Below are 114056 nucleotides of genomic sequence, written 5' to 3' on the forward strand. Positions count from 1 at the left end.
TAAGTATAGCAAATAAAAGATGGGACTTTGTTGTGGCTTCAGCGTATCACATTGCTGTTCTCGGGAACAGAAAACTCACCTGAGTTCTTAAATCCATGTCAAGCTACATTACGGGTGTGAATACAAAAATTTTACTTGGCTTAGGCCTTGACGCTAAATTTAAACTATTTGAAATGCTTTTTGGCATGATTTTCCTTTCCTTCAAGAAAAAAAAGCATTAATTTTGGACCCTGAAAAGCACCATGTTCCTTGTAAGATCTTACATACCAGTTCTGTCAAAGGCCAGATGCTAAGTGCTGTGCTTTGCTAGGCCCAGAATGCTTGTTTTTACAGTGGTTGGCACAATAAAACCTCAGGTAAAGATATTGTTATTTTTCAATTATACTGGAGTGCAAGCTGATACAATTCTAAACAGCAAAAGTTGTAATTTGCCAAGTAATGTAATGATCTTTTCTGCCTCTGATGAAGACATATAAGGTAGGTGTCTTTGTAATGATGGTCAACACAATATGCAAAACAAAATACCTGTGCAAAACAAAATACCTATCCAAAACACTTCAGTTACAAGTTGCACCTTCCTTTGTTCATTGTTTAGCATAAAGATCGATGTTGTTAGGAGAAATGATAATGAGTGACCCCATCTAGTCCTTTCTTGTTTTGATGCAACTACTTGTTTGCCTTGCAATGCTGGAGTCTTAAAAATGGTGGTAGTTTAGTATCTGTATATTCAATGTAAAACTCTCCCTTCAACTTGGTAGTTGCATTTCCATTTAGGTAGTCTCGGGACACATTACCTTCTGTCACTAAAGAGATAAGCAGCCCCTGAAGTCCTTGTGCTTGGCTGTTTGGTGCCTAAGTCATAGAATTGTTGAATATGCTGAGTTGGAAGGGACCCATCAGGATCATCGAGTCCGACTCCTGGCACTGCACAGGAGCATCCCCAAGAGTCAGACCATGTGCCTGAGAGCATTGTCCAAATGCTTCTTGACCTCTGTCAGGCTTGGTGCTGTGACCACTTCCCTGGGGAGCCTGTTCTAGTGCCCAACCACCCTCTGGGGGAAGAACCTGTTCCTAATATCCAACCTCAACCTCCCTTGACTCAGCTTCATGCTGTTCTCTTGGGTTCTGTCACTGGTTCACAAGAGTTAAGACATCAGTACTTGCCCCTCCTCTTCCCCTCACAAGGAAGTTGTAGACTGCAATGAGGTCTCCCCTCAGTCTCCTCCAGGCTGAATAGACCAAGTGCCCTCATACGACTTCCCCTCAAGGCCCTTCACCATCTTCATTGCCCTCTTCTGGACACTCTCCAGTAGCTTTCTTATGTTGTGCCTAAAACTGCACACAGTATTGAAGGTGAGACTGCCCCAGTGCAGAGCAGAGCAGGACAATCCTGTTAGAGACTGAAATAGTTAATGGCTTAAACTTTGTAAGATCACCAAAAGACTTTTGCCCACTGTAGCAAACTGAAAAGAAACAGCTGCTCACCCAGCAAAGCCCACCCCTCCCTGAATATGCCCACTGTGAAAGGACCTTCAGATCAGATACCTGGGTGCCATTGTCCAGCTATCCCAGATGCAGGAGAGTATGCATACCTGAAGTTACAAACTGGGTTTCCAGGTAAGGGAAGAGGCTAAGAAGAGGTAAATCCTGCAAGGTGCGATAATCCTTCTTATCATGCCAGTATCCTCCCTTACCATGACTCTGCTGTGAAAACCCCTCTGGGGAGCAGGAGCATCAACTCATGACATGTCAGGTGACAGATCCATTGTAAAACTCCCTGCCCCAGGGGAGGTACAAGGCATTCCCACCTGAGCTTGAAGTGTTTAATAATAACAACTCATGAAATCTTTGAGTGTTGCGGGGAACTTCCCCCAGCCCCGATAGATCAAGACCATCACTTTGACAGGACTTTGACCACCACTTTAATCAACAGGCAAGGAAACTGCAATTCTCAAGTTTCATTGCTGGATCCAGTGGGCAGTGACTATATATATCTTTCCACTTTTATCCTTTCTTCCTTTCCTTATGCATTTCCTAAAGTGTTATTTTTCTTTAATATTGCTGTATTACTATGGGTGATAACACCCAAAATGGCAACATAACTGTTTACCTCTGAAACAAAACTGTTCTAAAATAAACCCTACCTATATATGTTTACAAACACCAATTATTCAGTGTTGTTTCACCCTAATCCACCTCAAGGAATTTATTAATAAGAACCTGGGTTACCCTCCCCTTTTGGGGTGACTCATAGCAAATCCTCTCCCTCAGCCAGCTGACAGTGCTTTGCCTGATGCCCCCCAGGACACGGCCCTCCTAGCTGCCAGGGCACTGCTGAGTCATAATCAATTTGCCACTGACCAGGAGCCCAGGTCTCTTTCCACAGTCATTCTCTCTATTCCAGGACTGCTGTGTCCCAGGTGCAGAATCTGGCACTTTCTCATGTTAAGCTTCATCTGGTTGGTGATTACCCATCTCTCTAACTTGTAGAGGTCTCTCTGCAGGGTCTCCCTGCCTTCCAGGGAGTCAACAGCTCCTCCCAATTTAGTGGTGTTGGCAAACTTAGTATTCCTTCCAGTCCTGTGTCCAAGTCATTTGTGAAGATGTTGAATAGCACAAGGCCCAAGATGGAGCCCTGTGGAACCCCACTAGTGACAGGTCACCAGTCTGATGTCACCCCATTCGTTATTACCCTCTGTGCTCGACCTGTGAGCCAATTGCTCACCCACCACATGATGTGTTCACCCAGCTGTGCTGGACACTTCGTCCAGAAGGATACGTGAGAGGCAGCGTTACTGAAATCCAAATAGATTATACCAACTGGTTTCCCTTGATCAGCTGGGTGGATTACCTCGTCATAGAAGGAAATCAGGTTTGATAAGCAGGACTTTCCCCTCATGAAGCTGTGCTGGCTGTGACCAATGACAATGTTGTCTCTCAGGTGTTTTTCAATACTTCCCAGAATAATCTTCTCCATAATTTTACCAAGCACTGAACTGAAACCTCTCTGGATTCCTATGATCACTCAAAAATCATTGAGAAAGGATTCTGGGATGATTCCCATCAGGCCCCATAGACCTGTAGGGATCCAGCTGGAGCATTAGATCCCGCACAGTTTTGGGGTTGACTGGGAGTTGATCATTCTCACAGTCATGGTCCTCCAGCTCAGGGCACTGAGACCCCCTTGCTCCATCATCCCTGTTGAAGGCAGAGGCAAAGACTGCATTAAACACCTCTGCCTTTTCCCTGTCTCTATTTGTGAGGTGACCATCCTCATCCTGTAACAGGCTGACGATATTTCTACGCTGCCAATTGCCATTAATGTATTTGAAAAAACTCTTTTTATTGTCCTCCCCATTTCTGGCCAGCTTCAGCTCCAATTGAGCTTTGGACACATGAATTTTCTCCCTACAGTGACAAGCAGCGTCTCTGAATTCTTTCCATGTCCCCTGACCTTGTTTCCACTGGGCATATACCTTCCTTTTTTACCTTATTTCCGAGAGAAGATCCCTGCTTATCCAAACCAGCCTTCTGCCTCATCTGCTTAACTTCCAGCATTTGGGAATGTGTGCCCTTAGGAGGTGATGTTTGAAAAGCAACCAGCATTGATGGATCCCAGCACCTGCAAAAACATTTTCCCAGGGGACCTTACTTACCAGTTCCCTGAGCAGCCCAAAGTCTGCTCTGCTCATGTCCAGAGTTCAGGTTTTCCTGGCACTTTCTCTCCTCTCAACAGAGATTTTAGACTTGATCACTTGGTGGTCGCTGTGGCCATGACGGCCACCAATCTCCACTTTGCTCACAATATCCACTCTGTTGACAAGCAGCAGATCCAGGATGGCAACTTTCTGAGGTGGCTCCCCTAGGACCTATTCCATGAAGTTGTCACACAAGTTTTCTAGGAATCTTCTGGCCTCAGTCGTACCAGCTGTGTGATGCTCCCAGTTAATTTCAGGTAAGTTGAAGTCCCCCATAAGGACGAGAGCAGTTGACTTGGAAGTGCCCCTTAGTTCCTCAAAGAATAATTTGTCAGTGTCATTGTCCTGGCTGGGAGGTCTATAGCAGACTCCCACAACATCTTCATTATTTGGTTGCCCCTTGATCCTTGCCCAGAGGCTCTCAGCTGTGCCACTGCCGACTGTGAGCTCCAGACATTCTAACCCTTCCACTACATTACAACACCCCTCCACCTCTTCTGCTCTGTCTATCCCTCCTGAAGAGCCTGTAACCATCCAACAGGGCACTCCAGTCACAGGATTCATCCCACCAGGTTTCACTTGTGCCAATGATGTCAAACCTCTGGACCAGGCCAAAGCTTTGAGCTCCTCTTGTTTGTTCCTCTTGCAGCGTGCATTGGTGTAGAAACATTTCAGGTGTGGTACACTGTAGCCAACACCTCTTGAGGCAGACTGAGGGATCCTCTTAAGTGCTGGTTTTCTCAAATTTTGGCACACCATCACATCACTCATCACTGACCAGCCTGGTTTTGTCCCTTTCCCCCTTCCAAGCGACTCTAAAGCTCTGTCAACGAGCCCTGACAGCTCCTGTGCTAGAACTCTTTTTCCCCTCTGAGAAAGGTGTGTTCCAGCAGGCATGAGCAGACCAGGCATTAAGCAGATTATCCCACGGTCAAAAAACCACAACATTTTTCCGATTATACCAACCTTGGAGCCACTCAGGAGCCACCTGAGGGATCTGCCTGTTGTTATCAATATTACTCCTTGTTACCAGAAGGATTGAGGAAATCACTACCTGTGCTCCTGATCCCTTTACCAATCACCCCAGGGCCCTGAAGTCTCTTTTGATTGCCCTCTGATTTCTCTTTGTTATTTTGTCACAGCTGGTTTGAACAACCAATACTGGACAGTAATCAGAGGGCATTACTAGGCTGGAGAGTTTTCCAGTAATGTCCCTTATCTGAGCCCCTGGGAGGCAGCAGACTTCCCTGTGGATGGGGTCTGGTCTGCATATCAGGCTCTCTGTTCCCCTTAGAAGGGAGTCTCCTGTTACAACTACCCTTCTTTTTCTCTTGACAGAGGAGGTTGTGATGCAGGGTACAGTTTGGTGTTGCCTTAGGAAGCTCCTCTATGCCTTAGGAAGCTCCTCTTCGTTCACCTCATCAGTTGTGTGGCCTTCTAGAGCCTCATACCTGTTGTAGAAGGTACCAGTCCTACTTATTCAGTTTCCAGGAGGAAGAACCTTCCTCCTGGTATGTGCAGTGACCTCCTTCCAGCCTTCATCTTCAACAGATCCTTGACTATTTACATTTCAGGGTTCTGAGTCCACCTGCTTCTCCACTACAATGGAGATTTGGATTTCCTGAGAGTCTTGAGACTGTAGTGCCTCTGAAAATAATGGGTCAGTCTCTTGCATGTTCACTCAAATACCAAGTAGCCCTGTTCACTTCTTCCTGTAGCTCCTTCCCCTGGTGACACAGCTCTTCAACCATGGCACAGCTGCAAAAGAACTGTTCCTCTGTCACAGCCTCACAAAGAGGCAGCAGGTGCTCCTGGCAACCTGTGACCTGGAGAGCTGCATCTGCCATCAGCAGGTCTGACTGGAGGCCTCTGACATAGCTGGGAGTTCAGTGACTCCCACAGCTCCAAGGGACTGAGCTTTGTGGCGTGTCAACACCATAACTGAAAAAGCTTAAACTAGTACACTGATAAGACTGGGGCTGGAAGGATCTTTTCGAGCTCTTTTCCATCACATACTGAGTCTGTTTATCTGCCTCTACTAGCTCCTCCCAGGTGGTCAAAGAGGAGCCCTTCCTGTGTGAACAGCCATGCAAAGTGCTGTGCCCTGCCCTCACTGCCATACTCTGTTCACCCTGCCATGTCCTGCCCTCCCTGCCTTCCCTATCATATTCTGCCATCATTGTCAGTGGCTTGTGCTCCTTAGAGCCATTTAAATCTCCTGCATTGCTCCCAGCAATGTGCCCAATTGGCTTCCTAGTGCTTCTGGGTCTGAACGGGGTTCAGCGCTGCTGCTCCGGTTTTCCAGAGCTCAGGAACCCCACTCTGTAGTTCAATCTAACCCTCACCTCCAGACTTACCTCAGTTGCCACTGCTGCCTTGCTGACTTGTTTTGTCCACAGCTTGCAAGGCAGCAGGGGTTACAGGCAATCAGTTTGATAAAATACTTTGTACTAGTTCTTGGATTTCTCTTCCCTCTCTGTAAGTAAAAGTAATTTAGAGCTCCCAGTAAAGACTTGGCCCTCTGGGACGGGAGGAGGCCAGGATGCCCCAGCAGGAACATGCTTTCCTGCTGCTTTGCCATGCAGAGGTTGTGGGCCCCCTGCAGCACAGCTGCCTATCCCCAACCACTCCTGTGCCTTGGCTGGCACACAGCTGCCTGCTATGCCAAAGATCTGACACAGTTCTTTAACATGGCAGAACACCATCACTGCCTTTTGCTGCAGTTACTGACTCGGTTTTCTGTGTCACCAGGTGAGCTCCAGAACTAGTACAGGGAAGGAACACACAGCCAGGGAGCAGAGCAGCCTGGCAGGCAATGAGGTGTTGGGTAAGTACAGCATCACCTTTATGTGCAAAATAGAAGTGTCTGAAAGCATAGCTTCATAAGATCCAGTGAGTCAAATCAGCAACTCTGCCACCACCTATGGGCCTCCTGCTGTCTTGCTCACTCTGGCCCTTCTATGAGCTATTTCACTCACTGCAATAGCAGAAAACAAAACAAGAAAGCCTGGGTGGGGTTTGTGGTGGTGTCGTTACCATGTTTAGCAGGTCAGATTAGCTCATGGTAGGGTCTGATGAGCCAGGAAGAAATGGTGGCTTTAAGAGCAAGAGAAGAGGGATGAATGAGCAGCAGCAGCAGCATTTACACAAACTCACACCTTTCCTGTTCTCCTTCCAGAGTGCCACAGAAGTCACCCAGGAACTGCAGCTCCTTACACTGTGATGTACGTGTAACCATTACTTCTACTGTTCCATTTTCCTTGTTCCCACTCAGTCACCACACTGTGCTGCTTCTTGCTCAGCAGTACCACCTGAGTGCAGCTCCTCCTCCTGTCACACTTTGGCTTTAGAAATCAAGTGCTGCTGCCAGTTGCAGGCCAGGTGCTGCTTTCCCCTATGTATGAGCGGTCCCTGAAGCAGGCTGTCAGGTTTTAGTACCTCAGCAGGAAGATGCCATTCCCAGGCACCCTGTTAGTGACAGAAGAGTTGCACGTCAGTGTTGTGGTCCTGCACTAACAAACAACATTCACATCCAGGAGACAGCAAGAGCAGGAAAGCAAATCTTTCTCAATAAACAAATTGTAAACCTAAGTTTCAAAATTGTCAGGAGTATATGTTTAAGTTGGGCAATTAAAAGTGTATATTAACAAGTGTATAATGAGACAGCTGAAGTGACCTATGGCCTGACATGATGGCATCTCTCTCAGCCTGCAAAACAATGGACGGCACTTGCGTTTCCTGGCATGCCAAGACTAGTCCTCCCCACCGTGGCAGGTTGCTCCTCCATCCAGAGCTTAAACCATAACCACTAGTGGGGGATTCGAGAGTCAGATGAAACACAGTAGCCAGACCTACCTGGAACAGTGGCCCAGATGTCTTTGCTTCCTAGGATAAAAAGTGTTTTCCCCCTGGAGTTAGAAAGTGGTTAACCTCGGGGAGGGGGTGGTGGTGTTCCTGATGTGCTACATTTCACTACTGTAAAAATCAACATACGGCACAGGCCGGAAGAGAAGGAAGTTGAAAAAGTTGTAGCCACGTTGTGAAGCCACGAGGAGGGAGGGCCAGCAGGCCCTCCCCTCCAGCCCTGGCTGGGGGTCTGGAGCAGCTCGGGAGCTGCGTGAAGTCCCCCTTGAGGCTGGTGATCGAGGGGGACTCTGAATGGACCTTCTTCCCCTCCTCTGTGGGGCAGGGAGGAGACAGTTATTTGCAGAGCTGCACAGAGAGAGTGATGGCTGAAAGCCAGAAGGATAGCCAGCAGCAGCGAGATGGCATGGAGCCAGGCTCAAAGACACAGAGATGTTCCTGCAACGAAGAAGAGCCGGCAACAGAACAGGGAAAACTCAATGAAGGTGGTTTTGAGGGTAAGACTGAATTAAATCTCCCCAAAACCCCTCTTAGAGACCCTCTTTTGGAGAGTGGGGTGGACTTCCATTTGAAGGGAACTTCGAATGCGGCAGCACTGGAGAAAAAGAGTGAAAGTCTCCAAGGAATTCCCCTAAAGGCTCGGGCTCGAGGGATTGGAATTTTCACAAAGTATAACAGAAAAATTCTAACTGCAATACTTAAATCTGCTGCCTTAAAAATAAAGGACACTAACTAATACCACAGAAACTAATTTGAAGGAACTGTGACCTGAAAAGTAACAAAAGGACTTTTTCAAAACTTGTTGGACTCTTGTTGAAGAAAAAGAGAAATTTAATCTAATGTAAATATATCATTTCATCGTAGAAGTGATAGCTAAGTTGTTACCTATATATATATATATATATATATATATATATATGTATGTAAATAAACCTTGTATATTCCCCTTCCCCCAATGCTGAGTAGTTGTGTTTTGTCTGAAAACCCCCTCACACTGGGACAAATTATGGGAGGGGGGGCTTGAACTTGGAAACTGGATTTCTGAGGGTCTCAAACCACCACACTTTGCCAGTGTACAACTATGACTATGAGCCAGTCACCTTCCCCCATAAATAGTGGGCACTCCAGAGTCTGTTGAGTTCTCCAGCACAGCAGTGGCTGCACACCAGGATCGCCCCCTGAGCAGGAGTGTCTACTGATGTTATGCCTCTAGGTTGAGCAATTCCTTGTGGCAGCACGTTCTCAGTAAGTGTGCTAAACTTTGACATCTTAGCTCAGGGATACAAAGAACTGATAAACTGTCGACCAAGTCTGGAACCAGGATTGGATCCAGCTGTGCCTGAACTCCTGTCTGAGGAGTTTAGAAAGCAAGAGGTTCCTGTCTGAACCTCATGATCTGACGGCAGGGATGCAGTGACAGCTTTATCTGACCCTGACCTGTATGCAGTAAATAGCTAGGTGTGCCTTGCCATCAAATCTTGTTAAACCATGGTCACACCTACCACTGAGATTGTTAACTCACTTGTTATAGTGTATTGTTGTCTCTCTGCTATGGGTGAAGTGCATCACTCCATCCATGATGCCTACTTACCCATAAACCCCAACTTAAGGAATGCTGCAGGTACCCCAATATCCAGCCTTCTCCACAGATCATAAGGTGCCCAATAATCTCCTCCCAGAGAGAATCACAGAATCATAGAATCAACTGCGTTGGAAAAGACCTCTGGGATCATCAAGTTCAACCCTTGATCCAACACCACCATGGTTACTAGACCATGGCACTAAGCGCCACATCCAGTCTCATTTTAAACACCTCCAGGGACTAAGAATCCATCACCTCCCTGGGCAGCCCATTCCAATGCCTGATTACCCTCTCTGTAAAAAATTTCTTCCTAATATCTAAACTAAACCTCCCCTGGCACAGCTTAAGACTGTGCCCTCTTGTCTTACTGATAGCTGCCTGGGAGAAGAGACCAACCCCCACCTGGCTACAACCTCCTTTCAGGGAGTTGTAGAGAGTGATGAGGTCTCCCCTGAGCCTCCTCTTCTCCAGGCTGAACAATCCCAGCTCCTTCAGCCTCTCCTCATAGGACTTGTGTTTGAGTCCCTTCACCAGCCTTGTTGCTCTTCTCTGGACCTGCTCCAGCACCTCAATATCCTTCCTGAGCTGAGGGGCCCAGAACTGACACAGTACTCAAGGTGTGGCCTCACCAGCACTGAGTACAGGGGAAGAATCACTTCCCTGGTCCTGCTGGCCACACTGTTCCTGATCCAGGCCAGGATGCCATTGGCCTTCTTGGCCACCTGGGCACACTGCTGGCTCATGTTCAGCTTCCTGTCAATCCAAACTCCCAGCTCCCTCTCTGCCTGGCTGCTCTCCAGCCACTCTGTGCCCAGCCTGTAGCTCTGCTTGGGGTTGTTGTGGCCAAAGTGCAGGACCCAGCACTTGGCCTTGTTGAACCTCATCCCATTGGAATCAGAGCATCTCTCCAACCTGTCCAGGTCCCTCTGCAGAGCCCTCCTGCCTTCCAGCTGATCGACACTCCCCCCCAACTTGGTGTCATCTGCAAATTTGCTAATGGTACACTTGATCCCCTCATCCAGATCATCAGTGAAGACATTAAAGAGAACTGGGCCCAGCACTGATCCCTGGGGACACCACTAGTGACCGGCTGCCAACTGGATGCAGCACCGTTCACCACCACTCTCTGGGCCCGGCCCTCCAGCCAGTTCCTAACCCAGCACACGGTGCCCCTGTCCAAGCCATGGGCTGCCAGCTTTTCCAGGAGCATGCTGTGGGAGACGGTGTCAAAGGCTTTGCTGAAGTCCAGACAGACCACATCCACAGCCTTCCCCTCATCCACCAGGCGGGTCACCTGATCATAAAAGGAGATCAGGTTGGTCAGACAGGACCTGCCCTTCCTAAACCTGTGCTGGCTGGGTCTGATCCCTTGTCCATCCTGTAGGTGCTGTGTGATTGCACTGAGGATGATCTGCTCCATAACCCTGCCAGGCACTGAGGTCAGACTGACAGGCCTGTAGAGAGCTCGAGAGAGGGGCCAGCTTAGGAGAGAAGGGGTCCTCAGAGTCATGGAGGAGGAGCATCCTCTTCAGTAGACTTCAGTAGATCACTGCCTGATCTGTTACGACACAGTGAAGACATAGGGACTGTCACTGGAAGTCATCCAAAGCATCACCATAAAACTTGCACAACCCATGCAGAGCCAGATGCTACTACCTCAGAGCTCTGCTATTTAAATCCTGCTGAAATAGCCAGCCTGCTCTGGCAGCAAAGGACTTCAAAATCTGAATCTGAAAGACAAGGTTCAGGCTTGGAAACAGATCAAGTAACACAGACATCAAAAGCTTTGCATTCTGAAAAGGAGATCAGGTGCTTCAGCAGCCAAGCAAGGGCACCCTGGCTGCCCCAGCCACTCCCAATTCCTTACAGCACACCGTTTCCCAGCTCCTTTCTCATGAGCTTATGCCAACCACGAAGTCACTGGGAGGCTTGCTTGGACTTTTGCAGTAAGTATACTGGGATGATCTTTCTGACTGCAGTTTGCAGACAGCAGCAAGAATTAACGTAGGAATACCCGGACCAGTTTATACCAGCCACTCATTAAAAAAATACACAGCACACTTGGTTGGCATTGTTTCCTCCAGCTACACTGCAACATGATGCTCTCTGTCTTTGAGAACAAAAGCTATGAAAGTTGCCACATGCCAGGAAACTTTCAGTGAATCACTGAAGTTAAGACTGGACAAGGCTTCAAGACACACACCGCCCTTCCTCCTGGCCCAGGACAGGCAGGACTGAAGCCAGTGGCTAAGATGCCCTAACGTGAAGCCCATTTTGGAACCATGCTGGTGGGCCCCTCAGCTGTGCCTGCATGGTGCACTGTCATCCAGAGGCCAACTCGCAGCACTGGAATACTTTTTAAAAGGAAGCTGATACCAAAGGGGTCAGCTCCAAGAACATGAGAACCAGAACTAGTAAGTACTGTGAACTATGAGGGAAGTTATTTTTACAAGTTATGTCCTGAGTCCCAGTTACAGACAACTGTGCAATTGAGTAGATTTAATGACATATCCAGAACTTGGGTTTTAATTTTATAAGCTACCATATGGACAGCTGAACACCAATAAGCAGAACAACAGCAGACAGCTGAGAACCTAATGATGTAAATGGGTAAACCTTCACCTGTGCATTGAATGTGGGCTGTTTTCAGAGAAATTCAAGCCTTCAGCTTGCTCTCCAAATGGTAGAGGCTACAGCCCTTCCCTTGAGTAAAAATGATGATGAAGCTTGAAGTACAGACATAGTACATATTTTATTGACGATTTCCTCAGTCTTGAATCAATTAATTCATCTGACAACAGTGTAGTAATTTGAAAAAAGTTCTTCTCCTTGCTTGATGTCTCTGAGAGTGACAAGAACTACACACCTCAGGTGGCTGTAAAAAAAGGATAAGAAAACATGTGAAAGTGAACAATTGTATTTCCTTTTAATTTTTTTTAATTCTTCATTTCAAGAAGCTAAAACACTGGCTTTGTCTAGATTAGTTTTGGGAGTAATAGGCGTAATGCAGGGCAGGGACCATGGAAAAACAGTACTGAAATACAGACAGCAAATATAAACAAAACAAATACAATTACCAAAAAAGCACAGTCTATGTAGGTATGCAAATAATGTTTTCACTCATACAGTTATTCAGAATTGAAAAGAATTGGTCAAGACTTACTCAGACAGGAGAAGCTATATCAAAGTTCATGGAGCAGAAACCATTCCTCTAGACACACCTGCCCACAGGTGATACTTGGCTAAAGCTACTCTGAGCCCACCAATACCCAGGAAGACAGCACTGAACTGCAATCAGAGATCTGCTTCAATCTACAGTGATGGGTGACTTCTCCATAAACTCCAAGCTGAAATCAGGGGCTGGCGTTTTTCTTACAGATATATTTAGGAACCCACCGCCCCCAACTTCCTTTCAGTAAATGACCATGCCCTAAAGCTGAAATATCTGCTCTAGGAAGGAGAGTACATGCTTCTGAAGCTGATCAATCAGAAAAACAGCATCAACCCAAACAGTCTAACTACTAAAGATTTAGTGTGAGGCCATTTTGAAACATACCAAACAAAAGGTAAACAAGTCCTAAGAACTCTTTTACAAGACAGAAAAAGACTTAGAACCCAGATTACACATGCTGCCAGCATTGTATATATCAGTATCAAACCAAGCAGCTGGAAGCAGATATGATCTTTTGTCTAGTGGCTGGGAGAAATAATGACTGAAGGACCATACTTTCTTCCACAGATTCCAAGGAAGAGAGCAAAATTCCCCCCTCCTGAAAAGGTCCCATAGCCTATCTCTCCTCACTGTGCTTTCACACTTCAAGTACAGCATCCATGCTTCATCAGAAATCAGTCCTACTGGTTATTTTATTAGCATTTACTTAATTATCTGCAGGTTACAAGGGCATCTTAAACCTTCCCTCAAGGAAGTCTAAGTTTAATCAGAAAAGCCAACTTGCCAATATGCACCATAACTTTCTCCAATTTCAGAGTTTTAAAATAGCTCCAGAATTACATAAAAAGTTCACATGATCTGCTCTAAAATCCTCATTCATCCTTGAAATGAAGAGGATTATCTGAGAAAGGTTTCCAAGTGTTTTAATTTCCAAAAAAAGGTGAATTTCCACATCATAATGAGGATGTTGTAATTGTGTACTGTAACTAAAAGTCACACGCCTTTATACTTCATAATACTTCACTTGTCTCAATATAATTTTAGGTTTCTTTTTGCAAATTCAGCTTATTTGTCACATAAGCAGAAGACACGGAGAACCAGGAGAGTAAGAAGTCTAAACCTGAACTATCTCAGAAGGGCTTTGAACGGTTAAGGATCACTAACTACATTTGAAATACACACCCAAAACCTCCAATACTGTAATACAAGCAAAATATAACCAGTGCTTTATGGGATTCAGAAGAACTGCCCTGCAGTGCAACCCAATCACTGCTTGCAAAACCGTGTTTTCCCGCTGAACTCATCTGCGGAGATGTGGAAAAAGGAACAAACAGTCTTGGCACCAAACTTAGTCTGTTCAAAGAGCTAACTCTCCCATATAGCTGCACATCTTTGTGTAACTCATCTTCACACTGTATGTTATTTTTCAGCCATGTCTGTCTTTTTTTACACATGCAGTATGCCTGTATCATACAAATCCATGAGCTCCTTCATTTGCTGCCGACCTCTCTGTATCATGGTTGTAGAAGATGTTTGGAAGGTACTGTTTCAGCTCTATTGGAAAATGTTCCGGCACATCAAACTCTTGATAACACACGTTTGCTGCTTTTTCTAGAAATAAGAAAAAAAAAGTCTCTATAATACAAAGGAAATATTAGATAGTGCTTAAAGATCTGTAAAAACATCAAATGTACTGATACAATAATACCAGATGCTTCATCAGGACTGAAAACCGCTCCTCTGTTGGGAGCTACTGCACTCCCCCGAAGTCCTACTTTGAATTTACACAACCAGCTACAGGAGCTTGACTCGATTATCAACTTGTATATGAGGAGGCACAACTTGCTTAGCACCAGAGAGAGCTTACAGCACTGCTAATGTTGTTAATACACAATGTTTGCTTTTACTGTTAAAAAAAATACTGAAAAAAATTCTTCTAGTGTCAAAATATGTCAGAAATACAGCCAAGGAGGAAATCCCAATCTGTCCAGCAGAAAGAGGGAAATCTACTTCATGGACATTGGACTTGGAAGAAACAGTTTCATGGGACAGTCTGTGCCAGTCCATACTTGGTTTGCTACTCCAGCAACTTTTCTGGATGCTACTTGGAGTCAGGGAATCTTTAGTGTAATGCAGGCTATGAAAGACACTCAGAAGCTAGATATGGTAGGTATGGTATCAATTCAACTTTCCATGTATCACAACCATTCCCATGAATTACTTAAGACCAACAGTGAGACAGAATACACAGTTCCCTTCTTCAGGTCCAACAGTGAGATCATACCAACAGTTTCGTAGGTTTTGTGCACAAACATAAGGAAGTCTAAAAAAACGGTTCAAAATGAGCAGTGATAGAATCTTACTGTATATGTCACTGTGCATTTGGTTTTCTCACGAAGTCTGCTGGAACTAGGCTGGGAAGCTTGATTTGAAACTCTATGTTCTGTCCCAGCCCGGTGGACCTGTGCCAAGTATCCTATCCAACCATCTCACATTTTGGGGTGTGTGCCTTTCATTCTACCAGGAAGGAAACTGGGGGAATTAATGAGAAAAGAACAAGGGTATTTGATGCACTGCTGCACTGAAGGATTCCAACACCAAACTGTGACAAAAACTCTCAGAAACGTTTTGTCCCATAAGTGCTTATCTTGTTTTAAACAGGACTACTGTCCCCTAAGATCAGTATTCTATTCTCTGTGTTACCTCCAAAGTAATTTATATCTATAAAGACAACCTCAAGCCTCAAAAATTTACCTGGAAACTTACCATGTGAGCAGTTGTTGACATACTGTCCCACTGCCAGTGGGTTTTGCGGAGCAGCAGTGAGCCAGCTCTCATCACTCATCTGAAATGGGCCAAGCTGATCTCTCCTCCTGCAAGACCTGAAATGACCAACAGCCTCAGTGTGAATCACTGCTTCTTCACCTAACAGGTTTTCTTACTTCCTCCTGTAGAAATGGCCACAGTTGCTGCAGATCAACACCTTAATGATACTTTAAAAAGAGTATTTAAACCTCCCTCTGGTGTGTGGTGTCTTTCAGACTCTGGTGAAAGAATCTGCACAAAACTACCGCATACTCTTCCAGAAACCAGCATCAAATGTTACTGTCACAGAAGTGTCAACTCATCTCACTCACCTCTAAAGATGCAAAGGCTCATTACAGTATTAGCCCTAGATTCACTTCCAAAATTAAAATCTGGTATTAGTAGGTATTAATATTCAAACTAGGTATTATTTTAGATAATTTTGCTAGTTACTATTTTCTTTTCATGTCATATTTAAACACAAATTGCTACAAATTATATTTTAAGGTAAGTTAAAGCAGTCCAGGCTAGCTGTGTAAGGGGAAGTTCAGACTGGACATTAGGAAAAGATTCTTCACCAAGAGGATGGCTGGTCACTGGACTCCCCTGGGGAGTGGTCACAGCACCAAGTTTAAGGAATGTCTACACAATGCTCTTAGTCCTATGGTTTGATTTTAGGCAGTCCTGCCAGGAGCAGGGAGTTGGATTTGATGGGCCAAACTAGGCAGGTTTGAGTAACAGCTCAGAAACATTTAAATCCTTTTATGATACATCCTGTTTACTAAAACTAATTTCTTTACAAGAAAGTCTCAGTACATCAAAACTCATCTCTCTGGTGTTACAGACAAAGACACAATAAAGGATCACAACCAGCAACTCTTCACCCTTGTGTTGTTTGCATTATGAGATATACACAGGTGGATGACAATCATGTAAACTCAATTTAGGGTAAGACAACAGGGAACTGAGACTATTAGTACCCCTCTTTTAAATCAGATGAGTGACAATCCCCCATTTCTTTTGCTTACCTGTACACTGATCTTGATAGTCCTTTATCGTTCCCATCAATAAGGATGCCATCAATGCACCTAAAAATAAAGGGATTGCCAAGGGACTGGAAAAAGATGGGCTCATGCTTTCTGTATACTGTACCTGTTGCAAGACAGATATTATTATTTCAGAAGAAAATAAGTTAATTGTTAGAATGGGCTTATGGTATCATCCAGTCCCCTTCACACAGAAACTCAAAGGAGAGAGGGGATAGGAGAGAAGTCCCTTCTCACTTAGTGACATTGACATTTGTAAACCTAAAGGCTTTTATACGCAGCTTTCTGGAATGCAAAAAACCTCACACAACTAAATGAGTTGAGGTATTCCAAAGAGGGAAGCCACTGTAGGAAATCATCAGAGAGAAGGCCTGACTTCAGTATCTTTGGGACAGGTAGATAAAGCCTTAAAGCCAACTGATCAGCTTCAGAGAGGAGAACGTCAGGAAAACACAGCTGAAGAGACCATGCTATTTTGTTTCTACCATGTCAGGATTCTGAAAAGCACACGCAGACAGCAAGGAATCTGAAATACCAACCTCCACCACCCTACATCAGAGATTTTGCTTGGTACAGGAAATGGAAAATGACAAACCAAGAAGAAATTATTTCAGCAGACCGTTTCCCAAATCTGCAGAGGGGATTTAACCTGCCCCGACTTCCAAGCATAGAAAAGTAAGAGCTGACAGGCTCACAGTTTTTCATGGAATTGCTGTCCTGCATCCCCCTCACACCCACTACACCTTCAGCACCCCTAGTAGAAGTCCTTCACTGCAGCCTCACAAGGAGCCAGGCAAAGGCCACGGGCAGGCTGTGCTCACAAACGCAGGGTCCCTGTCCACAGGGTATCACACCCAGCCCATCACTCTGCAGTTTCCTTCATTCCCTTGAAAATGAAAGGCATTTCACCTGCCCATCCCCTTTTAATGCTAGAGGAGCTGCCAGGGGAGACTCTGAATGAACCTAGGCTCACATTTAGTATGTGCCTAAAATTTAAGTGACCTGCAAAGCAGCAGGACCACTCACTGTGACTGTGACTTGACAACTGGCCAGTGGTAGTGGCTGTGCACTCCTGCCCTGGCACAGCTCCCCTGTGCTCCCCTGCCCAGGGCTCGGGCTGCTCCCGACCCCGCAGCGCTGGCACAAGCCAGAGACCACATGCAGGGGGTGATTCTGTTGACAGATGAAACAGAAACAAACTCAAAGCACGTCAGCAGAGCGCTCCTAGCTGGGCCATGCCGACAGAATTACAAACCTTCCTAAGAAATGGACATAAACACAGTTCCAAGAAATGAGGAGAAGGAAAGAGGAGTGCTGATTTTTCCACACATACTTTACGGAACAGTTCTGCTAAATGAACACTTTATTTTCATTCTCCAATTTGTACTTTTGTGCTTTGAAGAAACTCATGTCTACTGACTCGTGTGGAGGCCTCAGAACCTCATTTTTCAGATCCTGAACCAAAAGTTCAGGAAACCCCAAGGAATTCAATTGTACTGTTCAGCTACTTGAAATTTCTCCCAAGCATTTGTGTTTAAAGAATCTGGAACAGCTTTTGTAACAGCTGGAAAATCAGAGTTTAAATACTGAAGTTTTTTAATTAATAAAATTATCCCTCCCAATATTGCTTTGCTTATTTCCAAAACAAGTCTAGTCAGTTTATAAATATTCTCATGCACCATAACTTGTGATTTTGTTAAGAAATGACAGAAATAAATGCCATAAAATAAAAATAAGCACGAACTTTGGCAATCCATAATTAAACAGTTAGAAATCATATCTAAACCAAAAATAAGAACATTCCATTACCAGGATACATCGACACAACTGTCCCTTTTGGCACAAAACCTTTGGTAACAAAGACTCCAGTTCCAGCAGACACCAGGGAACTCTGGTCTCTACCAACAGTGAATCCAAGTGTGTTTAACAGAACTTCCTCAGGACTAAACACCTGCTGACTCCCATGGTTACACGAAGTTACTTTTGACCGCTTCTGCTCCCAAGTCAGTACTTCCAGATACTGACATTTGACTTCGGGAAGCAAGGCCAAAATATCCGCCTGTCTACTGAAATCATTTAGGAACAGAGCTTTAAATGTTTTCAGTAGTGTTTCAAAGACATCTTCATCAGAGATAATTTTGTCTTGAGAGCTCTCAGGAACATATCGGAGGGTTCTGTGAAGAAAAGAAAGTATTCTAAAATTAAAAAGATATATTAATATTAAATTTTTTTCCTAAATAAGGAGAAAAGAGCCATTTTGCAGCAGCAGTAACTTAGGTGCAGTGTTATTTCAGAAAACCCCTAACTTTTTTCATGTTTGTTCTAATTAGAACTGTTTATAACACTAAAAACATCTGAAGGTGAAATAAAAGGATTGTTTAGTTCAAACCAGTGCCTGCTCTACTATAGAACCATCATCTGTGTATTTACTGCAAGTCAAGCAGATTAAACCCTCCTGAGCTCTCTGTGACAAATGCACCAAAAATGAAACATGATTATTGAAGTTTATTAAAAAAACCCCAACAAGTAGTTCATAACACTTTAAATGAGGTGAGGATAAATGTTATGCTGATGAGAGAGACTTTAATTTAGTTACTTGTTTTAGTTTAGTTACTTATAACAATGTCATAGTCATTTAAACTCAAACACTAGTTTTCCTTTTAAAATTGGGCAAACGCACCTTACGGAAAAACAAAACCAAATCTCAACAATCAACCTATCTAGTTTCAATGCTAAATACCATTTTAAAAAATCTAAATAAGAGTTCCATTGCAGCCAAGGGATACCCCAAGGCCGAACCACTGTCCAGTGACAAACCCGAGCGGCGGCCCCGGTCTCTTCCGAGGAGGGGCAGCGGGGACCGGGCTGGCGCCCGAGAGCTCCCCCCGCGCCTCACCTGCCCTGGCGGCGGAGGTTCAGGGCGAGCCAGGGCACGAAGCGGTACTTGTAGGCTGCCCAGCGGCGGCGCAGCGCCCTGAGCAGCGCCCACCCCATGGCGGTCACAGCACGGCCGGCTCAGCCTCACGGCCGCTCCCTCACGGCCCCCGCCGCCCTCCCGGCCCGGCCGCGACCGCGCGAGCGCGGCGGCCATTCCGTGCTGCGGACACGCGCGGCGCGTTTGTGTGCTGAGCTGCCATTGGCTGCGAGTGGCCGGGAGCGTTTGTGTGCTGAGCTGCCATTGGCTGCGAGCGGCCGCGGCGCGGGAGCGTTTGTGTGCTGAGCTGCCATTGGCTGCGAGTGGCCGCGGCGCGGGAGCGTTTGTGTGCTGAGCTGCCATTGGCTGCGAGCGGCCGCGGCGCGGGAGGGCCCGTGAGGACTCGGCCCCTCGGGGGCGGTGTCCAGGGATACCCGAGTAGGGAGAGCCGCGGGCATCGGGAAAGGGAACTTACGGCCCCCCTTCCAGATATAAGTACGCACATCTCTCTCTGAACAATATTACGTGTCCCTTCTGTGTTATATTAAACAATTCAAAAAGACAAGATCTGGTACCAGATTAAAAAGGTGGCTTGGAAGTTATCCGGAAGCAGCGATTGAACCCACCTCCTTGACAGTTCTGCATCCAGGAGCAATCCCCGGCACTATGATGTCAGCTTTTCAAAATCATCTCGTGCCTGCTCCTAGTGATGCTGAGGGCTATTAGTGCTTCAGATGATCATAGAATCAATTAGGTTGGAAAAGACCTCCAAGATCATCGAGTCCAACCTGTGACTGAACACTACCACGGACACGAAACCACAACACGAAGTGACGCGTCCATCCGTTCCTTGAACACTTTCAGGAAGTACGACTCCCCGGGCAGACCGTTCCAGTGCTTAACTACCCCTTTACTGGAGAAATTCTTTCTAATGTCCAACCTGAACCACATGTCCTCTTGTCCTGTCACTATTTACCCGAGAGAAGAGTCCAACCCCCACCCGACTACAACCTCCTTTCAGGATTGCTGGGCAAGCGATGAGGTCTCCCCTGAGCCTGCTCTTCTCCAGGCTGAACAACCCCAGCTCCCTCAGCTGCTCCTCATAAGACTTAGATCACAAGTCTGCAGCATATGTCATGAAGAGAGTGGATCAATAGTCCAGACCTGAAACCTGTTATATTTCTGTCCACACTTGTGCCTAGTATTTGGCTAGGATGACCGGGAGATGCAGCCTGCTGATCAGTGCTGCATTTACTACACACCCACCTAGCCAGAGTGAAGAGATATGCTACAAATCATGAGCATTTACAACTGGGGTCATAAGCCCTTTTGGTGCCACATTCTACCATCATTTATCTGTAACATTTTTTTAAAAAAAACCAAAAATCGAGTGAGGAAAACAACTGCTCAGCAATCGATCTTAAAAAATTAGCAAAGCTCTGCAAATCATTCTTTACAAATCATTACAAGTGTCAAGATAAGGGTACTGTTATCACCTCTTTAGCTACTGTTGTCCCTCCTTGCTTGGGTACCTACTTCCACAATACTTACATCTTTGGATACTGCTCCTTATCTGCATTATTGTTTAGTTAAAAACTGCCAATGAATTGGGAAAACACGAATATGTGTGCGTGTGTTTTACTTTCTTCGGAAACTAGTTTAAAAACATGGAGCAAGTGTTTGAGAATCGGTTTGGGGGTAAACAGAGAAATCAAACCTCCAAACACTCTCGGGGGTAATACTCCTATTGCCAGACCTGAAATTTTGAAGAGAGTTTGGGAATCTGAGACAGGTCCACCAAAGCAATGAAACAAACTGAATTAACTTCCTCTTTCAGAGCCTTGCAAGTGTTTATAAATTGCATCTTGATTTACTCCATGATCGCTTTAATTCTACTGTTGACCTGGCACATCTTTCTCGAGAACAGGAGCAATGAGGTATTGCAAACTGAGGTATTGCGAACCGAGGGAAACAACAGAAGGCACATTGGCTGCCTGAAAGTGCTTCCCTGCCATCTCCTGGACTTCCTCGGTAATGACAGGGAAGAAAGGTCTCCGTTCAACTCCGGATATTAGCAGCTGCGTGCCATAACCAGAAAACAACATACATGTTTTCCACAGTACATGCATGCTGTAGCTCTTAAAAGCAAGTCACATTCGCGATTCAGGTTGGCATGGAAAGCTAAGTATGAGTGAAAAGTTAGTAAGGGAAATAGAGTGCCTTGGAAAGTGGTCTGAGTCAGGTCACCACAGCCATGCACATAGGTTGCCCACTCATGTGATGGAAGGACATACGTGATCTTCATGACACTCCAGCATGTCCTGGAGGCAGCTGTCACCTTTCAGTGAGAACTTTGCAAGATGAAACATCAGACTTCAACCTATGACCATCATGTAGAAATGTGATGTTATTCCCACCAGAGAAATTCAAACAGGCATAGAGCTTACCATCTGCTTGTGGAAGAACTGAACATGCCTTCTGCAAATGAAGACATTTGGTTCTCTAAGTAGGTGTCTTTGACTTTACTGCCAACTGCCGGGACAGGAGATCTCTGCCGTCCCTTGTTACTAAAACTAGGCTGCAGTGTTGCAAGTATGACACAGTACTGCACAATTCAGAACTTCTATGGTAAATCAAGTAAAGGAAGGTAAATTAATTGTATCTTTTACTTAATCCTTGTCATGTATTTCAGTTAGTACATTTTTCTGATTTTAAAGATCAGATATTAGAACTTATCTGAAGATTTCTGCTGCCAGTTTTTGCTGGCAGTATGTTCATCCCTATCTGTAGAAAGTCACATAACTAATGGAAACTATGAAAAGTGTAATCCTTTGAAGTACAGAATTTGTAGTCACAAAAAAGGCTATAGTTGAAAATTGTGTTCCATAAAAAAAAAGATTAATTCTTAAAATTTAAAAAATATCTGGAGAAGGACTATCAAGTGAAACTAGTCCTAGCTTTGCAATACATAGTCAGACTGCCTGAACAAGGAAGGGCTTGTATTTGCTACTTAAATTGCAAACAGAATCATTTCACCAAAAACATAAAATAGCAGATTGACTTCCAAGATACACTTCAATGGCTCCAGAACTGACCTAATCAAATCAGCTTACCTGACTAGGTAATTGTAACATTTGCAGTAATGCAGAGTTTAGACATTTAATTCTTGACCTAAAGGCAAAACCAAATGAGGTTCATAAATAACAATGCTGTCTTAAGAGAAGTTGCTATCTTTATCATCAGTTAAAAAAAAAAATAAAATTAGTCTTTGTTGCTGCCCCTTATCTAACCATTCTTTATCGATACAGCCAAGATACAGATATAGATAGATATATATTGGCCAAAACTCGTTCATGTGTTATTTAATATTAGAAAACAAGTCTTGATATACCAAGTGTGGTGTACAAAACTGTGTATAAACAGCCAAGTGTACCAGAAATATTTTACTCACATCAGTAAACTGAACATATTGACATTTTAATAAGAAAAGGACAAGATTTGTTCAAAAACTTTTATTTACTATAAAGACAAAAACACCAAAATACGTACAAATTATACTATATAAAATTGGTTCAATGGGGTAAAAACTTTTAATTAAAATATCTCGATATATTTAAAATAACAAAGGATACAACGAAGCCAAATTTCTTAACCCAGAGATTTCCGTAAAATTTGCTTGCACAGTAAGGTGCTAATAGAAGTTAGCCCTTAAGCCCTGGAAGTCTTAGGAATCAGTCACATAGCAAATATAATTTCATTGTGAAAGTGAACTTTGGTAGAAGAAACTCTATAGGACACCTGAGGTAGTAGAAACTGGAATAAACAGCAGTAGACGTTATTTACAACTTAAGTACCAAATAACATTAAGAACACAAAATATAATTACACAATACAATTTTCAGTCCAGCTTTGATCCAAAGAAAATAAGAATATTACATCACATCTGCATTTTTAAAAACACCACGATTACCAGCAAGCTGAGCGAAACACAAACTCAAACAAATGCATTTGGACACCTAAGAGGCAGTTTGAGTTTGAAATGTGGTAGGCATAGTGATCTACAAAGTAATACTGATTAGCTGAGGTTCATCAGTTTATACAGTTTACATTTCTGCCAGAAACAGTATTAATCTGACAAGTGATCTTCCAGTACATGAATTGGCAAGAGTGCATCCTTTAAAGCTTGCACATAAGACTTGGAAATAATCTTATTAGAATGAGAAATTCTAAAGTGGTCAAAAAAAAAGTCAAGTACAAAACAGAGCTACCAAACTTCACATTTCAGTATTATCTTTTTAACTCTTCAAAGTCTGCCAATCATCCAAAACAAAGGAATGTAAAATTTCCAAAAGAAATACATTCACAACTGATGACACTGCCTTTTTTTTTTTATTAGTATGAGCACTATTCATTCATGTAAACTTATCTTTAAGATGTTTTACTTCCAATTTGTATTATACATTTTTAAGGTACTATAGCTTATTTAGTTTGTCCTGAGTTTTTGAAAATAACCAATTCTATTTGAGTCCAACAATCCAACTGGCTTCTGAAGAGTTATAACATGAACAGTATTTTTTTCAAAATGGATTAAACACAATCAGTATTAGATTAAAAAAGATCCCCATTTTTAAAAAAGCAAAAGAAAAAGCTGCCATTTTCCTTCAGTATTACATGCATCAGAATCTAAAAACCTGCCTTTAAAATAATTTTAAAAACTGTTTAAAAGAAAAATCCACAGCTGCTAAAAAAACCCACAATTTTTGCACTACAGGTGAAGCTTTACTTCACATTTTACTTTATCTTGCTCTTCAAGTCAAAGTTTGTTTCTCGTTAAAATAAATACCTTTCTTACAGTGATATTTTTAACGTTTTCAAATTAATTATCACTAAAGGCTACAGTAAATAGATGATGTATGGCAGAAGGAAAACAGCAGGTAAAACTTCTTATCAGTAGAGAATGTAACCTCAGTTTCTTTACACAAAGAATGAGATTTGCACATTTGGCACCTGCTCACGCTGAAGTAGATGACAAAGCCTCCCATAAAAACTTTAGTGGGTTTGGAGAGGCCTTTGACATGAAACTTCTCTACGTGATTTGCCAGAAGAAACTGCTATGTGAAAATAAAAAAGGCTCAACAACTTCTAGCATGATTCAGACTAAGTTGCTTTATACAGAACAATCTTGTTTATTAAATAACCTATACTATCAGAGCCCTCAACACATCCTTGTTGAAGGTGGCATTTTATTCCAGATATCCAGCAAATCTGGTTTTAAAACTCTTGTGTCAGGAAAACATTCCATGACACAGTTTGCATCTTTTTGTCTAAAGACTAAAATATCCCCTTTTCACAAAAATTAAAAATACAAAGAAAACAAACTTTAATTTCAAGAGAAATTACATGGCCAGTAAATGCACAGTGAACCACAAGTGCCTGCTCTTACTTTATAGGAAGGCAATATGCCTTTTTTTTAAAGTTTCCATCAATATTTGGATTTGTAACTCAGAGAACATTATGTAAAAGGACAAATACAGTGTCCTTTTAACCAGTACTGAAAACTTACTAATTGCAGAACATCTACATGATGTGAAATGGAAACAGTGATAGCTATGTTAAAATAGATCTTGAGCCTCTCAGCTGCTAATATTGCTGAAAAAGTGCTCCAAATAAAATTAAAAATTACTTACCTACTAGATAATCTTGCAGATTTAAGGAAAAAATGCTTTTGTGTTCACATAGAGCCAGATGTTTGAAAAGGCACAGTTTACAAATCTCTGCACAAATTGTCAGATGTTGCATACTGAGCTTAGGTAAAGATTTTGATTTGTCAATCACATACTTAGGCAGGATCCCCTACTGGCCATAACTTCTTGATGTATCTATCATTAAGGCCAGAGAAAAATAAAATTTGCTGCGCTTAACTGCACTGCAAGACAGTTATTGTATGTTAAGTAGCATTTTCTTCAGTATTTCAGCCTTACACATAAGCAGCTACCATGTGGTACGGAAGACTGGGTGTTTCAGCAGCTCCCTTGATGGGGGTCTGTCCTGAGGTTGAAGTTCTAAACACCGAAGGGTCACATCTTTCAAACCTGGAGACAGATGTGTAGGGATAGATGGAGCAGTAGTTGCACTAGCAATCTGAACAAAGGAAAACAACTTTTTAGAAGTCAGCAATTAAGCCCCTTCTTCTACCCCAAAAAACCTCCGACAAGTTCATCACTTCAGCTGATGAGTTATATTTATGACATTTTCTCCATTCAGCATGTTTCCTACTGCAGTTTGAAGACTACATTACTACTTTCAGTTTAAGCTGTCCTTATGCCTGTTGCTTTTCACAGTCTGACCCTCCTTACACTTTTCTCTAAATTTTCTCCTTCCAGCAAGATTCTGCAGCGATCACGTGCTGAGCAGGCCTAGGAAAAGCTCTAATGCCACACATACAGGCATTCTTTAGTCTATTAGTTGCCTTCACTGTTAACTGGCGTAAGCCAACATGGAGACAGATTAAACTGAGAGATGTTACTTTACAATATGTTAAGCCGGGCATGCTCTCTTGCACTCTCTTTACTGTATTTCTGCTACCACCCCAAATGGCAGTATTTCTCAGACAGATGCAGATCTCCCCCAGTCAAATTAATTTTTATTTTCTTTAGATCAAATTAAGCAAGATGACTGAGAACACTAGCGTGGCACCACTAGATTCACGAAGACACAGAACCATGACAATCACATCTCTTATCACAAGTGATTTGTACTTAATTAGGACATATCTGAATACTGCTGTGCTAGTTCTCTTTAGTACAAACACTTTCTTCATTCATGATATTGAAAATCCCGATGATCACTTTGCAGCAGTATTTTATTAATTCAAACCTAAAATTCAACTAGACTTTAGAATGAAATATGCCTAACTGATTTCAGTAAGAAACATGAATGCCAAGATGGATGACTGAGAAAAGGAAGGGGCAATAATCATGTATAGCATGGCATAATGGTAAATATCTTTCAGCAAAATCTGAACTTGGAACAGTAGGTTTTTACCAAAATATTCTCCCCACTATGAAATATGAATACACACTTAAATGGTACAAAACCTCCTTTTGGTCCTGTATTTTACAGGATTGTAAGAAAACGTTAAAATCCCAATTTGCTGCCTAGAGTAAAGATCAACTCTGTTCTTGATTTTTCTTTTTTTAGCCTGTTACACTATGTATTTATATCTTAGAACTGACCTTTTTGAGCAACTTGGCCTAGTGGAAGGTGTCCCTGCACATGGCAGAAGGAAAGGCAGAACTAGAAGATCTTTAAGGTCCCTTCTAATATAAACTTTTCTACAATTCCATGTCTCGGCATATTATTGTGTTGGTATCTATTTTTAAACAAGCAAGTAGGGTTATGTTGGTACCAGTATTGTTTTGTACTAACAGATCCAGTATAAAAAAAGAGCTATTGCAACGACTGCTGATACTTGTATACTTTTCTAAAATTCATGTTGCTGTGTACAATTTGTTGTCTGTTGTAGAATAATGGCAGTAACAAAATACCCTCACCTTAAATATCAGAGCAAGATGATTGGAGTGTTTCTCTGCATTCCAAGGAGGTTTAGCACAAGCCATTTCTATAACAACACAGCCAACGCTCCACACATCACAGCTTCTACCATATTGCTGACCTCTCAGAACCTGAACGTAAAGGCAGACAAAAAATCAGATTATATGCTTCAAAGTCTCTTAACTCTTAAATAATTTAGAAGCAAAACCCAAAAAAATCATCAACCAAGCGTATACTGATTAACATTCCAGGATGAAAAAGTTATCAGTGATGTAAATGCCTTAAGATTTATACAGGTCTAGAGATCTAGTAAATAAAATGCCTCATCAAGTGGCAAAACAAAGTATCTTACAACAGCTTTTGAACAAATGGCCATTTGGGCTTTAGTAACAACACTCGTGATGGGTTTATCTTGTAGCAAACTACCTACAACAACCTTGACAGCAGTCATGATTGCTATATTGGAATCATTCCAAATCTTTAGAACCAAGGCATTTAAGACACATTTGAAGCATATACAGCAATTTTCTGTTATTTAGCCATATGAATCAGCTTAAAGAGTTCAAACAAACTTTTTGAAATAACTTCTAAAGCTAGTTTCTTACCTCCGGTGCCATAAATGCAATAGTTCCCAACAACTGTCCCTGAAATTCCCCAGCACCAGTTCCTTTTGATGCCAACCTGGCTGCAGCTCCAAAATCAGCAATTCTTAATCTATGACCTGTGCTGTCAATTAGCAAATTGGCACCTGTCAACAGCACAATAAAAATACTGCTAGTTGGCTTTCTATTAAAGGCAAAAGGATGAACAGACAGTCGACGCTTTTCCTCCCTCCATTTCAAAATTATAACCAGGTTAATATTCCCCACCCCACTATCAAGGAAGTTTAAAAATCAAGAACAAGGTCTAATAATGTCACTTTTCTGTTATGCCTGAATGATACTGCACACAGCTTGAGGCCACTTGAGAGATTAACAGAAGTAATCAAACTTTCAAACTAGGGCAAACACAGGATTCTGGAACAACGCCTGGAGATGGAATAATGCAAGAAAATGGTGACCTAAAACCCTGGAGATTTTACTTGCCTGCAGCTCCTCATGAAATTTAAACTTATTTCATTATCAAGCAACTCTGAGTTGCTTTGAAGAGAATTACAGGGCAATTGAAAGCTTTACTATTTTAAGAAGAATTAGTAAAGGCAAGTATTTGCCATTGATACATTGCTACTTATACAGAGGTATCTCCACTTCATGGACAGCTATAGTAACATTAAAGGGACAAGTTGATTAAGACTGGTACTTCCCAGTGAAGTCCACATTTTTCTCAAGGTACAACTGTATTTATATTCAATTAGGATGAAGGAAGAAAACTCATCATAATATTCCTATAATTAGAAAACTCGTCTCTTTATCTTGGCTTGTTCACAGATTTTATTATCATTTCACTGTAAACATTTACATTAATTTAAGCGGCAGTCTCTAAAACTATGTGGCAACTTCATATCTTATTTTAATCAATTAAGAAAAACAAGTTTTCCAAACTGTCAGCAGGGGTAGCAAATATCCCTAAGCATGCTGTGAACATCTTGATTCATTTCAGTAACATTTTGATTAATTTCAGTAATTAAAGGTTCTTAAGAATGACCAGACAATCCCATCAGAAGCAAGAGAAGCAACAGGTCTCAGGCCAAAACAGATGTTGCTTTATGAATATTCCCTGTTAAGAGACATTCTCAATGATTCTCACCTTTAACATCTCTATGGATTATCTGATTCTCATGGAGGTAAGAAAGGCCACGTAACAGTTGTTCTGTGTAGTTAATAATTACCGATTCCTTGAAGGCTCCGTATTTACTTAACAAATGAGCAACTGAACCCCCTAAAAGATAAAACAGTACATTCTATCAACACTTGGACTTTCTATTACTAGAATGCAACACTGCCTCCTAAAATTGGAACTTGGTTTAGTATTTCTAATTTATAACTAATTTTTCCCTCCCTACCCCCTAAAAATTAAGAGTTTCATTGGCAAAAAGTAATATACTTTGTCCCTTAATTACTTTCTACATGGAATCGTACACATTAAAGACACAAATCCTCATGCTTCCTAATAATTTTATACTTCCTTAAAAGAATGTACAAATCCCTAGTGTACAAAGTACTTTTGCTGATAAAAAGGCCTGCATTTTATCCACACTTCACATTAATGTGTGAGCAGCAGAACAAGCTTTTCTTGGGGCAATAGATATGCACAGCCTCCAGTAAGCACTCCCTCTGAAGATCTTAATTTACCTTTGTTACCATACAAGCACTACTACAAAGAACTAAGCAGACAGGCAAGGAAAAGCAGTATCCTCCCCCTATTTTCCAAAAATCGGTCTCTAGATTCTCATATTTTGGATTTACATTGTGCCTCTCAAAGTATGCTAACGTAACTTGGGCTGGAATGAGGTAAGCACAATTCCTGACATTTCATTATCTAAATAATATTTAAAAAAAAAAAGTTAATTAAGAAGTTAAACACTCTTAATTTTTGGAAAATACTTCCTGCACTACTTCTTGTGATAACACATACTTGGGCTTGCTTGTTACCACTCTTGTATTGCTAAGTTGTTTCTCCCAATGAATGCAAGTTAAGGTGCAATGCCTTCTTTTACAAGAAATAAGGATGTATAAAACACCAAATCTAGTCTTGTTAACTGGATGGCAACAACATTCCATTCATAAAATTATTAAAACTACTTCTTTAAAAAAAGACATAGATTTTCTTGTCCCTGCTCTATACAATTATGAAAAGACTTAAAATTTTTTTACTAAATTACCAGTTAATTATTTGAGATATGATTAAGTTTTTCCCAAAGCATCCTGCTTATTAGCTATTGTTGGAAATTTACTTTAAGTTCTTAAATGCCTTTACATGTCACTTGACACAATTTTTATGATAATGCTTGGGACAAAAGCAAGTGACAGGTATTCCAAACTTTCTAGCCAAGTTATTTTTAGTAATAACTTGAAGCTACACAGGTACACTGAAAATGAAATGGTTTGAGGGACAGGCACTTCAGCTGGAAATAAATCAAAGTTTGTAACTTCTCATTTAGACTCAGAAACTGAAGGAAAAGTAATAGAATCTTTCTTCAAGGTTTCCAACTGCTTTAACTGTATGACAGATTAGGTATGGAAAATTCCAAATCATAAAAAGATGCACCAATAAGAATATTGCTACGACCACTTCAACTGTCCTGCATGTAGACCTTCATACTAGTTACTAATAGCAATGAAAATAAAAATTCACAAACTGAAGTGATGCAAAATACAACGTGAAATATTTCAAGACTCAAATGGTATTTTCATTAGTTGCTTACCTGCCATCCATTCAATAAAGAGGTTATAGTTGCTCTTCTCACATGTAGCACCCAACATTCGAATAATGTTAGGGTGGTTCAGGTGACTCATCATCCTTATTTCCTCTCTCAGTGCTTCAACTACCTCTTCCTGCTCAGATGATGTGTTCCTGACGTACGTCACCTGTTTTGAAATATGATATTTAGACTTAACCTAACTTATCTACCAGTCCTCCTGTAATCCCCCTTCAGTACAGCAACAAGAATGGATGGTTTTCACCATCTGCAAGTGTTCTTTATCTCAAACCCCTTCAGCTGAGAACATATCTCCATGTGAGACAGTCACGGAAAATTAAGAGTGATCTTCTAGGGAAATAACAAGAATCTCTTCCAGTACAGAGTGGGAAAACATCTCTCTGCCCAAACTAGGACAAAACCCCTGCTTTCCAGATGTTGAGGAAAAGAAAGAAAGATAAGGCCTGAAATGGGATTCTGACAGTGCTATTTGTAAAATTTTACTAGTTAAATGGTAAATATTTCATAACAAGCTCTTATCCCAGAAATTCAACTGAGGGGGGAACATGACAGATCAGAACTCCTATAATGGAACTGGAGCCAACCTCAGCTCTGATCCATATTAAATATGAAATAATGGTATGCTGCAGAGAATTTCCCCCAGGCATCACCATAATCATCATCTCTCCAAGAGGAGCTTCAAGGACTATATGGACAGTCCTACTTTTTCACAAGCAAAAGAGTTTCATAAGATGAATAGCTGATATTCTTTCCCTGAGCAATTACAAAACATTTAATCAATTCTACAGGTATAAGTGCATTCTAGAATTGATAAGAAAATATTGGGACTAAAATTCCCTCTATGTTGTTACCACTGATTCAGACCTAGGGCATCATTAAGTGTGAACAATTTAGTCACATCTAAAACCTTCAAAAATCTTGAGTGAAGCATGTGCATTTGGGCCTCTTCTCAGCCACCCTTCTGTATCTATTAAATTAAATATTAAAAATACTTGCCTCCAAGTTGGCTTTAGTTAGTTAACAAAGTTGAATCAGAGGAAACAAGCATTAAACTATATTTCCTCCTTATAAACTGTAGGAAAAATATTGTTGTCAAGTAAGGGGATACTAAACAGCTATCTTGCAAATACGGCATTAATTTGGAATCAAGAGATCTGGGCTCCATTCTTAACTCAGTTACCAAGTCATCATCTTGATAAAAGTAAAAATGCATTTTGAGGAACTGTGAAAGAAAATGGGCCTATGAAAAAGGACATTTTTTGCTTTTAATTTTAAAGGGAATTGAAAAAAATTAAATATATTAGGCTAATACTATGCACATAAGGACTTCTTTCAATTATGTATTATGTGAGAACACATGACAGGGAGCAGAAGGAGCAAGGAACACAAGAGAGAGCAGAGAGCTTTTTATATTCAGTATTCCAAAAAAACACCGAAGAACAAGCACAAGAAAGTGAAGTATTTGAAGTATTTACCTGTTTTACAGCCATTAATGTCCCTGTTCCCACATCTTGAGCTTGGTAACAGGAAGAGAAAGCTCCAAGACCAATCTGCTGACCTTTAAGCCATTCTGCATCTTCTCTGTAATGGTGTTTTGCTTTGGTATGTCCAGGTAGGGTTTCTGGTGTCTGCAAATTAAATTCAAAATCAATTCTGAGTTTACTAGCATGCATCCAAAATGCAGACATTCTAAAACACTACAAAATAGCCCATCTTATATGACTGTCCTCTCCCTTACACTCCTTTGTACTGCATGTTATATGTTTCAGCTGAGATCAGAGCACCAGTGTATTCTCTAACTCCTACTTAGAGGAGGCTCTCTGCTCCTACACATATGTTATTACCTGAAGGTGAAAGGCAAGATTTAAGGACACAAGTAGAAGCATGACTTCCTTTTCTGTTCTGGTCCCACACCTAGTTAAGGTTTTAGCTTGCACCTATAGTAAACAGAACCAATATCATGTTGTTTTCTATTTAATTTATTCTTTCCGTTTTACGCTTCGTATGTTTTTACCTTATACAAAGGATCACACATGTAATACACCTTTCTCTATTCTAATTTCTTGTGCTTTTGTCTATTTGCAAATAAATAGGGGTTTTTTTCTGACTTCTAAAGTATCTTGCATCTTCTCTCAAGATAAGCTGACAACAAGATCTCTTCCCACTCTGCCTTCAGAAGCTACTTTGGTTCTGTACAATTGCCTTCAAAGTAAATCAACATTAAGACTCTGCACAGTTCTACTCCTGCTTAAAACCTTTGTTCTCATTTCCTGGTTTCCCCAATTTTACTTCTTTGCCACTTTAAATGTTGGTACATGACATGGTGTTTCTGTTCCAAATACCTTCTCTAAATTTGTTAATAACATGGGAGGATTTTGTTAGCACCCTCAACTGGCAGATGGTTTGTACTCATTCTCCTAGGAAAGGGTACTGAGTATATATTAGCATCTTATATCACTTTTGAAATATAATAGCACTGTTTTATAATTTCAGTGAACCCCAGCTGAGACTCAGGTATACTTACATCCTGCTGAATGATTATGATATCGTCACAATTTTCAACCTGTAGTTGGGGAATTATTGGCAGGGCATCTTGAGATGCTGACATTGCCATAGCAATAGCTAAAGCTTCTTCCTCTTCAGCTTCCATCTTTTCCTTGCACTTTTGATTGTGATTTACGTCATCTTTGTAAGTATCATCGTTTTCTGCCCGCTCAGGAGAAAGAACTGCAACTTCAGACTTGAATGTAACTGTGCCATCACTCGTTGGCATGGAGGCTTCCAGCAGGTCCTCGATGCTGGAACTGAGCTCTGCGTTAGCATCCAGCTGACACTTCTCATCTACTGGTGTGAACGCTGTCTCTTCACTTGGTATAACTGCACTGCTGCTGCCATTGCCATCACTCTGTGTAATGTCATTCAGGTCAAGTGTCATACTGCTTTTTAAGGTTTCTCCTTGCTTGTTCACATCACTTGGGGTGGGTCGTGATGGCTTTGGCCTGTGTACATGACTGGATGGCAATGGCCTGCCCTGCGTAAAAACTGGAGAAAGTTTCTCAGATTCTTTACTTTCAGAGCAGTTTCTCTGAAACTGGAGAGAAAGCTTCCGCTGTGTTTGAGGAGAAGGTGAAGGGATTTTGCAGGGAACAAATCCCTGAGGTCTGAGTTTAGAGACATCTGTTACAGAGCCAGCTGGTACAGATGGGCTTGAAGGAGACAGAAGCGTTGGCAATAGTGACTGGGAATGACTGGAGGAGGCAGAAGAGTTCAAACACTGACTATGGGGTTTTCCTTTTGTTTGAATGGCTGGTTTTGGTTGCTCAGTGGTTACTGATGAAACAGGAAGTCCCATTGCAAGGCCAGCCAGAGTTTCAGAAATGTCCTCTGGTCTGGCACTCAGTTTTTTATCACTTAAACCTTTCACACTTTTCCCTGATAACTGGACAGTATTGTTGGGAGTATTACTTTCTGTAGCTTCTGGAGAGTTATCTGGTACAGGCAGCTGCAAAAAGTCTTCATGCCGACATTCCCCAGAGTGCACTTCTTCCATGCCCAGCTGAATGGCTTCTGCAATTTCCATTTCATCTGCTATTGCCATCAGACGTCGACGCATCCTGACATAATGACTTGAGCTTGTCACGCTCAACATCTCTAACAGCTTCAAAAAAACATGGGGCACTCTTGCCACCATTCTTGCTGCACTCAAAAATACTCTTCGTGACAGTTTGCCAACCATTGAGTGGGAATTGTCAATTGACTGCAAGGCGAAAGTTAAGAGGGAGAGAAGTTTCTTATACCTAAAAAAAGAGAAGAGATCTTTTATACACTGGCATGCTCTAGTTAACTAGTGCCAAAAAAGTAGTTTCAAGATAATGTATTTAGCTGTCAGTTCTGAAGTAGAAAGGAGATTTATTGCTGCACCTGTGCTTTCACATTGCTTCACAGATCAGAAGTTTTAAAAAAGACAGCCATTTACTCCATAAATCAAGCACACTACACATATAAATATATGCTATTTGTTTACAGAAATTAGAACAAATACTTCTTTTATAAAATTGCTGACAACAAACAGTCACATAAGTACCTGTCTACTACAGTATCAGCCTGTAAAACATCTCCACAGACAATGTGGGGATAAAATTCACCAGGAAATTCCAAGAGAAGTCTGTCTATGAGACAAAGTCGCCCCAGCAGTGCTTGCCAGTTGCTGGATTCGGTTTGGGTTCCAAGAATACAATTTAAGACATAATCAACACCTCCAATACCAATGGATCCTATAAAAGAGTGGATAACATGAAGATTAAATAAAGATCAGAACAGTATCTTACAGAATTACACACTGTGTGCCCAAACTATCACCCTTCCAAACTGTTAGAGGAATACTGTTCTCTTTGCCATGCTGATACTTGGTAAATCCCAGTGTATTTGCTCGCAATTATAATTCAATTCTGTATGAAGAGCTATTATTACCAGATTTAAGTATTTCTCTCCCAACTGCCAGCTCGCCAGCTTGACCTTTACACATCTCCAATAGCGTTGAGACTGAAAGTTGACTTGTTCGACTGTGAGAAATTAAAACCAAAAAAAGAACTCTTTCAGCAAATGCTTTCAAGGAAAAAGATTCTACTCATTATATTTCAAAAATCACTAGCTAGGGATTGTGTGCAAAATGACTTCACATCACTTTATTCCAGTAAATTTCTGTAATTCTTTAAGCTACCAATAGTTGTGACACTTTTTACAAGGATACTTCCAAAAATGTAATGTTTATCACTAATACACAAACAGAAACCCAAATTGTACCTCATCCTTTTGCAAAAAGTGGCCAAATTCAGAAATACAACAACATAAGAACAGTTCTATATCAATTATTACTTTAACTTTAGATAATCTCTTGCTAGACTATTACTGGGGCATCCCTAGCTGCAGTTTCAGAGGAAATGCTGCTTAGAAACTAAAACTAGAGAAACAAAACTCAAGCTGGTGGACTTCTGTATCTAGTTTACAGTATAGGAGAAGAAATGGTTGGTCTGGCAGAACAAATAGGGTAGCCTAGGACAGGAAGACTCAAGCCAAGGGCATTTACTCTAAATAGCTGTCTCCTAACATTACACTTTGAATTAAAAACCAGAAGTGTTATATTCAGGTTAACACTTCATGGCACAGATATGCAACAACTTGTGCTGAAATAGGGAAAGTAAGGACAGTTTAAAGAGGTCATGAGAACTAGACCAAAACAATATCAACTGTGATGGAGGGAATGGTTCATGACTGCACCTAATATCTTCCTTTATTTTAAGGGGGGAAAAAAAGGCCTTATGAAAGCAAAGTATTTCAAATTTTAAGTGTTGGAAAAGTACAATCAGTTGCCTTCAAAACCTACATCTTTCAAGCCAGAAGTTTGCTGGCAGCAGTTATAGAAACAAAACATGATGTAATTATAATCCCACACACTTTATTTTATCACCAACTAGTTCCACTTGAATAGCAATAAACAAAGTTTTAAGATGTTTTAATAACAACTGAAAATAAAGTTCATGAGACACCATACCTGTTGGCATCTGCACATTTAACTAATATTGTCTCTACAACTGGCTTGAGAAGTCGCTGTAATTTAGTCCTCTCTGCCAAAGTATGACAGGGAGTGTACACCAGCATGGCTCTTAAAGTTTTCTAAGAGAAAGGAAAAAAAGCAATACATATGAAATCAAATTAGCTACATAATTTTTATTTTTTAAAGAGATGCAAGTAAACCTTGAAGAGTTGTAAATTAAGTTTTACATAAACTGTGTTCAAAATATATTCAAAGGATATATAGCTTACTACATATTCACTGCTAGAACTAGTCAGGTCTTCTTTCAGACTAGAAAGACATACTGTCAGTACTTAGCACTGTAGCAACTGCTTCCTTATATCTGGCCAGTGAAGTTATGTCCTTTCACTCATGATGAGTATTTTCACTGCCCCACTTTCAAATGATTGTTAAAAGTTAAGTCATCAGCGGTGCTCAACAACAATTACTGGGATGCCTGACTTCATATATCTTCTCCCTTTCCCTCGCCCTTCAAAGTGAAGTAACTAATAAATTACTAAAATACGAGTAAACAACTACTTACTAAAGCAGCAACATACACTTTGTAGACAGGGTCAGCACAGACCATGGACAGCACACTGCAGCAGGATTCCACCACCACATCTCCTGAGATACTGGCCTGAGATGACCCACTAGCTGCTCCCAGAGCTCCAGCACTTGTGTTATTTCCACTGCTGCTTCCAGAATTTCCAGTGCTTTCACCATTAGCCAGCAACAGAGCACCACTAACATCATGGGAAAGACGTCTAAGTGCCATTTCTCGTATATTCCAGTTTCGGGAAAACAAGCAGCCAACCAGCTCCATCCCAAATACCTGCCAAGGAAGAAAGCAACATTACAGGAGTCAAACAATAATTACTGCAACTTAAATACCTAAGAAGAGCAATCAAAAAGAGGAAATAAATGTTTCTAGTGAAAAATCATCAAGTCTGAAAGGAAAAATGTGCCAGAAGGTGGAGTGTCTTAAAAAACAGATTCTGTGATAGAAATGAAATACCATAAATTGTAAATCACTGGTTATCTAAAAACTGTTAAGAAAAGCAGAAGGATGACTATGTGGATGGTTTCATCAACTTTGAATTTTAATTATTCAGTATAAAGTTGGTTTTTAGACATCAATATAAACAATCCTGAAACCAAGGTCTGGCTATACCAGACAAAATAACAGCAGAAATGTAGGAAATACAAGTCCTCCCATTTTTAAGTGTGTAATCCCTGCTCAGCTGAACCCACCTCTAGACTCTAGATGTTATTTAGGTCATTTGGCACTTATTTTTACCTGAGTTGTGTTGCATAAGCCAGGTCTGTGTTTATGTGATACCTTGCACAACCAAAACCAGAGTTAAGAATACTAAATTTTACTACGTGGACCTTTGACATGAGGCATGAGATTAGGTTCAGAACTGAAGCCTCAGTTAAAACAAGACTGTAAAACCTTCTTTTCTGATGCTAGTTAAATATAACCTTCTAATAATAATCAACCATAAAGCTGATAGGATTTAGAATAAATTTTTGAACTTTGATCTGACAAATCTAGCAAAACAGTTCAAAATCAGTTTTTATACTTGAAGCTTCTTTTACAAAGTACAATTACCTGAATCCATGGCTCAGCTAAATCTTTATATGTAGAAGGTATCTGCTGGACCCCATAATGAGTAAGGTTAAAATTGCTGTCATAGGTTCTTCTCTGAGATCCAGCTGTAGATTGCTGCTGAGATTGTTGCTGAACCACACGGAGAAGAGAGGAATCCACAGGGCTTGGCAATTCATGACTACAAATCAACAACAAATAACACAGATTAACAAATTAAACATTTATTGAGGTAAATACCTCAGCATACTTAGAAACGTCAACGAAGGATCCAGAAACAGATAGTTTTTGTTATACACCAACTGAATCCTCACCTATAGAAATCGTGAGATCTCCATTTAGATCTACAGAGAGGACAGATGAGTGGCTCTCTGTTTCTTCTGCATTCTTCTGCCCCTGGAACACAGCAACAGAATAATATGTCCTTCAGTTTTACAGTGTATAAAGCCAGAAAATGGCATTACTACTTTTAAGTTTTACTGAAGAACATTCATCATCATCATCATCATGGCTGGGCTTCGCGAACGAAGACTTGGGAAAGGCTCTACCCACATTTGTTACACATTAGTTTCAGAATAAACACTTCTGAGCCATTTGCAACAGCCTGGGCATTTAAACGTTTTTATTTGCATGAAGAAATGCTTTAGTACTACGATTAATATTATAAATACTGAAATGAACTGAAATGCAGTTCCTTTTGTACCTCAAACACAGGAAATACTTTTTCAAATTTATTTGTTAAAGCAAACTGTAAATATTCATATACTTTAATGTATTATATAAACATACTTCATAATTCACAATATAATCCTAGCTGACAGTAGATGACTCTCATGCATGCTAATGACAACTCACAGAAGGCTGAAAGTTTGTTCCTAACCTTGTTCTAATCGGACAATCTTTTCACTCAGGTAAAGGGGGCTCAAATTCCTAGCCCTGCAATTGACTTCTTTCTCAGAGCATTTGAGAATTACAAACTTGATTTGTGAATAAGCGATGAAATAAAGCATATTAATAGTACCTGAATGATGACAAACTCTCACAGAGTTAACATTTATCACTTAAGAGAACGTTTCTGCTTTTTAATAAAAACCAACCAACCACACCCCAAAACCACACGAAGTTATATTTCTGCATATTTAGATTCACCAGAACTTTACAGAACCAATATGATAACATACATATTGACATGCAGTGGTGGTGCAATTTGTTCCTGCAGCCTTCTTCACATACAGTTAGGCTCTCTTCATCCAGCATGCCTAACAAACAAATGGGGCACATCTGTTCTTCTTCATCCTTCGTACTAGAAAAAGAGGTTATTTGTTATTGTAAAAGTGGCATATCAAAATTCAGAACAGGCTTCAGCAGTGAAAAAGATTAGCTTGCAGTTTGAAACAGTCACTTCTAGATAACTATATTCATGAAACATTCTCCTAAACCTTGGTCTGAATAAGTAAGTAACCAGATTTTGAGAAGCACTGAGTACAGACAACACTTTGTTGAAATGAAAGGGAAAGTCACAAAACGCATGACATCTTTTCAAACTAGGTCAGATACCAATTAGATATTGAAAGGCCCAGCTTTGGCCACTTAATGTTTTTTTTCCCCTAAGGCTTCTTTAAACAAACCAACCTTCACTTTTTAATCTACCATCTGGTTTTGAAAAACTAAGAAATTTTTACACTTTGAAAGCTATCAACTTCCTTTTCCATCACACTCCTTTCAGAGTACAAGATATTCTTTAATCCATTACAGGAAACTGTAAATACTGTTTGACAAACATATGTAAAACTCAAAAAATCAACAACTACTCAAGAAGTTTCTGCCACTAACAGAAACTGATGGAATAAATTCACATGAACACTAACATACCTACACGTCACATGCAAATGTTTAAAAAAGCCTATGTTCTGTGTTTTACATGTTGTTTCTATTTTATTTTCCCCCACCTTAATATTTAAATGGACATAACGAGACATAACAGAAAAATTATTCCAAACTTAACATGCAGGGAAAAACATAGATTTTAACCTTTTGCAATATTGTTTAAATGTGCAAAACTCTTATTATTCATAGCAAATATATAAGTTATAGTTGGTGTGCAGCTAAAGGTTTGCAGGAACTCTGTATTTGTTCACCAGCAATATATTTTTAGAATAAAACTAACTTGTACATACATAATTTCTATACACCTGTATTCCCTTCTGTTTCTTTGCAAATGGTTTAGTCTATTTTTTCCTTGAAAAAATCCAAAACAGTGAAAAATTAATTTCCATAGCACATATACCTATTAATGAGAAACTTATTTTTGAAGAATTATCAGTAAACAAAAAATAAGTCCAAGTCACAGTAACTGTGACTCAAGACTGAGTGAAGTTTTATGTCAAATGAATCTGATGCTCAGTGTTCCCCAATATTTATACCATACAAAATTAGACTTGCACAAAATGGCAGCTTATCTCACTGAATCAGGATTGCAAGGAACCAATCACCAGGTGTACTGACAAACAACTGAAAAATCTTTCATCCTGTAAAAAGTGCTAACAAATGCAGTGAAGTTTGCAATCCTACAGGAAAACAAATTTGCTACACAGGGTATCTACTTTAAAGGCACTGGCTTGCCAGGTAAGTAGTTCCAGAGTAGGTTATGTATTTAACAGCTTTGTTTATGCCATTTATTTACAGTGATTCAATTTAGAAAAATAAGTAAAATATGATGTGAAATTAAGGTCACAGTCTGTATATCAGAATTTTAAACCTGTCTGAATATATTCATCTAATTATATGCTTATCAGAAAGTAACATATCGAGGTAGTCCTTCAGTTATATTTCACTTCACACAAAAAAAAGCCTCAGTTTGGGTTGCCTCCTGTGGTTTGACCTCTCCAGATAATGTTCAGTTCACCCACTAACTAATGCAAGCACAAATTACTTGTTTAAATAATTAACCACTATCTTTTCAAAATCACAGAAAAGAACACGTAAAAGCACTCAAGTAGAAGTAGTACGGGGAAAAAAAAAATCAAATAATAAAACCATTTAAAATTCATAAACAAGGCATTATTTAATATCATATAAACTATCAAACTAATAGTTTAAGAGTTCTCTTAAAACAATTTAATCACCCATTTTAAATCAAGTGTTTCTAAAAACGTACACTGGCTTGTGTTTTTCTATAGATATATTTTTATATATATGATTACACAGAGTGTAGTTACTCAAAACTTTTTCAGTATATTGTCATAGGCACAGACTTTTCTCCAAAGCAAGACGTGAGATAAAGAAAAATGTTCACTCTTTTGTCAACACTTGCACAAGGTGCTGTATTTGAACAAATCCACACAAATAGGCTTCCAAGTTAATATATGCTTCAGTCATGCACTTACATCTCAAAAGTTTGTTTCCCAGATTCACATAGGGTCAAAAAAATTCTTTTCACAACTCTACTTTAACACTTTCCAAACAGAAGTTACAAAACAAATATGCCCACTTGGTACCACAGTGACTAATGTATGCTTGACTCAACTGCTTGCAAAAATGCAGAGACTTAGCATGGCTTGAAATGAAAGCAGCTTTGAACAGAAAGAATGTAGGTGATTCTAAAACTACAGAATAAAGGTTTTAATTCCTTTTAAAAAAATACTAACCTGTTTTCTGAACTAGATGTAGAAGTACTAGATGATGACAATGTATGAGAATTGGACATGCGTGAGACAAACTTCTGGATGGTGTTACGAGATGGAGCTTTGATCCTTGAGCTACGCCTACTGTGATATTTCTGGAACAAACTCTCAACCTAACATCAGAAAAAGATAGCAACAGTTGTGTTTATGCTGTGAATAGCTAGTAATTAAAAGCAATATTACCAAAGCATAACTACTGCTAAAAAAAAAATCCTTATTCACCTTCACAATAATGCATTAGCAGAAGGAATTTCAGAAGCCTTACTACTAAACAGATCGCAAGAAACACTTTACAACAAAAACTTCTTTTCTTATTAGAAATTCATAACAGCTCTAAGTATACACACAATCACTTCCAAAGTCCCATGTTCTGTTTACCTTCTCACAGGTCTGTGAGACAGATCTACAAATTTGACTAGAAAATCTCAAGATTTGAATCACTCACTAAACTACCACTCTCTACTATTCATTTAGCTATGTCTTATATTTACAGGTAATTTTTTCCACTTATAGAGCTCTTGAGACTGAATTAAAAGATATAATTAAAAACATATGTTCTTATGGCTTTGAAATCCAACATTTTTCAGCATTTTTAAGATAATGTCCTAAGGTCATCATGGAGTGTATTTTAGATCTGCCATTAGATCTGCTAGAAATTGATCACCTCAAAGTTTTTCAGTGTTTTTCTCCAGAGCATAGGGTCTGAGGGTTCAAGCTGGAACACCCGCAGCATAACAAACAGCAGATGGATACAAAACGTCCCACGGCCACAGCTACAAGTCTGCAAAGAAAAGTATATGCTAAGGATCTACTGACTTGATCAGTTTTCCACATTTAAGTGCATGACAGAACACACGCTATCCACCCCCCCACAAAAAAAAGGAGTTTATGCAAAATATTTCATATATAGGCATAAATACCCTCTTACATGGCTTTATAGAAAATGAGAAAGCCCAAAATAATATTCAAAAATACAAATGAAAAAGCAGACAATTACAACACTAGTTTTCAATTTATCCCCCCCTTTTTTATATCAACTGAAGCTTCATACTAGAAGGAATTTATGCATATAATCATAAATCCACAACATGACAGCAATCAAAATTAAATAAGATGCTTCTGTTTACCCAGCCTAGATATATCCCAATACTGCATCACATTAGTACCAAGAAAGTTTATGAAAAAGGAACTCATTAGGGGTATTAATGAAATTATCACACTATTAAGGGAATTATGTCATGTGCTTGTCATTTATATAGATCCAATGAATAGAGGAAGTAAGTGGCCGAATTTCAACCAAAAATATTCAAGACAATTAATTAAGAACCACTTCTAGGAATGAAAAATAGACAGGACAACAATAATTACTTCCAAACTAAAGTCTTTTTTTTTTAAAGAGAAACTTCAGACAAAACTGATTTACAAAACAGAAGCTGATCATTATACTGCACAAGCACAAATTACAACTTTTAGACATTGCTTTATAGAACCGTAATCATTGATCTAATTTGGCTTTGAACAGTTTTCCAAGAATAACTATGAATTAGTAAAAGCTATAAACAACATAAAAAACATGCTCTACCTGAGGCCCAATAAACACTCTATATTTATTATCAGGGCTGTCTCCTCCAATTAAGAAGGAGTTGGGTCCTATCTGCTGCAGCAGGTACAGCCTGGCTCGCATGACTTTGTTGACACGACGATTTGTCTCCTCAGGGCTGTATGGAGAGAAGCCATCTGGAGATGGGGCTCGTCGTGGTGGTGTTATCCGTCCACTCTGAAACTACACAAGTGCTTCTGTCATAAGCATCCATAGGACAAAAGTACGTTTAATTAGGTGTGGGTTATTTATTTATTTATTTCACCCCTGTCAAATGAGATGGAACAGGAGTCCCAAAAACCTGAAACTACTACAATCTGCTCAGACTATACAACTTTAAAAGGATTACTTTTTGTCCATGCCCAAAACTCGAAAGCAGAAGAAAAACTGAAATGCTGTATCTGAAACTTGTCTGACACTACAACAGGAGTCTTTTAAATCGCTTCTGTTTTGACATCTTCATTGGTTGCCTTACCATATTACTACAGAATTATCAAGTGTAATTCAATCTGAAGATAATCAGGACTTATGACTCAATACAGGAAATTATTATGTAATGCTATAAAATCATAACATTATTAATGAGAAGTGCTATGACTAGAGTTTACAAAAGGGATTATACGTTCAATGACGACCAAAAGTTTAAGAAAACTTCAAAGAAAAGAAAAAAAGATACAGCTTTCTCCTCTTTTGCATAATAAGAGCAACTTTTAGCTGAGGATGCTTTTGTGTTTGTTTGTTTTTTTTTTTTAATTGATCAAAAATTCAATGGCCCAAACCTTTTAAGAAAATTGCTTTCATTTAAGTTATTCACACTTCTAACATTATGAGATGCATTAATGGTTCCATGCAATATCAAATCTTCAGCTTTTATTTATATCCCCTGAATTTCATATCAGGTTGAAAGTAATAACTGATTCAGTGTCCACCAGTTAAGTAAAATATAACCTGGATTTCTAATGTTTTTAATGTGAAAGGCTAATATAAAACAAATAAAAACAAGCATGTAAAAATGGATCAAGGACTAAATAAGATAGTTTGAGTTGTTGTTTGGTTTTTTTTTTAACCTTTCAGTTTCCCTTGTCCAGAGGAAAGGACCAGCACTGCAGTGCTGTAACTTGTTGTATATGTCTCTAGTTCACAGTTAAATGTATATGTCTCTAGTTCACAGTTAAATGTATATGTCTCTAGTTCACAGTTAAATGTATATGTCTCTAGTTCACAGTTAAATGTATATGTCTCTAGTTCACAGTTAAAATATATACTGCCACTCCTGACATTGGAAATACTTGTTTAGAACAACAGGACAACTGGGTTTCATTCTTAATCTAATTGCCCTGTGAATTTGCAGGCAAATCAACTGAAGCATAACTGTTCGATGAGCATTTTTACAAGGTAATGCATTAGATATTATTCTTTAAAATATTATACTCTTCTTTAATTAAGCCAGTTACTATTGCTGAAAACATTCTATTCCAGATCTTCTCAAATGCAGTGATAGCTATTTTAGACTTCTAGCAATGCACATGTCTAAGTCTTCCCTAATCTGTACAAAAAAATCAAAAACAGAGGATCACAAACAGCATACCAGTAATACTTTTCTGCAGGAATCTTAATCTTGTCAGCAATCCTATCCTCAGTGGAATATACCTGCCTGGTGAACTGACATGTAGGAAAAAACTGACCATATGGAGAAAAAGAAAGTACTAGCACCTCTTCATGTTAATCAAGCTAAGCAAACATACATGTTTCATGACTATATTTCTTCATTTATGTCCTAGAAATAAAAAATGAAAGCAGGACTAAATGAAGAACAAAATGCACCCTTAAGAATAGACAATAAAATTCCACACATGAGAAACATCACATCAGATATGTTTTGTGTATGTCACTCAAGCAATACCCTGCTGTAACCTCTTTGTATCAGCATCTTGCTCTACAGAGGGAGGACCAACTGCCCCTACAAGCAAGAGATTGTAGAATATAGTAAAATTAAAAATTACAGCTTGCAACTTACAGGCACTGGAGATACCCTTTTTCTTCTAACACCTGGTGATTCAGATTTAACTGTCCTAGCAGATGATGAAGAGGAGCTGCTAGGAGAAGGACTACGTCTTCCTTTCTGTGTAGCTGAAGAAGCAGTGCTTTGACCTTCAGACTGAGGTTCTAGACAGAGTTTGTTCATTTCTGATCCATCTGTTTTCCCAGGAATAGGTTTCACGACCTTGTGGGAATTAAACCATGAGTTAGAATTAAAAATTGGTAATTTTACACTGAAGCAAAACAAATTAATCAAAACTAAGCCATTATATAGATATCCAAAGTTTGCATATTCCTTGGGTCCTACTCTTAATGTCTAATAGGGGTTGTCTTATTGATTTACATGCAACACAAAAGCAAGAACCTTTCTTTCTGTCCATTTGTGCCACTTATGTTAGTTGTGGCACCAACTGATTTGATTCTCCAATTACTTCTATAATTGTCATTTGAGATAGTTCAAAGGACAGCAGTTTCCCTATATGGACAGCAGAAACTAAAAGAATTTCTTTCTACAGGCACTGTGTGCTTATTAAAAGCTGTAATATTGGATCCATCCACTACACACAGAACCAGCTGAGAAATACTAGGGCTACTCTTTCTACAGCACAACACTTAGTGCAAAGTAAAAATTTTAAACTTAGAGGTAAGCCAGCAAAACCAGGTGTGCTATGTCCTGTAAAAAACACACCAACATTTTCTGCCTGCCATACAAGTAAAATAGCTATACCACATCTGGTATCTGAGCTAATCACTGCACACAGCGCTGCATGACATCGACAGACACACATGCTTAAGTAAAGGCAGTACATACACTTCCAGTACAGTGCTTTGTTGCATGAACACTTAAATTTTGACATTGAGGATCGGAGTATTTCAACACAACTTTCAGCTGTCTGTCTGTCAGACCCACATTGACACATAAGAAGAGTAAGGTCCTGGCAACTGAATTAAAAACAGTCACACTGAGCAGATTCACTTTTAGTTCTACACTTATTGATGTTTCAGAGGCTTGACTCAAAACTAGAAGGAAGCTCAAAGTAACACTTGAGATAAACAGAGCAGACTCTACTAGAAAGTTCCAGAGGTCTCTTTGATTAAGATAAAAACTGAAAGGGGCTTTCCCTGCTCAGGGTATGTGTAGGAAGAGACATCTAGAATTAGTGCCTAGTTATTATTAAAGTGAATGGGATAGAAGAGAAGTATAAAGAGCAAGGAAAGCCTTTTTTCCCCTCCTACCAATTACTGTAATGCTTCTCTGCTGGGAAGTCAGAATGCAAATATTGTATCTACGGACAAGTTAAAGTTACCAGCTACTAGTGCTTGAAAACATTTAAAATGTAAATTATAGTAACTGAGGATCTGAGCATCAAATGTTTAAAAACACCCAGAAACCTCAAGGGAAGTGGGCTGAGCAGAGAAACAATTTCAAGCCATGCATTAACACAGATGTATTTAAATTTTTTCAAGTAAAAATTGTTTGGTATTATTTGACCTTTTGAGGTATTGGTTTTTTGGTGCACTTGTAAGTATTTTCAGTGTTATTTCTCATGACAGAACCAAGAGAACCAGCTTATTTCTGTTCTAGAAAAGCTGCCCCCAAACACTTGTTTACTGCATCCGATGATCTTAGCTTTAAATTAACACTACCATCAGTTGGTACATGGGAGTCACATCAGCCAGTGCAACTACATTTGTAGGTAAGTAGTGGCTATTAATCAACCAGCGTTACGCTGAATAGAATTGTAACTATGCTTAAAAATTTTGGGGTTTGATCTATCTGCATTTCTTAAAACCGCTTCCAAGCCATTTTTGCTAAATGAAGGTTAGCAGAATACTCTGCCATCCAAAGTTTAGCAGAGTTGGGACCGGGCCGAAGGAATAGCTCAGTCTGGGTTTTATTTTTGTTGCTGGTTTTATCAAGTTTCTACCTAACGAACAGGAGCTATTTTGGTTTTTGCCGTTTGAGGGCAGTGTTGCCCCAGCAGTACGCGATAGTTCCCAAAGCAGCAGCACAGCGATAACATCTTTGCCTAAAAACAAAGCTCAAACGAACGCGTACATCTCAGAAAATCACCCACAGTTTCTTATTAAATACCTCATAAACAACGGGCAGGACGACCGCAATTAAGAGTAGGAAAAATTTTAAGAAAAAGAGGTTTTTAATAGAAACAATTTTAAGGGATTTTTGTTTGTAATAGCTGTTACCCTTTCAGCTGTGCCACTTACCACGGGGCCTCTTCTGCTCCTTCTTTCTAGCCATTCATGCTTCCAGGCTGGCATACACGTTGCTTTGAGTTTCTCTCTGATCATGCGCTCTTCTGGGCGGTCATCTATCTTCTGCAGCCCCCTGAGGGTATCTTTATTCTCCATGTCACGACTACAGCAAAGAAAAAAAAAAAAGTCATAACCACAATTAATTTTAGTTAAAGTGTAATGCCACAGCATTCTTAAACTTTGTGCCACCCTATTCTCCCTCTCCTTACAACGCAGCTGCTAAAACATTATTTCCAACAGACCAACAAGCCTTTTAAGCTGATTTGTTATTTTCCCATTTGAACCATACCTGTTCAGGGGGATATTTGTTTAAAATGTGTGTACTGTTTGTAACACTGAACACCCAATAAAAAGGAAGATCTTGACAAATATAAAACCAATACAAAAATTACTCTATGTCGTGTCATTCACCAGTGGTTTCACAAGTGCTGCAATGATTCATGCATTCCTTGGCAATTCAAAGCTTGCAATCTCTATTTTAATACAATTTACAAAATGAATCTAAATTAATGGTGAAAATTTTCCATCTTAATAGGATAAACAAGATTGAAACTATGTACATAGTGCCTCTTCCTATGTATCAACTCTTCTCAGAAAAGAGAACCTGTAAACTAACACACAGTAAGTATCACAGAGTCACAGAATGGCTTGAGTTGGAAGGGACCTTAAAGATGATCTAGTTCCAAACCCCCTGCCGCAGGCAGGGACACCTTTCCAGGCTGCTCACAGCCCCATCCAACCTGGCCTAAAATATATTTAAACTAGACACAGAAGTCATGAAATTCAGGGTAGTGGCCTTGACAGTTGCTTTCTGAGTGACTGATGACTAGAACTATTTAAGCTGGTTACAATAATAGCAAATTTTATAGCATGTTTGTATCTGTAAAATAAAAATTAAATCCATTTGGACTTGTACTTTTTGATTTACAGCAAACTAGTTGCATGTGATTCCTGACAAAAACAAAAAAGCAAAAAGCATTGTCAGACACTGAAAAACAAATATGGACAGTCTGGAAGATTTCCTGATTCTGCTGAGCTATCTGCTAGATCACCAAGAAAACCACATTCTTAAGCAGCAGCACATGATCCCCACCCATCTTAATGAGGCTAGTGCTCTTTAAAAATAAGCAAGCTTGGTTAAGCCAACTGTCAGACTGAGATTTTATTACAAAAGTAAGATCACAAAGTGGAAGACAGAGCTATATAATAATTTAGCTGTAACCACAGCTGTCTTGCATGAAGTCTCAGCTTTTAAAACATTTAACTATGGAGTCACAATTGCATTTATGTACTGTATGATGACCTACAATGTATTCCCTGTAACATTCATTGTAATACAATGACGTTAAAATTACAGTTCCTATCTTCAGCAGCAATGTATTACTAGGGTCATTTATAGCAAATCTGTACTTAAAAAAAAAAAATGAAGTTTTTGCTGGTCAAAAGGACATTGCTCCCATTATTTTTTTTTCTCTCATTGCAGAGACAAAGGAAACAAAGGATTCTGAGGCAGGAAATAATTCTTCCTGTCCAGTGCTGAAATGTAATACGCAAACGGATACTGTAAACAAAATATATTTTCTTTCAAGCAACCTATAATCTAAACCTACTGTTAATAAGTGATTTTGGATATGTAGAACTGTGTCTAGTGATTAAAGACTTAAAAATGTTTATAAATAGAAACACAATCCACCTAAGAATGAATGTTTTTTCAGAGGTTAAGCATTAATGCTTAATTCTAGATCTAATGCAAGTCACATAAGAATCATTTTTGTCCCAGCACTGAATTCCATACCATTACCTTCTAGAAACAGAGACAAACACTAGTGATAATTCTTGAAAAGCAAAGATATAGCAGCAGGTAGAGTCCAAATGAAGAATGTGCCTGAAAGTTTCAAATACAGAAGAAGCCACTGTGTAAAAACAGCCAACTTTACATTTTTTCCTCAGTCAAAAAAATCTGTTTAAAGACAAAAAAATCTTTGATAAGAACAGCACAGCTTTAAAATAGGTGCAAGTTAAAATATTGTTAATCTGGTGTTTTATATTAGTTATTCCATGGCATGAACCATCTCAGTTGCATGAATACTTTGTATACTAGACAGAAAACACCACCTCAGCAGTGAAAGAATGACACAGTATTTCGTTTGTTCATATAATCATGATTAACTTCCCAACTGATATAAAAAAAGTCTTTTAGAGGCCCTTGGACTTGAATTCATGAACAATGTAATACAACAGTGGAGGTTTCATAATCTCTGCCTCTTCTTTAAAAAGGAGAAGCAGCTATCTTCCTCTCATGTGACAGCTAAACCAACCTATTCTGGCTTGCACAAAGAACTCTTGTGCTTTCTCTCCATGCAGGTGGGAAAGACCAACCGAGTCTGAAAGCTTTTGCTTACTAAACCACAGTTATCTTATGCAGAATTTAAGTATTGCATATATTTACAGAACATGACTTTTGAAGCGATCAAAACAATTTGGATTTTAACTCAAGGCTGGGCTAAAATATTCATTAAATACTCTTGTCTGCTGGGTCTGTGGAAAAAATATTTTTCCCGCGCCTGTATAAAACTCCTGCATACTGCAGAAAACCCTTCACTTAGTGAGGGGATTTAATTAAACCTGTAGGGTTTAATTAATATTTTTTATTTCATCTATAGCAAACTCCTTCATCTATTCCAGGCAAGCTGAAGCTTTCCTACATGGCACTGTGCTAGGCTGCCAGTCTCCATATCACTGTACCACAGCACAAAATAAAAATATGACCTCCAAAGCATATTCCACCAAGAACTTGACCCTGCAAGGTACAGAGAATTCTGATCTTCATACAGCAGCACCTATTCATGAGTCCAAGGTAGCCATGAATAGTCAAGGTAGCACTTAAGTGAGCAGATGAAAAACAAGCCTCAGAGAACATGCTAGCTTGGGCCATGGGGCCTGACCTTTCTCAATATCTGCCCCCCCCTGCTTCATCAGGAAGCCAGGATGTTGCTCTTAAATGTTCCGCCTTCTCATGAACCAGGCAAAAAAAATAAAAGGCTTTGTTTTTTTGTTTCTGATAATTTTTAACATTTAAAATTTGCCCCTGTAAGGCAACACTAAGGATCTTCTGAATTCTTTGTATTAGTAGTTTTAAACAAACAGACATCAGTTGCTGCCAAGAAATTCCAAAGAAATGCTTCTAAACTGTAGTTCTAAAGTACAGAGCAAGATCAACAGTGTGATGAATACTGGTTTTTAATGCATAAGCTAAGTGGTCTGCACATTAATAATTGCTTTACTCACTTTGGATTATTTGCTTCATGAACTATAAAACTAAATACAATAAGATTAGTGTGCTGCATGGAAACAATCTACTGCAACATCCTGTGCAACAGAGAAGGCAAAACATCCTTTGTTTCTCTGTCTTAATTTTGAAGACTTGCAAACAGTAATTAAATAGTCAGAAATATTAACAACTTGTTTTCTATGGATCAATGACTCAGTATTTTAAAAACAAGGAGTATGTAGTAGACATGCTACTTTAGCAAGTGATAGTGAAATACACAAGCAAATCTTTACTTCTAATAGCTCAGTGATTTAAATACTAATTCTCTGCAAGTATTTTTCTTACAAAGGGTACACAGTGGTATATGAAAGCTGAACTGTAGCTCCAATTCCTTTTCCTGTGCTTCTCAACAGTTAGATGTCTTGGCTTCTCTGCTATCTTACTTGGAGAGAAAAAGATCTCATTTTGAGGATCTTAAGCAAAAATTAAGAATATTGAAACCCTGCAAAATGCAACCCAGGCCTCAACAGATCCCAAGAACACTGGTCTAGTTGGCCAGCCAGGAGGCATGCAAGGAGCAGTGCTCAGTGTGGGGAGCAGGGACAGAAGAGTTAACCATTCACTGAATTGAGGAGGTCAGCTATTAGTGTTTAGATAACTTCTTGCCACTTACAGTTCCAGTAGTGCTCTTTTAACATTAAGTTCTTCTAATGATATCAAGATCAGTAAAAAGAATCAGATCAGGATGGACAAGGCACAGTCTGTTCTCCTGTAAGTCTCTCATTCTTCTCCTGCTGATTCACTACTGCTGGCATTTATCATCTATCCATTTGTGCCCATCCTAAGAAAGCAAAAGATCAGGTATGGCACATCTTATTAAAATGAAAAACCAGAAAACTTTCCTAACCTGGTACTGCCACTTAACAGCACTGAACACACTACTTCCCAGAGACCTATGTATCTGGCTCCTTAAAATAGAGACTTAAGCAGAAAAGTTACATAACTATGAAAGTGAGTCCTAATATTCTGCTAGAGAAGACATACCTTGAAGACTGGTATGTCAAAAGGTGCAGTTGTCAAAGAGAATATTTCACTGCTAACAGGACAATATTCACAACCAAAGCTCTAACTCCACGAATGAACCATCCCCTTCAGCAGAACCTCACAGGGCCTGGTCAAGAAGGATCATCCGTCCTGTGAGACGACTCCTACAAAACAAGCCAAGAAACAACAGCCTCTGTTTGCCACAGATGCTTGTTACAAAGCTAATGAAATGGGCTGCTCTTTCCTGTATATTTTTTAAGCTATCAGATATATGACACAAGTATTACAAAAAGCTCCTGTGGCTCTCTAATTTTCCATCATCATTTAGTCTCCCAATAGCAATCCAGATGCATCAAGGTATATGCATACTGTGGTGTTTTCAACATGTAAAAAACAGTAGTTACATTACATGCTCTCAGACCTTTCATACTGAATGCTTTCCAGAGAATATGGTACTTTATCTCTCAAAACCTAAAAGCTTCTACCATTACTGAGCAGAATTTCTAGAAATTACAGAAGGTAGACAACTTATGTTGATACATGAGACCCAAAGCTAGTAACAATTGTGTAGCTTAATTATTTTCATAATCTTATGTGTTTTGACTAAAGTAACTGAAGTGTGATAACACAGCTTATACCAAGGTTCATAATTTATTACTGTATGACAAAGGTCAGTGTCCCAATAGAGGGTAGATCCCAGTATGCCCAATTCCTGTTACATCAGCTGAAGAGAATATGTAAATTCTGCACCATCACAGCATAACATACTACTGGGCCTTTCTCCAAGAACAGCAGTAATGTCATTAAAAACACTGGAATACGAGTGCTCACTGACAGTCAACTACATGATTAGTTCATCTGCAACAGGTTATAGGACCTCACAGACAGGTTTTAGAAGGAGATTCTTTTCCCTCAGTTTAGCCCACTAGAGCCCTCCTCTGGCTCTTGCTGAAGTGTTTAAGACCAAGTGTTTACTTGTTATATATCACGTAAGTCAACTCCCCTTTAAACAGAACCAAATTCTTTACTTCTTGTATGAAGCTGAATCTCTTAGGCACCAAACTGATCTGCCGCTTCAGATTCTTCAAGCCTGTCCCATCCCAAAGCAGGAGTATGAGGTGAAGTGTGATTGGCCAAGATATAAAGGATCGAGTCAGAGCACATGTGGTCTTTGGTGATGTAAAACTCTGAAGCCATTACAAGAAAGGTAGGATTAAAAACAGGATAAACCCCAAAACAGAATTCCTAAACCACGGTTGTCATTGGAGATTATTTTTATAATAATATTTTTATAATTTTAATGTCCATTTATCAGGTATATGAGAACATTCATACTCTTTCAAGTGTCTGTCCTACTTTTAAAGATTAAATTGCTTATTATATATTGGATGACTCTCAGAGCAGAGTAAAACACCTCCAGACATAATGCACGGGATAAAGACTTTCTTAGCCAATTTAACTCCCCTGTCCTCAACATAGAAGAACATCAAGTATTTTATAAAAAAAAAAAAATATGCTTTGAGTCAGCTTCAGATCATAGGGATCATAGGGAGGAGCAGAAAAACTTGCATACTACATTCTCCACCTCCAACTGGAATGGTGGAAATAAGATAGCATGCAAACAAGTGACTTGGAGAGGATAAGCTACAGAGAATTTCAGAAGCTACAACTTATAAATGATTTTTGAAGCAGTTATAAACAAGAAAGGGAATGTAGAACATTCTGACACTGTTCAAAATGGCAGAATTATCAGCAGATATCAAATGTTCCAAGATCATTGCTGGAAAGAAAATTTTAAACTTCTCTAAGCAAATATCATAAAAATAAGCAACAAAAGAAAGGAAATAAAAAACTTAAAGGCATATAAGTATGTTATTCCTAGCAAAGACACATAACATAATCTACAAATTTTAAATCTTAATGACTGGTTAGTCAGTAAGTGTAAGGCAAATGGAGAACTAATCTGACACTATTCAAAACCACTAAGTCTTTAAATGATTTAAAGCTAAATTCAAAAAGCTATAAACCCCCAAAATCACTAGCCTTACAGAAGGAGACCAGAGATGCAGAAAGAAGTTTAAAAGGTTTGCTCTCTTCTGAAGAATGATTTGACTGATATGGTTTCATGATAACCATTATTCCTCTCCAGGGTTATACTTGTTTCTTACTGCACACTGCTTACAATTACAATCAACTGTTACTGTCACCTACTAGTTGTACTGAAGTAGCACTTAGGAGTCATGAAGCAGGACTCCAGTATCCTAATCATCCCAATTTTTTTTTGTTGTTTGTTTGCTTTTGGTTTTCTGTTTTGGTTTTTGTTTGTTGTTTTTTGGTTTTGGTTGTTTGGTTTTATTCCTGTTGTTTTGTTATTTGGTATTCATTTTTTTTAAGTCTGTGCTCTAAGTTTTTTTTCTTTTCTTTTCATATCTCTTGTCCATGTATTTATCAATATGGATAATAATAAAATAATAATAATGGATTAATACCATTAATACGATATGATATAGGAGCAATATACTATACTAAACAGGCACTTCTTCCTAAAGAGATATGTCTTACTCACTGACAGTCAGAGACTCATTTAAAGTATACCTGTCCTGTGAAGATTCATGCAGACATTTGCTCAAAAGACGAAGTGGACTAAGCGTTTCCACATATATTTCTGAATCTGGAATAAAAAGCTTTCCTAAGGTGCAGAAATAAAGTAAAAAATTAATTGCAAGCCTATTCTGAGTAACTGCTGGGTGAAGAAATACAACGCATAGCAACCCTCCACCCAGTTTGTGGTAGATCCATACTGAACAGCACGTTTTCTAGCAGCAGAAAGCCAAAGGTGAACTGGCTCTCACCATGAAGATCCAGACTCAGTCTCTTCAGTTCCTTACTGCTCACACAATGCTCCCCCAGGTACAGAGTGTGCTCTGTCTCCCTGAGCACCAAGAAGACTTTTTGGTGCTATCTGTCAGCTAATCTAGCTACAGGCCAAGCATACAGTAACTACACCCACTTTAACAATGGCAGCTGCTATTACAAATGCTTATTTTTGTAAGATAACAAGCCAGCACTGACAAAAAAATTACAGGAAAAGGCATTCAAAACTTCTGCAAGCCAAAAAACTGCTCTCCCACATAGCCCAAAATGGCTGTAGATTCAGTAACTCCTATTTTGCCTTCCTTAAAATCTCTAGTATTAACGAGAAAATAAGTGCTGGAATCTTAATTGATGAGGAGGGGAGTGTTTAGTTAGATAATTTGAAAAAAAAAAAATTATTAAAAAACCCTTCTGTGTAGTTACCATACACTAAGTTTTTCCATAATAACCGAATAGATCTGTGATGATAAAATAAGTATGCCAATACAGGACAGCAAGTATACTCCTTAACAAAAATATACACTTTTTTCTTATCATCTTCAGTATATTCCTGAGATTTTATTCTAAAACTTTGCTGCATTCGTATCTCACTATATACTTAAGTTTTTCATTTATAGTACTTCTTTAGAAATGTAGTTCTTGATACTAATTACAAATTACACACTGTCAGAGTAAAAATGCATTTAGGTCACATCCCTTTGATATGGGCCTGGATAAAGGAAAATGGGTATCTTCAGTATCTGCTTAAAAATTCACTTATAAACTGCAGACACATTCACATAGCAGCGTGAAAGCGTAACACAAGAGAAGCATCACTTTACAGGAGCTTCAGCTTGTCACCAGTGATTTGAAGGACACAGTGTTCCATGTAAACCAAACCTGACCAGAAAGCCTTTGCATTCAGGTTTCAGATTAATCATTTCCTCCCAAGCACAATATATTCTCCTGTGCATAAGCATCTGTGAATAACAGTTTCACAAATCATGGGCACTCTGCCATAAGAAGATAAAAATAACATTACCTATATCTAGAAAGATGCATCAGCATGAAATTATATAGGTAAGATATTACAATTAAACACACTCTATATGAAAAGGAATAGTCGGATTTCATCAAGACATACTGTGCAAGAGAAATTAGAAGCAGTATGAAGCATTTACAGAGTACTTGAGGGATGATGTAAGAGTAAGAGCTATTGGGTCAGCTGGTATTCTTCTTCCTATCTGTGAAACATGGAAGAGCACCAGTATTTAACATGAAGTGCTTAAGGCTTACAGAGACACTGGTGGTGAATAAAGATGCTTTCATTATGTTCAGATTCCAGTCAGGACACTGACTTCCAGTAGACTACTCCCCAACTGCTGCAGATTTTGTGGGGCATCAAGAACTGGTATCTCTCTGCTCACTAAAACCCGTGTTCAGTATGTACAGCTCTCCACACCAGCTCTCTGCATCCCACTTGGACCACTGTCCGAGTTCTCTAAACCAATGGCTTCAGTAATTATTACAGAAAAAAAGGGGGCGGGGGAAGGGGAAAGCAAACCTAGACTTCCTGCAAAAAGTCCTCAGATAGCGTTCCCTTAATTTGAATTCAGAGTGTTATGGGGGAAGCTGTTGGGTGGTGCCTTCACTTCTGCCTTTCAGCAGTGCACCAGAAAACGCTCTGGCTACATGTAATTTCTTGTACTTATTTTTAAAGCTAAACAGCAATTTTTGATTCAAGCATAGCACTTTTTAGTATTCCCATGCTTGCCAGCTTTAAGAAATATTTTCCTTCCACCATGATTGCACAGAGTGATTGTTTAGCAAAGATTCTTAAAATGCCATCCCTGTGCTGACTAAATCGCCACACCACTTTCGACACTGAAAGCCTTTCTGCATCTAAGGCAGTACAAAAACATTAAAAGGTATGACCAACAGGTCAAAATAAACCACACTGTGGAACAAGCCCAAATCTACACTGACATTTACCCATCTCTCACTATTCCATTATTCGAACATTCTGGTACTTATATGGCAGCTGGAACAAATTGGTCTGTAACCTCACATAGGACTTTGAGACCACAGATACACTGAAAATAAGTAGTAATATTTTAAAACAAGTAACAAACTCTAGATCATGCCAACTGTATGTATGGTTGGCAGAACAATGCACAATTTCTTACTGCTGATAAAAACCCTTTTGAAGAGGAATAAAGGAAAGTTTTCTAGAAATGAAGAGTTAATATTTCCCTGTCCTCTCTAATAAGCAGGACAACTGAGTAAGAGTAATTACTGTTCATAACTACATTCTGAGATCCCTTCCCCAAGTTAGCTGTATGGGTTTTAGCTGGGAAGGAGTTACAACAGTAACCTAAATTTTCATACATTATTGTTAAACAAAATCAGATTATCTAAATTTACCTTTTTTTTAATTGATCCAAAAGAATAAGGGAAGAAGGAAAAAAGCTGTGAAAAATGTGGAACTTATAAAGAGGAATAAGCACGGGCAATCACGGAACACAAGAATTGTGGACACATGAGGGAGTTCAAACAACTATAAAAAATTAAACTGAAACTGAAAAATCTCTAAAGCACTCATTTCAAAAGTTTTAACAGCAGCATGCAAGTAGCTTGCTTTATTACCATGAATAGGTATCAAATTAAAGTGACTTGTAAGAAAGACTGTTCAGTTAATCCTAACCCACAAGCACAAAAACCCAGATTACCATCACCTTAAAAGAAGTGGCCTTATATTGCTGAAGCTGTAAAATAAGTATGATCACAAATGAGCACATTTGCTTTCTCATTGAGAAAACTACAGCATTGGTTAGAAGACAAGCACCAAAGCTATTTTCAGTAGGACACATGACAAGTCTACATGTAAGATAATTATTTGGAGCACAGGAACACAGAGGTATATGCATACTTTAGGCAGAAGAGACATGTTTTTAAGACAAAGATCTTTCTCTTACATTATTAGATTACCTTAGAAAGGGAACTTAAGAAGCAGAGCAACAATGATGCACTTAAAGTTTGGCTTTATTTCAGACTTAGTTCAAATATTTAATATGACAGTCATCAGAAATGTAATAAATATTTAGTACTTCACAAGTGCATGATGTCATATCCTTCTTTATAACTGTCCATTTAAACTTCTTACTTCATCAGAAATTGACTGTCAGCATTCAAGATTACCATTATGACCACTGACACCGACTTTTCTTTAGTCACATAAAACCCACAACTACTCAGACCATCTTTCAGGTAGCCAGTAAGAACGTCGGGGCCCATACAAGCTTTTCAATGAATAAAGTCAAAGCTGAACTGCAAGAAAAACTTCAAGCCATGAACCAGCAACCAAGAAAAATTCGGTTAAGAATTGCCATGAAATTAATCCACGCTAAAGGACCCTAAAAGGTATAGATAGGAAGCAGTTATTAACTGTTTGTGCAGTACTTACCCTCAAGCACTGCTTCAGTTGAGATAACAGCCCTCAGTGAAGCCCAGGGATTCAAAGGAAAAAAAAAAAAAGGACAGCAACACATAAGCGTGCTTTCAGATTTTTAAACTGCGCTCCCACATAGCCCAAAAGACAAACATTGTGTTTGTTCTGCAATACTATACACTAGGCTTTTGTGGACTACTTGTGTAAGCTCATCAAAGCAATCCTCAAACATCCACCTTCTGTCCACAGTTATGTTTGCTCCCTACAAATTAAGTCTGAAGTTTAATGGAGCAATTTTCTGGAAATCTGACGTTATCATTAAACTTCCACTTTAGAAACCCAAAATAATAATAGAAAAAGCCAACTGCCAAAAACATGCTCAACTGAAAGCACTTCCTTATCCCAAGTATGATTTTTCTATGTCTCAGCACACTTCCCTTAAAAACCGCATGCCCAAGTGATACCATCCATTTGAAATGAGCAATATGAAATAAGGGAAGGTCTAATTACAAATATTTTGGTTTTATTCCTCTGCTTCCTAGTTGTCACTGCCACCACCACCTGATTAAGAAGAACAATCGTTATTAGGACTTAGTATGATTAAGACAGTAGTGGAATTTAAAGCATTTTTGCATTTTATTTAAAACAGTTCAAGAGAAACTTCAGTCCTGAATTGCAGATGCTTTATTCAGATTGTTCCAGAATGCTTTTGTTTTTGTAAAGTAAACAAATATCAGAGCTTTGATTTTCAGTTTCACACATATTAGCTCTGTCCTTGGAAATTTTTCTTAATTAAGAAAATAACTTGCAGAGCAAATTAAAGCTATATGGGAAAAGCATGTAAACTGTATCAATCCCTGGTATGACTGTCTCATTTATGAAAGGATAATAAAATCAATGTATTTCATATTACATGCCACCAACACATTTAACATTTTAAAAATCCACAAGAAGCAGAAAGCCTGCTACACAAAGCCCTACGTACAGGACAGTATTTCCATAGTTCTGTAAAGTTTTAAAAGCAAGATAAACATTTTTGGATGCTGCTGCAAGCATACTGCATGTATCCCTCCCTACAAGGAAACTTTAACATGAATCCTATTTTAATGCACAGATGTATCTGCCTACGTATTAAGCTTTAATGCTGCCCCCAATGATAATGAATTTCAGATAGTTTCAATACAATTAATTCACAATCAACACAGTAACAACAAAATGTCAGAAAATGTGATCTTCCTTATGGACACAATTACCTGCTCTAGAGGGATACAACACAGTTGCAGCCCCAGTCTCCTGGAGCAGACTGGTTCTCAATTTACCACCTCACACTGTCAGTACAACTAGAGTAACACAAAATTCAGCATTGGGTGGAATGTGCAAACCACTGTTGGACTAGGAGTCCATGCACTGTTAATTGCCACCCTTAAATTTAGTTCAAGTATTTGTGAGAAAATGTAGTTACAGCAGTGTGTGACAGGCATTTAGACTCATGAAGACTGCTGTGCTCCCCTTTTCAGGGAAGAGGCACAGTTGTATGTGATATATTGTCGGTAATAAAGCTACCATAAGATTTCAGACTGAAGCCACAATTGAAATCTGTGTTTTCTATGCAGTTCAGTTCAAAATAAGTACTTCCTGATATCATTTTTTTAAATTCAACTTCCTAAAATTCTATATTACAAAATATTAATGTTAGGCTATTAAGAAAAAAAAAAAAGTGTATTATTCTTTTAAAATCTGTCATTCACAGAACCAAGATGCAGCATTTTCCCTAGTTAGTTCATTAGAAAACACAAAATCAACTAAATAGGAACACTGAATTTTATCTCAAAAAAATCCAAGTAAAGTTGACAGTATTATTCTGAATATTCCAACTTATTCAGGTACTTATATAACAGAGGAAAAATGAACACAAAGTGTACTCTATAGGCCAGAGAACTAGCAAATAAAACAGAAATCAGACACGACATAAAGCAGCTTGCAGCAGGCTGCAACAAAGTTGTATACATACAAGGAGTATGTGACAGAGATATTAAGGTATTTTAGCATTATAATGTAATCTTTAAATAACAGCTGAAGTGAGTCCCAGGGAATGCTATCAAACTGAAGTCATATAGAACATTTGTAAAACTAGAGGTTCAGAGAGAGTACTGAGAGTTTATTCCAAGAGACAACACAGAAAAAAATGTTCAAGCCTTTTTATTTCTTTATCAAGCAGCTTTCAAAAATTTGAGGAACAAAAAGCAAAAAAAAGTTAATAGTTTTTCAGAGTATTCATCTGAAAGCAAACCTGCTTAAGCAAGACATCCAAATTTCATTTCTACTCACTCCCCTATCTGCCATTCCATATCCATTGAAGAAAAGTCAAGGTGCTGTGTGTACTCTAAACCTTAAGTCTTTATGTCTGACATTAAGGTCTATTACCAAACTGAAAAACTTAGAGATGAAGATGCTTTTAATCATCAAAAAAACTGAGAATTTAAAAAATAATAAACAGCAAAGAGTACCTGAAATATTTGTATGCAAGTAGGATCTTGAATTTGCTGCTAGAATACTTTTAGATCAAGTATGAACATTAGAACTAAGTGGTAATAAGCCTAGAAACACATTAGGTAATTTAAATACTTAGGCTCTGAATAAACAGCTATTTATGCCACTACAGAGGAAGAAGGGGCCAGAAGCTATCCTAACTTGGGTAGGTAACCTGTTGAAACAGTTCTATGTACCATCCTCCCAGATGCAATGTCAGTTTGAGGAGTTTCCACTCCCTGCCTCAATTATTCATTTCTACTTATCCCTACTGATGTGGATCTGACTTCAGATCAAAAACACAAAACAGCATCACACACACTGAAACTTGGAGAGGAGAAAATGGAAGACTGTCGGACTGGATTTGATTTCCAATCTAATTCATGTGAATCTCCAACAATTTCCCAGGAAGACAGACAGGATGGCATTTCTAACAAACAAACTTCTTTCACAGTACACATGTACTGTAATAAATATTTATTCCACTAGAGAAGATCTCCTCACATGCAGCAATGGGATTACCAGACTGAAGACTACCGTTTCAAAGGATAAAGAAAGTCTTATCATTAAAGTGAAGCTGCCAAAGCAGAAACAACAGCCCCCAAAAGCTGAGGTTTGTTCCCCTTCAACTCAGTAAGACAGTAGAGGTTATGACCTGCAGCCATGAGATTAGATGTATTGGAAAGTTTATCACACTGAAAGCCATTAATACTACCCTTTTCCTGCTTTCTGTTCAAAAGGTTATTCCCCCAAAATAACAACTTCCTTTGTTTCCTATTTATGGTAGGAAGAAAATGCTACATTTCCAGGACAGAAAAGAAACATGGCAGTATGACTCCAATATAAACACAAGAACAGAACTTACAAATAACTGTAGACCCTGTGCATTCACAAGGCTCCCAGCTGCACAGTCTGTCACTCCACAGGATCTCCCCACAGGAGCATCTTTGTAAGAACAAGCCACAAGTCCATCTGGCCCAATATCCTATGTCAAACTGCAACTATCTCTGCATGCTGCAGTAAAACCACAGAACAATCTCTGACCAACATCTCCCACTAAATTCTTCACCAGCAAATGTGTGGCTTCAGGGAGGAGTGAGAAGAGGATGCCCCCTCATGAATTTGCTCAATTGATTTTTGATCTGCTGTAAGCTTTCATCTGCTGGTTTGTATACAGACCCCGCCCTAGAAACTGAAGTCATGTCATGTGAAATGACCTGAGATGTTTAAAAGAAGCTGAGCTGACCTCAAGGAAAATTTTAAAATTATGTTTACTCAGCACACTACAATACTAAAAAAAAGGCAACATGACAGCTGAAATTAACTCCAGTTCAGGAAATTTTAAGATACAGAAGTAAATGCACATTGTTTAGTCAAATACACTTGCCACCTTTGTGTACAAAGGTAGGTCAGGGAACAAATTCCCATTTCTATAAATCAGAAAAAGTGTAGGCTGGGGAATACAGTAACTTTAAAAAGTTCCCATAAAGACACACACACACACCTTGAGCTTGCCCTTTCTTTTAAAATACTAAAGCAAGTATAAAAGAGTTGTAATTATCAAATCTGCTCCTGTAATTAAGTCGAAAACAAGGATGTACTCAGGTACCCTCCCGAGGTATTAATAAAAGACTTGATAAAAAAATCTTGGTCCACAGGTGCAGGCTTTGCTTTCCTTATTTTTGCTTTGATTAAATTTATCTTGAAAAAGTCTTTGACTTCTCAAGGTAGAAGACACTGCATCTCCTTGATGATGCACCACACCATCAGCATTATTACACAAAAATGATACAAGAAATCCCACCGCTTCAACGTTCAGGAAATGTTAAACCAGAAATGCCATTATGTACAACTAAATTTGAACTACAATAAAAAAATTATTCGAGAAACTATTCAGTGAGTAAGTTTTACTCAAATTAAGCTGACACACAGAAAAACTCAAATGACCTACTTGACCTTTCGGGGGTGGAAAAGGGAGAAACGATACAACTATGGTTTATGTCAAAACTCTGAAGGAAGCTGTCCGTGCAAGAGGACATTCAACAAATATGTCTGTCAGTGTTACCAAGTCTATACTACCCAGGAGAGGAAAGGAAGTTCCACTTCATGAAGGCTTTCTCTAGGGTAACTACACTAGCAATGACTTCTTAAAAATAAGGTCTGTTTGCACCATGTCTTACTGAAAAATTACTTCTAAGTTATACCTAAAGAAATCAGAAGACGATTATCAATTACTACAAACTGTAAAAAAAAAAACCAAACTGAAGAAGTGTTCAGTTAAATTAGTTTCCTGACAAACACTAAAGCTACAACAGAAAAACTGTGTGTTTGTTAGGGATCTCAGCAGCTCTTTTTGCCCTGGGCACTGAAGTTTCCGACAACGCATAAGAAGTCTGTAATTTCCTGCTTTGCAAAACTATCAAAATGACTGTCACTTTTTCAGCATCTAACAGGCAGACAGGAACAGATTACTGTACCCAGACAATGTTAGTGTTTCATTAGCACACTGAAAATGGTACCTCAGCTAGGTAGGGAAGCTAGCAGCAGAATTAAAGGTAAACAAAACCAAAAAAGCCACCTTGGATTTCTGAGGGCACCAATAACAAAAAGGCAATCTCTTACCAAGGCCTAGACAGACCATGACCAGACATTAGTCAAGAAAGATGCATTCTCATGCTCTCCCTGCAACCGATAATTCAATACACACAGTAAAGTGGTAATTGCCATAACATAGATGGCATTAAGACAAAGAAAATTACTAATCGAAGTTAAAGAACACTTCATAAGGACTCCTATTGCAGAGCCTGGGAAAAAAAAACACATTTTGCACAAGTCAGTCACATGCTTTCACTTTCTCTTATCCGCCTAAGAAAAAGCCCTTCTCTTTCTTTCCGCTGTAGCACATAAAAAAAAAAAAATCTCTGTCAAACTCAGTTCACGGGAGGCAGATATCTAAAAACAGAACATACTTTCATGTGCTGTTATAATATCTGAGCATGTTTTATGAAGCATTTCCTTTACGAGAGATTCTTACATTCAAAAAAACCAAAATGGTCGAACAAAGTAGAAATACAGCAGTTTCAACAATTATAAAAGGGTGTGATTAAGTCTTACATGACTTTTACACTGAAGTCTTACGAATACCGCATTATACCAGCTGACTTAAAGTACATCATAGTTAAAGAAACTTAATAGGTACAATCAGCACAGAACTGAATTTTACTTCCTATATGATCTGTTGCAATTCAGCTTCTCCTCAGATGGCTTGTTTAAGTAATAAACAACTCATCATAACAGAGCTGTTAAGAACTCAACAGGAAGCATTTTGCTGGAGATCAGGACCCCGTTTTCTTGCACTGCAGAGCACACTCAGTGGGACCGTTCTCTGCAGTATTGCATGACTTTACATCAACTCCACAGCAAACTCACCATGAGCTAAAGACTCAGTTGCATGAGGTAAGCTAAAAAAAGTACACGGGACTTGTTACCTCCAATTTATCTCAGAAGACTTTTATAGCACTAATTTCAAAGGTTTTTCTGGGAGGAAAAACACTCAGATCTGCCTTTTGTTTTTAGGGAGAGTCTTTACAGTTCACAAAATTAAAATATTTATCTTATAAAGTTATTCTCTTCACAGCCAAAGAAATCTTGCATCATTCACATATAATACCTTTAGTTGAAAGTGACAAAGAAAACATCATCTAATTTGGGAGATGTTACTATCTAACTAGGACCTTACAACTTACCAGAGTGCATTAGAAAGTAAACTACTTACATATCCATAGGATGTGGATCTCTCTTATCCGTTAAGACAACATATCATAGCCTCTCCTCACTCCAGAACCAAATAAGCCAAGAGAGCTGTTCATATTTACTTAACAGCATTCACTAAAAAGCAATGTTCTTCCTAAGAAGAAAGCAGATCATGAAATGTAGCCCATGAACTGAAATGTTACCAACTAAAATTATGATCAACGTGTGAAGCAAGTTAGTTGTCTGGAGTTTTTATTTTATTTTACTCAATCGACATATCCAGTTTTCTGCCGTTATGAAGGGCGGCAGCACACAAATGTATGAGAGCAATAAGCAAAAATGTCTAACTTAAAACACAATGCACAAGTGCCACTAGTCTCTGGGGGGTGAGGCCACGGTGTGGGGGAGGAACAGTTACCTTTGTCTGAATCTTCTTCTCATTTCATATATTCACCAGTTAGTACAATTATGAGCAAACAGTGATATTCCACTGTATACCCCTTCACAAATCCTTTTGATCATTAAAAGCACAGCTTCTAGTATGAAACATACAGCTGTCATCAGCTCAAAAGATCTTAGACCTATGCTGTATTAATGCTGGTCTCTAACTACGTCTATACTTTCCAGGACCTCCATCGGAGTAAACACTATTAAAAAATATTTCATAAATTTAAGAGGTTTTAACCATATCAGAGTGAAACAGAGGTGTAATTAAGAAAGAATATGCACTTATTTAAAAAATCTTATGTTTGGAAGTCATCTATATAATTTTGCACCCATAAGAACAACTTGATATAAATTAGCATTTCATGGCTGTCTGAGCTTTCAGGTAAGAAGCCAAAATCAGAAGCCCATCCCCCCCCCAAATCTAGTACAGAATCTAATCACAGAAACATTTTTTCCTTAACTTTCTCCCTACTGCTCAGTGCAGTGAAGAAGAACAAATGGAAAGTACTTGAAACACCAACAAAGGTAAACCCAGAAGAACAGGCCATAAATGACAATGCTGATCCTGCTACAGAGTTTCAGTAAAGCCAAGACCCAACTTTTCCTCTCCACATCCCACTGGCAGACACAAATCCCTACCAACAGAGACTACAAGTTTTGAGGTTGACTGAGAAACCACCTTGTCTCACAAAAGGTCCAACAGCCCGATGGTTTGCAAGTGTTGTTGTTTTGCTTTGGAACTAACCTAGAAGAGTTCCTCAGTCACTTCACAGCACCAGCTCACCGAGATACTCTTTCTGCACTGTAGTTTTAACATGAACTTCTGAAACTTGGGGGTCTCAAACCACGACATGCATATATGCCTTCAGCAACTTTTTACTTCAATCTATTACCTGTTTCTCATGAAATCTCCAGTAATTCTGACCCCCACAATGCCCTAAAATTAGAAAGGCAGTAAGTGAATCTGTGCTTTCAAGTGTGTCTTAATCTGGTTTCCAGAGCTTTTCCAGTGCATTTTACTTCAGTCTTCTAAGGGAAGGTTAAACTAACATTGACTGAATCCTCTATTTCTGTTCAAAAACTGTCTTACAATTTCTTCATGGAACAACAAACTCTGGTCTATTAAAATTACAACCTTTAAAAAAAGAAACCACCAAAACTTATTGGTTCAAACTGGCAGATGACAGGCATCTAGTCTTTCATCACAGACACTTAACAAAAAGCACCTCAAGCAAGACACATATTTTGACAAAGGCAAATTTTCAGCATTATACTCAGAAGATTCTTAACTACTTCCAACTTGAAAATAATAATGCAAACAACATTTAACATTGTGCACTCAATCGTTAATAAGTCAGATTAAACCACATCACTTTGAGCAAACTGGCTGACAAACGTACTCTTCTATTACTTTTTTCCCACTGTCAGCTTTGAAAAAGAGGGTATTACATTTCTGAAGAAGGCAGAAGACTAACCATGACTGCTCTTCTGGATTGTTCCACTCCCTGCTTTCACCTTAAAAAAGCTTTCCAATTAATATGAAAGTATCCATAGGAGCAATCTCATTTTTAAAAAAATGCTAAGTCTCCCTAAGCTGTTACCAAATTTAGGCTTCACGATTAAGTAACTAATTCTCTATTTCACCCGTATTTAAAATCCAACATTCACTTTCTGCATAAGCAATTCTAGTCAAAGAGAGCACAATAAAGGGAAAAGAACAGAAGATGCATTCTCCAGAAAACACATAAATCAAATACCAACAAGAGAAATTCAGAACAATTAGATGAATTTTAAAAGAAAATTGACTAACAAGAGTGAGATTTCTTTTCTGTAAGAACATTCAGACAGAAGCACAACAATCCAGAAAGCAGCAATACATGACAATAATGTTTTAAAGCTCCAGTATTTAAAAAAAACCAAAACAAACCACCAAAAACTCACCAAAAAAACACCACCAAAACAACACCACCATAACCAAACCACTTTCAATTACTTTGAAATAAAAAGTTAACAATAAAAATGCGACTTAAATGAATGAGAATCCAACTGGATGTAAAAAAAAAAAAAAATAATTGGAAGAGTTTGCTAGCTAGAAGTTTCAGTATGGTTTCTGAGCCTATTCAAGTACCAGTATGTATTTAAGGCACATCAGGTGAGGCCCAGCTCACTTAATCCTTTTTTGATTTGATGAAGCACAACTCATACAGAACTGATTTCTGTAATTCTCTATACATACAAATATGTTAAAGTATTTTTGTAATGCAAAAATCTAAATTGCACAGCTCAGAAGAGCATTTATAGTTGTGGGGTTTTTTTCCTGAATTCCTTCTGAAGAAAATTCTTAGTTGCTCACTCTTTGTAGATTCATTGGATCAATCTAAAAATTTTAAACTGACTTCACTTATTTGCCAGCAGCCATAACTGTCTTACTCAAAATTAAGTGAAAGGAAAATGGAGAGCTAATTATATTCAAGAACATTAATTCTTATTTGGAAAGATCAAACTGTCACATCTGCCTCTATAAACTTTCCTCCAAGTTTCATGGGTGTTTTTTGCAGAAAAAATCATAAGTGAAATCTCATTAGGTTTTGAGTTGTCCACACTTTCACAGTATATTTCAGGATTTAAAATCAGAATCCATATAAATCAGTAGAAACCTAAACCACAGTGTTGCTTCTTTGAGCAACACATCTAAAGATAAGAAACACAAAACACAAACTAGGACTGTAACTTGAAGCAGTGATGAAAATCATAAAAATATGGGAAATAAGAGCCCAAGATTTCACTGAACCAACTTCAGAAAGGGTAAATTATCCTCTTTGTTACAGAGGAAATATCTTTCACCCAAAGGGAGTCGCAGCAACTGAACCTGGATTCCCTGGGGTGCTACGAAGGAACTCATCAGCAGTGATTCAGCATACAAAATGATAAAGCAGCAAAAAAATTAAACAGGTGATTACTATGCAATTTGAGCAGCATGGCAGCAGTAGTAGTTTATAGTTCCATTTGTCATTACCCCACTGTGTTATGACTCCTCTAAATGGACCTTCAACCTTAGTTAAAACAACTTGTTTACAGGACATAGTAAGAACTCTATCCCAGAATTTGTTTGATTATTACAAATTCATAATCCAATTTAATTTTCTTTAATTTGCTATCCAATGTAAGTTTTACTTTAGAAGAACAAAAAAAGTGGGGAACAAATCGACATCTGTTGCAATTCTAGAAGGTGCTCCAGTTTAATGGCACTGCCACATATTAAGAGATTACAAAAGGAATCTTATGTCAAATCAAAGCATGATCAGAAGTCTTAAAAGTTTAACCAACATCACTGAAACACATTTGCAATATGCTCATTTTACAACCAAAAGAATACAAGGTCTAAGAAAAGAGAATGAAAAAACATCATTTTCTTTAAAACATGGATAACTTATTCAATTTTAATAAAATACTCAAAGATTAAGCAAACATTTTGATCACTGAAGATGTCAGACTCATTTTACTTCTTACCATGAGAACCTGTATGATAGTAGCAGCCTCACAAAAATGGAACAGTAACTGGGAAAGGAGTCTCACTTCTTTAAACAGGTGTGCAAATTACTATGAAACCACAGTACTTACATTAAAGCCGAGAAATAAAAACTAGTTTCCAGGACACACTGGTGAAACTAGAGTTGGGGGAAAGTCTGCATGGGAAACAAATCATGACCTTGTGACTTACTAATGGACTGTTTATGGAAATACTTTTCTCAATAAGTTAATCTTATACTAGGTACTGGAGTGACCTGGCTGTGAACTAGAAACTAAAAACTGATGTCACCATTGAATTAATTGGTGCATTAAAGTGTCAGGCAACCTGTGACAGGCAAAGGGTGACAGAGCCCCGAGACCATGCAGATATCAAAAGGAAGACATGCCTTTAGAGTGTAGTTGGAACAAGGCTGATTTCAGCCCAGGACCAGTGAAGAACATACTGTTACATAATCCTATCCTAGAAAACCAAAACGCATTTGAACAGTCAGCTTCAGTCATGTTTGTAACAACAAATTCTTCAAGAACACTCAGACAACAGGACATAAACTAGTGCTCTGAACATGGAAGGTGAACACTTTCAGAGGACAGCCTTCCTATCTACTCGCTTAACACGTCTGGGTTAAGCATTAGCCAGCCAGTCATGCATCTACACAAAGTTAGAAACAAGATGCTGTATGAATACAGAACAGCACAGTTCTCAATTCCTACTCCCTGGCTGCCCACCCACAAGTGCTGAAGGACCAGCAAATGCAGTAAAACAGAAAGGGTTAAGCATTTTAAATGCTGTAATTATACATTATTTTAGCAACTGCAAATAAGTATACAGTAATGCAACAGAAGTATCAAAAGTCACCCTGTAAAAAAACAGCTACAGTAACCACTTCCCTTGTGAGAGCCAAGCTTTATCTCCTCCCAGTTATAAAAAAATGCCATTTATTTGAACATGGAAAGGGAGTAACAGTGCTAGACCCATATTGTCTCATTTCCTATTTCCTTTTAGTATCAAAATGCAGACCTTGTCACAATAAGACTCAGAAATGCATTGAAGCACACATTGGGCTTTCAGGAGAGAAAGTGAGATGGTGGTTCTCTAAAACGAATTTACATGGGAAAAAGAGCAAGTTCTACATATGTTTGGGGGTTTTAATTATTATAATTTTTTCACTTTTTTTATTTTCCAAAAATGGTTATAAAGAAACTCAAGGAAAGATTGGATAGCCTGTTAGCGAAAAATGTCGAAATCTCGCCCAACAATAACTACAATAAAAACTTTGACTGCATTTAAGCTTATGCACTAATTATTTGTGGTTTCTAGCAAGAATCAGTAGTTTAAAAAATGTCTTTAGGGCAAAATCTATATGCCTGCTTTGTACCTCCACCAAATCATAAATTGACTTGTCACCATGTTTCCTGCACTAAGAAAGTATCCTGAAATCTGAAGGCAATGCTGTCTTCTCACCCAGAGATTAACTGACAGTGTTTAATGGAAAACAAGAGCCTGCCATTAGGGCATCAGCTCCCACAGAGGGGAGACAGAACACAGCTGGTAGTAACCAGTATAACCAGTTGAGCTCCTTCACAGAGATAACATTTCACACGTCTGAAAATGCTGCAATTGCATAAATTAATCCTCCGTTTGGTTTATGCTTTGTTCCCATCCAGTTTATCCACTTATTAGTTGTGCAAATCAGGGAGATGTGTAGCGCTTTTGGCTCTACAGTCAGACAAACAATGTACATTTTGTACCAACGGTAACCAGAGAAGGTACATTTATTCAGTAGTCTTTCCCCTTACAAACATTAATGGAACAGAGCTGAATTTTTTCCCAATAAGGTAGATGAAGCAAACTGAGTATTTTTCCAAAATCTTATGGATGCTTAAGTACAGCTATTTATAGCTAAAGGTCCTAGATATATTAAAGAACCAACAATACTCCTACTTTTGACTACTTTCACTATTATATCCTCTGAATCAGGGTTTTAATCATGACAGAAACTCACAATTTTTAGACATTTAACAAATCAGTATGCACCAAAACAGTCAACATGGCCTAGGCAGAAGCAACTTCAGTGTGCTAAAATAACATAAATTGAAACACCCATTTCTATGCAAACATTTTGTTAGAGCCAGTAGGTCTGGTAGTTTGTAGCACACACTACACTACCAGTTCTTGCACCCTTCTTTTTCCCCAAGTTCTAGAGGCATCTGCTGCCTGAAGCATCAGACACAGTCCAGCTTACTAACTTTACAACTCACATAAAAAGCTTTATGTGGCCACATATGGGCCACAAGATCCACAGAACTTACCTAGTAACTGTGAGTACAACAGGTTTTATGCCAGCTCCATCCTGCTGCCAGCTGCTTCACAGAGCTGATGAGCCGAGACACCTCACAACTCCAGCAGACTCATATTAGCTCCAACAGGGACACAGTGGCAATTTAGGTCCTGACCTGCCTCTGAATTAGGATTTATGTTTTGAACGAAACCCAGACTAGTTTCACCTATTTAGTGATAAACCTTGCTTTATACCAGGCTGAGGCACCAATAGCACATGTAGGATAGACACACAAGAAGAGAACACTTGTTCAAAAAGAGTGTCAATAAAGCCTATAAGGCTCCATCACTGCATAAGGATTTTACTGGAGGCTCACTCACAAGATTAAAATCTGCATTTTTGTTAAGTCCCAGCTATTTACAGCTATTTAGGTCTCAACTACTTATGCCCATGCAAGTACTTTAAATACAGTGGAAATACTAATGCATACAGCCAAGCTGCTTCCTGGAAAGAAATACTTTCAAAAAATTATTTATCAACTAAGAAAAAGTGAAAGACCTATTTTGATGAAGCTCCCATGGAACTTTGTCTACACATTAGACAGGCTGGCAGATTTCCTACTAGTTCTCCTTGCTAGCTCCTCAGCAGTCCATCCTGTGGGCTGAAAGGAAGCCAAAAGTCTAAAAGTTCTGGCTGTGCTCTCCCCTGCAGTCTTGATTCTCAGGGTCTACAAGCGGTTTTCCCTGGCACTGGACCTGTATTCTCATTTGCAGTCAATTTTAAAATAAAGGAACGCAATTCATACACAGCTGATTTCAAAATGCCACAGCAATTGTCCTTTTCCACTTGGCTTTGCTGGGCACTCTCACTAGCAGCAGGACTGTAAAACATTGCCACAAACATACAGCTCAGAGCAGGTCAGAACAAGCAAACAGTAGAGCATACCAATTTTCTGCTGAGATACTAAGAGGAATTAAATACTTCAGCGTATTTACCAGGACAAGATGGTTTACCATTGTACCTGAACATGCTGGAACTTAACCACATGCTTAAAAGGCAAACGTGACAACACAGTAGCACGGTTCTTACCATATGTACACTTAACTTTTACAGAGCAAATCTATACTTCAAAATATTCAATATAAAGAAAATAATTTCAAGACTGAGTACAATTGTACTTCAAATGAGTTTAGAAAGATGAACAGTAAACTTTCATTAGTTTCTGATCATGAATTACAGAAATAAGGGAAAGACTTGGTTAAAGACACTACCTTTCTGAGAAACGCCAGTTTTCACAAAGATCTGTGACATTATTAGTAAACTGTTATTCCACAGAGGATCCCAAAGAGCAACAGTCAAGGAAGGTTACTGACACTGATGTATTTGGTAAACATTTAAACGAGATGTCATCAAGCCCTTTCTCACGGACATGTCAGAGGGCAGCTTTCAGCTCAAACTCTATCAACAATGTTTTATTTCCCATCAAAAAGGGAAGTCCAGCTTCCACTATAGAAAGGAAACAAGATTTGTAGGAGAGCTTAAGAGTCAGTCTGCAAACCCCAACTTCTCTCCTTTTGTGAAGGAAGAAAAAGCTCAGACTGAGAAACTCCTTTTGCCTAAAATGACAAGGAATCCAAAGTACAAAAAACCACTTCGCATTCGTTTATATCACTATTCTAGTGCTTTCTAACCCTTTTCCTAATGTTCTCCATTCCTAAGAGAGTCAACTTGGACTCACCTAGCTTTGAAGTATCTACACAAGGAAAAGTCCTTCTTTTTCAGAATTGACTCCTTCACTACCAGCAATATAGCAGAAATGAGTGACAACAAGAACCATTTTGAACAGAGGATGCTGGCCTGCAGCGTAAGCCAAATGCAATGGTCAGGCACAAATCACCCAAGTCTCTGCCAACGAGTATCACCTCACTCAGCTTACTGACCATGCCAGTGTATGTTGGTTTACAATACTGAACACATCCTAACATGAAAGCATCTTACAATTTTGAAGAGATGGAAGACAGTTTAATCCAAAGTATTTATTATTATGTGCCTTCTTCCCACAAAAAAGGCACTCGGTGTCAGTCTGCACGTCAATCTTCATAGTGAGAGAAACCAAACAGTAAGTCATTAAATCTTCTCTGTATCAGTTTGGCACAATGCATTTCTAAAATGACAACCCTGAAGACTACCTGCATTGTTCTCTGCCAGAGCCCTGCATGGCTTAAGGAGTTTCATTTCATGCCTTCTTGTCCACAAGGTTTGCAGGGGGGAGGTGGGGTGGGAGCTTCTTCTCCCCGCTCTTCCTGTAATACCGGCTTAGAGCAAATACAGAGAACAATCTGCACATCTTTAAGACCTCTTCTCCACGTACCCCTGCTCTTCCCCCAGAGAGCCTCTGGGAGGGATAAGAAACATGCAGTTGCAACTCCAAGTAAATTCTTGTCCAGGGAACAAACTGCAACTCCCAGTTAATTTTAGTAATATGTTTGAAGAAGGCGTGAACAAAGCTGAGTGGAGCAGAATGTACCAGTGCACGAGGATCCCTGCCCTAACCTTGAAGTTTAAAGAGAAAGCTAATTATCCTGGTTACTGTGACCTTGCCAGAAACCAAGAGCCACCCCTGCAAGGCAGACAGTGAAGAGCCTGGCTGCATTTGCCAGGCTTTAGAGAAATAGTTTTCACACCCACCATCAAAAACCTAATAGAAACTCCAGAGCCCTGGCACTTTCTACAGGCCAGGGCATCCAATTTGCCTGCAGAGATCAGGAGACTTACTGTAATAAGCTATTTGTCACAAATCAACGCAGAATTTACAGTTAAAAAACCCCAATAAATGAATCTCTATTCTATATTTACAGAAGAGCTCATATTCTGGACCTACATGCAGCCATTATTGAATTAACTTTTTAAAAATAAAAACTTATGCATATTAATATAGTTTTAAGAGAAACCCCATCCAGTTTCCCACTACCACATTAACACTGTCTTAGCAAGGCTTCCATGCTAATCGCAACTGCAATATTTTCTTACATTAAGCAAACAAGTCTTTAATCTTAGCCTAGGCTCCTATCCAGGCATTTACTTTAGTGAAATAACAAATGTTCCAGATATTTATTGCTGGGCATATTTAAGACACTGATTACATATCCGGTGGTAAAACTTCAAACAAGAGAAAAATACTGAAAGGAATACTGGAGTCAGACCTGGCAACCCCACAGTCTAAAACAGTGAAAGTTAAAAAAAAAAAAAAAAGGTGAAACATTGAGAAACTGAGAAACTGTCCCTGACTACACACATTTTTTCAAAGTATATATTCAGCAACCAGAAATTAAAGTACTTCATAATTCAAAGCAATTACAGTATTGTCTTAATGACAATTGATGAAGCTCCTATGGAACTTTGTCTACACGTTAGACAGGCTGGCAGATTTCCTGCTAGTTCTCCTTGCTAGCTCCTCAGCAGTAGACAAACATTTGCTTCCTAGAGTGTTGTAATCTGACAAACTCAGTAAACTGAACATGAACTGCAAACTGGATATCACTGCAAGTTTCACCACACCTCTGACAGGTATTTGCATTTTTGTATACATCTCCAGATGCAAAATACTTAAATATTACCCGAAGGCAATGGGGAGACCCTATCATCCACTGAGCTTTGAAGTTTCCCTTTTAAAGAATACAAGGAATTACTAAAGAAAAATTCTGCGGGAATTTTATTGGCAGTTGAATGGGAAGTAACAGAAACAATTTGTATAAGAAAACCCAAACTGTTTCTCAGTTTGCTGTGACAAATTAGGGGTTTTTTTTCCTTCAGCATTTCAAATATTTACACCAAGCTCTTTCAGCATCTGAAAGGAGCAATCCTGGTGATACAAGCATGATGGTCATACAGGACATAAAAAAAAAATCTTCAGGGTCTAAGAGGGTATTTCAGAGAAATAACAACTGAAATGAAATATATTTGCACACCTTTGAGGGTGAACTACCAGCTCCCAAAAGCACTGCTGACAGCTGAGCAAGAAACTCATTTCAATTTGCTCAAAAGCAGGATGACTGAAGGCTCAAGAAGAGGATGGAAAAGAGCTCAGAAAACATGATGTCAGATGTGGTCAGATGTCAGTGAGGTCAAGCAGACAACTCATTTTCCAGCACTCTACTCCCACCTTCCACAGTGACCCTGGATAAGTTACAAGGAGCTGCAGTACCAACAGCAGTGTGAAGTCTATTGAAAGGAAATACTAGGAAAGAATTGAAGTCCTCTGACACAATAAGCACACTAGCAGTCATTCCACTACAAATTAGGATACTAGTACAAGAGAGATGAGAATAAACGGTATTATATTTCCTTGAATGATCTGAATAGTTTACACTTCAGGGACACAAAAGAAATACACAGAGACAGTGTGAAACAAAAGTAAACTGATTCGAATTCCAGTTTAATCTCAGAAACAGGAACACTAAATGACACTCTAAGTCTAAAGAAAAAGAAAAAACAGCCACTTTTCCCAAACACCTTCAAACCCTTAGTCATCAGATGCTGAACAGCATCAAAAAAATTGGACATTTATGAGCAAAACAGAGAGGGAGTGATATGTCAATCAGCTTTTATTAAGACAATTTGAAAATTACTTCACTAGTTTTCAGACAGAAGGTAAACAATTCCCCACTTCAAATTGCTCCTTAGTAGCAAGTACCTAGAGCTGCTGGTTTTTTCTGGACATTTTTCAGCCAAGATCCAACAAAACTGATCTTCCAAAAGCACCCCAACAAAAACAATCAAACAACCCCAACAAAACAAAGCAAACAAAAACCTCAAACCAAACAAACAAAAAAACCCCAACCAAACAACAAAGCATAACCCATAGGTTAACAGAAAAAAGAAACACAAAACAAAACACCAAAAAAACCCCCAGAACTCCAAACATACAGGAAAAAAATTATCAGGACTATTCACCACCAACCAGGATTTTCCATTTCTACAGTGTGGTGAGAAAGGAAAGAGGAAGCATGCTGCAGCAATACATTCAGCCTCTACGTAAAGATAAAAAAGGAGGGAAGTAACAGAAAGCAACTTTCCACTTAACCACATTCTCCTAGTCAGATAGAGACAAGTAATGAAGCCCTTTTAAAGGCTTTCTGTCCACTTTGCCTCAAGCAAAAGAACGAACTGTAATTCTAGACTTTTAAGAGAGAGCACAGCAGATAAAAGTAAATTAAGACAACCCTTGGATCTCTGCAGAGAATCCTCTGAGAACACTGAGATTAGCATTAGAAACTCAGAACTCAAACCAGATCCGTCCTCTTATCACCACTGCTGCTGAAAACTAGCTTTACAAGTTTGTTTAAAGAACAGCTACATGGCAACATACAATTTATGTTTTAGACGAGCTTAAGCCAAGTTTCACCAATACTGGAAGCAGCACTCGCAGTCACTCCACCCCCAGACGCTTGTTTCCGCTCCTGCCTCACGCTCTCCTGCAGCAGCATAAATCTTTGCACAGCTGCACCAGCACCTTTACTACAACTTCAAGTGACAACAAACATCTCAGTGCACTAAAAGATCTTGTGAAGTTCAAATCCACCAAACAGAAGGAAAAAGTGATCTTCAAATCTTGTGCTCTGTATGTTTGACCTTTGGGTAAGGTACAATTGCACATGTCTACACACAGGTATTGCACTAAGCACTACTTAGACTCCACTGAGTGACAGTGGAGACTGAACCTTTAGTATCACTAAATCCAATGAGACAGAAAGCTCCAGATTAGTTAGTTACAATCTATTTACTTTGCACAGGAACAAAGAAACTGCCATACCAGATCAGACCATTTAAGCAGAACCCTACCACTTGCAATAACTAAGAGCGATAAAAATCAGACATGGTAGAGGGTGACCCTCTTCTAAAGGTGCTCTCAAGCCACAGAGCACAGAAGAGGTAGAAAGTGAATCTTCTTTCCCAGTAGTATCCAGCTCAAACTGGAAGCAGAAAATTTGGTGGTTTATTTAAACAAACAGTTACAAATATCCAGCTATAGGGACTTGGATAAAATACAAAATTATATTTTACCTTGGCTAAGAATAGCCAGGATAAAAAATAAGCTATATTTTTTTAACCTGAGCTATATTTTGACAACATAAGCAGAGAAAGTTATCATTTCAGTAACACACAAAAAAAAAAAAAAGGCAAGTTGAACCTTGGCCACACTGTGCTTTCACTCTACAAGCTCTCCCTCTGTTCCGACTCCAACTCTCAGTGTTCTGTTAAAAGCATTCATGTCCTTCCTTGAAAGTCAAAGGTGCTACAAATTAATGAACAGAGCTGAAAGTGATGAGTTTTTACTAACACACTGGTACATACAGACAAAACTTCAGTGTTGAAGTGCGTCTCTAGCAGGTGTCAAAAAGCAACTGCAGAAAACCTGTATTAATATCTACAAAGGTTACCTTGCAGCTGAACTAACACATACATTTTCAAACAATTTTTACACAAGTCACATAGGATGTGGTTACTGCATGCAGAGGACATGAATGTCATATTTCTTGCTTTTCATTTTTATGGCATTATAAACTAATCCTGTACTTGGGGATGCAATAAGTCACCTACATCAATTTCAGACACAAACACCACCTAAGGGGTTTGAATGTTTTAAAAGCACATTGTTAAGGTCGCAGAGAAGGAGGTGCATTTTGCCTTCATGGATTTCCCTCAAGCTACAAGAAATTAGACTACAGTTATTACTGACCTCACTATTTGGATCCTTTTATAAGGAAAATTAATATATTGTCAGTATAGAAGCTATACAGGATAAGAGATCTGAAGTGCTTTATGTTGAAGCTGCAAGTCCTAGTAAAACAACTCCCCCCTCCTCTTGCAGTGATATAAAAAGATCAGTGAAAATATCCACTCTACTTCCTCACAAGCAGAATGCTTGAGAGATTTAAGAAAAAAACCTAATATTTACATCTGTAACTCAAACAGCAGTCAATTTCCCTACTCAGCTTCATTCTGAAGCTCCAGCCGGTCCTTCCACCATACACAGACACTCTATTTAAAAGGAAAGTAACAAATACCAAAGAGACTGACACGGGGACTTTGGAGCAAGCACAGTATCTTCTAACTAGCAGTAGATCCTTACAGGCAACTACAACTACCTGTATTTAAAAATAGAATATAAAACCTCCACATAATACATTATTTAGATTATGCCTTTCAGTTTTGTCTCTTAATAAACACTTGGACAACTGCTGCACACACAACTTTAATATGTAATACACTGTTACATATAAATTAGCCTCTTTCAGTTAAAACAAATCAATTAATATTAAAATGAAGGAAGAAAGATGTTTTAAATTCTTGATACAGCCTGACAAAGTAATGATCTAACATCCGTTTATTAGTAACACAGCATACAGAATTACTGACTCTACATGAGCATTTATTGAATATTTCCAAAGGACAATCATTATTAAAGTTGCCATGTATTTCCATTCGCACTAAAAATAAATTCAAAGTAGACCTTCTCACTAAAATACTAAAGAGAGAATCACTTGGCATTTAGTATTTTCTAAGATTTGTTAACATTCCTAGTCAAATATCAGAGAGTATTTAAGAATGTTCTAACTTGTACACACATGCAGTACACTGATTTGACAAAATACAGGTACTTAAGAGTAAGTAAAACTGCTCATGTGAAAAGGAAAAAAATTCCACAGCTGCTCTGTCATTGCTGTGGGACTACTGAGGATGGATGCAGTGTTTCAGGACCGATGCAACAAATACTGGCCTTCTCAATGTCAAGCCTAACTCCCACTTGATATCACCATGAGACTCAATTGTTTTAAACATATTCCGATACTGATTCTTTATTTTCCTTGAAAGCCACGCAACTGGATATAATTGTATTACAAGACACAGTACATTATAATTTCATTACTTGATAGAGACAAAGACGGTGCCAAGAGTTATAAAAAGGCAGGGCACTCACTAAAGTTCATACATTATTTCCCTTCCCCAAAACATTTATGATTTCCTGCTAATCCTTTTGTAAGTACAGAGTCATTTCTTATCTGCACAACCACACCATACCAAGCATTTTTACCTTACCCTAGAAACAGGCCAAAATCCATCTGAATGGCTGAGAATATACATAAACAGGACACTGGTCCAGAAAACAGTTCCTATTACAATAGTCCCAGGTTAAGTCAACATTTTTAAAATATCCTTGAGGTTTACCTAAGACATAACCGAAAAGAACACACAAGTCCCAAACGGGAACTATATTTGTTTCTCACGAGGTTTAAATGATTAGCCAAACTGTAAGGCATCATTAAAATAGGTCCCTGGACCTAAACTACAGAGTCCACATCATATAAAATCTTACAAGAAATCCATGTGAAATTGTCAACTCCACATCAAATTTACACAGTCATGCTGCAGTGCCTTCCCACACACACACCAGTCAGACCCCGCAAGTACACGGTAAAGCTGAAATACGCTCTGAAGTACTTCAACTGCTTCACTGCGGACGTGAGCCCGATTTCATCCTGAACACTTGCACGCTTGTCAAATAGGTGTAATACAGGCAGTTCTCAAGAAAAAGGAACTTATCGGTTAGTACACGCAGAAGGCAAATACGGGCTTCGAACACCAGGGCACTGACCGAAACCACTGAAATTTATCACCTAGACTAAATCACGACAAAACTACTTTCTCTTGGAAAACCAGGAGGTCATCTATGTTTTAAAGCCTTTCCTCTCCTGACCAAGAGCTAAAAGAAATCAGTTCTGCACTATCGCGATGCTGCAAATTAGAATGTGACTTCGGAGAAGTCCTCCGCGGGGGGGAAAAAAAAATAAATAAATAGAGTAGATTACTCAGTTTTGCAGTAGACTGCCCGGACAGCAGCCGGGGAGCGCCCGGGGCAGGGAAACAGCCGCCGCCCGACCCCCAGCGCGCCCGGCCCGGCCCCGCGGAGCCGCGGGCAGGCACCGCGTCCCAGCGGCCGCTGATATATCCGGCCCCGGCCCCGCCGCCGCCCCGAGCCCGCACTTCAAAGCCTTTCGGGACTCCGGCAGAAGTCAAACACAAGCGCACCCCCGCACCCGGGCCGTCCCCCGCGGCCCCGCTCCCGCCGCACCGCTGACAGCTGCAGGCGCCCGGCGGGGCAGTCCGGCCCGGCCGCTCACCCTCCCGCATCCCCGCACCAGGTGCCCCGGAGCAGGCGGGCGAGCTCTGTCCGCCGCTCCCCAGCGCTGCGCTCCGCGGCAGCTCCCACCGCCCCCGCATCCGCCACCGGCCCGGGGCCAGGCGCGGCCGCACACCCGGCGGGGAACGGGGCGCTGAAGCCTCCCCCCGAGCTCTGCCCGCGGGAAAGGGCCCCGCCGCTGTCATCTGCCGCCGCCCGGGGCCGAGCGCTGCCCGCCCCTCCAGCCCCCGGCGCCCCTCACCTCGCGGCGGGGGACGGCTCCATCCTCCGCTCGGCGGCGGGGTCCGTCCCCGCCGAGCTCCCCGCCGGCAGCGGCTCCAGGAGCTCGGCGCAGCGGCTGGGGGAGGCAGCCGGGCTGGCGGGGCTGGAGCGCGACGGCCCGGGCAGGTAGTGGAGCAGCAGCGTCTCGGGGGGCTCCGGCGAGGAGGAGGAGGAAGAGGAGGAGGCGGCCAGGGCGGCGGCGAGGAAGAGGGGCGCCTCCGGCAGCCGGTCCAGCTCCACGCTCCGCACTTTACGCAGCTGCTTCCGTCTCCAGTCAGAGCGCTGTTCCTGGCAGCCGCCGCCGCCCGCCTCCCGCAGGAGCCCCCCGCCGCTCTCGGCGACGCTCCCCGCCACCGCGCCACCCTTCAGGCTCCCGCAGGTGGCGGCGGCGGCGGCCGCCTCCGCGCCGGCGCCCGAGGATAATCCCGATGACGAGGCGCGATCCCCCGCCGTCGCCGCCATTTTCTCTGGCAGGTCACATCGGGCTCCCGAGCAGCGGGGGCGGCCGCCGCTCCGCGCGCTGCGCAAAGGGCGCTGCCTGCGGAAACGGCGTAGGGCGGGGGCGGGCGGCGGCAGCCTATTGGCGGCGGCGGGGGCGGGGGCGGGGCGGCCGCGCGAAGGTACGGGGGGCCGCGCCCCGCCCGCCCCCGCGCAGGTGTCGGCGCGAGGAGGAGGGGGGGCGGGAGCGCGGGGGGGAGCGGGGCAGCCGCCGCTGCGCAGGGCCTGGGCCGGGGCCAGAGCGCGCTGTCTGTCCGTCTGTCCGTCAGTCAGTCCGTGCGAGTGGGCGGCCGGGCGGGCCGAGCCCGGGACCCGGTGGAGGCGGGGAGCGCTTCCCCGCCCTCATGCGGCCCTTCCCACGTGTGGGAGAGCGGCCCCGGGGCGGGGGCTGTCTGTCCGCCCGTCCGTCTGTCCGTCGTGGGAGTGGAGGGGAAGCCTTTCCCGGAACTCGGACCGCGGGCTATCTGTCCGCCCGTCCGTCTGTCCGTCGTGGGAGTGGAGGGGAAGCCTTTCCCGGAACTGGGACCGCGCTCCAGCTCGTACCCCCCACCCCTTCCCCCTTCCGTGTGCCTCCTCTCCCTAGCACACCCAGCTGGAATGTGCCTCAGTTCACCTGCTCGTCCCTCTCTGGAGTTAGTACGAAATTAAGCGCACATCCTTGCCCACGGCCTTCGCGCGTCCCTCTCTGGGCTGCCCTCAGCTGACAGGCGCCGCTTCCCCCATACTCAGGTCCTGCTCCACGTCTGTAAGGATGGAGAAGCGTTAATGTCTCGCCGGAGCACACCCGTCTCCGTGTGTGCGCAGGTATGCACACACATTTTAGCCTGCCACGCACACCTATCGCTGTGGCGGCTTCCCGAGAGACTGGGAGAGGGCAGAAAGGCAGGAGGCATCACATGGCCAGAACCTTGGAAGGTTTTTCTCTTGGTCTGGAGTGGGTTTGCTTTTTGATCTCAGATGAGGAAAGGAGAACTGGATGTTGCCACGCATACAAGTTTGTTTTCAGGTTGGTGTGAATACGGTAAAAGTCACACAGTTCTAAGCACCTCACCTGAGTATCTTAGGCTTATTTCCCAGAATTTGGTAGCTGCCCAAGTGTAACATTAACTAAGCAACTGAACAATGATTATAAGTATAATCGCTTTGCTAGGATCACTGCTTTGATCTGAAGCACTAGTTGAGTGAGAAGTGTCTCCTAAGAGAAGTAGATTCTTTCTTGCCTTGCATATGTGATCAGATGCTGACTTAAATGTAGAGTCTTTGCTGGAGGATGTGATGAGCAGACTGGTAGAGGTCTTCCCCTCTAGACAAAAGCCTGAGGAGACTGTACTCACTGTACTGGCAGAATAGTATCAGCAGACACATGCATATGGCCTCAAAGTCACACCAAGTGAATTATTTAGGTCGACTGTCAAGATATACTTGACAAGATGTACCTATACTCGTGAAGGTTTTTCGGTGAAGAATGCTGTGGGAAAGTCAGTTGCATTCATTGTCATCTTGCAAGAAGGGTTCCTTTGGGATAAGCAGGTCATCTAAAAATCCTTTTGTAATGTACAACTCAGAGACGTAACTTAATTCAGAACTTCATAAAGGTAGCATTTGGCTCTTATTTAAAGCCTCTGCTATAAATTATAGACAGTTTTCTGTAAGATTCCTAAATGAAGCCACATTGACAAAGGGAGAATCTTAATAAATGCCAGGAGTAAGATAACGAAGTATCCACTTTGTAGAAGCAGCATGAGATTAGCTGCATGCAAATGCTGAAATAGATGGTTGAAACGAACTCAAATTTTTATTAGTTGTAGGTAGTGTAACCTGCATCCTCTAGTCTTCAGCAGGAAAAAAATACCAATAAACAGTGCACTGTCATATATTTTCAAATATTCCTCTTTAAAATATTCAAATATTCCTCTATAAAATCACATTCACAGAAAACAAAACAAAACAAAAAACCAACCAACCAAAAAAACCTAAAACCCCAAACACAAAAACCCAATCCCATAACCATACACTTTTAAAGAAATCTAAACAGAAAAAGAGAATAACTTTAGGAATTTTGTGAACGCTTGTCATGTGGAGGAGAAATACACCTTTAAATAGCAATTGGTTGGAGAAGAATAAAGAGAAGAAAAAGTGAATCTTTAATACAAGTGAATCTAGGAGATAAGGGTACATACAATGTGTATGACAGGCCTAGGGGACACCTCTCCCAGAGTGCCAACAAGGGAGAAGGAAACTTGGGAAATTCAAGGCAAAATGTCAGAGTGGCAGTGGGGTGCTGAGGAATGTGCATGTGCACTGAGGTGAAATGCCTTCTAGAAAGCAGCTAAGAACAGGGCAAAATATAAACTACAGGGGCAGTGAGAGGCACCACTGCAAGAAATAATTAAATGCAGACAAGTGCTGTCACCATCCCTGTTAAGGCATGACTTTGCCTTTTGACTAAGGCCAGCACTGTCAAGGATTAGAGTTACTTTTGGATAAGATGCAAAGTGGAAAACCCTCACTATTCTGTCATTAAAGAATATCCAGAATGCCTTATGAAGGCTGTTTATCTCCTGATTACTGGCTGAAATTCAATTTCACCTTTTACCTATAATTCTTGTATTCACCTTATTTTTTCAAACGGGTGTTTCTCCACTCTGCCTTCACCACTGCAGCACAGTGGCAAACAAGAAAACGCCTCCTGTGGCTCACTCCAGAACACAAGGTAATACATTGCCACTACACAACATAGACTTATACACAACATAGAGACTCTATTAATCTCTTCATTTTGAAATCAGAAATTGAACATGCTGGTTGACTTTTGTGTTTTCTTGTCATTCTCTTTTAGAAGTCTTTTTGCACTTAAGCAAGTGGATTGAGCTGATTCTAAAAAGCAAAAAACTTACTGAAGAGCTCTGAAAGATACTCAGCTACCTCTTGCACAGATTAGTTCTCAGTCTATCTAAAACAGCTTTAGACGGTAACATGTGACTTTAAATAGTTTTCAGTGGGCTTGTTTCCCCTAAATCACAAGTAGTGGCACCCCGGGGTTGTTACAAAACAGAGGCCTTTGGCCTCAAATTAGCACCAACATTTGGAACATCTACTGTTGTACACAAAGAAACTTCTGTTTGGGAACACACTAAGATTTTGCAAGCCAAGGAGTTTCCTTGTTGCACAAAACTTGTAACAGTGTCATTAATAATCAACAATTTTCAACATGCTAGAGATAGGAATCTACTGTGCCCCTGAGTACATAACCTAGGCATCATCATCCAAAACCAGAATAAATATGAGAGATAACACAATCTGTTTGTTTCTGGTCTTGACTACACATGCAAAAAGTGCTTTAATACTGTATACAAGCTGGATTCTCCCTGTCTTGTTTTCTGTGTAGAAAGACTTATCCCCACCTTGATCTTCTATTCATTCTTTCCATTGTGAGAAAGGAGAAACAAACCTGGTCCTAAGCCATAATCCTTTCCTGTTTACTCCTTTGTGTAATGGTGAAGTCAACCAACTAAATGAGGTCCTTTTCATGCTCGTTTCCTAGGTCCTGCTGGAAATCTGATGGTGTCTCTGTCTCCTGTAGAAGCACTTTGCCATCTTGCTGATGCACTGTCCTTACTTTGTAGCATAACAGGTATACTCTTTAGAAGACATTCCACCTCAGAAAAGCAGGATCCCATGTCACTTTTCAGGAGAGAAAGAGCCAGGTAAAACTAAAAACCAAAATCTGTTACAGGGAATTCTAGAGATTTTGTCACTCCCTTGAAATGTCTAGTCTACTGTTATTTATGTGTTTATTTTCTTAATGTTTTACTTATTAACTTCTTCATTGATTTCAATGGAAAATGTGTTTAAAGATTTCTTCCCTCACATTTCAGTCCATGTGGAACTGAACTTTTGTTAAAAATGTATTTTGGATCCACAGTGTTGTAGACTGTATCTTGACCTAGGTGTCAGACATGCTACATAAGAAAAGACCTGTACTTAAACCTCCCTTTTCTGCCAAAGCATATAATGACAGTTCCCTGTTTCTTTTTAAGAACTAATGATACTGATGCATCTTATACCATTCCTGCACTGTCTAGTCACATTCATTACACTTACCAATTTTTTTCCTGTAGCATCTACTAATGAACTTTTGGTCTACCCACCATATGATCCAGTGCAAAAGGTCATCTGTTTCCAAAGAGTATGATAGACAACCAAGCAACAGAGCAATCAGCAGGCTAGAGTACAATCCTTGCACAGTAGAAGTCTATCAGCTGTCTCGATTTTTGGTGGTGGTTTTTTTTTTCCCACTAGTTGTACATCTTGCATTAACTATGAAAATTAGTTCAATTTTTGATCTCAGATAGTCTTTAGAATATTAATAGCTTGATGTCTAATTTGGATATTCTTCTTGGCTACAGAGAATTTTTCTGACTTGAAAAAGTCACCATCCTTTCATGGTTCATTTTTTTTTAATATTTACCTACTTCAGACGTGACACAAGGATGAGGGATTTAATATTATTGAGTTTTCAGGCAAACTTTTGCTCAAAGGAAGCGTAAGAATGAAGTGAGCAAAACCTGTTAAGATTCTTCTCATACATCACTTATGAAGATCTACCAAAATTATTGCAGCCATCAGCTCTTTTTCTCATACTTTTCCAGACTAGTAAATTGACAACATAGGTCTCACCTGGATCAGCAGTTCCAACTTTTATAAGCATCACTATCTGTTTTTGCTCTGGGGAAAAGCAACTGTGCCATTTCAGACTCAGGAGACCAGTGATAGCTTAGTTTTCCTTCATGCTGTTGCTCTCACTGTTACATCTCTTTCAGCCTAGATGCTTATTATTCCTTCCGTTCTATGAGACAAATTTGAGTTCAAATTTGAAGGCACAAATAGAAGTACATCTGTTAATAAACTGTGCGTGCTTTTCTCCACTGGAAGCTATGGATTTCCAAGTTAAGAGGAACAGGTGGCAGAATTCCACTTTTATTTTTGTCCCTAAGGGCAATATAGAATGGAAGGAGGACGACTTCCTCACTACTGTGATAGAGGACTCTGCAGTTATTCTTTTCCTCTTCCTGCTGCTTGTCACCCGTATTCTGCCAGCAGCATAATCATATAGTGCCAACAATAAACTGCAGTTACTAGAGGACAGTAACTTGACAACAACATAAACACCCAACCACCAGTAAACATTAGAAGTCTTGTGTCTCAGCATGGCTGTGGGCTGTAAACCAACAGCCTCATGTGACTGATATATCTAGCACATACCAAACAAGTCTGACGAGCATCCTGTAAAAGAGGAGCAGACAACACTGACACAATTTGACAGAGACCTCTGGATTACTGCTTTCCTACATAACTGCCAGATGGACAAGGAATTGGCACAAACATCTTCCACTGAGTACCCTGCTAGCTTTCTACAGAGCCAGTGCATGTCTGAATAATAATTTCTGAGTTTAGTAGTGGCATCCAGCCTGACATATTCTCTCCCTCCTTTTCATTTGTTCGTCCCACCCTGGCCCTGTAGTTATGATGTCTGTGTGCTTTCATTCATGATGGCGAGCAGTTGCTCTTCCTAAATCCAGCAGGTAGGTAGACCTGCCAAGGTCCTTACAGCTGTCAGAGGAAATAAGAAAACTCAGCAACAACGTCAGCGCCTACTTCATCATGTGATCCCTTTATGCCAAGTCTGTCAATTTTCTGGCACCACGGTAGAAGTGAATCAGATAACTATTAGCTGTAACAATGTCAGGGAACCCATAGATTTTAAAAGTAGTAATGGGATCTTTTATATCCAAACAGTCATATCTTTAACATACCCAGCTCTTTTTCTCCTAAGCTCCTAAATTTCAGTTATTTCCTCCAACAATTATAGTAGGCACAACACTACTTTATTGCTTGTGTGCCAGTGACAGTCACTGAGAATGGTGTTTCCAAACCTGTTTAATCACAGTGTATCAAGCTATCATCTAAACTAAACATTCTCCAAAAACAGATGATCTGGACATCAGTAGCAGGCATTTGCCTATCCTGAGAGAAAATATTTTGAATATTTTGTTGCTTCAACAATTTTCTGTGCATACATGAGTAAGTAAGAGTCATAAAAAAGCTTCCCATGTTGTTTCTGTAAAAAGAAGGATTGCACTGGAGAGTTCTGAGGAAAGTGACTTTTCATTCTTAGTATTCGATTAGTATTAAAACAAATAATTTTATCTTTATATTTCATGAGAAGTTGGCTCCAAAAGAAATATAATGGAATAAAATATATGTTTGCAAAACAAAGTTCTGACCTTTCTTGAGTTCTAGTTTACTGACAAGAAGATATTTTGAAAAATATTCCATCTATTCCAGAGTATAAGCCTATCTATTGAATTTGGTTGCTGTTCCTGAAATTTATTTATCATTCATAGAGCTCTCGCTGCTCTGTATCATAGCTTCCTTTGCTACACCCAGTTCATTTATAATTTTTACGATGTCTGGATACTAACGAATCTCACCTATCAATAAATCATGAGTAGAAAAATCCTCTGCTTTCTGCATGCTTACCTTCCTTCTGTTAGATACTGAAATCACAGGAAGTTACTGTTGTATTAGTTGGTGGCCTTTGACATTTCCAAAGTTAATTTCTATGTAATATAAATACATGCAAATACTAAATATATGTGTAACATATATGTAACATATGTGTAACTTCACATGCTCTATGTGTTTGCACTATGAAAGGCTTTGAGAAGCAAAGAATGACCTTGGCAGAATATGTTTGTGTGGATTTAGGAGAGGTTGCCAAGGTAGGATACACAATTTATTTTGAGAGATTGCCTATCTTCCTTGTTCTTTGTGGTTTAAGCCAAAACTTTTCACAATTTGAACAAAGCCTTGCAAGTCCCCAGAGCATAACTGACCATTTACTGCTGAAGGTGTTAACCATGCAAGCCACTTCCAGTTAGTTACTGCTTTTCAAAGATGGGGCCTTAATCAAGTTTGCTGTGCACAGTACTAGCATTGCAAGCCAGATCAGTTCAAAAACAAATGTCACAATTTTCTCTTGAACTTCATTAACAAAGGAACAGTACTGAGCTGCTGCTTTTAGTTTCATGTCCTCTAGACACAAGATTTGGAGGTGATTTTATTTACAAATATTGGTACCAATTTCTGACTTCACTAGGTGGTTTCTGACATCTTAATTATAAAGCTGCATGAACTGTCTGCTTTATGTTGAAAAGAACAATATCCCTTTTAATTTCTATCCAAGATAAGAATGTGTATTAACACATTTACATATCAGTCACAGAAGTCTTGAGATTATAACTATTTGTTTGCTCTGTTTAACCAGAACAAAGGATCCTTCACAGGGTGGTAACATACCTTTCAGTCTACAGTAAGAGCTACTGCAGCTGATTTCTAATAACTTTTTTCACCCTCTGGATTACACCCATGTATATTTGAAGTATGGAGAGATACCAAATGTAAAAATAACATGCAGACTAATGGTACTATATAAAGAAAATAGCACTCCCTTCTTATTAAAGTTCCTAAACCAAAAGCATTCTTAATTATTCCCAAATTCCTTTGTATATTCTAACTCCCCACGTTTACTCTCAGTTGTGAGAATATGTATCCCTTCTTCACAGAGAACTCAAATTTATTTGGGTTTAGTTCAGTAGAAGGCCGATATCGGCCTCTTTAGCCACCAGTGTGCTTTTAACAAATGTGGGTAGAGCCCTTCCCAAATCTTCATTTGCGAAGCCCAGCCGTGATGATGATGATGGTGATGATGAGTTCAGTAGAAGCACTTACACATTATTTCAGTAACATTTTATTTTGGGTATGAGGAAAGCCCAGTTCTCTCCTGTCAGCTACAGGTTTAAAGTCTTCAAATCCTAGGAAAAGGGACTTTTCGTGTGTTAAAACACCCTCGTAGTTCAGGTCAATACTTTATTCTCTTTTTCTGTCAATTAAATTTTAGTACAGCAGATTGCCATTCGCTGCATCATTAAGCAGTACATAGCTGTCCCTTTTCCCTGAGTAGAGTCCCTTTCTTTTCCACATTTCTAAAAATCCTCCCAGATGCTTAAAATTTGAATTTGATTTTGGGAATCTTTAGGCTCAACACAATGGTTAGACATGATATATACTTCTGTGGAGCACTATACATGTCCACCACAAGAAGGGGTAGTATATACCCTACTCTATGAGAGTCTAGGTATCAAAGAGCAACACAACTCACCTTTTCACCATTTTAAGTAATCAAATGCTTGAAGGAAGCTGAAGAGCATCTGAAAAGTGTCACTGGAGAAAATTGCAAAAGAAGAATATGGCCAATTGGAAAAGCCTGCAGAAAGTAAAAGATCTTATTTTTAAAACTCAGAGTTTCTCTTCTTTATACCGTGTGAATGGTATAAAGCAACGTATTTATGTTTAAAGTAAAACAGGACCTGTTCTCTAACTCGAGTGAACATGTATATTAATCAGTCAGTAGATGCAAAATTCTTTGTATGTAATTTTTTCCTTGAAATTATCTTCAGTTCTTATTTGCATTCTAAAATGATCACTGATGACAGCATATTAAAGAAGTACGTAGCATAAACTCCTAGCTCCTCCCTCCGTCCCTCTTTTTTTAAAGTACTGAAAGTAGAGAAGCTAAATTCCAATGCATTTTGATGATGTCAGGAAAGCCAAAGTTGTAGCTATAAAAAGAAAATGTTTCTATTTCCCCTACTCCCAACAAAGCATGAGATAAATAGTTACTTTTTGGAATAATAAGGATTCATACCTGAAACTTAGACTAGCTTTATAAACCTGTCAAATAGCTTGTTTAAAACCATAACACACAGTGTATTTGGTGCGGATGCATGTTGCAGAACCGTGTGAGGGTGCTTGTTTTGGTACATAGAAAGGCATTCCAACCATCTTATTTTAGTTATTGTACCACACCAGAGATAACAAAAGCTGTCCTAAGATTGAAGTGTATGATGCTTTCAAAGCATGTTCATTGTGAATATTCAAAAGGTCAGAGGTCTGAATTCCACTGATATCTCACATTCTAGTCTTGTTGAAGAAGATGGGAAAGTATGAATTAAAATGTTGCTAGTAAGCCTAAGCTTACTGTATGATTTTCTGAGTATTTGGGCATTTGTTGGTTAGAAGAGGATATAGGGAGGCTCCAAAATTACAGAGAGACAAAATCTGTCCATTTCTCCTCTGCAATCTCAGCTAAGCTTTTGAGGAGCACCCGTCATGGTCCAGATGGTTCAGCTCTGTGGATGGGGGAAGGATGCTGCTACCATTCCTGCTAAAGTTCCTGGGCCCAGTGAAGGCAACATCTGCCTAGAGTCCTCTTTTGCCCAAAGTCCAACTTTAATGCTTCTGGATTTGCTCCTATGAAAAGTTCAATTTTAGAAGAACCTCTTAAAAATGAGAAGTACTTTTATCTAAGTGAGGAAAAGATAAATCAAAATTCTGTGTGTCGTCCTCTCTGAAAAATATGTGGTGTATTGTATTAATACTGACATGAAGATCTCCTTAAACAAAGCATTCATTGTAAAGTGACGTCTTAAGGTTGCCCTACACTTTTAACGCTGTAATTCTCTGAATATCCAGGTTTTATTTGTATAACAACTCCTAAAGCTCAGACAAGCGAAACAACTTACCATCACCCAGAAAAATCATGGCCTAAACTGGAAATGAAATCAGATTAGAACATCTGCTCTGGACACTACACACAGGCCCATCTCCTTGCGGAATATAAAAGACGTATGGGTCTTCTGTGTCATAGCTTGAATTTTCTCTTTGCCTCAGCAACTAATGTTTTGAAAAGAGAGATCTAGTGATCAGTGTTTCTTAGTCTAAATGTCATTGATTGCAGTTAAAATACTGTTTTTCTTGAATTCAAGCATCAAAAGACTTACAGGAATGATTACAGATGCATCTAAAGCAGAATGTTTAATTCTCTTTGCTGCAAACACATGTATTCCTCCCACAAATTAATAGAAAGTCATCCAAGATTGAATTAATTCATCTAGGACATTACATTCTATGGTACTCATTCCCTTTCTGATTACAGACAAAAAATGCCACATGAATATTTTTAAGCTCTAATAATTTTCCGATAACATGAGTCAGACATGGTGGTTTATGGCGGCACTATACTGAAGAGCAAAGCTCTTTTGTACTTCAAAAACATGCACAAAAACTATAGCTCCTATCACAAGACACGTTGGACAATGGACATGGTTCAATTTTCACTATTTCCAGGTAGCAGAAGGGGACTAGGAAGTCTGCAGGATAAAGAGGCTATGGTGGTCACACTCTCCTCTTTGCCTGCACTGGGCTCAGCAAAAAGCAAACCAAGCTGGCCAAGAATAAGTTGATTCAGCACGCTCTGCTGAAAAGACTCTTAAGCTGTTCCAGACAAAACCATGAAGAAGGATGATAGTGACAACACCATCTATCCTTCAGGCTAAGTCTCCCCCCCAACCCCCACCAGGTTTTGAACTGCTGCCAAAATGAATCATGTCTACTTTAAAATGTACTAGGAAGTTCATGTCTGGCACAGGTTGCTCCTTAGTTCTTTTTGATTGTCTTCCATAGGTGCATGATCTACTGAAAGTTTCAAATATGGTTTATATTGCAGCACAATAATGTGTGATTTAACTTCAAGTAAAAAGGCTGGACCTTTTTTACTGTTATTTGCTACATTCATTTGTACAATGTAAGCCAAAGCTAAAGAGGTGAAAACTAGTGAGAACTGATTGAGACTGAAGTGCTCATTTCAGAGAATTTTGCATGACCTACAGATACATTCTTTTCCCCCTGTAGTTATTGCTTCAGGCTTTTTCTTTGGTCTTTTCTGTACCACAGAAGTTGCAGTGATTTCACTGCATCAGTTTCTAGAGGAACATATTTAAATCAGACCAATCCACTTGTATTCGAAGCCCCCTTGAGAAATTTCCAGACATAAGACCTTTTATTTAGTATCAGCAAAGTTTCTCAATTAGGTTTTTTTTCATCAGTAGATCTCAAAGCACTTTATAAAGTAGATTACTCCCATTTACTCTGTTTTGCAATTGGGGAACAGATGAAATTATCTGCTTGCTTTTGGGCAAGTAGAAAGCTGGGAAGAAAAACCTGTGTCTGTCCAATTTAGTGTTTCAGCCACAAAACTACATGGGGCTTCCAAGTTTTCCTGACATGAATGTGCTTTGAGGATCACATTTCTGCTAACCTTGTAATGATGTTCTAGTGATTTCATGGTAATCATATTCAATTTAAAAGAAATACAAAATAATAGGACTTATTTGGTGTATTCTAAAGTGGTGGGGGGTTGTTTTGTTTTGCTTTGCTTTGTTTTTTAAATACAATATCAGCTCATAAGAGAGTATCCATCTCTTAGTTTCTGCCATGTAAAAAATATAAGAAGCACGGGAGAAATATCTAGAACCTCTCTTCCTCCATCAAATTCAAGCCACAGAAAGTTCACTCCAAAGTTATGTTCAGATATAAGTAAACCATCTAACAGCCAAAATATCATAGAACCACAGAATCAGCCGGGTTGGAAAAGACCTCTGAGATCATCAAGTCCAACTCTTGATCCAACACCACTGTGGTTGCTAGACCATGGCACTAAGTGCCACATCCAGTCTCATCTTAAAAACCTCCAGGGATGGAAAATCCACCACTTCCCTGGGCAGCCCATTCCAATGTCTGATTTCCCTCTCTTGTAAAGAACTTCTTCCTAATATCCAACCAAAACCTCCCCTGGCAGAGCTTAAGACCATGCCCTCTTGTCTTACTGATAGTTACCTGGGAGAAGAGATCAACCTCCACCCGGCTACAACCTCCTTTCAGGGAGTTGTAGAGAGTGATGAGGTCTCCCCTGAGCCTCCTCTTCTCCAGGATAAACAACCCCAGCTCCCTCAGCCTCTCCTCATAGGACTTGTGTTCCTGTCCCTTCACCAGCCTTGTTGCTCTTCTCTGGACCTGCTCCAGCACCTCAATATCCTTCCTGAACTGAGGGGCCCAGAACTGGACACAGTACTCCAGGTGTGGCCTCACCAACACTGAGTACAGGGCAAGAATCACTTCCCTGCTCCTGCTGGCCACACTGTTCCTGATGCAGGCCAGGATGCCATTGGCCTTCTTGGCCACCTGGGCACACTGCTGGCTCATGTTCAGCTTCCTGTCAATCCAAACTCCCAAACTCTGCCTGACTGCTCTCCAGCCACTCTGTGCCCAGCCTGTAGCTCTGCATGGGGTTGTTGTGGCCAAAGTGCAGGACCCGGCACTTGGCCTTGTTGAACCTCATCCCATTGGAATCAGAGCATCTCTCCAGCCTGTCCAGGTCCCTCTGCAGAGCCCTCCTGCCTTCCAGCAGATCAACACTCCCCCCAACTTGGTGTCATCTGCAAATTTGCTAATGGTACACTTGATCCCCTCATCTAAATCATCAATAAAGATATTAAACAGAACTAGGCCCAACACTGATCCCTGGGGGACGCCACTAGTGACCGGCTGCCAACTGGATGCAGCACCGTTCACCACCACTCTCTGGGCCCGGCCCTCCAACCAGTTCCTAACCCAGCACAGAGTGCCCCTGTCCAAGCCATGGGCTGCCAGCTTTTCCAGGACCATGCTGTGGGAGACGGTGTCAAAGGCTTTGCTGAATTCCAGACAGACCACATCCACAGCCTTCCCCTCATTCATCAGGTGGGTCACCTATATAGTGCTATAGCAGGATAGAAATAAGCCTAAAGTGTGAGCATGCAACTAATTTAACAAGGAGCAAGAAGCAATAAAAATGTATTGAAACAGCACCTCATTTTCCATCCAGCCTTCAGAATGCAGAGATAAGCTCTTCTTGGTAAGGCTGTCTGTTAGGACTGGGCTATCATGTAGTGGGCTGCTGCTGGATATTTTTGCATTAAATGTTCTTCCTCTGTCACTAGAACCTGAGGGATGTAGTGACATCTCCATCCTTGGAGGTTTCCAAGGCTCAGTTAGACAGCACCACAACTGACCCAATTTGGTGCTGTCAATAGACTTACTTTGAGCAGGAGGTTGAACTAGGTAATCTCAAAAGAGCCCTTCCAAACAACACTTCAGTAGTCCTGCAATTTTGAACCGCATGTGAATGCAATGGATCTTGCATTTAAATTGGTCTGTAGTATCTGAAGAAAAAACCCACCAGCATGAGTGTAGATAAGGTCTTGTAGAATTACTAAGTTGGGAAAATTCTCCATCTCAGAAAATGGAAACACTCAATTTTCTATGGTATGCTGTCTGTTACGGTAGGAGAGGAATTAATTAGATTTCTATATTGGCTAGGTCTTGTATGCAGAAGCATTTTATTAATTAACCCAGTTTTACAGATGAATAAGAAGTTGAGTTCCTGTTATGAACAATACTCAGCCCTTTTCTAGATTCCAGTATTCTTCTGTCCCTTTGCAATAAAACACAGAAAACTGCAGATCAGCATAGGTACTGTCATCTGTAACCTTTTTTTTTTTGTCTTATGCTTTTGCACAGTACTTCTAAATGCTACTAACCTTCAAGAAGGATGTGATTATGGGAGAGGTACCACAGCCTTGTTTTATTATCAGTGCCTAATTAGAACTAGGAAGACTTACCTCTTCTGTTACAGGGAAAAAGCCAAAGTAAGAGAAACACAAGCATCCATGTCATATGTTATGTAGGAAATAGCTAATCTGAAGCTACCTTTTTCACATATAAAGTAGTCTAATTAGCATTACTGCTAATTAGAATGAGACAGAAAGAGTTCAGGGAACCATTTTCTACTGAGAAGTGTAATCACCCCTCAAACGGTGTTTGGCATATACTCATTTGGCTAAATTATGTTTGGGTAAAGAAGCCCTCTAAGGACTCATCTGATAAGGTGCGAATGTCCTGTTCTGCTATTTTCTGATTATTTTTTCTGTGCATTTTAAGTTATTTATTTCATATTATAGTATATAAATTGATCATATAGCAGTTAGACCTGAAATGAAGTGTCTTATCTGAACAAGATATTTGCATTAATTTCAGATGAAATTTTTTTCCTCAAACTTTTCATTTGGTGTGTTAGTTCAAAACAAAGCCAGGTTTTGAAATGAAGAAATCCCTCTGTCAGTGGAATCTTGTGGTCAGTTCTGTTACCAGTCACATTTGCTCTTACAAACAATTGAATTCTTGGCTTCCTTTTAAGTCAGTGGGAGTTTTTACTCTTTGGTAGAAGTATTATATTTTAAACAAATGAAATGCTTATGTTCAAGGCCTTTCTTTGTGGACACCTAAAATATATTGAGTTTCAAACACCTCTATATATTGCTGTACAACTGTGAGCAATCTTTTATACTGCTGAGTTTTCCCAGAGCAGTTGATGACGAATAGTTGCTGAAGTAACACTAAAGCAGAATTAGGATGGACAAGTATCAGAGCTATTGAAGTTATTTTGCTTAGAGTGGAAGTTAATTGTATTTATTCAGTATCTCCCACTAAGCTCATTCACAGAACAGTATCTCATGAGAAGAAATATGTGTAAATTAAGACAAAATCAGAAGTAGACTAAATAGACATGAGTTCTTGTTGAGTTCGTTGTAGTTATTTTGCAACTCTAGAAATCATCGCATCAGATACAGAAAAGTAGCAAAATGATAAAAAGACATTTTTAAAGTTCTGCATATTTTTCCTCCAATTTTTTTCTTGTGATGAAAAATAAAACTATGTACAGAGCAATAGATACATATTAGACATATTCTAAGATGTGAAGTCAAGATTCCAGCTGATTTTTGTTGCCACAAAAATCATGTTATCTTTTTATGTAACTGCTTACAATACAAATGAAGAACAGCTGACAAACTCTCAGCTCATACATCTGACATGACTTGATACAACAAGAAAAATGGATATGCAATGAATTAAAGATGTTTCAAGTTCAATAATCTTATTTTTGTTGTAAATTCTGAAAGATATTTTAAAATACTTTCAGAAGGGTAAGATGGCATGCAGGCTTTGTGACAATGGATGACGAAAGAAGAATGCAGTACAGGAAATTAAGATATACATGTAGATAAACTTGCTGCAAATAAAAATTTGCAGGAATAGGCCATGAATTTCTTAACTGTTCACATTTAACATTTCCTACAGTGTTGGTGTATGAAGAAAGCTCTTTCGTTGCCTGATTGTAAATTAAATAAACATGTTCCTTACTAGTCTCTTTTACATTAGTTTCTGGTTTTTTAATAAACAATGGGTTTTTTTCACCACATAAAAACTATAAAGTTTTAGGAGCATAATCCTCCAAACATTGGCACTTGAGAGTACATATATTCTCCTTTTATAGCCTACTGGATCACAAGTGGTGTCAGACTCAAAATCTGACACTCTGGTCTAGATTGTCTCTTAGTTCAAACTGGATTCCCATTACAGTTGACTAATCTGTTGGAAGTAGAACTGTTCAAGGTATTACCAAACTTCTGTCACCAGTAACTTGATCTCAGTATGCACTGTTGTCCCCACCCCTGTAAATGTCACCTTCTGTCAGGTGGGTCCTACAAGCATCTTTATCCTCTGCGATAGCTCTTCCCAATGCCAACCTCACTGGTGCCCATAGCACTTGTACACAACGAATGGCAACCTGGCATGCCCAAGTCCCAGCAGAGTTCAGCATAAAAGCTGGAGGGATGAGGCTTGGGGCGCCTGGGATTTTTCTGGAGCTTTGCATAGATTTACCCACCCCACCTTGACATGCTTTCCTGGGAGGGACTGTCTTCAATGGCTGGTTGTGGCTGCCGCAAATAAGTAAGGTAATTTTGATGGGCAGGTTTTGAACATAACTGAGAGCAGGATGTGCTAGCATGGAGCATGTTAACTAGCCAGGTCCCTTCCTTCTGAAGAGAAATGAGACAACACGGACTGACAAGAGGTCTGGACGCAGCCCAGTCTGCCCTGCAACAGAGCATTGGGACACTGAGACACAACCCTCACTTCTGTCCACGCCACTTCCTAAACTCCTTCCACCCAACCACAATAAGCAGTAAGCAGAGGTAAGAAACAGAGAGTCTGCTTGCATTTTATATGGCAGTTACGTAAGAACCAAATGTGTGGAAATTCGGAAGTCTGGTGACAGAGTCTTCAAGATCAGAAGTGCCATTTCTTCCCTAATAACTGAATTATGTAAATAAAGGCCACGACTACATGCATTTAAATGTAGGTCAAAGTGTTCCTGATTTCAAGACACAATGCACAAAAGAATTAATTTATCTGAGACTGGAACATCAAAGACCTTGAAGAAGGCAATACAGATGACTGTCAGCACACTCATATTTGTGGCTTCTAGTATTTCCTTCTGTAAATAAAAAGAATGAGAAAATGATCCGGTTTAATGTCTTCAGATGAAAAAATCGTTGTATCTGCGTGCTTTGGAGTAACAGGAAATCCTCTTTCCATGGCAGCAGCAGGATGCTAAGCGTGGAACAGCTCATTGCACAGGTTGTTGTTGTATTACATTGCTGTAAATGTAATGATAAGTTACAAATGTGCCCCACCATGCCTATGACACCAGCAGAGCAGCAAAGCACAACGCGCTTTCTTTTGTACTGTGAAGCCACGAGAAAAAGGCAGCAACTTTGCAGGCCACATACAACAACAAGAGGATATGAGCTTCCCAGCAGTACCTCCCTTTCTTTGGGGTTTTGACTTAATATTATGATCCCAGTCACCTAAACCCAGATTCATCACCTCAGCTGTACCATCTGCCTCTCACAAGGTGACAAAACCCAATCAATCCCAGGTACTTGCTGAGAAGCTTGAGACATCTGAAGTTTCATTAAGATTTATCAATTATGCCTCATATCAAGTTCTGCAATTATAATCAGAGATAAGCATTAGTCTCATATCTAAGGTAATGCCAGTGATATTAAAATGTATTTTTGCAGCAAACCCTCCTCCCTAATTTTCCAGCAATATTTAAAAAGAAATATAAATGGATAGCAATGCCTCTCAATAAGGCAGACTAGTTTGTCTGTTACTCCAGCATTGTGAAACTGATGTTGTGAAATAGCAACTGAAAAAAGCCTAGCCCAAGGCCCAAAAGGGGTGATTTATGCTACTAACTTAAGAAAGAAAACTGTCCAGAACTTTAAAAATAAATAGTGCACTGAGCTCTTTTAACTTATTTCTGAAATTACTGCCAACTGCATACTGATTTTAAATCTTTATACTCTACAAAACTCCCAGGAGTGAAATTTAGCGAGGACTTAGCAGCTGAGAAAGACAGAGGAGATGAATCATGGTTGTATGGATACAGCACTGCACACACTTAGTGCTGAAAGTTTTGTATTTTGTAAATGTAGAATAGTCATGCAAAATTTCAGTATTCTTTCAATTGTGATGCATTCACGTATTTTAACAACTTGTAACAAAAGAACAGTTCTACTGAAGCCATTTTGGAGAACAAAATTCAAAGATCTGAAGGGGAGTATGCATTATAGAGTCTATTAGAGCAATTATTATCTTGTAGGTAATGCACAAAGAAAGCATTCTGTGTTTAGGCAAACTGAACTGATTTCAAGAAGGAAAAAATTTGTTTAAAGTTATGCATGCTCTGAGTCTACACTACAGGAAATTAAGACAGTTTTAAAGACTACTAAGATCTGTGCAAAGACTGATGAGCTGGGTGCTGTCTCCCTCGTGGAATGTAAAATGAATGGAAAACACGCTTTTAAGAACACCTGAGAATGAAGCTGTGATACTTTCTTCACTGTGAATAAATGACCAAGTGGGTTGATAATATGTATGCTACTCACATGAATCACTCAGGACTACCTCCTTAGAAAAAATTAGTTCAAAATACATCGCTGGCATCATATTCCTCTAAAAGAAAATGGAATATTATTGGTACTAGAGCAGTAAATTTACTTTTAATTACACTTATTTTTACAATTAAGGCCTATTCAGAAAGTCCATGGAAATATGGCCTCTGATACTTGTAATTAGAAGTAGGAGGAAAAAAACCTAAAAACATTCCATGAAGAATTTGAATTATTATTTGTTTTCTCCATACAGAGGTAGTCGATTAAGTAAAGTGCTACACAAAATTTGGTGATGGCTGACTATGTCTGAAAATAAAAGATATTGGTAATTTTGCAGGCTATCAGATTGGGTTAGAGTAATTAGATCAGTAAGAATAATTTCTAGTTCACCTGTAGGGTAGACTGTGGTAGTAATTAAAAAAGACTACTATGGAATTTCTAAATGCCCAATATTGGTCCATTTCTTGCAGAAATTTCCTTAATATTCTCGTCTCACACTGTCGAGAGTCTGAGACTAAGGAATGATCATGAGAAAAGATTATCTTTCTAAATGAGAGGTCAAGAGACTTCCAGGGCAGGAATGGATTGCAGCAGTAGCACTGTATGAAATTGCTGCTACTGTCGTATAACCTGTGACGTACTGCTTAGGTAAGGGAGTGGGAGCCTCACAGTTCCTCCAGTCACAATAATATAGTGCTTTTATGAAATTGAAATGGCTTTATCAAGAGGTGATTTGGAGCCTAAATTAGGTAGTTTATTTTCTGTCAAACTGTACGTGGGTTTTTGACATAATAGGGACAATTTCAGGCTTAATGCATCTTTTCTCAATTTATTGTTCATCGTAGGAATTACACCGACAGAAAATTGGGGGAATAATAATATTTATGTGAGAAAAAACCAAAATAATCAAAGAAAGATTTTCCCCCTCACTCCCCCACCCCCTCCCGGATTTCATGCAAACACTTTTTTGGGGGGAGGCAGGGAGGCAGATGCACAAGAAAGCCTTATGTCCAGAGAAATGAATTTACAGTTTATATAAAATCAGAGTGTTCTTACAGTACATTACTGCCACACAGCATGTGGTGCCTTGCCTGAACTCTATTGTTAGAATATACTCGCTTCAACTCTGCTCCTCTAACAGGGGCAGAAGGACAGATTAGGCAATATCTGTCTTCATTATGAAGTTTGGAATAAAATTGGCATTGGAATAAGTGGGAAAACACATTCCTCTGGCACTTACGTTAAAGGCAGAGGAAGATTAATTTCTTTTAAAAACATAAAGTAACGTGGATATAGACATGGGAGAAGGCAGTGGTGTTTAATATAAATAGAAGGTTTTTTACAGTAATGTGATCATTCAAGGTGAAAATTACTTTCCTGGGCTCAAAAAGAGAATACAAAGTTCAGAAGATGTATTTTGCAAAATACAAAAGGCAGCTTACAAAAAATTTTATCACTGCTTTATGGTGATGGAATGAACTAAATACACTGGCACTCAGGGTAATATCTGGAATGGAATCAGCACCCGTGGTACTGGAATGCCTCCTGATGTCCCACTGTTTGGGGAACACTGGATAGATTACTCAATTGGCCATGAAACTTCTCAAATTGTGTTTACTTATGAAGTACTTACTACATAAGCACATGCAGAGCTTAGCATGACCCTAAGAAGCACATGCAGAACTGAGCATGACCTTTGAGGTTAACTAGGTGTCCATTCTGGGATATCAAGCCCTGAAGGACTAAAGAACATGTTATATATGGATTTCTTTCATATGATTTGAAGGCTCTCTGATCAGCTCGAATTTCAGTGCACCAGACTATTTTATCTTGCAGGAAACTCACTGCTCTCATCAGGCTGAACTTGCTCTGCTGAAAGCAGTGCTGGGGATGCATAGCATGCTCCATAGCTGTGAGCCAAGGGGAACAGAGTCACTTTCCTGGACTTTAACTTACCTGATGTTAAAGGCTGATTAAGTATGATTAATCCTTTAGGTGAAGTATAACCCCACATCTTTGCATTTCGATATGTACAATGAAAAAAATATCTGGAAGCACATTTGAGTGTATCTATTACAAGTCTGTACTTCAGTGTGGACCCGAGCACTGGCAAATTGGATCCAAAATGTGCATGACTATACATCCATGTGCTGCTCCAGAGGGAAGGCTATAGCAAGGGCGTTATGCACATCAGGATGTTATGCACTGATCACAGAAAGATGGGACAGCCTTACAAACCAGAGACTTATGCTGAGCTGTGGGATCTGTGCCTGTGCTGTGTGCTGCAGTTCATCTTATTCTGCTCTTAGACAAGAAGTTACCTCACGGCCTTCGATGCTCTCAGCCACCGGGGACCGAATCAATACCTAAGGGGGAAAGAAAAGGAGGAGAAATCACAGCACAGATAAAGGTCACTTTGAGGCAATAAAATGCTATGACAGAAAAGCAAAATACATGACTGGATGCAGAAAGCAGGCAGACCAAAAGTCTGAGCCTTATCTTTTATGAGTGAACATGTATTATTTCTGCATGGTTGGAACCCAAGTGCTGTGATTATAAACATATGTTTACAAAATGCAGGGTGTTGTTTGCCCATATTTTGGGGATCAAATCTGAATACTTCTAAAAGACAGAAGCAATGAAGAAGACATAAAAAAGTGTCTTATTCACATCGATTGTTTATTTACTGCTTTCCCTTGTTTGATGAGACAATGCACTTAAAAGTTTTAAATATTTTCTCTTCCAGAATGTAGTAGTAAGATTGATCATCATGTATATTTTTTTAGACCACAGTACAAACTTGCAGAAAGCCTGAAAATGTGAGTGCTGTTGGAAACTTTTGTTGCATGAACACCACCAGTAAAAGCTGTAAGCACTACAAAACATACCATGAAAAATCATTTTGATTAATTATAAATGTTTCATTATATGAAAAAGAACATCATCTGAGTACGTCAGAATATGAAGGAATTAAATGTTTCCTCTTTTCACTTGATATCAGCTTCTTCGGCAGGAATGATCTACTCACATCCTACAGATGAAAAATTTTACAGTCTCTCAGAGAAGAATTTCTTCTAATCTCATGACTGGCTGTTTTGTTAGCCACACACTTGGGTTTTGTCACACCAATCAGCTTCATCTTCACATCAATTTAGAGATCCCTGATGTCAAGAGAACCACAGTAGTAATTCTGAATTAATAGAAATTGTAATTTGAAGCCTTTTTCAAAGATCTGCAACAACTAGCCCAACAAAATGGAGACAGCCTTGCATTTCTCTTCTTTGAGATTATTTGTTTGTTATGGAATATGAATAGTTCACACTAACCCTGGGCTGTTAGTACCTAAATCAAGTACCTCAAAAGCAACTGAGATAAAATAATGCTATGTGACTAGTAATAGAAATGACATGTTGCTGAAATGTCACCATATGTTACTATTTTATACGCTTCAAAAAGCAAAATTCCAGCCTTTACAGCATTGAAAATAAAGACATTTCTTTGGCTTTTAAATTGTCATTTTCAATTCCCCACTCATTTAAAAAAATGAAAGTTTTAAATTAGTTCAGAAAGGCACTGTGTTTGCCTTTTAGTTAATAGCTTTGTTAGACAACAGCTAGAAATTCTTACAAATTGAATTTGTCAGTGAGAGGAAACCAACAGTGTGACGTTCATTTCTATCCCTTGGATTTATGATTTGAGAAAAACTGCCTTTGCCACTCTGATTTCAGAGTTCTGGTTCCCAGAGCACTCATTCCCTGCTATGTTCTGAGAAATGGGGGGATGACCTGGGAACAAATCAGACCCAAAATGCAAACCTAACCCAAATGTCTCTTACTTTATCTGATATTAGACATTAAGATGGACTTTTTAGGAAGCCACCCTGGGACTAACAGGGATCCCTGGTCTCAAGGCAACTACTGTGTCACTAGCAAATGTGACCCAGGACCATATCTTGAAAAAGAAATGCAATGAGAAATTTATTCTGCATCAGAACAGCTGAACAGATGAACTGCTAGGAAGTGAACAAGTCATGATCATTGTTTATAAATTATTCTTGTAACTGATAAAAATTATAGCCTCTAGTCCCCTTAAAATTCATTTGTGGGATGCCTGGTTTATTAAATACATGGAGTAACTGCAAAGCATACAAATTAGGATTGAAAGACTTTACACCCTACGGAAAAATAGATAAGTCTAAGGTTAACTCTCTCGTGCTCAGTGGGGGACACTCAGCCATATTTTTCAGCCATTATCAGCCATAACAACATCTGACTGTCAAACCAGTGACTCCACTGATGGTTTCCACACATCCAGGCATTGAGCTAATGGCAGCTTTACGACTAGATCAGACCCAGGGAAGGAGATTACAAGGCAAGGCATGAAGGCCTACGCATCCTCTGTCCTCCCTCCTCACACAAGTGCTGAACCATTTGAGCCCTTCTTTAATGTCAAATGCGCTGCTGAAGCCTTTCCTGAAGGTAATTGAGGCACATGATTGCCTGAGTACAGTTTGATCCATATACAAGAAGGCTATATGGCTTAGGATTTTCAAATATATATTTACATTCATGCACCTAAATCCATACGTAGCAATTAAATCAGTAGCCTGATGTTTAGAAATTAATTAACTTGATCTTTAGTTGCTCACAGTCAGTAGCCCTTTGGATGTATATCTTATAGGAGAAGAACCTATTTTTAGAAATAAATGTTGCAAAAAACCTCTCTAGGTTATTTTTCAAGCATTTTTCTCATTATTAAAGAGCTGTTTGGGATCATGCTTAACGTGAAAGCCCATGAAAGCCTTTGGATAAATTTAAGCCTATAATACCACTTTGGATCAATATATTTGATATCAAACATACCAGGGCTCAGTATGGGGGGCAGTTCTGTTTAATATATTTCTCGACAACCTGGATAAGGGGATCAAGTGAATTCTCACTCAGCTTGAAGGTGACATCAAGCTGGGTGGGAACATTGATCTGATGAAGGGTAGGAAGGTTCTGCAAAGGGATTTGCATAGGCTGGATCAAAAAGCTGAGGCCAATGGTATGAGGTTCAACAAGGCCAAGTGCCAGGTCCTGCACTTGGGTCAAAACAACCCCAGGCAGTCTTGCAGGCTTGTGACAAAGTGGCTGGAAAGCTGCCTGGTGGAAGAGGACCTGCGAGTGCTGGTTGACAGCAGCTGAACATGATCCAGCAGTGTGCCCAGTGGCCAAGAAAGCCAATGGCATACTGGCTTGTATCAGCAAAAGTGTGGCCAGCAGGACCAGGGCAGTGACTGTCCCCCTGTACTTAGCAGTGGTGAGGCCACACCTCAAATCCCATGTTCAGTTTTGGGCCCCTCACTTGTGAAAGACATTGAGGTGCTGGAGTGAGTCCAGAGAAGGGCAGTGGAATAGGGGAAGAGTCTGGAGCACAAGTCCTATGAGGAGAGGCTGAGGGAGCTGGGGTTGTTTAGCCTGGAGAAAAGGAGATTCAGGGGAGACCTCATCACTCTCTACAACTCCCTGAAAGGAGGTTGTAGCCAGGTGGGCATCGGTCTCTTTTCCCAAGGAACAAGCAGTAGAATAAGGTGAAATGGTCTCAGGTTGTGCCAGGGAGATTTAGATTGAATAACAAGAAAGCTTTCTTCACAGAAGGAGTTGTCCAGCACTGGAACAGATCGTCCAGGGAAGTGGTTGACAAATTATCCAACACTATTCAACAAGTTCACAGTTATGTAATCATTCAGCATCTGATCCCATGCTAGCTAATACTGAGAATTAAGAATGATTCTGGTGGAAGCAGGTCATCTATGATGACAGGAAATATCAAATTAAGTATCATTAAGTATAGCCATTAGCCAGGAAAAATCTGAACAATTGTCAGAAGATGTTAGTATGGGTTTTCTTTGCAATGTCTTAAACGTGGATGCTGCTTTAGCCTGCTTTTGCTGAATGAAATACCTTTTCAGTGGTTAAAATCCTAGTAACCCAGGTTTTCACCACAGGACATTATATAAAGAACCTGTGGCCTATCCCAGTTTCTGAAAAAGGAACCTCTACACCAGTGTTGTAGCTTAGCAATTACTTTCTAAAGTGTGAAAAAACCGAACCTGAACACAAATACATTAGCAAGTAACTTTCTTTTCTTTTTCTGAAAAATGGTTTGCATGCACCTGCAGATTTTTGGGGCCTTCTGAACAGAACAAGGTTGAAAAGCATTGCTTCAGCAAATTTTCCACTGTGTAATTAACATTCTTCTGACTTTACCCATCTCCAGTTTTCACAGTGTTTCCTGTTCCCTGTCACAACGAACAGTGTTGTGTTGCGGGGAAATACTTTTAAGGATGAGAGTTTCTTGTGTATCTTGCACACAAAATGAATCAAATCACAATTGGAACAATATTGATTCTGTCCTATTTCAAAGGAATGCACAGATCAGAGCCTCACACAAAGCTCATAAAAGATACAGAAATTGAATGCAAATAGCACAGCCTGTCATACTAATAAACTCCTGAAGTTGCCACAGATTTAGAATGTACAAGCTTAACCCCAAGTACTGATTTTTAAAGCAGTTCCTAAGAGCCATCTGGGTTCATCCAGAGCATCCCAAAGATGAGTTGTACTGAAACTCAGTCGGAAAGAGCTGTTCTCAGTTAAAGAATAGCATCCCATAACTGTAGACTGAGGGCCTGGGTCAGTTAAAAACACATAAGAAACTATGATTTATTTTATTTATTTTTTCTTGTGAAGGGTTAAAGAGAATCAATATTAGTCTTTTTGATCTGGTATTGTGAGTTATTCAGTTGAGTTGCTAGGGCTGGCTACAGAGACTAAACAATGTTTAGTGCTCTGAGCAAGATGAGACAACTCAATGTCTCACAAGATTAACCCTCACACTCTCCAGATTTCTATATATACTTCTGTTAACCTTATTTAGTCTTGATATAGAGACTTTGCTGAATACTACTTTTTTTAGAACATTGTGTTTGATCCATCTAATGACTCTAATAGTACAACATTGCCTCAAATACCTTATTATTATAAGCATTCTGCTTTCAAAACCCATATAAAGAAAGGCATAATGTACTATACAGCCTTCTTTTTATGGATGATGGCAGTGGCTCCTGGACTCCAGGTGAGATACATTGCATTCAATTTGAGAAGTGATTATACATCAGCTGAAGAAAACAGCACACAGTGATGCTTTCCATGGGAATTTGGACCGCATTGACTTTTTGGCAGTGGTATGAGACTATTTTTGGTAGCTTTATTGAAAGGAATCCAGGAAATGTTTCATTTTAGTAACAATGTCTGTTAGTGAAATACAAGGGATTTTACTTTGGTTAGCGATCTCGTATGTGAATACTAATGGGAAAGCTCTTCAGGAGGTGACCAGTTTACACTAAGCCTAGAAAGCAGTGTTAGCTTTCCACAGGCAGACTGTCTGCCTGTCTCCGTGTAATTAAGGCCTTTCTCCTTAAAAAACTGCCAGGCTCTATTTACATCTTCTGTTTTCCTTGTGACCTTAAACAAGAATATCTTCTTTGGCCCAGAGGTCACGACACAGCAACATAGCTATTTATGTAAAACACAGAGTAATGGCCCTACAGAATCTGCTTTCTCTCCTGTTTGACCTCAGTCAGGCTACAGGTCTATCACATCCCTTCCTACCGTTAGACAGCTTACAAGTGGACTTCTCCTCACTTCTCCATTTTTTCGTATTTTCATATTTTCTGGTCTTCTGAGAAAGGAATAGAAAGACCTTTCTACAAGAGACCTTGTTAACCCCTGTGCTTGCACATCCGAAATCTGTCCGCAAGGATGGACATAAAGCAGAACAGTACTACTGAGAATATCCACAACTGTAATCATAATAACATCACCTTGGGTCTTAATTTCAACATTAGACAAACGACTTCTCTCTCTGCCAGTGTTTTTTGGCATTTCTGGGAGTGAAGAGTCTGCTTATATCCCTCCATACTCTGGGAAAGGCTGCCCTGTAATTTACAGTGAGCTGTGTTTAGCTTTGCTTGAGTGTTGTTCTTACAGCATTAAAATAGTTTTCTTGAGGTTAGGTTTCCTCCTGGAAGAGTTTCTACTAAACCTTTAACTGGAATTAAAAGCAGACTAGGAGATATCTTGCACATCAGTGGGCTTATTTTAGGATATGGTTGCAGTTGCTAATACTGATATGTTTAAATTGCTGCCAACTGAAGAATGAGAAAGAAAGATTGCTGACTATAAGAGAAAACAGTGCAACCAAGTGCCAGTCATGTATCTAGCCAGAATATATAAGTAAATAAGCCTAATTTTAAATTCCACTCACATCCCAGGAAGGCATCCTGGGAAACAAGTATCTTCTATAAAGGGAAGAAAAACACAACCATTTTAATTAAAACATAAGCTCAAAAAATGTTTTGGTGAATACCTTGAGGTTTTAAGATAGCAATTTTTAGTATTTGCTTTTATAGTAGTCTACTCCAAAATGAAATATGTTTTGCTCACTATACTATGGGACATATCACTGTTTTCCTTTTCCCACAAGTAACTAGGGCTCACGGAGAGAAATTTTACAGTGATAGCGTTTTTAGAGCTGTGCGGAAGATTTAACTATGGTACTTCACTTCTAGAAGAGGACCTTCGGATCACTCGTGAATAACCAGAAAGCTGAAGAAGGAGGAAAAAAGGGGAGGGGGGGAAAAGAAAGTTCTCTTGAAACCTTATGTATTCACAGGTTTGGAAAGGGAAGGTTTGGGAAGGGAAGGTTTGGGAAGGTTTGGGAAGGTTTGGAAAGGGAAGATTTGGGAAGGGAAGGTTTGGGAAGGTTTGGGAAAGTTTGGGAAGGGAAGGTTTGGGAAGGTTTGGGAAGGTTTGGGAAGGTATGAGAAGGTTTGGGAAGGGAAGGTTTGGGAAGGTTTGGGAAGGGAAGATTTGGGAAGGGAAGGTTTGGGAAGGTTTGGGAAAGTTTGGGAAGGGAAGGTTTGGGAAGGTTTGGGAAGGTTTGGGAAGGTATGAGAAGGGGCGGGAAGGGGCGGGAAGGTTTGGGAAGGGAAGGTTTGGGAAGGTTTGGAAAGGGAAGGTTTGGGAAGGGAAGGTTTGCGAAGGGAAGGGAAGGTTTGGGAAGGCTTGAGAAGGTTTGGGAAGGGAAGGGAAAGTTTGGGAAGGGAAGGTTTGGGAAGGTTTGGGAAGGTATGAGAAGGGGCGGGAAGGGGCGGGAAGGTTTGGGAACGGAAGGTTTGGGAAGGTTTGGGAAGGCAAGGTTTGGGAAGGGAAGGGTAGGTTTGGGAAGGGAAGGGAAGGTTTGGGAAGGTTTGGGAAGGGAAGGTTTGGGAAGGTTTGGGAAGGTTTGGGAAGGTTTGGGAAGGTTTGGGAAGGTTTGGGAAGGGAAGGGAAGGTTTGGGAAGGTTTGGGAAGGTTTGGGAAGGTTTGGGAAGGGAAGGGAAGGGAAGGGAAGGGAAGGGAAGGGAAGGGAAGGGAAGGGAAGGGAAGGGAAGGTTTGGGAAGGGAAGGGAAGGGAAGGGAAGGGAAGGGAAGGGAAGGGAAGGGAAGGGAAGGGAAGGGAAGGGAAGGGAAGGGAAGGGAAGGGAAGGGAAGGGAAGGGAAGGGAAGGGAAGGGAAGGGAAGGGAAGGTTTGGGAAGGGAAGGGAAGGGAAGGTTTGGGAAGGGAAGGGAAGGGAAGGGAAGGTTTGGGAAGGGAAGGTTTGGGAAGGTTTGGGAAGGTTTGGGAAGGGAAGGGAAGGTTTGGGAAGGGAAGGGAAGGGAAGGTTTGGGAAGGTTTGGGAAGGGAAGGGAAGGGAAGGGAAGGGAAGGTTTGGGAAGGGAAGGTTTGGGAAGGGAAGGGAAGGGAAGGTTTGGGAAGGGAAGGTTTGGGAAGGGAAGGTTTGGGAAGGGAAGGGAAGGGAAGGGAAGGGAAGGGAAGGGAAGGGAAGGGAAGGGAAGGGAAGGTTTGGGAAGGGAAGGGAAGGGAAGGGAAGGTTTGGGAAGGGAAGGGAAGGGAAGGGAAGGGAAGGGAAGGGAAGGGAAGGGAAGGGAAGGGAAGGTTTGGGAAGGGAAGGGAAGGGAAGGGAAGGTTTGGGAAGGGAAGGGAAGGGAAGGTTTGGGAAGGGAAGGTTTGGGAAGGGAAAGGAAGGGAAGGTTTGGGAAGGGAAGGTTTGGGAAGGGAAGGGAAGGTTTGGGAAGGTTTGGGAAGGTTTGGGAAGGTTTGGGAAGGTTTGGGAAGGGAAGGTTTGGGAAGGGAAGGGAAGGGAAGGGAAGGGAAGGTTTGGGAAGGTTTGGGAAGGTTTGGGAAGGTTTGGGAAGGGAAGGGAAGGGAAGGTTTGGGAAGGTTTGGGAAGGTTTGGGAAGGTTTGGGAAGGTTTGGGAAGGTTTGGGAAGGGAAGGGAAGGGAAGGGAAGGTTTGGGAAGGGAAGGGAAGGGAAGGGAAGGGAAGGGAAGGGAAGGGAAGGGAAGGGAAGGGAAGGGAAGGGAAGGGAAGGGAAGGGAAGGGAAGGGGAAGGGAAGGGAAGGGAAGGTTTGGGAAGGTTTGGGAAGGTTTGGAAGGTTTGGGAAGGGAAGGGAAGGGAAGGGAAGGGAGGGAAGGTTTGGGAAGGGAAGGGAAGGGAAGGGAAGGAAGGGAAGGGAAGGGAAGGGAAGGGAAGGGAAGGGAAGGGAAGGGAAGGGAAGGGAAGGGAAGGGAAGGGAAGGGAAGGGAAGGGAAGGGAAGGGAAGGGAAGGGAAGGTTTGGGAAGGGAAGGGAAGGAAGGTTTGGGAAGGGAAGGGAAGTTTGGGAAGGTTTGGGAAGGGAAGGTTTGGGAAGGTTTGGGAAGGTTTGGGAAGGTTTGGGAAGGGAAGGGAAGGGAAGGTTTGGGAAGGGAAGGGAAGGTTTGGGAAGGGAAGGGAGGGAAGGTTTGGAAGGAAGGGAAGGGAAGGTTTGGGAAGGTTTGGGAAGGGAAGGAAGGTTTGGAAGGGAAGGTTTGGGAAGGGAAGGGAAGGTTTGGGAAGGGAAGGTTTGGGAAGGGAAGGGAAGGGAAGGGAAGGGAAGGGAAGGAAGGGAAGGGAAGGGAAGGGAAGGGAAGGGAAAGGGAAGGGAAGGGAAGGGAAGGGAAGGTTTGGGAAGGGAAGGGAAGGGAAGGGAAGGGAAGGGAAGGGAAGGGAAGGGAAGGGAAGGGAAGGGAAGGGAAGGGAAGGGAAGGGAAGGGAAGGGAAGGGAAGGGAAGGAAGGGAAGGGAAGGGAAGGGAAGGGAAGGTTTGGGAAGGGAAGGGAAGGTTTGGGAAGGGAAGGTTTGGGAAGGTTTGGGAAGGGAAGGGAAGGGAAGGTTTGGGAAGGGAAGGTTTGGGAAGGGAAGGGAAGGGAAGGTTTGGGAAGGTTTGGGAAGGTTTGGGAAGGGAAGGGAAGGGAAGGTTTGGGAAGGAAGGTTTGGGAAGGGAAGGTTTGGGAAGGGAAGGGAAGGTTTGGGAAGGTTTGGGAAGGTTTGGGAAGGTTTGGGAAGGGAAGGTTTGGGAAGGGAAGGTTTGGGAAGGGAAGGTTTGGGAAGGGAAGGTTTGGGAAGGTTTGGGAAGGTTTGGGAAGGGAAGGGAAGGTTTGGGAAGGGAAGGGAGGTTTGGGAAGGTTTGGGAAGGGAAGGGAAGGTTTGGGAAGGGAAGGTTTGGGAAGGTTTGGGAAGGTTTGGGAAGGTTTGGGGAAGGTTTGGGAAGGGAAGGTTTGGGAAGGTTTGGGAAGGTTTGGGAAGGGAAGGGAAGGGAAGGGAAGGGAAGGGAAGGGAAGGGAAGGGAAGGAAGGGAAGGGAAGGGAAGGAAGGGAAGGGAAGGGAAGGGAAGGGGAAGGGAAGGGAAGGAAGGGAAGGGAAGGGAAGGGAAGGGAAGGGAAGGAAGGGAAGGGAAGGGAAGGTTTGGGAAGGAAGGGAAGGGAAGGGAAGGTTTGGGAAGGGAAGGGAAGGGAAGGTTTGGGAAGGGAAGGGAAGGGAAGGTTTGGGAAGGGAAGGGAAGGGAAGGTTTGGGAAGGGAAGGGAAGGGAAGGGAAGGTTTGGGAAGGAAGGGAAGGGAAGGGAAGGTTTGGGAAGGGAAGGGAAGGGAAGGGAAGGGAAGGGAAGGGAAGGGAAGGGAAGGTTTGGGAAGGGAAGGTTTGGGAAGGGAAGGGAAGGTTTGGGAAGGGAAGGGAAGGGAAGGGAAGGAAGGGAAGGGAAGGAAGGGAAGGGAAGGGAAGGAAGGGAAGGAAGGAAGGGAAGGGAAGGGAAGGTTTGGGAAGGGAAGGGAAGGGAAGGTTTGGGAAGGGAAGGTTTGGGAAGGGAAGGTTTGGGAAGGGAAGGGAAGGGAAGGGAAGGGAAGGGAAGGAAGGGAAGGGAAGGGAAGGGAAGGGAAGGAAGGGAAGGAAGGGAAGGGAAGGGAAGGGAAGGGAAGGGAAGGGAAGGAAGGAAGGGAAGGGAAGGGAAGGTTTGGAAGGTTGGAAGGGAAGGGAAGGAAGGGAAGGGAAGGGAAGGGAAGGGAAGGGAAGGAAGGAGGTTTGGGAAGGGAAGGGAAGGGAAGGGAAGGTTTGGAAGGGAAGGGAAGGGAAGGTTTGGGAAGGGAAGGTTTTGGGACAGGAAAGGAAGGAAAGGTTTGGGAAGGGAAGGTTTGGGAAGGGAAAGGAAGGGAAGGTTTGGGAAGGTTTGGGAAGGTTTGGGAAGGTTTGGGAAGGAAGGAAGGGAAGGTTTGGGAAGGGAAGGGAAGGGAAGGAAGGGAAGGGAAGGTTTGGGAAGGTTTGGGAAGGTTTGGGAAGGGAAGGGAAGGGAAGGTTTGGGAAGGTTTGGGAAGGTTTGGGAAGGTTTGGGAAGGTTTGGGAAGGTTTGGGAAGGGAAGGGAAGGGAAGGGAAGGGAAGGGAAGGGAAGGGAAGGGAAGGGAAGGGAAGGGAAGGGAAGGTTTGGGAAGGGAAGGGAAGGGAAGGGAAGGGAAGGGAAGGAAGGGAAGGTTTGGGAAGGTTTGGGAAGGTTTGGGAAGGTTTGGGAAGGGAAGGGAAGGGAAGGGAAGGGAAGGGAAGGGAAGGGAAGGGAAGGAAGGGAAGGGAAGGGAAGGGAAGGGAAGGGAAAGGGAAGGGAAGGGAAGGGAAGGGAAGGAAGGGAAGGGAAGGAAAGGGAAGGGAAGGGAAGGGAAGGGAAGGGAAGGGAAGGGAAGGGAAGGGAAGGAAGGTTTGGGACGGGAAGGGAAGGGAAGGTTGGAAGGGAAGGAAGGGAAGGTTTGGGAAGGTTTGGGAAGGGAAGGTTTGGGAAGGTTTGGGAAGGTTTGGAAGGTTTGGGAAGGGAAGGGAAGGGAAGGTTTGGGAAGGGAAGGGAAGGTTTGGGAAGGGAAGGGAAGGGAAGGTTTGGGAAGGGAAGGGAAGGGAAGGTTTGGGAAGGTTTGGGAAGGGAAGGGAAGGTTTGAGGAAGGGAAGGTTTGGGAAGGGAAGGGAAGGTTTGGGAAGGTTTGGGAAGGGAAGGGAAGGTTTGGGAAGGGAAGGTTGGGAAGTTTGGGAAGGTTTGGGAAGGTTTGGGAAGGTTTGGGAAGGGAAGGTTTGGGAAGGTTTGGGAAGGGAAGGGAAGGGAAGGGAAGGGAAGGGAAGGTTTGGGAAGGGAAGGTTTGGGAAGGGAAGGAAGGTTTGGGAAGGGAAGGGAAGGGAAGGGAAGGGAAGGGAAGGGAAGGGAAGGGAAGGGAAGGGAAGGGAAGGGAAGGGAAAGGGAAGGAAGGGAAGGGAAGGGAAGGGAGGAAGGGAAGGGAAGGGAAGGGAAGGAAGGTTCGGGAAGGGAAGGTTCGGGAAGGGAAGGGAAGGGAAGGTTTGGGAAGGGAAGGTTTGGGAAGGGAAGGAAGGTTTGGGAAGGTTTGGGAAGGTTTGGAAGGTTTGGGAAGGGAAGGTTTGGGAAGGGAAGGGAAGGGAAGGGAAGGGAAGGGAAGGGAAGGGAAGGGAAGGGAAGGGAAGGGAAGGGAAGGGAAGGGAAGGGAAGGGAAGGGAAGGGAAGGGAAGGGAAGGGAAGGGAAGGGAAGGGAAGGGAAGGGAAGGGAAGGGAAGGGAAGGGAAGGGAAGGGAAGGGAAGGGAAGGGAAGGGAAGGTTTGGGAAGGTTTGGGAAGGTTTGGGAAGGGAAGGTTTGGGAAGGTTTGGGAAGGGAAGGGAAGGGAAGGGAAGGTAAGGGAAAGGAAGGGAAGGGAAGGGAAGGGAAGGGAAGGGAAGGGAAGGTTTGGGAAGGGAAGGGAAGGGAAGGGAAGGGAAGGGAAGGGAAGGGAAGGGAAGGGAAGGGAAGGGAAGGGAAGGAAGGGAAGGAAGGGAAGGGAAGGGAAGGGAAGGTTTGGGAAGGGAAGGAAGGGAAGGTTTGGGAAGGTTTGGGAAGGGAAGGTTTGGGAAGGGAAGGTTTGGGAAGGTTTGGGAAGGTTTGGAAGGTTTGGGAAGGGAAGGTTTGGGAAGGGAAGGTTTGGGAAGGGAAGGTTTGGGAAGGTTTGGGAAGGTTTGGGAAGGTTTGGGAAGGTTTGGGAAGGTTTGGGAAGGGAAGGGAAGGGAAGGTTTGGGAAGGGAAGGTTTGGGAAGGGAAGGAAGGGAAGGTTTGGGAAGGGAAGGGAAGGTTTGGGAAGGTTTGGAAGGAAGGGAAGGGAAGGGAAGGGAAGGGAAGGGAAGGGAAGGGAAGGGAAGGGAAGGGAAGGGAAGGGAAGGGAAGGAAGGAAGGGAAGGGAAGGAGGAAGGGAAGGAAGGGAAGGGAAGGAAGGGAAGGGAAGGAAGTTTGGGAAGGTTTGGGAAGGTTTGGGAAGGGAAGGGAAGGGAAGGTTTGGAAGGGAAGGAAGGGAAGGGAAGGGAAGGTTTGGGAAGGGAAGGGAAGGTTTGGGAAGGTTTGGGAAGGTTTGGGAAGGTTTGGGAAGGTTTGGGAAGGTTTGGGAAGGTTTGGGAAGGGAAGGGAAGGGAAGGAAGGGAAGGGAAGGGAAGGGAAGGAAGGAAGGGAAGGGAAGGGAAGGGAAGGGAAGGGAAGGAAGGTTTGGGAAGGAAGGGAAGGGAAGGGAAGGGAAGGGAAGGGAAGGGAAGGGAAGGGAAGGGAAGGGAAGGTTTGGAAGGGAAGGTTTGGAGTGGAAGGTTTGGGAAGGGAAGGGAAGGGAAGGGAAGGGAAGGGTTTGGATGGGAAGGAGAAGGGAAGGTTTGGGAAGGGAAGGTTTGGGAAGGGAAGGGAAGGGAAGGGAAGGGAAGGGAAGGAAGGGAAGGGAAGGGAAGGAAGGGAAGGGAAGGGAAGGGAAGGGAAGGGAAGGGAAGGGAAGGGAAGGTTGGGAAGGGAAGGTTTGGAAGGAAGGGAAGGGAAGGGAAGGGAAGGGTGGGAAGGTTTGGGGATGGGAAGGGAAGGGAAGGGAAGGTTTGGAAGGGAAGGGAAGGTTTGGGAAGGTTTGGGAAGGTTTGGGAAGGGAAGGTTTGGGAAGGGATGGTTTGGGAAGGGAGGGAAGGGAAGGGATGGGTTGGGTAGGGAAGGGAAGGAAGGGAAGGGAAGGGAAGGGATGGGAAGGGAAGGTAGGGTATGGGAAGGGAGGGTTGGGAAGGGAAGGGAAGGGAAGGGAAGGGAAGGGAAGGGAAGGGTAGGGAAGGGATGGGAAGGGATGGGAAGGGAAGGGAAGGTTTGGGTTGGAAGGTTGGAGGGAAGGGTTGGTTGGGAGGAAGGGAAGGGTTGGGTAGGGAAGGGATGGGAAGGGATGGAAGGAAGGTTGGGAAGGGAAGGGAAGGGAAGGGATGGGTAGGGTAGGGTTGGGAAGGGAAGGGTGGTTTGGGTTGGGGGGGTTGGGGATGGGTTGGTTGGGGGGGTCTTGGGTTGGATGGGTGGGTGGGGATGGGTTGGAGGGGGAAGGTTGGGAGGGTTGGAGATTGGGTAGGATGGGGTTGGTTGGTGTTGGGTTGGGGGTGGTTGGTGGGGATGGGTTGGGGGTTTGGGAGGGTTGGGTTGGGGAGGTGGGAGGGGTTGGGTGGGGGGGTTGGGATGGGTTGGGTTGGGTTGGGTTGGGTTGGGGGGGGTATGGGGAGGTTGGGTGGGGTAGCAGGTGGGGGTTGCGGGGGTGGGAGGGGTTGGGTTGGGTCTGGGTTGGGGGGGGTCTGGGGGGCGTGGGGGGGGTTGGGGGGGGTTGGGGGGGTTGGGGGGGGTAGGGGGGGGTTGGGTTGGGGGGGTTGGGGTTGGGGGGGTTGGGTTGGGTTGGTTGGATGGGTTGGGCTTGGGTTGGGGGGGTTTGGGTTGGGGGGGTTGGGTATGGGGGGATGGGTGGGGGGGGTTGGGTTGGTGCGAAGCGACGGGGACGCAGAAGCCGGGGGGGGGGGGTGTGTGTGAAGGAAGGAATTTAAGGAAACGGAAAGGAAACATTAAGGAAAGGAAATTTTAAGGAACAGGAAAATTTAAAAGGCAGGAAAAGGAAAGGAACGG

General features: G+C 40.7%; 2 protein-coding genes and 1 long non-coding RNA gene across 4 annotated transcripts; 1 reads left to right on the forward strand and 2 right to left on the reverse strand.

The window, feature by feature from the left end:
- Window positions 1–11877: 11877 nt before the first annotated feature.
- On the reverse strand, window positions 11878–19293 carry SETD9 (SET domain containing 9). Of its 2 annotated transcripts, none has more exons than XM_051788319.1 (6): window positions 19064–19293; window positions 17977–18341; window positions 16150–16273; window positions 15083–15198; window positions 13791–13927; window positions 11878–12019 (listed from the first exon to the last, which is right to left on the reverse strand). In XM_051788319.1, the coding sequence occupies exons 1-6, from the start codon at window positions 19159–19161 to the stop codon at window positions 11927–11929; spliced, it is 933 nt and encodes a 310-aa protein (XP_051644279.1). In that variant the 5' UTR covers window positions 19162–19293; the 3' UTR covers window positions 11878–11926. The 2 variants fall into 2 exon arrangements, with proteins under 2 accessions (XP_051644279.1, XP_051644280.1); XM_051788320.1 differs by having other exon boundaries at window positions 13822–13927; window positions 19064–19292.
- A 2691-nt stretch (window positions 19294–21984) lies between these two features.
- MAP3K1 (mitogen-activated protein kinase kinase kinase 1) lies at window positions 21985–79896 on the reverse strand. The gene is made up of 20 exons (XM_051788270.1): window positions 79394–79896; window positions 46748–46898; window positions 44499–44705; window positions 42464–42664; window positions 41546–41662; window positions 40846–40994; window positions 38380–38501; window positions 37513–37594; window positions 37202–37379; window positions 36131–36421; window positions 35566–35687; window positions 34485–34576; window positions 34099–34288; window positions 32539–33811; window positions 31490–31642; window positions 30000–30162; window positions 28382–28513; window positions 27241–27383; window positions 26635–26766; window positions 21985–25222 (listed from the first exon to the last, which is right to left on the reverse strand). The coding sequence occupies exons 1-20, from the start codon at window positions 79873–79875 to the stop codon at window positions 25073–25075; spliced, it is 4530 nt and encodes a 1509-aa protein (XP_051644230.1). The 5' UTR covers window positions 79876–79896; the 3' UTR covers window positions 21985–25072.
- A 31747-nt stretch (window positions 79897–111643) lies between these two features.
- Window positions 111644–112507, forward strand: LOC127471316 (uncharacterized). The gene is made up of 3 exons (XR_007904625.1): window positions 111644–111858; window positions 112060–112179; window positions 112471–112507. It is a non-coding gene; the product is annotated as an uncharacterized LOC127471316 (long non-coding RNA).
- The last annotated feature ends 1549 nt before the right edge of the window (window positions 112508–114056 follow it).

The sequence above is a fragment of the Manacus candei genome, unplaced genomic scaffold (genome assembly GCF_025592945.1).
Source record: "Manacus candei isolate 608988 ecotype Guabito, Panama unplaced genomic scaffold, ASM2559294v1 h1tg000024l, whole genome shotgun sequence".
In the NCBI taxonomy this organism is placed as follows: Eukaryota; Metazoa; Chordata; class Aves; order Passeriformes; family Pipridae; genus Manacus; species Manacus candei.

Excerpts from the sequence above, each read along its gene's own strand:
- SETD9 (XM_051788319.1), bottom strand. The coding sequence starts at position 19,161 with ATGGGGTGGGCGCTGCTCAGGGCGCTGCGCCGCCGCTGGGCAGCCTAC. Across the intron at positions 16,274-17,976 it reads AGTTGTGTCGATGTATCCTG|GTACAGTATACAGAAAGCAT; the intron begins GTAATGGAATGT and ends GTCTTGCAACAG. Across the intron at positions 13,928-15,082 it reads TGTCAACAACTGCTCACATG|AAAAAGCAGCAAACGTGTGT; the intron begins GTAAGTTTCCAG and ends TCTTATTTCTAG.
- MAP3K1 (XM_051788270.1), bottom strand. The coding sequence starts at position 79,875 with ATGGCGGCGACGGCGGGGGATCGCGCCTCGTCATCGGGATTATCCTCG. Across the intron at positions 34,289-34,484 it reads GAGAGAAATACTTAAATCTG|GATCCATTGGTATTGGAGGT; the intron begins GTAATAATAGCT and ends ACTCTTTTATAG. Across the intron at positions 30,163-31,489 it reads CATTAATGGCTGTAAAACAG|GTGACGTACGTCAGGAACAC; the intron begins GTAAATACTTCA and ends ATTTCAAAACAG.